Genomic DNA, 144179 nt, shown 5'->3' on the forward strand with positions numbered 1-144179 from the left:
AATAAGGAATATCTCAGACAAAATTAGGCTCACTGCTTTAAAAAAAAAAAACAACAACAAACATGGTATACGAAGAGTAAAAAAAGAAATCTTGAGCAATATCGTACTACGTTTCAAGATAATGTGCAGCAGCTCACGGGCAAAAATGTTGTGATGACTGTAGTTGTGTTGTTATTTGTTTCATTGCTGTTTCTAACGTTTCATCATTTTGCAAATTCTTTCAATTTCAACTAAAATTCCAAAGGGAAATACTGTATGCATTAGTTTGACTACTAGTAATGCAGTCTGGACTCATATCAGTGTTCAATCAATATTCAGTCTTAATGGCAATACCAAAGTTACACATATCTACCCTTCATCTTGCTGGCTTTTTAGAATATTTGAAATGCTTACTGCATACGTCATCTTTATGGATGTGAGCTACATCATCACCTGTTTCTGGACACAAAATGGCCTGCACTCAGCACATTCCAGCAGCATTGGCAACAATGCAGGAATACACCTCAGCTATCATTGTCCTACGCATCTACTGTCAGTGTAGTGACTAGATATATTTATTATTATATTGGTGCTCTGCAAAACACATGAAGAAGTCCAAGTTCTTAAATCCTTTGCGCATATAAGATCTCTACAACTGATTGACAAATTGTCCTTGATCGATGCAAATAAGCACCAATTATTCAGTTTTAAGAGTAATAGTCAAGATAATAGTCATGTCAATAGAGCAATTTGTCAATCAGTTGCAATAAAAAACTTGATGCAAAAATCATTAATTTGAATAAGATCTCTACATGCTTTGAAAAAAAAATACCAGAATGGAAGACCTTCCTGGATGCAAGACAGAATATGTGGCACTGCTTTGGATCCTGGACCAATAGGATTAAGAACTTTGTTTCACAATCTCTAAGAGATGCAAGGGATAATAACCTCTTCGACATTTGGCTGGCTTCTCACACTGCAGAATGCAAAACTCTTTTTCTTTTCTTTTTCCCCCCTAGATGGTGAATAACCTCACAGAGAACATTGTCTTAAATGACAGCAGTAACACAAAGGCAACAGATCACTTCAAATTTGAAAGAAATCAGACCAAAGACTCATAAATACATGTATGACCATTTGTTGGAAAATCACCTAATACACCACTCATTTCTGGCTAGCTTGTATCATCTAGTTTTTTAATGGAATTCTCGAGCTGGCTGTCTTGGCAACTGTATCCACACAATCTCACTGAACAGAACCTGTTTTGTACACATAGTATGATCTAGTGCAACCTGACTGCAAATAAGCCATTGACTGAGGCACTGTCTTTTTCTCATGCAGGCATTGCATTCTGCCACAATTATTGCCCTATACTGAATTTACATTTAGAGTTTGCAAACTACCCTTTTATACCTTTGCACAAAGGATATATTCAAAAATTTAATTCTATCCTTCCACTAATATTCCATGCCCACTGGATTATCCTATATGAAGTTATGGCTGAGAAAAAAAAATACATTCTTGGCTGAAACTCAATGACCTTTGATCTTGACATTTGACCCTTGAATTACTCTCATTTCATCTAACAAACTTGACTGTTGATTCCTATTCTTCCAACCATAGCATGCCATCAGTAGACATTCCTATCTGAGGTATGACTGTGATATGATACTACTACAAAGAACTGTGGCCTTTTACCATGACCTTTGACCCATCAGTTCGTCATCTTGTCTCCTTCTGACAAAGTCATAGTTCCACTGCATACTCACTGCTTATACATGTAAAATGGAATTTCAGCGAGAGTTCAGTGACCTTGATCCATGAGAGGTTGTACTCAGTTATCTTTCTACCCAAAGCATCTACATCTAATGTAAAACACCTAGGCAGGGCCCCGTTTTATCAAAAGATATAATCGATTATAAATTTCCTTACTACACAGGCTACCATAGACTTATCATAGAAGTCAACTATATAATCAATTATCACTCTTCATAAAACAGGGCCCAGGTATCAAAATCATTCACTTAACAATTTTTCTTCAATTGTGATTTACATATTTGAACAGATGGTCATCCTGGAAGCAGAATGCCTCCCACACTGATCACAGACACACAAGGTTCAAACGTTTTTGTGATAAATAGCAAGACACAACTTTGCAATAGTTCCCATGTAATCTTTGAGACTTTTGACAAGTTGTTTCCTCTTCTTGTTATCAAACTCTCTTAGTAGTTTATGCAACAACCTCATATAATATGGGAAGTAGTAAAGGTTCAATACCCATATGAGCACATGTATGACCCGTTTTTCACTGTTGAAAATTATAAGTAGTGTCTGCAATGACAATGTCATACCATTAATTAAACATGCTTTCAGAAACAAGTTAACATCACTTTTTTTTTTGTAGCACCACACATTGTTTTCCAGTTCTTCCACCAATCATTAGATTATTTATTTCTGTAGTAAAACAAAAAACAAACATTATTTGGAACCTTCTCACTTCTCACCTCACTTTGTACCTGTATGAATCCAGTATTCAGTAGATCACCAGTCTTTACAAAGCTCAACCAGTAGTGGTCAAGTCATTTCATTAAACTCACATAAAGAAATTTGCAGCTAGAAATTCACTCATTTCCATGGATCAGAATGAGCAACAGTATTAACAGATATCTGTGCCATCTGTAATTCACACGTTTCCACATTTCAAAGCAACTTGTCATGAGAGTATTTGTAATGTATTTAAATTAATGCCTGACATGAGAACAAAAAGCTTGTCTTGGGCAACCCGGAATATTTACTTGCCTTGTTTTACATAGAAATGACAAGAGAAAGTAGCTTAGATCATTGTTTGTGATAAAAGCTGTACAACAAGCTCAAATGTAGGTGAAGGAAATAGTCTAGAATCTGGACTCGTTTTATGATATCATTGCTCGTCGAAGCAGCTGGTAAACATTACTGTAAGCATCAAGTCGAGTGAAGGTGTGATCCCGATAACCTGTTGACTTGCAGAAGGACAGAGCTAGTCCAGACCAATTGCTCTCAGCTGACCACTTTCCCTCAGAATTATGAGTGACCGTATGTGTGAATTACAAGTGCGTGAACTTTTGACCATGGTCCTCGGTCAGTCTTGGCATGACTTTTTTTTTCTCCTGGCTGACAGGTTCTCGGGATCACGATATCATTGGCTTAAAGTGTACAGTGAGGTTATAAAGCTTTAAGAAAGATATCAGAGAGTCCAGAATCTACATGAGTGAGGGAAGAATAAATCTCTCAGATTATCTACGAGAAGCATCCGCAAATTAGAATACATACAGAAACTTCCTTCGCTGAAATCAGCAACTTGCCATGTGTTGGGGGTAGTGGTTGAGTACATTGTATCAGCACAAGTATTAAGGTGTATGCACAGAGGTCTAGCTGACACAATACAGTGAAATGTCTACGATGTACATAATCACAGGAGAATGCACACAAAACGAGGAAAAACTGTGACATCGTGGCTGATGCTCACATACCATACTCATCATTTACAAGTGAACTTTGTACAACTGGTATTGAAAATAAGTCTGTAACCATGTATCCTTTCCCTTTGCCATTAAAAAAAGTCAGCTTCATCGGTAATGGAATATGGGAGGAAGTTTACAGTGCATTGATCGTGACCCAACATACAGCAACAAAACATATCATACATTTCAGAGCCATAACTTTGTCAGCTACTTAGATTCCATTACAATGCAAATGCATAAGTTGCAAAATACTTCTGCACGAACATACTCACATTTACATAATACTCCATGGAGTCGACACAAGAATGTCGACAGTAGGCATTCATGACAAATCCATGTCTTCTGCGAAGTTCAATTGCAACAAATAAATATACTGTTCATTTTACTGCGATGCTTGCATACACAAATCTATTTCTCAAGCTTTTTCTTGGAACGCTGGAAATTAAAGAGAAATGAGTTCAACTCAGTAAGAATGCAAACTGTGCATTTTCAACAAGGTTGTCCCACTGTATGTGTCATTTGATACAAAAATAATCACTGAAAGGGAAGATTGTGTAGCATGCTTTATGCAGAGATGTGTGGATTAATGTAGGTGGTTGAATCTAGTGAATATTCCTTGTGGCTTTCCTTTGTCTAGAACACACAAATAGTAGATACAACACATAGACACAAACCTATGGTGTTTCACAGCAGTTGGCACCTACCATTAAAATCTCTGCTTAACACAGGGAATGCTACATTTGTTCACAATGAGACCCCTAAACAGCCGGCCTAAGTGAGTTTTGATGCAAAATCTAAATCTATTTCATCAGAAGAACTCCACACACCTCTTCTAGTCATCTTCTTGCATTAGAGCTGTATCACACCCATGCTACACTGAGCATTTTATTGTTATTCTACCCGCCACTACCGCCCCCCCCCCCCCATAATCTATGTAGCATCATTAGGCACACGTAGTGATATTCTGCATACCTATACATTTGAGCACATAATTACACTTTCCTCGCACGCAAAATCAGCATGCTTCTACTAAAGTGTATGGACGATTCGACAAGATGGCATTGTGGTCGGAAGACCTGTTACAGAAATCATATCATATTCAACAAATAGAATTAAATCATTATTGAATCACAAAAACTGACCAATGATCCTTTATCAGAATTCTTAAACATGGAAAAAAATAACCATATTCACAGAAAACACTCTGAATACACATAATATAGGCTTTTTTTTTTGTCATTTACAGATTACACATAATACATTTCTTCTGCCCAACCTGTAGTGGTAATCAACATATTTTACATATATCAACAGTTAATAAAATGTGCATCTTATTGTACAAAGATTTAGTGATAATACAGACATGTGTTCTCCTTAATCTTCTTTTTTTTTTTTAACTGTGAATCTCTGAATCACAGTCCAAATACTCCCACTCCCAAAGAGATTTCATAGCACCTCCCCATCCTTAGCACATCACTAGAAATGATACCAAAAACAGCCTGCTCAATTGCACCCAATTACATACAGTATTCCACATCAAAATCTGTCACTTTATGGAGATGAATTCTGGCACCTCTAATTCAGAGACATTCAGTCGCAGCTACCCTCATCTGGAAGTCACTGTATCATAAACTACATGTAATTCTCTTTTCCCCTATTTAGATGGTTTTTCCCTAGCTTAAAGAAAAGGTTACAAATACTTGTAACGGGGTAAGCGACACACTGTAGGAACAATGTTTGAACATTCCTTTGAGCAGATACATGCAGATAGCATGACACCTGTGGTAACTGTATTAAAAATAACAGTCTACAACAGTCTTCTAAACAGATTATTTTCAATACCAATAGGCCTATTCATCCTATAACCACTTGCTCACACAGGAACAGGCCGTCACAAAACAGAGGTAATAACCCTTGTTACTTTATAGAGAGCACCAAAGTGATGATGTCACAGTCTTTTGTTATAGCTTGGGTTGGACCAGGTGCGCGCACAAACACCAGAGCTACCAAGTCTCACGCATTGTGAGTGAGACTCAAGCATTTAGGGTCTGTCTCACGATCTCACGCATGACACCCATTTTTCTCACGCATTGGGAGCATAGCTGAAAGAATTAAAGTGAGACTTGCAATTGAAAGCATGTTTCCCTTTTGTCTTTCAAAATTAGTAAAAAATAGTCATTTAAGTATGCACCAGCTTGCACCATTAAGAGCTAAAAATTGAATAAGGCTCCCTTCTGTGGGAGGGCGGACACCACCCTCCCCTCGCTCAGTCGCTTCGCTCCCTCGCTCACGCACATGCATGCGCGCCAAGATGCCAAGTCATGAAAATCTCACTCATAAAATTTTTTTGAACTTGGCATCTATGAAACACTCGGGGCCAGGTGAGGTTGTTCGGAACCAGTTTCCATGGCGATGAATGACTATGACATCACATTTTGTCCTCCATAAGGTGGAACACATAATTCAGATCTTACTCCTCTTAAATTTTTCAAAATGCCTTCCTAAGCACACATCACACACACTCACTTACAGACACATACACACACAGACACACAAATGACATGACTTATGCAAATGAGAACGAGAAACAGAGAAAAGGCAGTTCAAATCGCAAGGCTATAGGAAGGCAAGGAGATCAATTCATTTTCACACTTACTCCTTGTAGGGGGAACAAAAGGGGGAGGAGCTATGAACAGTCACTGTGTTAAAAAAAAAAAACAACTGCCAACATCTTCAATTCTTTTGCGGGAATGAAAGAAGATGAATTTCATACACACTGCTAGGTTGCATCAAGTGCACAGTGCTCATTAGCCAAGAATGCAGCGACACGAACAGTCTTGCAAATTGCAATGTGTGAGTGTTTTTGTTTTTCCCCCTCAATGACAAAACTGCTATTCCCACTCAACCCAGAGAGATATATAGTATATTAACAGGTACGTGGATGGAGTGCAGCTAATCATACAGTGCACTCCCGTTATAATGAACACAGTTATGACATTATCACTCCATCAAAGTAAAAATTCAGGTCCCAACATTAACATCAATGTATCTTTCTATACTTTACAGTTTGGTTATAATGATATTTGATATAATGAAAGAAAACCGCCGGTCCCAACGACTTCGTTATTACAGGAGTGCACTGTATGTGCAAAGAAAGAAGACAAAACAAGACAACAGCAAAAAAAAAAATCACAATCATAATACCCTTTATAAAAACAAATCCCTTGAAAGTCCATCTGTTCTTTGGGGTATATGTCATGGTATATTAAAAAAAAAAATGCTACTCTGTTTGCTCAAGTTGTCTTTACTAAACGCACCCGCCTTACATTTGCCTGTACATTATCTTCATCAAAATTGATATCAATTGCTAACTCAAGTTGATATTGTAGTTGCCATTGATATCACTTCTTTTTTTTTTTTTTTTTTTGGGGGGGGGGGGATTGTAAAACTTTGTAGTTTTATAACTTTATTATTCTATAACTGATACTAATTTATTCTTTAATGAACTTAAACTTGGATCAATTCGCTGTTAGGAAGGATTTACTTACAGAACTCCATTAAGTTGCACAGCAGACAAAAGAAAAATCAGGCTCTTTTTTTTTTTTTTTTTTTTTACCATGCAGATAACAGCTGAGGTTTTGCTTGAAAGATAGAGTGAAAAATAGAGACAATTGAGCAAATATCTTCTATTTATGCTGAAAAATATGTTCCTACTCATTGGCAAAACTTGGGTTTATTTATGGAAGCTCTCAAGGAAAAAAAAAAATCTCATGACAAAAAAATAACTAAAAATCCTGAATGACGATGGCTACAAAAGGGAGTAAAAAATAGGTGGAATGCTACATTATTCGTCATCAACTACATAATTATGTACTACAAAAAAATACACATAATAAATGATAAATGAATATTCTGCTCTTATCTTGCATTCCCGGCATTTTTCAAAGTACTGACTGTTGCTACTGCAAATGCAAAATATAGATGAAAAGTAATGATGAATTTTGATGAAGAAGGCAACAAGATGATCTGTGAACATAATATAAATTAATATATCTGACGTACATAACTGGGACACCCTTATCCTGGAATTCAAAGGCTTTACCCATCATTTTCACTTTGATTATCAAAACTGTGGAACAATGATTCCATGGCAGGTGGGGGTTGCTAGGCACATACAAAAAAAGAAGCATCTTTTCGTGCGAATACAATAGTCAGCTCCTCTTTACTGTAAAGGTGATATCTACAGCAAATGAAAATATAGCTAAAGTGAAAATGCATGTGATACGCATACTTCTGCAAACATTTCCACTGGTGTATGATGACAAAGCAAAATAATATTTTCTTTTTCTTTTCTCTTTTGCCGTCATGTTTTTAGTCTCAATGAATCTTTAGCACCTCGAGGTTTTCTAGCCACATCAACCTCCACTTACTGTAGGGAGAGGTACATATCACAACTGCATGGGTTTGAAAAAGAAAAATCATTATGTATTCATGAAGATCTCATTGCAGAATAGGGTGAAAGGGAATGGCATGAACAGATGCATTTTCACACAATGTACCCGAATCAGGTACACATGCATACACACACACACACACACACACACACACACACACACACACACACACACACATACTTGTAAGGGTAGCACAGGTGGTTCAGTCATCATTATTACTATTTTTTTTTTTTTTTTTTTGGGGGGGGGGGGGGGAACTGTGGGCAATTTTGGGCCTAAAGGATTATAGTTGTGCCTCTCAAATATGTGACCCTTACCAGATGGGAGCGAAGGGAGCCCACAACATGCCTTTCTGAAATTGACTGATAAGCCCAAATTCACAAAGGTTTTAACTCAGTCCATGGGCTAAAACAACGCAAAAAAAAAAAAAGAAAAAAAAAAAAAAACTCATACCTTTCACATGCGCTTATCAGCGTGCATTCAGTATTGGATGTCTGCTGGTGTATGTGATATTTGAGGCAAATTTTGCTGACAAGATTAGCATACTGGTAATCCACAGACTAAATTTAAACTGCCTTCATAAATTTGGGTCACACCGTCCTATTTTTTTAAATTATTATTATTTTTTGACATATTCTGGCATTATTGGAATGCCCCATAAGACCTCACAATTTTGATGAGATATCAGTTCACAGTTACCACAGCCAGGTCTAAAAGGATGGCATGTTTGCATGTAACATGCCAAGGATGGAGAACAAAAGTACACATGACGTACATTATGACTTCTAACACATAAGATACACGCTGCCAGTTGGGACGTAAGTTCTTGTAGTTGTGGGTTTTTCATGACACAGGATTGTACTACAAAACATAAGATACTAAATGGAGACACTACAGTGCACCAGAAATAAGATAGGCAGAACAAAAATTATATAATTTATGGAAATCAACAACTAAACCTTATCACAAATGATCACTGTGACTTTTTGTTTGCTTATGAAATTTTATTCAGGTTTTGGGGGATGGTTTGGAATGATTTTTAAGTGAAATTCAATGCAGATAACTGCCACATTAAGTAAAGATTGGCATGCTACATAATCAGTTAGCTTTCATCTATCAAAATATTGATAAATCACAGTTAATCAAATCATTGTCATCTTGGGTCAGTTTGCACGGGAAGAGTCTTCATGGTTGCCCGAATTCTGGCATCTGAGATCTTGGTGGCGGCAGTCAGGTTTGTCGCATCCCTTCCGATAATCAGAAAGCCCACTCCAGCTAGGCTAAAAGTGTTACATGATAAGTTTAACTGACCATGTCAAAAATATCTCTTTAACCTCACTTTCACCGGTAGAAAATTTTCAGCAGAAAGAAACATTCCAGCAATACGGAAATCCACTGGAAAGCTCAACAGTAGCGGATAGGCATACAGCATACGCTACACAGACAAATATCGATGCTTTGGGATTATTCGGTATCTATCACTCAAGATATGGCATCCGCAGCTCAGATATCCAATACTTAATCTATTGAATATTTTATAATTAAATCAGTCCAAATATTCCCATCACATCACCAAATCAGACTCTTGAATTCAGTTTGAGGTTTGCCTAAACTGGTTCATTGTCTCTTTGATGCATTTCAGTTGGATGGTGCAGAGCATTCGGACACTGTCACACTTCTAACAAGCATTATGCCAACACGTTGGTTTCTTTCTTGCCGGCTGTACAGCAATACTTGTTACCTTCGTGAAAGATCATGCAATCCTTGGGGAAAATTGAACCTCTCATAATGACATCCAGGTTACGATACGAGACGCTGAGACATCAGTCTGTGTACTGCCGACTAAATCATCACCAAAGAGTTTTAACTAAGCCTTGTGTGTATGTTGTTAACTAACGGAACATGAGATGTAGGCACTACACAAGAAACAGGTAGTATTATCATCATATTATTTCACCATCAGCCAAAAGAGAAGCAATTAGGGTTTAAATTAATCTGGGAAAGTTATTAGAAAAGTTCACCTAAACTTGCCACACCTAGAGTGAGGACAATATCACATTTCACACATCAAGTTATGCCAAATGACATCATTTGAGTGTGTGTGCGTGTGTGTGTGTGGAGGGGGGGGGGGGGGGGTAAGTGGGTGGGGGGTGTATGGTGATGTTTACTCTGGCAGGCTGCAAACTGTAACAATGAACTGTAATACTGTTTCTGTGAGCTCAATTTCAACGGCCAAATGGTGGGTTCTGCTCTCAAAATTAGACTCATTCACGTAAAAGTGAGTGAACAATTAAAAGCTGCCAATTTTGACGGATGCCATTACTGGACACACCCATACTGAAAGGACCAAACTATCGCATTACCAATTTTAATGTTTTATCAGTTGCACAGTTCATATCCACATTGGACATGAATAATGAAATATTTTTAAAACTTGGTAATCATAGTCGGTTCACTGCACTTGAACCAAAGACTCTGTTACCAAGTTATCAACTTTTCACATGAAAATGAACATTAATCTGGACACAATAACATACAGTACAATGACCAAATATCTTTCAGACATGAGAAATAAAGAGAGAAAGAGAAAAAGTGGTTTTAAAGTCAGTAACAAAAATGACACAATAGATAATACAACTTTCCCCACTCTTTCTGAATATCAATATCTGACATAGAGGTATATAAAACTTGCTACATAGTACAAAATGGGGGGAAAAATGAAGATAAATGCAAGGCAATGGCTGATTGTTACACAACAAACTGCAAAAAACAATGTGTACATACACATAGGAGGATAAGAGACACAATTTCACTATGATGAGTGTCTTGCTATATTTACTGGTTTCACATTTGAATATGAATATGATGAGGGGCTAGTGGATCACAGAATCTACTAGGATGCTGCTGCAAAAGAAAATAAAGACTGCACAGACAGTTCATTTGTGTGTGTGTGTGTGTGTGTGTGTGTGTGTGTGTGTGTGTTTATCACCCTCATCTCTTTTCAAATACCCCAACATTGTGAGATGCATTTTCAATTTTTTCATTTTTTTTTTCCTTTTTCTTTTATTTTCTGAGACCAGCAGTGAAGGGATTACTCTGTTTCAAACGGACATTTATCAGGCTTTGGTTTTGCGCACGTTGTGATGAGTTCGTCATACGACCTTCCCTGCAGTAAGCATACTAAAACTACTGTCATGTTGTCGCAGCCAAGACCTCCCATCTGGCAGTCCGGAGCTAGGCACCGCGTCATCAGCTCCTCGCAAATCTGGGAGGAGAGAAAAAAAAAAAAAGCAAGTAAAGAAAACATGAAGACATCAATAAAATAAAGTTTATTATTGTTGGCACTGTTGGAGTAATCAAAAGCCTTGTTGTTGTTGTTTGTTTATTGTTGTTGTCCTCGTCATTGCAGCATTAACACAACAAGATGATGATGATGATGAACAGCATTTATACAGCACCATTTATCCCTCAGAAACATTCAAAGGCGCCTGGCTCCCACAATACCTTTACACATTATTCACAAAGTTGCTGGAAAAGACAGGTTTTTAGTTCAGAGTTGAAGGTATCGAGGTTGTTACAATCACCTTCATATCCTTTGAGTCTATGTTGGGTGCACTGCAGAATGGCCACACAAATTCTCAATCACTTGTGTCTACAAGTTATCAGCCATTTAAAAACAAAGCTGCTGTTGTGTCACAGGGCAAACTTAAATAAAACAATGAGTGTAAATTTGTTTTTTGGTCTTTTTTTTTATCAGAGACACTTTTTCAGCACTGTTCAGGCTCAAGAAATTCTTGATCCTTGCTGATTGAGCTGTATGATGTTCAATGTGTGAAAAAGCACTCGAGCATGCACAAGTTTTTCATTGAAAATGATGCTGTTATAGTCAGGGTACCTGTGAACATGTATGACCACGTACTCTTATTCTCAACAGATATTTTAGCTCTACATGCATGGATACAGGGATCAAGATTGAAAACTGGATAATGTTTGGTTGACCTTTGAGCTCAACAATGACTAGATCTGACCCTTCTGGGACAAACCATTACTAATTAACTTTCATTCTTCATCCACCAATACAGTCATGTTCTCTTGTAAATTTGGCGCGATCAGTGCTAGATGAACAATAGCACAGAAAAGTTTTAACAAGGCAAGTGCCATAATGTGTCTCGCTCATTCGCGTACAAGAAATTGTATGTGAATGGGATATAACAGATCAAACAAGGAAAAGTAGAAATTACGCGGTGCGTAATATATGTCCCCGCCGGAAGTAGCATTTTGTGGCAAAATGTACAATATAGGTAAAAAATCAAGGTCAAAGGTAAAAGAAGTCAAAGGTCAAAATTTCATGTAGAAGTTTTGAAGCCCTCACCTAGTGCCATCACATAAAGCAAACGGAATCGAAATCGGGTTAGAAATGGCGAAGAAGTATCATTTTGTAGCCAATGTACAATAAAATGTAGGTCAAAAATCAAGGTCAAAGGTCAAAGAAGTCAAAGGTCAAAATTCTGTGTAGAAATTTTGAAGCCCTCACCTAGTGCCATCACATAAAGCAAACGGAATCGAAATCTGGTTAGAAATGGCGAAGGAGTAGCATTTTGTAGCAAAATGTACAATACAGTTCAAAAATCAAGGTCAAAGGTCAAAGAAGTCAAAGGTCAAAATTCTGTGTCGAATTTTTGAAGCCCTCACCTAGTGCCATCACATAAAGCAAACGGAATCGAAATCGGGTGAGAAATGGCGAAGGAGTATCATTTTGTAGCAAAATGTACAATACAGGTAAAAAATCAAGGTCAAAGGTCAAAATTCTGTGTAGAAGTTTTGAAGCTCTCACCTAGTGCCATCACATAAAGCAAACGGAATCGAAATTGGGTTAGAAATGGCGAAGTAGTAGCATTTTGTAGCAAAATGTACAATATAGGTCAAAGGTCAAGGTCAAAGGTCACAACTGAAATTCTGTGTACAAGTTTCAAGCTCCCATGTAGTGCTATCATATAAAGCAAACAGAATCAAAATTGGCTCATAAATGACAGAAAAGTAGCAAATAGAACATTTTGATCACACACGGACGCACACACGGACACACACACGGACACATGAACACACACACATACGGAGCCCGTTTCATAGTCCCCTGCTCGAACTCGTTCGGCGGGGACAAAAAGAGATATAACAGATAAAAAGAGATATAAAAGAGTAAAAATTTATGGCAAAAAAGAAACGTGCCATAAAAACTTAACATTGAGCCCTTGAAGTTCATTGACCCCTGCCTGTGACCTTTGACCTTGCGGTGACCATCCACTCCCCAAGAGACATCTACCATCCAAGTTTGGTAACAAACGGACCTATGGATCAAAAGTTATGACCCATAATAGAAACGCACCATAAAAAATTAACATTGGGCTCTAAAAGTTCGTTGACCCATGCTTGTGACCATTGACCTTGTGGTGACCATCCACCCCCAAGGGACATCTACCATCCAAGTCTAGTCACAAATGGACCTATGGATCAAAAGTTATGACCCATAATAGAAACGTGCCATAAAAACTTAACATTAGGCTCTAAAAGTTTGTTGACCCCTGCCTGTGACCTTTGACCTTCTGGTGATCATCCACTCCCCAAGGGACATCTACCATCCAAGTTTGGTAACAAACGGACCTATGGATCAAGTTATGACCCATATTAGAAACACGCCATAAAAACTTAACATTGGGCTCTAAAAGTTCGTTGACCCATGCTTGTGACCTTTGACCTTGTGGTGACCATCCACTCCCCAAGGGACATCTACCATCCAAGTTTGGTAACAAACTTACCTATGGATCAAAAGTTATGACCCATAATAGAAACACGCCATAAAAACTTAACATTGGGCCCTAAAGTTCATTGACCCCTGCCTGTGAGCTTTGACCTTGAGGTGACCTTCATATACTAGTAAGGTAAAATGTGAAACTTTGTATGACCCCTCTTCCCTCGAAGTTTGACAGCAATTGAAGCCCAGAGTAAAGAGTTATTGAAGTTTTTGTAGCGTTATGGACAGACGACAAATGGACGGACGGACGACGGACGGACGGACGGACGATGGACGCCCAGACGCCGCAGGCGATTCCTTAGTCTCCCCGCACCTCCGGTGGGCTCGACAAAAATGAGCAAAAGTTTAGGCATCTGCCTGAGAGCAACCTTTATCCCTTTCCTGAGAAGATATGTCAGACCAGACTTGATTGGCATCAAGTAATCATTCAAATCGCATTTTCAAGAAGTCAAGAATATGTGTAAAACTTTTCCACGATGTTCAACAGACGCCAGTCAATGAACTGGTGCCATAGCTTCCCTGAGACTTTGACAAAGGTAAGATAAATATCCTAAGCACCACCACGGTAAGGCAATCTACACATTCAGAAAGACCAAAAAATAAAAAAAATAAAAAAATAGAGAGAACTTGAAAGTTGAATACTCTCCTATTGTGAACTAAGAGATATAAGGATGTCAAACTGTTGACAACTTAAAGAGAAACTATCTTCCCTGCTTCATTCCTAAAATGTCAACCAAACAAGAGCTTCAACTTGAAAACGACATTATACATGGACAGGAAAAAAAAAAACCAAGCTCCATTTATCTGAACTATACAAATATGGATAAGAGAATAAAAACCAGTGCATGAATAGAAGGATAATGGTGGCTTAGGACAGTAAGAAACGTGAAGGAAGACTTTGCACTCACTTTCTCTGGATCCATTTTACCGGCTATTCTGGTCCGTACAAAGTCCACCACTTCTTGGTTGGTCAACACATCCCAAATGCCATCACAAGCTAATACCATGAACTCTGACTCGGCCGAGATGTCCGTCTCCGTAACATCTGGAACAGCTGGAGGGGGATGGTGGTGAGAGAGACGTCAAAATACAAGAAGATGGTTAAAAGTTTGCACAGAAGCAAACGTAAAAGGAGGTCTCACCTTTCTGTACCAGGAGTGTTACTGTGTGACAGACATGGCACATTAAAAGACTCCATTAATTATCATTGCTGAATTCAGTGGAATCAAAGCAGAGCAAGGTCATTAACACATTGTGTTACTTGGTCAAGACGACAATAACAGCCTTAGTGCACAGACATAGCACATGTCAATTGCATATCTAACAGTTTTTAGATCACAAATAGACTATTTCTATTCTCTCAAATCCTCTTAGACATTCTCATCCTCCCCCCCCCCTTCCTGTGTCTTTATTCAGCTTTTTTTTTTCTTATTTTGTGAACTTTCAACAATGCCATTTAACACTTCTAAACTACAGCATATTCACTCATATATGAATTTGACAGGCTCTTGGTTATTGTTCTTTGCTGAGCCTCGACAGCATTCAATTGCATCGCATTCTTGAATGCATCTTCTCATGATCAAGACGGCATGTTCGGATTGCCAGCTGAAGAAATGAGTTTCCTGCCGGACAATGAATTGGAATTGAAATTAAACTTAAAATTGAGACTCAAATTAAGGTTGAAATTGAAAACGAAAATAAAGCTGAATTAAAATAAAGTGGAGGCAATGTAAGAATCCACAGGACAGTGCCAACATATATGGCGCTGCTTTTCTCAGAGTATTTTCAGCCCCACACCATTTTTAAATTTCATCACACTTTCCCAATATATCATTAATCTACCCTGTGCATATGATCCTGAAATACTCTGAAAATCTGCCCTGCAAATACTCCCTTTAAATGACATTCCCAACTTCAAATTCCAAACTCCAAAGTTCATGCGGCAACACACACATTTTGTATACCTGACACTCAGAAAATCATGTAGACTTTCCCTATATCTCCTCCTCTTATTGCCCAATCATTCTTTAACTATGTCATCAACAGATCTTGACAAAAAAAAAACATTCCTGTTGATAGAAAACTGCACCCTACTAATTGTTGACAACCACTCAAGAACACTCGGCTGATGCTCAAGTAAGACTGACTTTAGCTATAGCAGTTATATCTGAATTAATAGAACTGGGGGAAAGCCTTGATAAATCAATCCCTGGTACAGACCTGTCACAATTTGCTCCTCCGGCCCTTTGCTTCCATTCCTCTTGAAGACAAAATCACCTAAAGCTCTTGATAGTGCAAGGTTACCTGGATAGAATAAACAAAAAGACACACTAGCCTGATGAATGTATATTTAGCAGACATTAAAACCAAGGCAAGAGTTGTGTAGTGTTAATGTTGGGTGGGTGGATGATCTCCAAAAGTTTCAAGATTTAAACTTCAACTTGATTCAACCTTGCAGTGGTGCCCCTCAATGGTATGATCTCAACTACATTACTTCCCAATGCATCCAATAAATAATTCTCATTCTTTACCTGCAAAGGTAGCTACACAGAGTATGGCTTTCTTGAACAATGTCCGCATGGGATAATGATTATCAAAACTAGCTGTGTTTTGGCTCGAAGAATCCCTACTCCAAGGCAACTACGGGGCCCCTTGTACAAATTTTTCTAACATTTACACATTGAGATCTACTATGTGATCATCCCTAGGTAACCATATACTGATTTCTTTCTACCATGAGTCGTGGACTTGATATGGATCTTCTTGTCTTCTTAACCTGTTGAGGACAAGCTGACTTTGCTGTATCATGCGTTTCCCATAGACACCTTCTCAAGTATACTGTAAAAGTGGTTTCTTTCGCGGTGGTTTTATTTTCGTGCTTTTCGCGCTTTGAGGTTTCTGTACGCGAAAGAAACCACTTTTACAGTACTCAGGACTAGCCTGCAACAGGTTAAAGGGACCTACTCCTTACTCAATGTTTTCATCAGTGCATCCCATTCATTATTTTTTTGCTGATGACAACTGCATGAATATCACACTTTGTGATGTATTTACCTCAAACATATACGAGTGGGCAGACCCTCAAAAAAGGGGGGTAGGTAGTATGTGGTAACAGCAAAATTTATACAAAGAGCCTATGTCCCTATTATAGCAAGTCTTGGTGGCAGAAATGCACAAAGTTGCGATTTGGAGGATTTAAGGTGGTACATCAAATAAAAAAAAATTGAATTTTACAAGCATAGAAGTCACACTTCCCACAGAGCTCTTAAAAGTCTGTGTGACACACTCTCCTTTAGCTATGATATCTAGCACCACACGGAAACAAAATACAAGAGTGGGGACTGCACCACACGGAAACAAAATACAAGAGTGGGGACTGCACATGATAAAAGCACTGCTAAACCCACCAACTACTCATGAGTACCTATACCCTTTCGTTCCATTGGACCTACATACAGGGCATGTGACTGCCAGAAATGGGTGGATAAAATACTTTTTATGATGATACATTATGACCACTGTCAATGTATACCATGGTGGTTCTTTTTTGTCCTGGTAGCTCATTTTACTGGATATCTCTGCTACCACTGGGGAAAAGATCGCGCCATTGCACTATAGTTCAAGGATATAACATTTTTCAATATCAGCTCGAGAATAGAATAAAGCTATTCATAGACATTCTTAATGTATTTAAAGTTGTCAATACAAAGGTTTGTATTGTTTTGTGTTTTTTTTTCTGCAACTAGGAACCTATGTAATCCTGTGGTTTTGCCTTGCTTTTGTGCTTAAGTCAAAGCAACTGTCATAGGAATAAAAACATCAGGTTTTACACCCTTGAATATACATGCCCCTATCATAAATTTTCAATCTAAACACAATGAAATGAGACCTTTAGACAGAAAGGTTTGTAATTGTTGGAGACATATTGTGTTATTCTATTTCACTATTTTGAACAAGCCAAATTTGGGTCAATTAATGCACCAGCAAGTGAAGTGGGTCATTTTAAGGACAATATTCTTCTGATAATACATTTTGAAGAAAATGATGAACAGTTTTTGTTTTTTTTCTGGTTCCTCTCGGGACCCCAATGGGTCCATATGATGATAAGACGTCCACCCATATTGCCACTGAAACTGGTTCCAGAAATTCTCACTTGATTGCTAACCATGCTGGAACCCGGTTCCAACCCACTGCCCATAGCCATTTGCTAGGAACCAGCACAAAGCTACAGTATAACAAATTAAAGACTTGGACATTGTCAATTTGGTACTCTTTACAACTTGGTGTTCTATTTATTTCATCTTCAAAATATGATTTTATTCACTAGTGCTTTGGCCTTTTGGGGCCCTGCCCTAGTCTGGCTTCTACCCCCTCCCCTCATTTTTGGAACTCCAGAAAACTTTGCATTTCTTGAACCAATGGAAAATTTCCCTGATCTCTAATATTACTGTAAAACGTGGTATGTTCGCGGGCATTTCAATTTCGTGAATTTTGCGCGAGCCAAGATTCGCAATATTAAAATGCACCTGAAAGTTCTTGTCTACACTATACGCACTGAATGTTAGAGGCAACTCACGAAAATTTCATGCCGCAAAAAAGGCCGTCAGCTCCAATTCGTGAAAATTTTATGCCACAAAAATATTGTGTTTTACAGTATCTCATAGAATTTTATTTCCTCTCCCTCTCTCTCTGTACTTAGAAAACAAAATGTTCCATCATTTAAAGGGATCGTACAGTTTTGGTTGAGACCTAATTTCAGGTTTCTAACATTTTTTTGTGAGATAATGAGAAACCTCCTATGAAATATGAAAGAGCATGTAATTCCATGAGGAATTCAATGTTTATTTGATGAAAATTGATTTTGAAATGGCTGAGATATCCAAAACAGAGCAATTCTAATAAAGTGTGGAACCCATCTTTTATTACGATCGCTTTGTTTTACTTTGTTTTTGGATGTTTCAGTCATTCCAAACCCGATTTCATCAAATAAACTTTGAATTCCTCTTAAAATGGTATGCTCTGTACTATTTCATAAGTGTTTTCTTGGTATTTTGCAAAAAGGTAAAAGCCCAATTCTCATCTCCACCAATACTGTACCATCCTTTAACTCCTTGCCCAACTTGTAACTCCTGAAGGGGACTACACTTGTAGTTAGGTCACCAGTGCCACTTTCATGAACAACATTTATTTTTTACACCTCTGAAAATAATGTGTCTTGGCTGTACTATTTCTGGATCAGGAGAAGAAGATATCTGAAAATTACACAGCTTTAGGCTTTTGGGGGCTGCGCCATGACTCCCATCGGAACCTCATTCACTGCCTATAATGCAACTAAATTACATCCCTCCCCACCTCTGAGAATTGTTCCTGTCACATTTGGTAAAAATCTCACAATGGATTTTGATGAAAAAGACACTGGCAGGGGGGAAAAAAAGCTGACAACTAATGCCAGACAATGGATGACAAACAGCATGGACAATGGACGGAAAGAAATCACGACAGCTCATCCTAGTGGAAACTTCAGGAAAGCTTAAAAATGTCATGTTCAGTTTTTAATAAAGGGAAGGAAATGGATCTCAGCAGGAGAGAGAGGCGATATTTAATCTAGACACAACAGTTCTCATTGCAGCAGTCATTTCCCATTCAATGGCGTGGCATAGGCTATCATCACAACGATACAGAGTATATATTTGATATGTTGAATGCAAATAAAGCTCCATGCTAACATTTTATGGTCACATACGAGCAGGTGTCGACCATCAGATCGTCTGATGACTGGTGTTAATCTTGACTGTATTACATGTGAATGCTACCACTTAACCTTTGTCAGACTTTGCTAAAACTCCAGTTTCCAAATAATCTTCTCACACTCTGCATCTATTTAAAAGGGTAATTTCTCGTGGAAATCTTTCCAAAATTATGTCAGAATTCCACTGGTGACTTTAATTGAACTTATCTATGTACAAAACATAATGATATTTCAACTGAAGCTCCAACAATTATTATTTATTATGTACATGTTGACTATCTTACTGTAAGACAATTTTCGAAGATTAAGTAAGTTTCACCCAACCCCAATTTTTGGTCACCACTTGCAAGAAAACATTTTAAAATAATGCTAACAGTACTTTCAGATTTCTTGGGAGGCAGCATTGCTACAAATGAGAGGGGTTAGTAGAATGATGAATACACATTTGCTGTGTGATTGCTTCCCTCCCCACCAAACAAAATACGAATAAATAAATAAATAAATAAATAAACAAACAAACAAACAAACAAACAAACAAACAAACAAACAAACAAACAAACAAATCAATCAATCAATCAATCAATCAATCAATAAATAAATAAATAAACAAATAAATAAAAAAATAAATAAAAAAATAAATAAACAAATAAATAAACAAATGAATAAGAATTAAGAGATTAATAAATGAAAATAAAACCAGGAGACACTGACATACAAACAGATAACAAGAGACCCGCGGGTCTAGCGCTCACCTGAGTATCGCAAGTTCACCTTTCACGCGGTCACTAATCTAAATTATTCACAGCTCTACCAAAATTTGACCAGGCATTCTCAAGTAGAAGATGAAAATGTACAATAAGGGCCAAATTTTTTTAAGATTCCTTAATTTGGGGGGATTGGGGTCCCCTGGGGCCCTCTGGGTGGGGCATGGTGCCCATTTTGATAAATTGAGATCCTGACCCCCTAGGGATGCTACCTGCCAAGTTTGACGAAAATCCATTATGAGGTTTTCAGGAAGAAGATGAAAATGTACAATTCAGGCCCCCATTTGGACCTTCCCAACCACCCCCCCCCCCCCCCACCCCTGCCCCCCAAATGGGCACCCCTGGATCTCCTATGAACAAACTTGAAACTACAGTCATTAATGAACTCACTCATAGTATTTCATCTTAGCTCTATAACTTCTAATTCTAGAGAAGATTTTTAAAGATTCTTTCATTTTGGGAGTTTGGGCCCCCTGGGGGCCCCCTGGGTGGCGCATGGTGCCCATTTTAACAAATTGAGATCCTAATCCCTTAAAGATGCTACCTGCCAAGTTTGGTGAAAATAGGTAATGGGGTTCTCAAGAAGAAGATAAAAATGTACAATGTAGGCCCCATTAGGACCCCTCCTCACCCCCCCCCCCCCTCCCCTGGGTCACAAGGGGGGCACCCCTGATTCTGCCATGAACAAACTTGAAACTACAGTCATCAATGTACTAACTCATAGTATTAACTTAGCTCTATCACTTCTGGTTCTAGAGAAGAAGATTTTTACAGATTCCTTAATTTTGGGGGGTTTGGGCCCCCTAGGGGCCCCCTGGGTGGGGCACAGTGCCCATCTTAACAAATTGAGTTCCTAACCCCCTAGGGATGCTACCTGCCAAGTTTGGTGAAAATGGGTCATGGGGTTCTCAAGAAGAAGATGAAAATGTACAATTTAGGCCCCATTAGAACCCCTCCTCACCCCCCTCCCCCTGGGTCCCAAGGGGGGCACCCCTGATTCTGCCATGAACAAACTTGAAACTACAGTCATCAATGTACTAACTCATAGTATTAACTTAGCTCTATCACTTCTGGTTCTAAAGTAGAAGATTTTTACAGATTCCTTAATTTTGGGGGGTTTGGGCCCCCCTGGGGGCCCCCTGGGTGGGGCATGGTGCCCATTTTAACAAATTGAGTTCCTAACCCCCTAGGGATGCTACCTGCCAAGTTTGATGAAAATCGGTCTTGGGGTTTTCAAGAAGAAGATGAAAATGTAAAAAGTTTACGCACGACGGACGACGGACGACGGACGACGGACGACGCACGACGGACGCCGGACGAAGGGCGATCGCAATAGCTCACTTGAGCCTTTGGCTCAGGTGAGCTAAAAAGCAATTACTAATTTTAATAATATCTTTTTTCAGTCTGCACTGCCTAATTCCTTGCTGATGGGAGCTGAATCTGCGACTGACAAAAGGACACAAAGCAAACTGTGAGAGAGAGAAAACAAGCAAAAAACCCAAAACAAAGCAAGATCCGAAAGGGGTAGCAACAGACACTTACCATTCACTCTGTTGAATTCCACCCACCCACCAGCTGCAATAATTCTCTTGCTCTCTTTCTCGTTGCCAGGTTTGTGGTCGAAGGAGAGAGGTTTCGCATAGCCGCTAATGCTCATGACCCCTCTTGAGTCGCCAACATTTCCCTGCAGAGAGAAAAGTAGGAAACGGGGTGAGGAAATTACAAGTGTGAACGCAGACGCAACCAAAGGAGAGGAAGTTTTGCCACAGAGTAAAATATGAATGTGATACCAGGATGTTTTTCTTTTTTCTTTCTGTCTTTTTTTTTTTCTTAAAATGAAAGGCAATGATTTTGATACAATGTGAAGGTAACCAAGTGAGTCACCATATATTTACACTAGTCAAGTAGTATGAATTTCACTATCTGAGTGCTTAGAAGAGTAAGTTGGTATATGTCTGAATGTGATTAATACCCTGCCCACGTACTATTGAACTGAATGAGTAAAATATGCAATGAAACTTGAGCTGTATTTTTCTCCGTCAGGTTGTTCTCTTATAATGCCACTACATACCGTTACTGTGGCAACATGCACTTCCTGCTTCTCTCAAAAATTGTGCGTAGTGCATCTGATTTCAAGACAAACATAATTTCAATTTCTTAGTACGACTAAACCTTTGTACATCATACCTACCCAGACTAAAAACTCACTCATTTTGCTGAGATAAAATCTGATAAGTAACATCTCCAGTATATATGCACACTATTTTCTGCTGGGAAAATAGATGGATGCACACAAGAAACTAGAAATGTCGCTATGGCCACTGATGCCTCCGCCATAATGCATGATTCTCCCAATAGGTGTATGGTAAAATGTCTTCACAATGACGTGTGATGACAGTTTCAAATAACTGGTAAAATATTAAAATGACAGGTTTGTCAGAAATATCTTGAATGTTCACTTTCCTTGAACTAGGTTTGCTATAATTGTCTAAGAGTGCAGGTACATGTATTTGGGGAATTCAGGATTTTACTTGACTTCTGACCGACCCTTTTATAAGTTTATGCATTGAGTAATTTTCAAGGTATGAAGAAAGAGTGTAATTACAGTATAAAATAGATTTTTTTTTTTTGCATTCAAACCTGGCCTTTGACCATTAACCTTTGACCTTTTGGCTGGAAATTTCCAAGAAAGTCTCCATTAGGTAATACATGTATATATCAAGTTTTAAAAATAATAATGCAAGCATTGCACACACTAGTATATGAGGGAAATAATAAAATTTTGAGGAGTTGACCTTGACCTTTGACCCCCTGACTATTGACCCATGACCCCTACATTCCCTACATAATCCCTGCCAGTCAGTACATGCGTATGTACCAAGTTCCATGAAGATACATTGAACCATTTGCGAGAAAAGTGAAATTGTAACATTTTCACCTAACCTTTGACCTTTGACCTTATGACATGAAACTCTCTCTGGAGAATCTTTATGCATTAGTACATGTCTACACTAAGTTTCAAGAAAATACCTTTGGGCATTGCATGGATAATGGGGAAATAGCAACATTCTTAGCATTTGACCTCAAACTTTTGACCTTTGACCTCTTGCCAATGTCACTAAAATCTACTCAACTAATTGCCCCATCATACACCATCCTTGGACCAAGTTTGGTGAAAGCTGCTTCATCCAATTTTGAGTTATCACGTAAACAGATAAATTTAAGGATTTGACCTTGATCTTTGACCTTTGACCTCTGTCCAATTTCACTCAAAAACTAATCAAGTAATTGTCATATCATACATCATCCTCGGACAAAGTTTGGTGAAATTTGCTTGATCCAGTCTTGAGTTATCGCGTAAACGGATACAATTTCATGATTTGACCTTGACCTTTGGCCTTCGGCCGATTTCACCCAAAATCTAATCAAGTAATTGCCCCATCATACTTTATACTTGGACCAAGTTTGGTAAAATTCAAGTCAATATTACTCAAGTTATCACGTAAATGAATGCCGACGGACGTACATACAGACGTACGGACGGACGGACAACCCGAAAACATAAAGCCTCTGGCACCACTTCATGGCGGAGGCATAAAAATGGGTCAACCGTCTATCCTTGACTGAGCAGAATGCTTGCTAGTCTAGTCTAGGGCTAATGTTAATTCTTTCTTTTTTCAAGCTACCAAAGCAGGCAGGCAAAATGTTGATTTGGAATCTGAAATTTGTTTTGTTTTGTTTTGTTTTGTTTTGTATTGTTTTGTTTTTCAAGGTGAAGATCACAGGCACCAATACTTTGCTTTGGAAAACCAGATAAAAGGTCAAGAATTTGTGTTTTTATCTGTTAAATAACATTAAAGATACGGTCCTGGTCCTGACAAGATTGGACAACATGATAAAGTAATTTATATTTGCTAACAGCTTCTTGGATACTTACACAATAAACTTTGTTGTTTTTTAATACTGCTACAAGTGCTGTAGTTCCAGCAAGTTCATCCTTCATTGCCTCATCTGTAAAGAATATTCACAAAATCAAAGATGAATTGTGAGCAGTGAGAATCAAAGCACACCTGTATCTTTCTGAGAAGAAAACAAAAATAGATCTTTACAAAACAACACAGAATGTGGATCTCCTGGATATTTCATTGTAATAGCCACACTAACCTTTGAGTCCATGAACTAGGATCTCTGACAGAACAAGACCTGATATCATGGTTACAAACAACAAAGTATATTTCTGTAAGTTTTTTTTTTAATTTAAAGGGTGTTTTGTTTTTCTCTTCACTTCTAATGAAAGAAGAAAAGGACACTTTCAAGAAAACATAACACTGGCACTTCTTCACTTCTATCCATGCACTGCTGTGTTCATATCATTTTATGCTACTGGAGACCAATACCAATTCTAGGTACGAATGTAACACCTCGATCACCAGCACAAAATAAACAACAGAAACAAAACAAACAAAGATATTGACTGGGGAATCACCATTGAGCATGTCCTCGTCTAATTTCAGAAATGCCTCCTTGATTGCTTCAGGGATGTCTCCTCGCTTGTAAGCTGACTGGTTGGCCAGCTTCCGATGGAGGTGCTGTCCTGCATACTGCGCAACCTTGGCTCCTGAAATGTTGAATGAATGAATGAATGAATGAATGAATGAATGAATGAATGAATGATTTATTACCAAATTTTTAGGTTCAAGTTTACAATCACAGATAATTCATACAATCATTGAGGATACAATTATAATAATACAATTAATAGGAATACAAGACATGAAAATATAGAATCAAACTTATCAACAATATGAATATGAAAGTACAAACATATTTAGAAATTTGGTAAAAGGGTCCAACAAATAGCAACGCTAGTGGACGTTGGCCCTTGAATACAGAAGAAGAATATATAAATTCCACAAGAAAATGATTTACATTATAAACAATTAAATTATAAATTATGTTAAATTATTGAATTATAAATTATGTTAAATTATTGAATTATAAATTATGTTACAGTAACATATTCAAGTTTCGGTCAAAAATGCCAGAATTTTTGGATATCATTGGTTGAGTAACAAAACAGACCAGGATGCAGTCCAGTTTTAGTATATCTCACTAAATGTCATTGCCACAGACACAGACATGTACACACTCACACACACTCATTCCTACAATATGACACACATTTTTGGTACTTGCTTTTGTGGCACTGGCACTGGTGAGCTACATGTTAACGAGGTAGATATCATTCTTTATGAATTTGCATTTCATTGATGTACACTGGTGTCACATATTCACAATAACATGTTTTTCAAACACAAACATTTTCTGTCAAAATTAAATAACATAAAAACACAAATGTAAGAGTGTGTTCCACAGTGAAAATGATGGGTGATGTCAGGATATGACTAATAAAAGATATGTAAAATTTCAGAGTATGTCACTCAACATAATACTGAAGTTTCTCCTTTCAGTCCATGATTATCCAGAAAAAAGAATGGCACAACCAAACCAGTATTACAGTGCACTCCCGTTGTAACGAACACAGTTATAACGAAATCCCGGTTAAAACGAAGTCAAAATTCAGGCTACAAAATTATCCACTCTATGTATTTTTATTGATAATTTTTTTCTGTTATAACGAAATCTCGATATAACGAAAGAAAACTGCCAGTCCCGAAGACTTCTTTATAATGGGAGTCCACTGTAATTTCAGAATTTGAGATCTTCACTATGCAAACAAAAGTATCACAATTTTGTAGTAGTGTGGACTGATATGGCATACATTGTACATTTCAAACTTCTGTACTTCACACAGATAACTTGGTGGCATTGGAAGTGTCATGTCCTTTAAAACCCACATAATCTGTGTTTGATGGCCTAGCTAGCATCAATTTAAGCTTTCATTCTTATAATGGTGATGGTGAAATTCCATGTGGCCATTTAACCTGGCTTTCACGAAAGTTTGCCCACACTCTAAATGGACAGTTACTTTTACCTTTCTCTCATGCATCCACCCTTTCAAACAATATCAAATACTGCTTTAATACTTGATGGCATGAGAGGTAATCTTTGCCTTTTACTTTTTACTCATGATGTTCTAATTCTCCAATTACTACAACTGCATGCACAGTTTTATGAGCTAGAACTGTCTTAATTTCATACTGAATGTTGCCCAGACAAACAGAAAATGTTCATTTTGTCCATATCATTGACCTTCACTGAATTTTCTGGTAGAAGGCATGTACTATATCACTGTTTTAGTACCTGAATGATGATCTCTGCTTCATTCTGGGCATGTAAGGAGTAAATTTGCTTACGTCTTCATTTGTATTCTTCATACCCTTATGACATCATTATCAATTGCACTGCCAAATATACACTACATTGTACAAATTGTACTTGCACGACAAATAAAGCTTTGTCAGATCGCTTTCAAGTCATACACAGAATTTGGTTCATTTTTTTCCCAAAATTATTAGCAAACAAACCCTCTTTCAGACTTTCTTTGCATACCCTTTTCTGCAAATTTGGAAATCTGAAGGAATTGATCTCAACAATGGCACCAGCATTTACAGTTTTATACGTCTAGCTAATGACTGTCCTGCCACAGCTTCAATAGTGCAAGTATCCATGGTGATTTCTGGGCAGCACTGCAATCACCTTTGTCAAAGGAGTATTGTGATGATCACTGGCTAAATATATCTGGCAATCACACAGGCCTTGTCTGTGCTATTTTTCTACCCCACTAGCCATGCCATTAGATGCTAATTGTAATATTGCACCTGTCATGTTCTCGTTATTTTCAACGATGTCCCCCCCCCCCCTTTTTCTAACAGCACTTCAGCACCAGACACAGTCAAGATAATCAAACCGAACATATGACTGTCAGCAGCATACAGTTGTACACCCAACTCTCCAAACTTGTATGAACATTGCACAGAATGTACTTGCAATCAGTGGTATGCCGTGGCACACTACTGCAGCCAGAGATAATAAATTTCTTGTACTCTGGCCTACAATCATCTGCTACGTTAATGTTAAGACCCTAATGTTACTCTGGCCTACAATCATCTGCTACGTTAATGTCAAGACCCTAATGTTTCCCAATGTGTATGTAGTATAATGTATACAATGTGGCACAAAGACATTATACACTGATAACAGGTTTCCCTCAGCAATCCCAGGTACAAGTTACTTCATTGTCATGCTATTAATGCGACAAACAGTCACAATGAAATGATGAAAATGACCACATACCTTTCATTGGTCCGTTTCACTATTTGTGTGTGTGTCACTGTGTGTGTGTGTGTGTGTGTGTCTTCCTTTTTGATACGGGACTTTAGGCTCACAATTGATATGGATACTGTATAACCAGAAACTTTCACGAATTGGAGCCAACAGCCTTTTTGGCAGCATGAAACTTGCGAATAAGCCACTGGCATTCAATGCAGTGTGCATATACAAGACAAATGCTTTTGGAAATCTTGGATCCTTGCAATATTCGCAAAAGTTTCAAGCATGCAAAAATTGCTGGTTTTACAGTAGACTATCTTTTAACTTTCCATGATAATATGGGATCTCAGATTAAAGTTAATGTGATACATGACCTGTCATTGAGTAATTCCTTTAACACTGGGGTACATGAGTTGAAACCAGCTGTAATCATGTGAGTGGAGTGACTTCATGTCAAACACCATCCTGAAAATCAGCATGTTACAAAGAGGGATTTCTCTTGTTGCAAGCATAATACACAGATTGTTCTTGTGTATAATTATCTCCCATCCTTATCATCTGCATGCTGTGTCTAAAAGTCAAGAAACTGCAATAAGTCTACGACTGACCTCCGTGACCATCATACACGGCGAAAAAAGCAGCATCCTCATCTTCGTCTATTGCAAGAAGCTGTGTGTGTGCATCTTCCATATCTGTAGTGAAAATGCTGGTTAAGGATTCTTCTTGGAAATGGATATAACAGGCGCCCTGCCAAGCACCGTATGGAAATCCCACACACTCTCTCTGTGATTACTTGAACACTCAGACCGATACATTGTAAAACTATTGTTGTTGTTTTTAAATTGTTATCAACTACTAGCAAAAGATGATACTGCAAACTGTCTTCTAATTTCATCCGAAGATGTTCCTCCACTCATCCAATGCAATATGAAATGATTTTGATGAATTTCCTGAGAACTGGTTTTGTACAATAATGAAAAAAACAGTGTGTGAAGTTGAACTACCAAAGACATCAATATTACTCATACTTAGTTTGTATGATGTCATCTGCTGCTGTGCAAATCAACAAAAACCATCCCTTCAAATTGTCTATACATTCCCTTTAACTGATACTGCCATGCAGAACACACAATGTATGACACACAAATAATACAACAGGATGAATGCATGGGCATTGTTTGTTCAGAGGAAGTACCATGGTACTTGAGATATAAATGTGGCATCTACGGTACATGTACTCCAAAGTTGACCCTGAGTCTTGGCAGTTGCCCAGATTTATATTCTTCAGACATTCTACTTTGACCTGGACACAAAGATCTTCACAAACATTTGTTTTCTCTAAGACAAAATCAACCCAGAATATTTTGTTTTCTTGCAGCAAATTATTGCACTGATGTGGCAACCTAGCAATAGTGACTCTCAGTTTATAAGGGGTATCTCACTGAGTGGCAAATGTTTGCGAATGTAGCCAATCTTAGGTCATGTTAAGGTTCGTAAACAGTTGCAATCTAATTCGCAAACAATTTTCGTTGTTGCAAACAACTATTCTGTCACAAGAAACTTTGAGCATATGTTCCAAATTTCTTTGCGACAAGAAACACTGTTTGCAAATTTGATTGCAACTGTTTATGAACCCTGACAAAACTCAAGATTTGCTACTTTTAAACATTCGCTGCTCTGTGAGATACCCCCTTTAAGGATTGTAGCACCTGAATAATTGACCAGCGCCATGATTTCTACAAATGTGCAATGCATTTGTATACCAACCCAAGAGAGTGATGTGAGGTGGCGATATGTTTGCCTCCTCATGTATTTGCACTCATGACCAATCCCAATGTTTCTTTTAGAAGAGTGTGAAAATCTACAATACCATACAAGTATTGTTTCATGTCAAATTGTCAATGAAATCTCTACAATTCTGCCTATTACTTATGACTCCCTTTGAAAGATTCAAAATGAACACAGATGGCATGGCATGGACTGGCAGTTTACTTGTCACAAACTCTCTTTCGTTGAAATCAATATTCCACCCACTAAAGTCATTACGAAACTGACATGTGATCAGTGGTAGAGACAAAGTTATCTTGTATGCCCTGGGCCCCGTTTTATCAAAAGATATTTACTTATAATCGATTTTAAATTTCCTTAACACACAGGCTGCCAGAGACTTATGATTGAAATCAACTATATAATCAATTATAACTCTTCATAAAACAGGGCCTGGTTTTGTGCATACATGTGTGATAAAACTCCTTAGCATTCAACATCTCACAATTCATATTCACTTCAATCCATCATACTACATTACACCCCACTAGACTTTTTTTCTGACATTACTGATCGAAAATAAGGGCAATTCCGTGGTAACGGAATTACAAATCAGAGAATTTTGGCTCATATTCTTTCACGCTGTATACTGGATTGATTACTTTGCCTTCTCTTGATACATTTAAAAGATGCAGAGGTACTCACACTGTCACCCCAAATACAAATTTGTTAAATGTTCTCACTTGGTTGGTTACAAAGGAGGTCTATGTGCGATGGTAACGGAATTACCAGAAAATTGAGTCACTACTTCAACTCTGACTTTGGGAGTTGTTTCTCTGAAATCTACAACACATACACTATAGGTGGTTGTCTGATTTCATCTTTGATTGTGTCAACTTCAATTTAGTTGTATTGTTTTTCAAATATTTCATCACATTTTCCCAGCAGCAGGTTTTTCCCTGTAAAGTCAGTGGTAACGGAATTACACAAATGGTAACGGAATTACGCCTTCTGAAATACACTGGAAAAAATACACATTCTTGGTACTCATGTATTCTGAAATGTCTTGATAAAGATCGTTTATGCCTTTAGCTATAATATAACCACTAAATAAGAACTCTCTAGCCTTTGACCTTGAACTGCTACAAGTGTATCGGTGCCAAATGAGTTTTTACTCTCAAAAAACATAAAATTTTCATGCTAACGACCGTGATTTGAAGTTGTAACTATGTCAACCAAGATCCCGTAACTTGTAAGTACCACATCCATCAAAACGTGTCTACTTTCAAGTTAAGAATTTCACACTCTGCAGGTAAATGACATGTAAGACACATGGTAACGGAATTACGCTGGAATAGCCCTACACAAGTACGATTCTATAAATCCAGTCAACAATACTCAAATTTTCTTGTATTTCTTTTGTTGATATCATGCAAGACAGCTTTCTCTGTTTTCTTCTTCATAAATATGCCAATAATTGATAATATGTGTGAATTGCTTACAAGTATTGTACATATATATTATGTGCACATGCACAAGAAAATAATAAAAAACTGTCCGGATTGACACTGAATTTAAATCTAAATCATAAAGTGCCAATTTACAGTGCAAGAGCACAGTGTGCAGCCCCATCATTGAACACAATGTTTAATATTAATGAACACAAAGGATGCTTGAAACTTTTAATTTGTTAAGTGAAAAGATGCAGTTGTGGTTCAATGACAAATATAACAAATTATAATTCAACCATAAATTGAAAAGAAAATTTTCTTTTTAACGATTATGATACAGCACTAGTGCTCAATCATTATAATTTATATGTTGTGGCTTATATTAATCACTAAAAACTTGTGACATTCTACTGATAGCTGAAGTTGCCCCCTAGTATATAATGTAGTGCATAATTTGATAATTCCCTTACAGTGTAAGTCCTACTTAAGCCCACCAAAATAAAATGAACTAAACTAAAATGAAATAGAATACAGCAAAATAACTTTAACAAACCACAACTTTTTGAACCATTAGAGTGAGTCTACCAAATTCTGTTAATTCATAGAAAGGTAAGAGGGCCTCTTTTATATATCTGCAACTCACTGAGTTAGAGTCAGATTAATCAACCTGTGAACTATAATGTTACTTCTGACCACACAAAATTTCTAATAGACGTCTTCAGAAATATGACAGTGATTTGATCATTGACTGTAATCATGACTTGGCCTATACATTTCCTACAAGTTTCCTGTCTCTGTCTTTCTTCTTTGACTCTGTCTATTTTCATCCTGAGTGTTGCCATATAGTATTTACTCACAAGAAGTGTGCATCTTCTCTTTTGCAGTAAGTTGTATTTTGACTGCCTGAAAGCAAATGATAAAATACACTGTAATGGCACTTGTATGAAAGGAAACTGGCTTGTACAGCAAATGGTAACATGAAGAGTAAAGGTAAAGCAGAAGCCCATTGACTTTAATATTTAAAATCTTCTTAGGACGGGAAAGTATAGGTCTAAATGTTATATTTTAGAGCTGTATCACAATTCCTAACTGGGTAAATGTTCATCACAAATGGTGTTTTTGTCTTTATTCCTTTTAAAAAGAAAGGATTAAAGAACAAATTTCAAAGGATAGCAGATGCTCTGTGTCAAATGGGCATGAAAATCAAAATACATGTCTCTGTGGAGGAAAGATCTAAGAAACAGATGAAAGAAGGTCATAGTCATACACTTACCATTAAAGATAAAGGACTTGAGGATGAAAACAGGACATGTTCAATAAAAAGTCAGCCTATTGACTTGGTGAAGATAAAGCCTTTAGCATACACCCAGACAGATCAAAGGTGTCACATTCAGTGGGCATCCCGTGTCACATGACTTCTATCACATTGTGTATGATCCTTCTCTTAAATTCTTGATCTTTCCTCACAAAAATTATCATGTTCATTTCTCTCTGTCAGTAGCAGTGCTCTCTCAGAAATTTTATGTCCTTCCTCTTCTTTCTAACCTTTGTTCAATTTATGCTGCATCACACTCATTCAATAGTCCCTCATCACTATACAGTTGTACTTAGATTTTGTATGAAACCATGAGACTTTTTAGCAAGAAAATATACATTGATATCTCAGAATTCAGCATGATTTTTAACATTTGAGAATGAGTATCTGTAGCAAACTTTATAAAGTTATCAGTTAGCACAGTCTTCATGTAGTTTTTGTACATGAGAAAAGGTGAAAGAAGGGAGGAGCTTTTCAGCACAAGAAGTCTTGTCAACCGTATACCCTGATGTCAGGACTCACTGTCAGAGGCATCCAGCTATGCTGAGTCATGTCAGTTTACCATACCATACAAGATACATTGTATATTTCAACTTTCACTCCTTTACTGCCAATCACTAACACTGTTAAGCTCAATGATAGTGCCCTGAAGCTATTTCATGAACAGTTCACATACATATTGGCGCGAAAGTAGGTTATGTCATTCTCTTCCATATTAGATGTGTGTGTAATTCCGTTACCATGTAATTCCGTTACCACAATTACAGAAGAACTGAAGGAGATATTTCACAAAATGTTTTGTGAGTTTTCAGGGAGTCACATGTAGAGAAAAAATTTACAAGGGGAGAAAAAATCAGTGATTAGTTTGTTCAGGAGAAAACTTTTTTCAATTTTATGGTAACGGAATTACGTCAATTTGTCAGTAGATTTTGAAAATTTCTAAAAAAAATATCATAATGAGAGTGACTGAATGCTTCATTACATGTGATTGTTGAAGCATAGGAAGAAAGATGTGGAAGTATGGATAAAACAGAGAGATATTTAAGTTGTTTCATTTTAAATTTTCATTGAATATTGTAAAATTTTAGATAAATACAATAAATAGTCTTTCAACTTTTAAAGTGTGTACAACAAAAACGAGGAAAGTTATTGGAAAAGGGTTTTTTGTTTCTGTAAATGCAACAATCCGTCTCTACGGGAAACTTAAATTTCTGAGCATTTACTTAACTTTGAATTTTGCTGTTTTTGCCCTTCCCATACGGAATTGCCCATAAGCATTTTAAAGTAAAGCACACTGGCCGCATGTTCGTTTCGGCAATTTCATTAGCACCATTGTCTGTCCTACTCAAAGCTGTTTTGAAAGGCATGTACAGTAGCTACTTGTACATCACACATCAGTCTCAGACAACAATATACTTGTACACATCATAGGCATAATAAAACATACATGTACAGCGTACACTCCTGACAAACGACTCAATTAATCAAAGTGTTGGATGCAAGGATGAATACAAAGAGTGATCAATGGTCATGTAGAAGAATACTGCAGGGTTGGTTACTACAGCAACTAAGGCTAAAACCTCCATTTCTGATGGACAGTTTAACAGCACAGAACTTAGTGTCCTGGTGACCATCAAGAGATTGTAAGAATGGCTATGACCACACTCAGATTGCTCTTGGGTGATGTCGTAGTAGCAATGTACAGAAATAGGTTACCATGTGTGAGATGGTGCATATTGACTCTGAATACAGCATATCCACATATTGTAGATGTCGCCTCTAGCAAATTTAATGCTTACGAGTGTACAGTTGATATCAACACTGGATAGAAAAGTTTCCATTCCACTTTTAAAACATCTAGGACCATGTGAACAATATACATGAACAGTTTAGACGCAATGACAGAAATGTAGTGCTCTTTCTGAGCTACAGTTATTCACATTATAGAAAATGACATTAATTACTCATGAATGTTATATCAAATGACAAAGTTTTATGTGCATTGGTGGTTATACATGAGTCTGATTTGTAGCATGTTGGTCTTTGGTGTGTTTTATTTTTTGTTTTTTTCATTTTTTTGCTTTGTTTTGTTTTGTATTGTTTTGGTTGTTTCAGCTCTCTGACTCATGGGCTGCTGCTAAATTACAATTCGTCACTACAAGAGAGTTTAAATCAGAAATCGTGTTTCTGAAATGTATTTTCATATGTGTGTAGACAGAGTCACCAAGCGTTCAGTTAAACAGAAAGGAGTCTCCTCCCCGACCGCAAACTGATGATGAAATTCCATGAAACAGCTGTGTTACAATATCTGTTGTATGTACATTTTGCTCTAAATACGTCTACACAATTTGACAGAATCTCACATACAGTGTATAAAACATACAACATCTATGCATCATAGCGGAAGTGAATACAAGGTCAAGAGCTGTTCCACCTCCTCAATCATGCTTTCAGGGGCCTAACCATTCAGATTACAATTTAAACCTGTGTCCCATATCGAGCAAAAGTCAAATGAAACACACACCCCTGCATTGTGACTGCTAAACTTGATTTCAGAAACATGTTTGTGAGAAGAGCATTCAAGACTTGCACAAAATTTCTTGATTAGCATGAAACATGTCTGAAATCAATTTAGAAAAAGACAAATTCTTCATTCATAAGTGTGAAAGCCAAAAAAAAAAAGAGGAAAAGTTAGACAGTCCAACATATCACTGAAGTATAGGGGGCATGTGTATTCACGGAATGAACAGATATCAATTTGTACATTAGTAATGAACACCAAATAGGGGAGAAAGGATGGAATTTTGAGGAAAATATATTAAAATAGGTTCTCATTACAATACACCTTTAAAACTCAAAACTTGAATATTTGAAATTTTTCCATTTTTTAAACATCACTTAATACCATACTTAGTACCCTTATTACATACTGAATACAAACACGAAAACTTCTGAACTCTGCACATTTCTCATTGTTTGGTTTTTTTTTTTTTTTTTTTGGGGGGGGGGGGGGGGAGGGGGTAATTAGAAAAAGGATACTAATTCTCCATCCCTGCATGCATGAGGAACCGACTTTGACGAGGTGATTCTCACATGCCGATGTCTCTTTGGCGGTGACAGGTTCTGACAACGTCTGACCCATCTCTATCTGTGAGATGAACACATTGGATCAATGAATTAATTCACAATTTGCATTAGCTCAGAACACTACCTACTTTCATTGGCTACTATGTGATAATAAGATCTTTCTGAACTTACAGATAACCCCATTAATATTTACAAAACAGTATTGAGTGCAAGTCATAAGGAAAATTTCATGGTTCAGAGTCTCTTGAGTTTGCAAATTACTAGTTAACTGTTTAATATTCATGAGACTTGCCTCCTGGATATCAAACTATTTCAATCAGTTCAAACATGAACTGTAATCCACATGAACTGTAATCAGCAGTATAACTAATTGGACCCTGTGAACCACAAACCACACAAATATGATACCTGCAGAGCTCAATGTAGACTGACTGAAGTCAGGGCTGCCAACCTTGAGTGAGAGTTTGGCGTGAGACACTGCGAGGGAGCAGAGCGACCTCCTGGCTAGCGCCTGGCGGCCTGCTGTGCGGCCGTACATACGTGACGTACATACGTACACAGTCATTGTATGTAAAGCGATGTTAAGCACACGTCATAGCCATACATGTACTGTAATTTGCCAAAAGTACAAGCTACAAGTACGCTCACGCGGTATAGGTAGAAACCAATCGTAATCCAATAGCTCGTCTTTGCGCGCGAATTGATAATGATTATTATATTGGTTAAGCTTTACACCTGCGCGGGAAAATCTCAAAATTTGGGGCTTGGGCATATCGATATTCGGAATATCAGAGAATTTAGAGATGAAATTTATTTTTGTAGTCATGTACATTCCATTTTTGGGGTTTAGCGTGAGATATCGTTAAATCAGAGTGAGACAGTCAAAATTGGTTAAATTGCGTGAGTCTCACGCTCAATGCGTGAGAGTTGGCAGCCCTGCTGAAGTTACTGGCAGTAGCATACACTGTACAATTTTGTATACTGCTCACACAAAATTTCTGCATGTATTCACAGCTAACAGTACCTCATACAATGTACACGTGTACATGTACATGTATGTTGATGCATCAGGAAAATGTACATGGCTCTATAACACTGCAATACGTTGTGATCAAACTGGCTCAATAAAAGTAGTACAGTGTATCAAACATGCCTATGTCTGATCTGCAAATTTGTACACATTCACTGACCTGTACAATGTACATGTACAAACATACATCACTGTATGTCAAACCATTCAATCTTGAATCAACGAAAAAAAATACTGGATAGCTTGGACCTGCCAATGCCCTCATACAAACTTAAAGGGAATGTTAACAACAAAAGAGAGCTATGTTTGTAGGTGAGTAAACAGTCAGCATGAAAGCTATATGTACAGTGTTAATATGTCAGATGTTGCCCTGTTGGATGACTTTCATTGACATTTACATTGTACATGTACAACAAAACTGCTACATGTAGAACTTAAAATGTACAATACATAATTACATCTTGTAACTGATGAACTGCAGTAATGTTTGCTGAAAAGTTACATTGCTTTCATTCATTTCTGCCAAGCCAATGACAATACTGTATTAGTTTCTGGTGGGTGCATATTTCATCCTTTAATCCCAGGTCATACAATGTACACATGTATATCATCTAAAATAAACATTACATGAAAACAAAATGTGAACTTCAAAAAAAGAAAAAAGGCCAGAAGCTACAGTCACAGGTGTACATTACTTTGATGTTAATTGCAGTGACCCTGACCTACAGTACATATATGTAGAAATATTAAAGCCCACCTGAGGCTGAGATACCAATAATTTAGTGCTAAAGTTCTAAAACAGATAATTTGTGGGACTGTACAAAGCACTGCAAGATACAATACTATGCATGTGTGTAGTTACAGGGTAGTTACAGTGATCTACAACAATGTAGATCAATCTGAATGTCTTGCGTACATGTACATTGTATAGTCTATACAGAAATGATCTTTACACAAATACATGTTGTATGAATTTTGTTTTGATGTAACTGATTCATATCTGAAAGTGAAACCAGCTCCTGCATAACACATGAATTACAGTGCTGTGGCAATTGTTGATGTTGTAGCCCTGCACTGACAGAGTGAATGCACAGACAATACTGTACATGTACAAGTACATGTATATGTAGGCGTTTGGTCACCAAGCTACACAAGTACAAACTTGGTGAAATTGGAAGAGAAATTTTGAAAGTACACATGTAAAAACTACAGTTTAGCTGAAAACAAGTACCAGATGCAAAAACAAATAAATAAATAAATATTCAGAACAAAACACATACAATGCAGAGCTGCAAACTTTTGTGAAAGCCTTTCAGTACTTTGATGGTTGAAAATCAGTAATTTGCACCTTTTTTGAGTGAAAATCAGTAATCCTCAACAGTGTAATAGAATATATCAGACAATGATTTCTAAAATCAGTAATTTGCTTGTAACCTTCAGTATTCTTTTCAAATTTCAGTAGAAATTACTGAAAATCAGTAATAGTTGGCAGCTCTGACAATGTACAGTGTACATTGTACAGCAACATTATAATTCATAAACAAAAACCAAAGAATGCAATAAAACATGATATATTCGCGGCATGAATTTTTCGCGAATTGGAGCCGACGGCCTTTTTTGCGGCATGAAATTTGCGCGAACTGCCACTGGCATTCAATGCATATAGTGTAGACAAGAACTTTCACGTGCATTTTAATTTCGCGAATCTTGGCGCTCGCGAAATTAAAATGCACGCGAAAATTCCTCGTTTTACAGTACATGTAAGTACTGTAAAACGAGCAATGTTCGCGTGCATTTAATTTTGCGAATTTTGCGAGAGCCAAGATTCACGAAATTAAAATACATGTCAAAGTTCTTGTCTACATTTGTACACTATACACATTGAATGTTAGAGGCAACTCGCGAAAATTTCATGCCGCGAAAATATCATGTTTTGCAGTATCTGTCAAGCAATACAATGTAACATAGCTTGCAGTTTACCTAGTAATGCAGACTGCTAGCTGAACTGTTTTTATTGTGGTTCTAATACATAAGTACGTGTACAACACCATTTTATGTATGTACAGAAGTCATTTTTATGTACTGCATTAGAACACCAGTGCACTATAACCATTGTGTTGCATACAATGACCTACAAGTAGTCTTCAAGGCACTGAGCAGTACTGATATATCACTTACAGCTGTACATGCAGTCCAGCAAATCTACAGTACCTGGTTGTGTACAATCTAAGTATGCCACACTACACTACATGTACACTTGTACAGAATGATGGATGAAGGAACTATGCACGATATTATACAATTGACATCGGCAGTGACCTTTAATATCATTCTCACAGGAAATTCATGTGTTTCTGTTCAACAGTGATGGAGAGTTACACAAAATAATTCAAAGTGCTTCCCCCTCATCAAATCAATTGAAATACTGTTGGAAAGTCATTTCATAACTTTTTTAATTCTGAAATAGTGATTACTTTAGTGTTGTTTGTTATATTGTGATGTGAATCTCACTACAGTACAACATGTACTACGTAAAGCAAATAGAGAATTTGTAGATAACCATTATGATATGTGCTATATAAATCACAATTATTATTACATTATTATCATAACCATTATCATTATTATCATCATTGTTGTTATTATAATTATTATTATTACAGCTGTATTATCATTATTATTATTACTACACTACTAACTACTACTTGTATCATCATTATTTACATTTTAGGGGCATATTCTTAAAAAACAAAATGAAAAAAAGACACCCTACATGTACAAACATACAACTCACGTGATGGCTGCCTGTACATTGTATTTGCACAACAGGCCAGCTTACCAGTATGTATTCAAAACCTATTATGTGAATTTACTTTTCCTGTGGACAAACTTCAAAGTAACGAAGATATCAAATTACCAGGTACATAAAATGTTGATGAGTATGAGCAGGCCTCAGCCAAGCTTTCCTGGCTGACAGCAACAGTCATTAACACGATATGTCTACAATGTCAGCGCATCAGTAAATAGGTCTACTCATATCAAACACGAAAAGTGAAAATATGGTCCTAATACTTTCTTGAAGTACAAAACAAAAGAGAGAAAAAAAGTCCCTGTGAATTACAGTGTAGTAATCTTGCTGATTACCACTTCATTTCACAGTACAGGCTGATCTTTGCACTGAGCCAAAACAGATGTCCCTCCACAAATAGCAAACTTAACTCATAATGGTTTAATATATTGTACTTCATTATCCACAAGACAGGCACAAAGTTCAATACCCTTTGCTTTTTAAATAGACTATCGGAGATAGGTCATTGTTACGCTGTGTATACAATGTATAAATGATTAGGCATGAAAGCAAGACTTAAGGGATGGTATGCTGGTAGAAGCCACCTAGTGAACCCAGATATTGGATGAGCACACATTGTACACTGTGAATAATCCAAAATTTTTACAATTACTGTACCTTCCATTCATAGCCTTCTGGTGTGCAAAGCCTGCATCGCAACATTTTACAAGCACATTGTGCCAACTACTTGCAGGACATATTGTCACATCTACATCATAAACGAGCATGTAAATGATCAGTCTGTATCATGTAATGGCAATTTGATAAGAATATCACAGTATTGAACACTCTGAATGCATTACATGTACATAGCTGTGTGGATGGGTAAAGACCTAAACATTGTAAAATTGTACATGTACACTACTGTATGCTGTTATTTTCGCGAGGGTTTAATTTTCGCAAATTCCGCAAATCACAGTTGGATTGCGAATTTAACAACACGCGAAAATGCCTCAATGCACTCGGGTGATAGTGCATTTACATTTGTGTTGACGTCAATTCGCGAAAATAACATCTTGCGAAAATGTCTATGACCTCTTCATTCGCGAAAATAACAGCATATACAGTATACACTGTACCTGACAAACTCACCAATCTACTGACAGAAACCCCCTTTACGAAGACACTACTTGTACTAGACAAGCAGTCACACACACATGCCAAATAGAAACAACAAAAACAAAAACAAGAGCAACTCAACAACACTGTATCATTTCATATTGTGAGGAAATTACTGTTTGCATGTATGTGTGGACACAAGTGTATTAAGTGTGGATCTGTGTCTGTACGTACATTGTACATGCAAGTACCAGGTATGCATCATTATCCTAATGGCAGATGAGAACAAATGCATACAAATATACAAATGATGCACAGGATAGATCCTGTGCATCATTTGTTTTATAAAATGGGTCGAAAACTAACAGCATTATTCACGTACCTTTGTGGGTCAATACCAGTCAGCTACATGTAGCACTCGCTCAAAAGTCAAGATGTCCGAAGATGTTGGTCCCAAACATTTACGCACATCGCACTCGGAAATCCCGCACATAAGTACTGTACGTACGTATAAGAGTATACGTACGCCACGTGTTATGCACAAGAAAGGCCGCCGGCTGTTGTGGCAATCCGAACTAGAAGTTGTTTACAGGATTGACAGCGCGTATAGTAGCGCGTGACGCACTTGTAACAACTGATTGAGTGCGCGCTGCCAGTGTAAACATTGTGACGTATGTCAGGCCCCGGCCGTGCATTTACTAAGAAATTAATGCACGCACACGTGACTCATTTCAGCGCTTCCAATTGGCTACATTCTTGAACCCATTTTATAATACAGTATAATAGTGTCTGGATACCAAAAGGCATTTCATCATAGTCACATTCAATGTCATGATATTAAAGGGTAACTCTTCCCTGTGCTCCAGTTGACAATAAACAAAATACCAACAAGTAGTATTTTATCAAACAGAATGTAATGTCTCATCAAACTAAAAATAAAGTTTTGCAACTTGATATCCATAAAAATGGTAGATCTATAAAATCACATATATGTATACTATATATTTGCCAACTCGTGCGGCTATGATGTCATTGTCTTGACAATTCTCCGATTCAAAATATAGAAATAATATCAAAATAATGTTTGGGGATTATAATCTGGCAACTGAAACCCTCATCCTGAATTTGATTCACTTAATTCAATGACAGACTTTTTGACTCCGTGCAGAGGATATTCTTTGTCCAATTTGAATTACGAGTTACCCAAAGTATATTTCTAGTGAAGATTTGTGCACAGGCCAATTGGAGACTTGTTGACATCTCACAAATTTGAAGAATTAACCATGACCAATATCCTTTAAATAAAACTAAATTTGACCTAGAATTATGAGGGTACATCAAACTTTTAATAAAGGCCTCACATTATTTCTATTCAAGCAGACTTGCATTATGATATCAAAATGCTCTTAAGAAGAACTAAATTGTCAATTGAAAAACAACAACAACAAAAAGACATTCATAAAACTGCAGTTTGATTGTAGATATAGCATAAAAGCACTGCTGTGACTCATATACACCTCATACATGGACGCTAATGATGGACAGTCAGCAGGGCAAGAGTACACAAGCTTTGCATTTCCTCTGTGGTTCCTGTTGAGCAGTCATTTGGTTTTCGTGTTTCTTTTGTTAACTTTACAAACCACTATTCATATCAATACTACATGGACTACTACAGACCCAACAGACATCTCTTACCCTCAGGTTGCCGTAACATTTTGTACGTTTGTACTGGTCAGTGATTTGACTACTGGTACTTATAGCTTTGCGAGGCAAACACAGAAATGTTAGTTTCTATGTACTGGTACTTAAAAAAAAAAAAAACAAACAAACAAAAAGAAAAAAAAAACAGACAATATTGCCTGTTTCAGCAAAGGAGATGATAAGTTTAAGTACAAGACTCACGGGAGGTCATGACCCTCAGTTGGTGTACACCACACATGCTGATATTCTCTGATTGTGCTCGAAGATGCCTTGTCACTTATTCATGTCGCCATGGAAACATGTCTGTAGGGTCACCATAGTCTCTACTATAAAAAAGCAAAATCTCTCAAGATAATTTCTATTTTCTTGAGTTCTTCCTTGCTTTAAATGGATGGAACAGTTGTATGCATTCTAGAGCAGTCTAGCTGAGTATACACACAACTGTACATTGTGCACACATTGAGAACCTCACTGCAAGACAGCTTCTAGAACTGAGTGGGGACACTACAGTAACTGCACCCTAATCTGAGACAGCCCAGTGTATTGTATCAAGCACTATACTGGAGGTCAGTATTCTGTAATAAAAAACAACACAATCTTACCTATCAGAGCGATATGACACTAATACTCATCACGTTATACCCGTATCTAGCAATTCTACAAGTCATGACAAGGTATAAAAGTTTGTACATTGTATACAATATACCATGATTATGCTAGAAATGTAGTACTCACTGGTAAGTAAATTTGCTTTTATTCATTTCATGCAGCAAAAAAAAAAGGAAAAAAAAAGGAAAAAAAAAAGGAAAAAAAAAGAAGAAGCTACATGTAGGATGTCATCTTCAAAACACTGGAAATGCTGTCACTTTCATTTGCCATTTATCACCACTCAAATCATGCTTTATGGTGAGACTCCCACCTCAAGGTGCCAAGGATAATCAGCAAAAGTATCCAAGCATGCAACTTTACAATGTACATGTACAGGGTAAACCTAAAATGTAATACATGCCTCCTCATGTGTGCATATAAAATTGCATGCACAGTGTAGTATGTCAGTTTGGACAATTACATTTCGCATATCATTACAGGATCTTCAGCTACCAAGACCCCGTTTACAGTGCGGGACTGGGCCGAGCCGCGGCCGAGCCCAGCCTCAATTGCGAGGCCGAGCCCCCCCCCCCCCCCAATTTTGTCTGTTTACACTGCCGGGCTCGGCCGCGCTTTTGATTCCAACCTTTCAATATTTTGTCGTAGTGGCGCTCTGCTTGTTAACAAGCGCAATTTGGTATTGTCTGGTTTTCAGACCCTTTGCCAACTGAATTCCGTGGCGACAAAGTAGCCGTTCGGGCAAAGGCCTTTGCCGAAGGAAAAAATCCTTTGCAGGACAAAACCACCTTAAACTATATTAGTTTTCGACGTTGAGGGGGTTAATATCCCGAATAGTGAAAGATACAGGCAGAGGGTTTGGAAGCCAGACTAACATTGGCCGCGCATTTGGCCCAGTTTGCGTTTACACTGAGAAAAGGCCGGGCTCGGCCGCGGCCGAGACCACCTCCAGAGCGAGGTCAAATGCGAGGCCAATTTTGGCCTCGCATTTGGCCTTTTGCGCGTTTACACTGAAATGAAGGTGGGCTCGGCCGCGGCCGAGTCTCGCACTGTAAACAGGGTCTAAGACCACATACAACATTGTCTACACACAGAGCACGGCATTAGAAAAGATACTTCCCCTATTTGCCTGAGTGGAAATTTGGGCAAAGGACACATGCCTCAAGCAGGCAAGCGCTTTTTCATTTCACTTGCCAGAAGTGAGTTTTAGATGCCCGGGGCAAGTGAGCAAGTGAGTTGGAGCAGACTGCACAGATCTTGGTCGAGACAGAAATTACAGATCAATATGTATGTACACATGCAATTCACACCAAAGAACTGGAACAGTCAAATATTGTCACCACACTTTTTTCCCCTTCAGAGATAAAATCAAAGGAAATTCATTAATAAAACTATGAAATAGATATTCTGCGAATTAACGTTTACTGAATTTTGACACAATATTTTTCAAATTCTGTAACTGGTAGCTTTCAGATTTTGACCTTTGCCTATAACCTTTATCTGAATATTTGTATCAAGAATTATCCAATAAATGGACTGGAAGGAGATAGCTTGCTGCACCACATTTCAAATTTCAGTGAATTTCCACTATTGAATACATGATAGGCCAAGTAAAAAAAGAAAGCAGTTTCTCGTCCGGGTTTTTTGAGCAAGGCGATGAGGGAGGTCCTTACTATTTGATATCTTACTATTTTTTCGAGGATTGTAAAAATGTAAGTAATATGTGTTTCTCGTCCGGTAATTCTGAGAAAGGTAACGAAAGAGGGGTTTACTATTTTCTATATCCAATTTATGAAATGAAATATCACTCTGGTAGCCGTGTTATGAGAGACCAGGTCCCAAGTGTATGTCTTGCCTGCACTCTGTGCATTTTCAAACAAATAGATATATCATGTACCATACTTGAAACGAAACTTCATGCATGCAGAAATATATTTGCTTTTTCTTTCCACTACAGATGTCAAGGGAAAATGACCATCTTAATACTGGCATTTCTGATACCAGTGTACTTGCAATTCTGATGTATTGTGCTATTAATTGAAACAGGGGGGTGGTTTCATAAAGCTGCTCGTAAAGTTTCGAACAACTTACGAGCGACTGGTGATCAGTTCTTGTGCTGAATTATGGAAATTCTGATAAGTATAGCACATCAGAACTGATCACCAGTCGCTCGTAAGTTGTTCGTAACTTTACGAACAGCTTTATGAAACAGGGCCCTGGTATAAAACATGTCTTTCAACAAATGTACGACTGAAATTAATTCCATGATATTCAAAACACTGCTTTATTTATCATTTCGTCGGGTGCCCGTGCATTGGCCGCTAACGCAATACAAATTGTATTGCATTAGCGGCCAATGCACGGGCACCCGACGATTTGTGTTTGTGACTTTTTGAGTCCACACAGCTGGTATGTATCTGTAGTTCTTCACAGTACAATTGTAGAACATTCAACTGGAAACTGGCTTGTACAATTGCAGATGGATGTCAAAATGATACTGATATGGCATTATAGCATTAAACATTTAAAGATGTTTCTTCATGTTCTAAAAAGACACTTGATAATCACTCATCATTTGGATGATGAATGATTGTATACCAAAACTACATAAATGTAGTAAAACATATACCTGTGCAGGTAAGTCACATTCTCCCTTCATTTCTTCCATGGCCATCATTACAGTGCTACCAAGAAGCAGCAGTGGTATAAACAGCAAAATACAACGTGTAATGACAATTTCAGTTCACGCTCATCAAAACTGCTTATTACTTTTCAAAGTTTTGGCTATCAACATTCGTTTGTGGGTGTATTTTGTTTGTTTGTTTGTTTTGTGTGTTTTTCCCTCGTGAAAAGACGTAATGATTTCTTCGTATCGAACGTAAACTGCATGTTTACCGTAAATAACCCATTCAGCTCAGCTCAGCTACGGCGCATTCGATTCATCGAACTTGCAATAACCTCTTATAGGCAGGAGCACATGGCGCATTCCTTTAAACTTGAAAGTGAAGCCACGTGTTTGCACATCGGCGCTTCCACACACAGCGCGGCATTTTGCGATCATCGTTATAGCAGACTTTCCGATTCCAGTCAGGGGAAAAGGAATTGGAATACTTCGGAAAAGACTGATGTTTAAAATCCAATAAAATGAAAAAGCCCGAAAACAATGCGTGATTATGTTTTCATAGTAAACGATAATTGGAAACACGGAACAGAGTACCGGTATCGCATCCGCTCACAAAGAAGCTCTCTTGAGAAGATGAAAGCATTCCACGTCCCCTGCTAGATAGTGGAAGCTTCCATAATCATCCCAGCAAGTTTTTGGAGGTACATACTTGCACTTGTACACATTCATTGCGAGAAAGCAATCTATCAACGCTGAACATTGCGTAGTTTGGCATCTTTATCGTGCTGGTGACCAGCTCGATGCTTCGGCATGTGTCATAACGTTATGTTTAGGGCCTGTAGGCCTCATAAGTCGACGAGTTTAATCCAAAATAGCAAAAAGAAGGAGATTGAAAAAATACGAATTCTGGTGGAAAAATGCGAATTTTGGAGTTGCTGAGTACTAATTTGTGCTTCCAAAGGTTGGCAGCTCTGGGCCCCGTTTTATGAAGAGTTAGAATTGATTATGAAGTCGATTTCAACTGTAAGTCTATGGCAGACTGTGTAGTAAGGAAAATTAAAATTGATTTTATCTTTTGATAAAACGGGGCCCTGGTATTAAAGCCATTGGCTGTGCACACGTGCGCTTGAGATCGGTTCTCTCCATCACTGCACTCAACGATTTTTTTTTCCAGCTCCAGAACGCGCGCATGCTATACTGGCTGGCTGGTCTCCTCTAGACCTCTATGACTAGTATGTGGTTACATTGCGCAATCAATCTAGCAGCACATGAAGCAGGCAACAGCACAAGAAAAATGTACAGAAGGTGTTCAACGTCCTGTCTACACCACGACGTGCCGAGTGCGCTGTACATCACAGCCCAGGCCGCGCCCGCCCGCGCCCATCCAATTACAGTCCAACTGCTTCGTGGGTCATCCCTTCTTGCCGAGCTCGCAGTGTGAAATGCATGCGTTATTACATACGCACTACAGAAGCTACAGCTGTACTACAGCTATAAAGTAGAGGACGCGAGGCGTAATTAGAAATGAGACATCACGATTGGTAGGTGAATTGTCGATTTTTTTTTTCGGCGGCCGAAAAAATAGTAAAATATCAAAAAAGTTGATGCGGCAACTGAAAATCGATGCGGGCGGGGAGCGGGCTGGGACGAGAATTATGATTTTTTTTTGGTATTTTCAGCGCCATTTTGAAAATAGTAAATAGTAAAAAAATCGACGCGGCGGCCAAAATCGATGCGCGCGAGGACGAGAAACTGGTTTCTTTTTTTACTTGGCCATACATGTCAAAGGGTATTTATTTTGGCACCAATCATACCCTGTGACCACTGACCTTGGTTAAGTTTTTTTCTTTTGTACCTTGAGTTGATACATGTGTACAATGTATTATTTCTCTACACATTGTGGCACATACATGTATGTACACATATAAACATATATTTCATTATAAAGATTTGTATTCAAATCATGGAAATAACAGACAATGTACACTGCATAGGGCTATTTCCATACTGTCAAAAATCATGTGATATTAACGAGGATACAGTGCAGAAAATTGTACGTCAACTAGAAAGTTTTAGTACAATGTATGATAAAAAAAGATTAAAGTAAATAAACATAATTGTAAGTTCCATATTTCCTTACTTTCTTGATTGCCAATGTTGACTATCTTCCTGTTAGTGGCTGTCATTATATTTTGCGATGGTATTAAGGTGCCTCTGAGAATACAACTACAGTACTATAATTTCAAAGCCCTGTATTTACATTTCTATGCTCCACTGAAATGCTAACAGGCAGAATGTTCATACACAATCATTGAGCATGACACACCTTTGTACACACTTTAGTATTCCTTCTTGTACAAATTTTACCACTAGCATGACATACCAAATTATTGTTTATATTGATGCATTACCCCTATTTGATTGTTATTGGTACTATAATGTGTACTTGGCTATGTACTTGCTCAGAGCAACTGAATTTTTTGTTTATACAATACACTGAACATGGAATATTTCACAGTGTGAGAGAAGGTTCATGCTCTGCTGAATGCACCTAAAAATGTTACCATAACTTTCCAATGTTTTTTTTTTTTTTTAAGGTACAGTTGTACATGTCTCAAAATATGTACATTATATGAGGGGCGATTTCATGTTTGGTGGTATTAGTGTTACCTCAAGCTGTGTGAGTAGCACCAGCGACAATTCTGAACTGAACGCAGTTGGCTTTAGCAGGTTGACCTCAAAATTAAGATGTAAAGATTAGTTGCGTTAGCCTAGTCTTGGGCTCAGAATTGGATGCCATCTATCAAACTAGAGCTCCACTATTTTCGTTGGCAATTTTTTTGTTTTTATCCTATTGGCTAACACTAATCCCTAGGGATTACCAAATTTGTAATTTCAAGGTTGTTGTTGGTGTTCACTCTTTTATATAAGTGTGACACCTTCATTCACGTCAAAAGATGCACATCGTCCCAACTCACATGAAGTAGTGTGGCTGTACGTGCATTATATGCATAGCCTATACATAATGTATATGGGCAAGTCCAAGATAACACGCGCGTTACGTATGGGACATTCAGAGACTTTTATGACCTGAAAAATAGTGTTAATGGCTTTTGATCATATCAAACTTTATCATGGTGATTGATATCTAGGAGAAGTATAATCATGCAAAAAATGGAGAAAAATAACCTTCACAATTATATTCTAGAAGAGAAAATATGTGCCGTTACGTATGGGACCAGAAAAATTTTGTTTTTTTGAACATTTTTTTCAACCTCAAAACTCTCTGAAAGTATTTCATTCTATAACTTGTAACTCACTGTGATGAAAGTCACAACACTCAAGATTATCACAGGTAAGTTTCGTGTCATTGGGTGAAAAGCTCTAATTACAGGTTCTAATTAAAGACAGACATGACGTGTTACGTATGGGACAGTTACGTATGGGACGGTTTGTCCCCCATTCATTTAGTGTGTGAAGAACCATGTTTATGTGTGTTTTGCATAATTATTGAAGTAAAATCAGTTGAAACTACTCAAATACTGATCCAGATTGTCAAGGAAACAATATTCCCCAAATATTCACCATCCTAATCATATTCAATCATATTTTTATATTTTTATGACCAACCTGAGTATGCATGCCCTTTGTCCCCCATTCGTTTAGTGTGTGGAGAGACACATTTATGGGTGTTTTGCAAAATAATTTTGCAAAATACCCATAAACAAATTTTTGCATAATTATTGAAATGGAATCAGTTGAAACTACTCAAATACTGATCCAGATTGACAAGGGAACAATATTCCCCAAATATTTACCATCATAATCATATTTAATCATATTCTATATTTTCATGACCAACCTGAGTATGGGGTATGCCCTATTTTTATCAGGATAGTTACTACTGAAAAATTGAATAGTTTAAAGTGTTTACTTCCATTGATGAAGGGCAGTTTGCCATTTCGTTTCAATAAAAAACAACTTGACACAAGAAATATTAATTTTTATAAATAAGCAATACCTGCTGCGTGGAACCCCAGTGATCGAGTAGATATATGATGTCTGCCTAGCAGTCAGGTCATTGATTCGAGTCACACCTCAGTATGTATACCCATGAATTTTGTCGTGGCTATTATTGAAACCTGAATAAGGACAATTTGTGTATCACTTGCAATATAAAAAAAAATCATTTTACTTTATATTCTTTTTAAATATTTATATCACAACCATTTCAAATTGGATCTCCATCACTAAACTTTGAATTCCTCTAGTCTTAGGATTGTATGCTCTTTAGTAATTCATATAATTGGTTTCCAATCATCTCATTAAATGTTGAAAACTGAATCCCCATTTCTACAAAAAACTATACCATCCCTTTAATGCTGTTTTTTCATTGTGTATTTTGCCATTTTCCCCTCCCCCTTTCTGAAAATTGTTCAATCAAGTACATGTATTGTTTAAAGTGTCTATAACTCAAAAAGTAGCGACAATGTTGGGATGCTTTCTTCAGGATGATTGACCATTTGTGTACTGAGAGACCTCCCCAGCTAGCTACATGCATTCACATGCATTATGTATGAGGATGTCCCATACGTAACGCATTTGTCCCATACGTAACATTATTTCAATGCCTTATAAAAAATATTCCTTTTACTGTTTTTTCTTTTTTCTGTGGTATTTAATTTCTCTAAACAATAAATTAGAACTTTCCAAAAGGGCATTAATATAACCTTAGCAATTTCAGAAAAAACCTAAAAAAATGACCTCAATTTGTTACGTATGGGACATCTCATGATAGGACACGAGCTAATTTGCATAATAATTTGCATAATCCCTAAATTTTCATACCAAGTTAAACTATTTGATGAACTTCTTATGTCCACATATTAATCAAATATCATTTGCTTTCCTTTGAATTAATATGAATTTTTATAAATGTCCCATACGTAACGCTGTGTTTCACATTTATGCAAATGAAGCCCTTGAAATTTGCATAAATTTACGTAATATAATTTTTTCCTCCATGGAAATCAAAACTTCAACTCATAAGCTTCAAAATGATACCAAACATGTCAATATTGAGCAAAGATGAAATTTTGCCTTCTGAGGGGACCTTATCTTGGACTTGCCCATATGCTAAAGCAACAGTCAATCAAATAATGGAAAGTACCTGCACACAAGTTACACTCTAGACATGGCCACATGAATTGAAATCTGTGCCTGCAAAAATCAAGGTTTTGGTATTTTGGGGATGTTCAAAATTTTGTGCCAATTCAATCCTTCTTCAACATCAACTGTCGCATTCAAAACATTCACATCTGCATCCTTCACCTAGACTGTTGGTAATACATGATTACAATTGGTACTCCTTGTTAGTCTGACCACTGGTGTTGGAGCCCAATTTAAAGCAGTTGTATGGGAGATAACACCAGCGCAATTCTACTCTTGTGTGCCAATGCAGTATAATTTCTTTATAAAAGTTTCTTGACATTTGTGTGCAATCACAAGCATGTATTCTGTTGCCATTGTCTCTTTGGGGGAGAATACATCACATCATTAAAATTAGCATAGTGTATTCAAGTATTACATCGTATTTGAGCCACCAGAGGTATCTTCCCCTTCACAACCAATTTCATTCTGACAGGCTGGAATTGCTCTTTGCCATGGTCTGCAGCCCCTTAAAGTCGAGAAATGAAGAAGTCATCAAAAGTAACCATACCATTACCATGTTGTGGCTTAGTATACATGAATTTTGTATAATGCTGTGTCTTCAAGGAAAACTAGAGTCAAGATAACTCAGGTAAATCAACAACAACAAATGAGTTGATTGGGACAGAGCTACTGGTATTCTAATTTATGATGGCATCATCAAAGATATGTAACTGATACTTTGCTTTTCCCGAGGTCAGTCTGATCACATGCGGTCAATTGTATCTGATAGCGCATTATGGAGGCATACTGCTAGCATCATACAATGTCAAGGGTATTTATGTTCCTTTCAAAGTACATTTCACTCCTTTTTTCAGCTCCATGGTTGGCTGCTGTTAAATTCTTACCCTTCATTTGATAGCGGAAATGTTAATTCACTGGCACTTTGTAAGTACATGTACATACCATAATGCTTGCAATATTTTGGACAGTGTAGAGGTCTAGTGCAATGTACTTGTGACTTGTAATTTCATGTATTAGGCTTCTCTTCAAGTTTATAATATCATTTCCATCAATAAAGTCTGAGGTCATATTTTGCAGATTTTACATATTTTTGCAAATAGATTAATTCACAACATAAAGCTGTACATGTTCATCGTTAACATCACTTCTTCATCAATGGCTGCAACTCTCTCTCTCTTTGGAAATCTTGGATCATATGGACAAACAGTTGTAGACTAGTATAAAACAGAGTAGTTCCAAGACTAAATAAATAAAGTAAAAAGCGTCTATCCTACATTTTGCTGCACCAACAACCGAGGCCATTTTCATACATGCTTGCTCAGGTCAGCAACATTATTAGGTCCTACATCTGATGAGCGACCAATGCGTTAGTTCGCGTTTTCGCATTTCTGCCAATAACGACGTGTCGTTACAGATATCTGTATCGGCACCCGCACCAAGGTTTGACCTCCCGTGCCAAGGTTCTACCGTGTGCATAAGTACATAGGTGTCTAAATGCAGCAGGCGGTCAATTTTTGGATGCCATTGTGGTCAAATTATGGGTGGCTTGTGTTAGATATCTTTTTCAGTATTCCTCTGTCCTTTGCAAATGAGCAAGCTACACTGTATCAACAACATCGATGCAATGCTGGCCAATTTGCAAGCACTGTTTCCTGTTGTTACTACAGGTAGGTTCTACTACTAAGTACTAGTGTGGTCAGGTGTATAAAGCAAGCATAATTTGTCCATTGCTGCCTGTCATCAATCAATGATGACTATAGAATGGGTAGCGAGAATCCTGCGATCTCATTGGTCAAGAACTGTGTGTGGATTTTCTACTGGCCACACGCTGCTCGACAGTGGTAAACATGTTATCGCGCACTTGTAGCAAGAGTATGTGCACTTGTAACAAAGGTTCGCGCACTAAGCAAGCGTTCGCACACTCAGTACGAGATGCCTATTACATTATAGCTCAAAATCATGCATCCAGTACTTTTGCCATGCATCCAGTAATTACTGGATGCATGGTTTTGAAGTAGGGCAAGTCCAAGATAATGCGCGCGTTACGTATGGGACATTCAGAGACTTTTATGACCTGAAAAATAGTGTTAATGGCCTTTGATCATATTGAACTTCATCATGGTGATTGATATCTAGGAGAAGTATAAACATGTAAAAAATTGAGAAAAATGACCTTGACAATTATATTCTAGAAGAGAAAATATGTGCCGTTACGTATGGGACCAGAAAACTTTTGTTTTTTTGAACATTTTTTTCAACCTCAAAACTCTCTGAAAGTATTTCATTCTATAACTTATAACTCACAGTGATGAAAGTCACAACACTCAAGATTATCACAGGTAAGTTTCATGTCATTAGGCAAAAAGCTCTAATTACAGGTTCTAATTAAAGACAGACATGACGTGTTACGTATGGGACAGTTACGTATGGGACAGTTTGTCCCCCATTCATTTAGTGTGTGAAGAACCATGTTTATGGGTATTTTGCATAATTATTGTAGTAAAATCAGTTGAAACTACTCAAATACTGATCCAGATTGTCAAGGAAACATTATTCCCCGAATATTCACCATCATAATCATATTCAATCATATCTTTATATTTTTATGACCAACCTGAGTATGCATGCCCTTTGTCCCCCATTCATTTAGTGTGTGGAGAGCCAAGTTTATATGGGTATTTTGCAAAATAATTTTGCAAAATACCCATAAACAAATTTTTGCATAACGATTGAGGTAGAATCAGTTGAAATTACTCAAATGCTGTTCCAGATTGACAAGGGAACAATATTCCCCGTATATTTACCATCATAATCATATTTAATCATATTCTATATTTTTTATGACAAACCTGAGTATGTATGCCCTATTTTTATCAGGATAGTTACTACTGAAAAATTGAATAGTTTAAAGTGTTTACTTCCATTGATGAAGGGCAGTTTGCCATTTAGTTTCAACAAAAAATGACTTGACACAAGAAATATTAATTTTAATAAATAAGCAATACCTGCTGCGTGGAACCCCAGTGATGGAGTAGATATATGATGTCTGTCTAGCAGTCAGGTCATTGATTCGTGTCACACCTCGGTATGTATACCCATGAATTTTGTCGTGGCTACTATTGAAACTGAATAAGGACAATTTGTGTATCGCTTGCAATAAAAAGGAATCATTTTACTTTATATATTTTTTTGTATATATATCACAACCATTTCAAATTGGATCTCCATCACATAAACTTTGGAATCCTCTAGTCTTAGAATTGTATGCTCTTTAGTAATTCATATAATTGGTTTCCAATCATCTCATTAAATGTTGAAAACTGAATCCCCATTTCTACAAAAACTATACCATCCCTTTAATGCTGATTTTTCATTGTGTATTTTGCCATTTTCCCCTCCCCCTTTCTGAAAATTGTTCAGTCAAGTACATGCATTGTTTCAAGTGTCTAAAACTCAAAAAGTAGCTACAATGTTGGGATGCTTTCTTCAGGATGATTGACCATTTGTGTACTGAGAGACCTTCCCAGCTAGCTACATGCATTCACATGCAATATGTATGAGGATGTCCCATACGTAACGCATTTGTCCCATACGTAACATTATTTTAATGCCTAATAGAATATATTTCTTTTACTGTTTTTTCTTTTTTCTATGGTATTTAGTTTCTCTAAACAATAAATTAGAACTTTCCAAAAGGGCATTAAAATATCCATAGCAATTTCAGAAAAAACCTAAAAAAATGACCTCAATTTGTTACGTATGGGACATCTCATGATAAGACACGAGCTAATTTGCATAATCATTTGCATAATCCCTAAATTTTTATACCAAGTTAAACTATTTGATGAACTTCTTATGTCCACATATTAATCAAATATCATTTGCTTTCCTTTGAATTAATATGAATTTTTATAAATGTCCCATACGTAACGCTGTGTTTCACATTTATGCAAATGAAGCCCTTGAAATTTGCATAAACTTACATAATATCATTTTTTCCTCCATGGAAATCAAAACTTCAACTCATAAGCTTCAAAATGATACCAAACACGTCAATATTGAGCAAAGATGAAATTTTGCCTTCTGAGGGGACCTTATCTTGGACTTGCCCAGTACCGGATGCATGATTTTGGGGATTTCGTCTATGGCAAGCCAAAAGGAAATGCATCCAGTAAATTTGCCATCGGGGAACATGACAAAAAAATGGATTTTTGGCAAGAAAATTGTCCCCATTCTATAACGCAGATGACGCACATATGTCTCATGTGTCAGTCTGAATAGTGTGCTAACTGCGACAGCCGCCACACGCAGTGTGGCGGCTGCGCCGTGCTCCCATAAAAGATCTTCATGTTGAACAAACGGGTGCCTTTGCGGCGCTATATTTCCTTAATTTTTCAACAGAAACTACTAGGATTACTTACATGGGTCGATGAAACCTAAATGACTATCATCGGCGACTGTTTGATGCATTTCATTGCTTGTGATGCACAAAATGATGTCTTATAAGCAGCTCACCGATGTTCACAGAATTCACAATCACTTGCACAAGCGCACAGAATACTTAGGAACTAACATAAGCGAAACTGCGGGGAAGCCGCCAGGACCGCGCCTGGCGGCGCGGTCTCCGGGGCTAAATCAGAGACTCCAACCGGAAGCACCTTCTGATCTGGAGATTCTCCCGCCTGAAACCCCTAGCAAACGGGAGACTCCAAGTTTATGTGTGCGAAGCGCGAAGTTCCTAGTGTTATAGCTGCTCTCTGGTGCTATCTAAGGCTTATTTTTGCAACATACAATAGCGATAAGTAAGAAATCCTTCCCAACGGGAGACATTGAGCCAGGGCGGGAGAAATTAAATCTCAAACGGGAGAACGGGAGATTTTGCAAAAATGGGTTTTCGGCGGGAGATCTCCCGTCGAAAACGGGAGAGTTGGAGTCTCTGCTAAATAGTGTGCATGCAGTAACTACTGCAAAAGTGGTTTCTTTCGCATACAGAAACTTTCACGGTTTCCGTCGGTGCCGACTTTTTCGCGTGTGTTTAAATTCGCAGGCGGTAATGATGGCGTTGTAACAAGCGACGAGTTCAAAACATTTTCGCGTGATGTTAAATTCGCGGTTCAACCACAAAACGCGAAAATAAAACCACCGCAAAATAAACCACTTTTACAGTATGGAATTTAGCCTAATCCACTTGGCTTCGCCTCGTGGGTGGGTTAAGCATTCCATAGTTACCTTATACACACAATTCCGACTGACGCACTCAGACCTGTGCATCATTGTATAGAAAGCTTCTACGAGTTCTAGACTCTACTGCTGACAGCTGTACAGTCAGTGTGTAGCAGTGACTTGACCGAAAGATTGGTCTGTATCTGGTCGTCGAGGATGTGTTCCGTGGAGACTGCGTCTGACTTCACTAAACCCCCTCCTATACACGGAGGAGAGCGGATAAGTAAAAAAATTATAAAAGACTCCTGTCTAAAGCAGTGACAAGTTGCATTGTAAGTGTAATAACACAGACAGACGCCCGTAGCAACTTCTGAATGTTGCTGTGCCCTGTGTGGTTCACTGTGCTGTGACTCGCGCGAGTCTGAGACTCGAGAGTTTGAAAGATGACAATGCAATCTGGATCAAGATTGACAAGAACATGAAGAACGTCTACTACACTAGTCTAGGCCTAAACCGTGGCATGATGGCACCAACAGCAGCGATATTAGCATAAAGGGTGACTCAAAAAGAAAATTAGAAGGGCAGTCCATAACAAGACAAGAGCTATCAAACTTATCCACATAGTTTGGCGATCACAACGTCATGACAAACGATACTACAGTATGTGTACGAAGCGAGCCACCCTAGGCTAGCTAGCTAGCCTCGACAGTCACCAACAAAACTGCTGAACTTCGTTCGTAAACAACCGAGCTCTGACACTCCTCACGCATCGTTTATGAAGAAAGACATAATACATATTCCTCATATCAGTTAATGAATAATTCGTGCTGCATGAGCACTCGTGTAGATCTTACCAATTTTACTCTCAACTATGTCCCAAATGATGAACGTTTATGAGTCCATTGACACGGTTGTCTATATCGGTCAAGTACCCTGTTTCTGACTGTCATGTACGTGCATTGATCATGCCTCCAAAAACATGGCACCGCCGCTGCGACCAGCGCTAAAAACCATGCAGCGCATTTCAAACACAAGCTCGCCGAAATTTCCACAGTCACATTACGCAGCTAGCACTTCCATTGCATCGCGATCACATCAATCGTGTGACAGAATTTTAAATAGCGCCATCTTTTGATGGAAGGTTTATCTTGATGTTAAAAATTATCACGAATGACACAGTGCAATGGGATTGATCTTTCAGCCACGCTGGGTAAAAATTTTACAAAACAATGATTATTTCATGCAGACATATAACAGATATCTAAAATCTCATTATTCTGTCAACTTCATGTCGATTTGTGAAGGGTTCGATGGAAGACTTGTCAGTTGATGAAGGAACCTTGAGAAAAGGCGCATGAATTGTGATGAAACAAGAGCATACATAGGGAAGAGATAATGACTCGGGCGACGAAGAGGTTAGCTGAGGTTATATCGATATTTTTATATCATAATAGTATTCCTCTATGGAAAGTTCATGTTGATTGTTTATATAAATATTGTTGTCTAAGAATGCTGGAATATTTATAAAGTTAAACATCTTTTCCCAAAGTCAAGATTGCATTCTTTGTTTTCAATTCTATTATTACCGTTTAACTTCAACTATACGGAATACTATTGGCCTGGGGAAATTGCTCATGCCAATGAGATTTACATATTCTTGGTTCAGAAAAAGACCCTGCGAATAATAAATCGTGTAGATTTCTTTGATCATAGAAGTTAAAATGTTTTGTTTCCAGTAAATTGATTTTAAAAAAGATCAGATTTGTAGTACGTGTATCACGTTGGAATATTCATGTATAATTTTGAATATTGGCGACATACCTAGGATATCCCCCCCCCCAGATTACTAAAAAAAAGTGATATTCATTCTTAATATTTACAAGACACAGTGCATTTCATGGCTCCTATCCCCCCCCCCTTCCTAGTTTTAAAACACTTCTACAGGTCCTTCATTTGGGAATGAGTTAGATTCTGATTTGTTCCAATCAAGTTCTCAAAGCTAATTTCCTAAATCCCTACTTTTTATTGTGCCTCCCTGATCACTGGAAATAATTAGGTTTGTGTATATAGGACCCTAATCGTATAATGAAGTCTCACTCGCGGGTGATTTAAAGGAAACCAAAACCCCCAATAGAAATGTGGATTGAGTGAATAGTGAAAGCAGCAACATTAGTATAGAACACATCAATGAAAGTTTGAGGAAAATCGGACAATCGATGCAAAAAGTTATGAATTTTTAAGGTTTTGGTGTTGGAACCGCTTGATGAGGAGACTACCAGAGGTTATGACGACGTGTCGTAATGTGTGGACAATATTATAAAGAAAATATACGGAGAATTCCACAAAAATTCACTTTTCTATAGCATAATGAAAGAGCACTTGACTAACCGCTTTCAGAAAGCAGGGGGAATAATTATTGCTACCCTTAACATAATTAATGTCAGTATCAAGTTGATGGAATGTGTCATTTTCACACAAAAAAATGATTTTGTTGAATTCCCCTTTTCTTTATATTGTGGTATTGATTTGGCATCTCAAATTGACTATCTTGTGTAGGGGAGAGTGCATATGGGGAGAACTCGGACGCGGGAGAAATGGGACACCTCTCATATCTCAAAAAGTTTTTAACTAATCAGATTTCAAGTCATCGCCTAGAGTATATAATAGGCATTTGACATCAGAGTACAAGCAAACGGTAACTGCTCTGCAACAACTCTGCCGGAAAGTTTAATTTTGATTTTTTTTTTTTCAGACACTTTTTGCAGCTTTTTGCATTCAGTGTGAAATGCTTTCTAAATTAATCGTTCGGCTTTAGCAGACACTTAGCATGCTATAGGCCTATGTGGGCCGTATGAATTCCAATAATTTGCATTAAAAGATTTTGCACAAAAAAAAATCGGCTAAATTGTGATGTTAGCCGCCATTTTGAATTTTGGGGGTGCTGGGGTAAACTGGGACAGCATCACTGTCCCAGTTCTCACTGTATTCAAAGTTTATGATTAAAAAAAAATCAAAGATTTTCTTATCATTTTCTTTAAATTCTGGATGCCTTTAATGCAACTTTCTCTGATGGCCCATAACTATAATACACGACGTCTTGCGATGAAACTCTTCATAATAAAATTCAAACACACACACATATTGTCTACGCATACACACACACACACACACACACACACACACACATTATTATAATTATGATATGCTTGTATAGGTTTTCCCGGCCAATTTCGCACTTTTGTCAGTCCATTTGATAAAAGGTTCATTCAATTTAGCGAAAATCCTCGTCACTGCACATTCTGTCATTCAAAATTGCAAGTTGGTCGTTCAATTTAGCATTTCGATCAATGAAATTTGCCCATGTGCCATTCGAATTCGTGAAACGAGAATTCAAATTGGCACGTGCTCTTCAGTCATTCAAATTCGCCAACACTGGCCGAAAGGGGTAATTCAGTCATTCAATTTCGCGTATGGGCAGTCAAATTCCTAACATGTTCATTCAAATTAACGTCATGTTATTTCTTTTTTGAAAAGGTGATAACATTAAGACTTTTTGTTTCATCCACTCACTGTTAAGCAGTAAAAGTAATTTTTACCATACATAACTCGGGTTTGTTGTTCTGTAGTGCCCCTTGCCCCTTTTCTTTCATAATACCGAATATGTCATTAGTTTTTAGGCCTACATGTATACCAATACTACAGATTAAGTTCATCTTCTTACAGTCATAACAGCACAAGTTAGATACAGACGTATTTCTCAAGAAGACAGAAAAAGAATTATAGAAACATTTGATGATCATAACCTTGACTTCCAAGAACTAGCCGACACACTCGGAATAAAGCACTCAACGGCCAGATAAGTTGTGGCCACATGATGCACTAAATCTTCAGACTGGAAGAATCACTAGGCACATTGAAGAAAAAAAAAACTGTTGCCAAAATCTCTCAAATAAGTACGAAAATATGAAATGTAATGACGCTTGCAAAACAGTAACTGCGTTGACAAAAAAAGAAAGAACCAAAGCATAAACATGCGTGCTAAATTGACTGCAAAAGATATTAAATTGGATGCCCAAAAATGAATTTGAATGAACGAGTGCAGCATGTCCGTGATCACGTGACTATATCATTCTAAATTGAATGAACGAATAACGAAATGGTGCTAGTTTTACGAATTTCAATTGAAAAAGTGTTAATTAGAATGACGCTAAAGGTAATTTGAATGTTCCAAAATGAATTTGAATGAAGAGATCATAGAATTGAACTACCGAACACTGTCATCTACGCTAAATTTCGCTAAATTGAATGCAGCAATTAGGAATTGGACTGACAAAAGTGCGAAATTGGCCGGGATTATTGTCTAAGCCAATAGTTACTGTTTGTCCCACTTCACCCCAACCAATGACCCACTTCTCCCATGGGGGTGGCCCATTTCACCCCGTTAAGCCTGATTTAAAAAAAAAAATCAATAATAACACAAATATAAGACTTTTAGGAATATGAAGTCACAACCCATCATGTGGCCTAGCATCAGTAGTCTTTGGGTCCGAGACATGAGTGCCCCCATTCTGAATATAGGTTTTCCCGGCCAATTTCGCACTTTTGTCAGTCCATTTGATAAAAGGTTCATTCAATTTAGCGAAAATCCTCGTCACTGCTAGTGCACATTCTGTCATTCAAAATTGCAAGTTGTTCGTTCAATTTAGCATTTCGATCAATGAAATTCGCACATGTGCCTTGCGAATTCGTAAAACGAGCATTCAAATTGGCACGTGCTCTTCAGTCATTCAAATTCGCCAGCACTGGCGGAAAATGGCATTTCAGTCATTCAATTTCGCGTATGGGCTGTCAAATTCCAAACATGTTCATTCAAATTGGCGTAATGTTCTGATGTTATTTCTATTTTGAAAAGGTGAGAACCGTGCATGTATACGTATTTAAATGTGAATTTTTGTTTTATCCACATAACTGTTAAGTATATAGTAAAGGTATCTTTGACCCTAAATACTCAAGTTTGTTGTTCTGTAACGCCCCTATATTCTTTCATACACTGATGATATCAGAACTATACATGCACCAGTAACATAGATTCACTTCACTTTCTTATGTCATTGTATGTCCAGTCATGCAGCACAAGTTAGATACAGACGTATATCTCTCAAGAAGACAGGGAAAGAATCATAGAAGCATTTGAGGGTAATAACCTTGACAAATTGATGGCTATTCCTTAGAGCTGATCCAAGAACTTTATGATGATGATTGACGCAACGCAATGTAGCGCCCACCAAATGATAATGAAACATGCAGATGAAAGAAATGATCACGATGTAAATTGAAACTTCCTTCTCCCAATAATGTCAAAACAAATTTAAGATTAATGTAGGCCTACCTGTGAATGAAATAATGCTATCGAACATTATAAAGACATGTACACATATTTTGAAAGTACTGTTGCAAAGATGATATCAGAATAAAGAATGAATACGAAAATATGAAATGTTATGATTCTTGCTAACAATACCTATGATGAATGAAAATGAAAAAAAAAAGAATAAGCGCATAAACGTGTCTGCTAAATTGACTGCAGTAAATGCGAAATTGGATGCCCATGAGAATGAATTCGAATGAACGAGCGCAGCGTATACGTGATCACGTGACAACGATGTACGAAAAGGTGCTTGTCTTACGAATTTGAACGGAAAAAGTGCTGATTCGAATGAGGTTAAAGGTAATTTGGATGCTCCAAAATGAATTTGAATGAAAAGATTATAAAATTGAAATTCCGAACATGCCATCTGGGCTAAGTTGTGCTAAATTGAATGCAGCAATTAGGAATTGGACTGAAAAAAGTGCGAAATTGGCCGGGAAAACCTATATCAGAAAAGTTATCGGAGAAAATATTCATCAAATTACAATTTTTGTCCCAGTTCTCCCCACTCTTTCTTCAATGGTTTGCTGATTATCTGTTTAACAGATCTCAGCTGCTATCTTATAAAGGAATGGTCTCGACACCGAAGACTATAACTTGTGATGTCCCGCAAGGGTCAGTTTTGGGGCCTATACTCTTTTTGATATTTATAAATGATTTGCCACGCTCATCCTCTTTCTTTAAATTCAGATTGTTTGCTGACGATTCAAATATTTTTCATACTTATGCTGCTCGCCAAAAAGAAATTGATGTGAATGAAGTAAATGAAAACCTGCATAAAGTTCAAACATGGTGTAATGCCAATAAAATTACAATCAATTTAAAGAAAACAAATTATATGGTGATAAGAGGAAAACGCCAGTTATTTGCTATGAGGGGTGCAATAAAACTGTCTGACACAGACATTGATGAGGTGAGTGTCGCATCCTTCATCGGAACTCAGATTGATTGTCATCTTACTTGGAAACCTCACATTCAATTGGTAAATAATGTGTTCGAAGGAAAGTAGGTGTTAAAGACAGTATATGTTCCGCAGCGCATTCTTGTGCTTCTGTATAAATCTTTTATACAGCCACTTATATGGTATTGAGGTATGGGGCAGTACTTATAAATCTCACTTAAAATTTCTCAAAAAATGGCTCTGAGAGCTATAACATTTTCGTCCTTACGAACACATTCAGAACCATTGACCCAACGATTCAAACTTCTAGTTGTTAGGTTACATTATAAGTTCTCAGTTCTTACATTTATGTACGATCTCTGCAATGGAACTATTCCGCACCCTCTGTATGACTGTTGCGAAATCATACTTACAGGACAAAAACAAATGAAAAAAAGAATGTTGTACTTACCAAAATTTAGAACCACACAGGGACAATTTTCGATTTCTTACTTAGGACCAAAACTTTGGAATATACATTGCCACGAGAAATGCGTGAACAAAAGATCTACATTTCGTAAATGCCTTGCAGATTTCCTACTCTAATAGATATTATACTATATCAAGTATTTTTAGTTTTCTATGTTAGAAAATGAATGATATATTCACAGTCATTTCAACTAAAACCTCGTAATAATTTTTCTTTGTATTTAGCTTTTAGTATGAAGATCAGGGTGACCATTCACGACTAGCGCTTGTGCTAACTTTTGGTTTCCTTGTTAACAACAGCAACTTTGTAGAATTATGCTACATGTATCATATTAACTCTCAAATATCATCATTTATGTTATTGTAAAGGAGTAACAGATAAGTATATTTTTCACATTTATGTAGATACAATTGTGTTATGATTCTTATATGTACATGCATAGGCGCCGGAAGTGGGGGGGGGGGGGGGGGGGGGGGCAGGGGGGGGGGGGCGGCCGCCCCCCCCCTCCAAAAAGTGGGGGGCAAAACGCATTTTTGCCCCCCCCCCAAAAAAAAAATAATAATAATGATAATAAAAATAAATGAATAAACAAAGAAAATAAAATAAATATGTATATATATAAATTATATATGAATAAAAGGGAAAAATATGGCTACAAACGGCAGCTTTTTGACTGTAAAACGATGTCAAAATTTTCAAGCTCGCTCGCTTCGCTCGCTCGCATTCAGCAGTTGAGCCCGGTGCGCCTCCCCCTTAATTTCTAAAGCGAAAAACATAGCTACGACGGCAGTTGTTGGACTCTAGAATGTCAAAATTTTCAAGCTCGCTCGCTTCGCTCGCTCGCATTGAATCGTTATGCCATTCTCCTATGTTGCTGATAGTATAGGTTTTCCCGGCCAATTTCGCACTTTTGTCAGTCCATTTGATAAAAGGTTCATTCAATTTAGCGAAAATCCTCGTTACTGCACATTCTGTCATTCGAAATTGCAAGTTGGTCGCTCAATTTAGCATTTCGATCAATGAAATTTGCACATGTGCCTTTCGAATTCGGAAAACGAGCATTCAAATTGGCACGTGCTCTTCAGTCATTCAAATTCGCCAACAGTGGCCGAAAGGGGTATTTCAGTCATTTAATTTCGCGTATGGGCAGTCAAATTCCCAACATGTTCATTCAAATTAACGTCATGTTATTTCTGTTTTGAAAAGGTGATAACATTTAAACGCGTATTTCTATGTGACTTTTTGTTTCATCCACGCACTGTTAAGCAGTAAAAGTATCATATTTTTACCATATATAACTCGAGTTTGTTGTCCTGTAACGCCCCTTTTCTTTCATTCATGTCATTTTAGGCCTACATGTACCAATACTACAGATTAACTTCATCTTCTTACAGTCATGACAGCACAAGTTAGATACAGACGTATTTCTCAAGAAGACAGAATAAGACTTATAGGAACATTTGATGATCATAACCTTGACTTCCTAGAACTGGCCGACACACTCGGAATAAAGCACTCAACGGTCAGATAAGTTGTGGTCACATGATGCACTATATCTTCGGACTGGAAGAATCACTAAGCACATTGAAGAAAAAAAAAACTGTTGCCAAAATCTCTAAAATATACAAAGTACAAAAATATGAAATGTAATGACGCTTGCAAAACAATAACTGTGTTGACAAAAAAGAAAGAAAGAAAGAACCAAAGCATTAACATGTGTGCTAAATTGACTGCAAAAGATGTTAAATTGGATGCCCAAAAATGAATTTGAATGAACGAGTGCGGCATGTCCGTGATCACGTGACTATATCATTCTAAATTGAATGAACGAATAACGAAATGGTGCTTGTTTTACGAATTTGAATTGAAAAAGTGTTAATTAGAATGAGGCTAAAGGTAATTTGAATGCTCCAAAATGAATTTGAATGAAGAGATCATAAAATTGAACTACCGAACATTGTCATCTACGCTAAATTTCGCTAAATTGAATGCAGGAATTAGGAATTGGACTGACAGAAGTGCGAAATTGGCCGGGAAAACCTATAATTGCCAGTAGTTGGGCCCGATGCCCCCACCCCTTAATTTCCAAAGCGAAAGATAAATATAGCTACAAACGGGAGTTTTGGGACTGTAAAATGTCAAAATTTTCAAGCTCGCTCGCTCCGCTCGCTCGCATTGAATCGATATGCCACTCTCCTAATGTTGCCGCCAGTAATTGTCAGCAGTTGCGTCCGATGCCCCCCCCCCTTAATTTCCAAAGCGAAAGATATAGTTACAAACGGGAGTTTTGGGACTGTAAGATGTCAAAATTCTCGAGCTCGCTCGCTTTGCTTGCTCGCATTGAATCGTTATGCCATTCTCCTAATGTTGCTGCTAGTAATTGCCAGCAGTTGCGCCCGATGCGCCGCCCCATCAATTTCCAAAGTGAAAGATAAAGCTACAAACCCCAGTTTGGGACTGTAGAATGTCAAAATTTTCAAGCTTGCTCGCTTCGCTCGCTCGCATTGAATCGTTATGCCCTTCTCCTAATGTTGCTGCCAATAATCATTGCCAGCAGTTGCGCCCGATGCGCCCCATTTATTTCAAAGCGAAATATGTAGCTACAATTAAAACTCCAGTTTTGGAACTGTAGAATATCAAAATTTTCAAGCCCGCTCGCATTTTATTGTTATGCCATTCACCTTATGTTGCTGACAGTATATAATTTGTCGATCGTTTCACACCGTCATTCCATAATCCATACTTTTAAGGAAGACTTACAATGTTCCTCAATGACTGCGTTGTTGAATGTATCACATTCCGCAATGTATTGTAGTCCTATTATTGCTCACGCACACACGCACAAGCATACAGACCGTCAAAATTACTTTATGGTTCCCCCCCCCCCCATGTTTCGACCCACCGTACGCCACTTTACATATATATATATATATATATATATATATATAATAGATGTGTGTGTGTGTGTGTGTGTGTATGTGTATATTGTGTAACATATGCATGGTCTAATCTTGAGCCCCCTCCAATGTTTGCCCCCCCCCCCCAATCCAAAACTGCTTCCGGCGCGCCTGTGTACATGTTCAAAATGTTGTTGCTAATAAAAACTTCAAACGTCAAACTTCTATAGTTGTACCTCTCGCTTTAATTGATGTCAAATGCTATGGAATGTAAAATTTTATGAAATGTGGAATATGGAACAATGACTAAAAGATACATAGCGCACTCGTAGCAAAACCAAAATGAATAAACTGTTACGATGACTTTTCTATCAGCTATAAAGTCATTTTTTGGTATGATTTTAAGCGCTACTTCTTGCATCTTATACGCGATATTCTTCTGCAACCCATCCGAGTGTGGGCGTTTTTGTGGTGTCCCATGACTGGGTGACACGACGTTGTGCTCCTGCGACAGTATAGAATACTTTGGTCTTATTTTTTCCAAGGACTTAGGGTTAGGGTTAGGGTTGTGTTATAGGGTAATAGGTTTAGTTCAGAGCTACCAAGTCTCACACATTGTGAGTGAGACTCAAGCATTTAGGGTCTGTCTAACGATCTCACGCATGACACCCATTTTTCTCACGCATTGGGAGAATAGCCTGAAGGATATAAAGTTAGAGTTGCAATTAAAGGCATATTTCCCTTTTGTCTTTCAAAATACTAGTAGTAAGAAAAAAATATTCACTTAAGTATGCAGCAGCTTGCACCATTAAGAGCTAAAAATTGTAAAAGCTCCCAATCCCCACCATGGGAGGGCGGACACCCCCCTCCCACACCCTCCCCATGCTCAGTCCCTTCATTCACTCGCTCATGCACATGCGCGTGTGCCGAGATGCCGAGTCATGAAGATCTCACTCATAATATTTTTTTGAACTATAGGCATCTATGTTAGTTTGATGTGAGGATTAGGATTAGGGTTAATGTTACTGTGGGTATAAATTTATGTTAGGCTTAAGCGAGCGACCGTGCAGTTGATATTTCATAATGGGAGCAATCATCGCAGGAGCAAATGTCAAGGAACCCATGACTGTGGCTCATCAGTCATCCTTCCAAATATCCCTTCTCAGAATTACATGTACTTCTGATTATGTATTGTATGACCTTTTCCTTCTCTCTCCCAGCCTCCCCTCCCCCTCCACCTCCTCCTCCTTCTACTCCACCATCGATCTTTTTCCCCTCCTCTGCACCATCATCATCATCATCATCTTCTTCATTTTTATCATCATTATCCACGCTGGATCATCCGGCACTCTTTATTATCATGTTCTCGGTTGGGTGAATGTGCAAAATTTCGGACGGCGGAATCGGAGGGGGGGGGGGGGGGGGTGGGAGGGTTCAGGGTGCTACATAAGCACTTTCCCGATTGCCCGGAGAAAGTGAAAATCAAATTCGGGCAAGTGTTAAGTTTTGAACAATGGGAACAAATGCTTGCCCGAATTGAGCAAGGAAATGTTTTGAAGCCACCTTTTTTGTTTCACTTATCCCCCCTAATAAGCCCACACAATCAACCATACAGAAGCCCAATTTTTAATGGCTGTTTAGTGATGCAACACACTTCAATATCATTTCAGCAACTTTCTCCAACAATTACGTGAAACAGCAACACTTGATCGGACAAGTTTTTTACGCTATTGTAAGCGTGTGAATATCAATGTGTGTTGTTTATTCAAATGATTGTGTTTTTAAGATCTTGACTTACACGTGATTTTCTATATCGTTTCGTTATATTTTGGATGTTATTTTCGGGCAAGTGACATTTATGTTCGAGCAAGTGTTTCGCAGCAAATTTGAAAATCTGCTTGCCCGACCGGGCAAGTGATAAAAAGCCATGTAGCACCCTGGGGCCTGTCTTATAAAGACTTGTGATAGAAATCAATCACAAGTTTCATGTGAGCTGCAATGCAAGTTGTGATTGATTTGGGGACTTGTGATTGATTTGAAGGCTTTATAAGACGGGGCCCTGGGGTTGCCCCCCCCCCCCCCCCCCCCCCCCCTTTGACTCTTATTTAAAAACAAAATAAATAAAAAAACGGGGGAAAAACCCACACACATACCATCGCAATAAAACTGTATCTCCCATGGTTCATGCAGGGGTGCTCCTTCCTGGTTCATGGATTTTTCCCGTGGAAGAGGGGGGGGGGGGGGGGGTACCATTGATAAGTTGACCCTTGCATACAGCATGCACATTCGATGCTGCTGCTGCTAGGTACCATGGAGCTACCCATGTAGGTACGTAATACAGTAGTACGAGGTACACACACCGCGCGGCATGCGCGCGCACGCGCTCTGCACTATTTTCTTAATCTCAAGATGGCGACGTTCAGAGTGACAACCGACATCTGCAAAAATTGGGAGAAAACCGGGAGAAATGAGTTGTAAGTCACCACTAAATAGAGCCATCTCTATTTAGGTATCGATTCTGAAATCATGATGATGCATTCACTGTCGAAATTTCATGTAGTGGCTGCAGAATTATGGAGAAATAGTAGTGTCTTTGTCCACCAGAACATTCGACATAATGGCAGATTTGTGCGTGATGAATATCCACCTTGAGGAGTGACGACGCAAGACAGTGCAGTGGGTAGAGTGTACAGCTCTCGGATACGCGTCGCGGGTATGACCATGTCATCGTACTGCGAAGAACCCCGGTCCAGCTGCAGCTAGGGACGTGCGGCCTGCGACTGCCTGTCGACGCGAGCAAAATTAGCGACGTGCAGATTCGGCAGTGGCACACACACCCTGCACCCGCACCCACCCACTCGCGTTGCTGATCTGTGCAGCAGCAGTGTGATGGTGTCACGTCTGTAGTAGGAGAGCAAAAGAGGGAGAGGCTTCTTCACTGCGCTGATGCGGATGGCAGTAATTCAGTGCTCATGCAACACAGCAGGCAGAATGCAGAAGTCTGTTGCTCCCTAAGGCCTTACGTTCACTGTTGAGTTTCAATCTATGCCATCCTAGTATTCGTGAGCAACATCTCATGCATAATTTCCATAAAGATGCCTATCCTATACCAACAAAAGTCAATGCGCAAAGCTGCATTTAGATGAAATCAACGTCAGAATACATGCACATGGGTTTTGACACCAACAACAGTCAACACGTGGATAGTGCCATCATCATTCAATGTAGCTGTCTCAACTCCTCTCTACCATGTCTACTGAGCTGTGTCTGGTCGCCTCGGATGTCGGGCTACCCCAGCTACCCAGACCAAATATTATACTTCCTGCACCACCACCACTGCCCAACAAATCATTTGAGTTTTTCTGCATTATTCTAAGGAATGGTCGGGCATCTGTTTACTTCAATTTCTGCATGCTGGTCTTTTCTGCACCGCATGTGATCTTTTTTCACAATGTTAAAACTCTGTGGAGTCTGAAACCATGGGTATAACCGTAACAGGTCTTCAGTTTGTGTTTCTTGTTTTAGATCATTTTGTTTCTCTTCACTGGAAAAGCTTCAGTGGGCATGAAGTCGTGTGGCAGCTGCTACGTGGGCAATGTCGGCAACAACATGTGGAAAGTAGCTGCAGTAAAAATCTACCTAATGTGTCCATCAAGAGTTGAGTTTATCCACACCAGCCTCTCCTCGCTCATTTTTCAGCCTTGCATGGTGATGATCATGGAAAGAGTGGACACCATGAATTGGTTCTCTCTTTTTACCCTGGTAATGCTTTCATACTTCGGAAGCATCAGTACACCACAAGCACAGGGAAGCAAAATGTCAAAATCTTCTGTGTCTTGTAGCTCATGACTGAAAGTTCACAGGGAAGGTAGAGGTGTGCAGGAGCTACACCATGGCAGCAGTACCTGCTGAGAGAAGGATGAGCTTTCATCGACACCAGAGTCACAGATGTACAAATTGAAGGAAGTGAGCAAGGCTGTTTTTATACCCCGGGTCTTTGAAGTAACTTCTAACTCTGTGAAAGATGGACAGTGATCTACAACAAGTGCTCAAGGATATGTCACCATGCAGGCAATCTCTCTCTTTGGCAAAACTGCTGTGGACTGACATTTAAAACTTATATAACATTCTTTGTGGAAGTCTTTGCCTTGCAATTATTCACACTGCTGGTACAGAACATTGAGATGACATCTTGAGATCAGGATAGAGACTAGTTTTGATGCAGATCAACTGCTCTTCGAAAAGATGAACCGCTCAGCAGACTACAGTGATGGATGTATTCAGCCTATCATCAATTCTACAGATGGCACAAAAGTGGTTGTATGATGAAAAATTTTGTACCCATGGAATTTGGACATTGCATCTCCCTTGCTGATGAATGAATGTGGCATTAATCTGCAAAGTATGTAGTCAGTAGAAGGTACCACACTAAACCTCTCCTGATCCTGTTGATGCCCACTGAGCTGGCATGAGTTTTCAACCTACAACATCCTCCTTCACACCAAAGAGAATCGGCAAAGTGGACGCACCAGAAAGCCATTTCAACAGCATTAACTTTGTCATGATCAGAAGCAAAAATGGCTGCTACGTTATCATCACATTGTATTTGTTGGGACACCTTCATTTCATGATAAATTTCTGCCAGAGATCAGTGCCAAGTCAATGTTCCTGCCTGGTCATCTACAAGTGGACTTCAGAACTGTAAAGTGCAGTTCCTGCTGAAAAAGTCTCTACCCGGTGATGAGGCCAGAACTGTATGTAGCTCAGGGACCTACCTGCCCAGCATTGCATCTACTGAGGAGTTGGCATGTCTTCGCTGACACACCGTATGGAACTGCATTCTTTACCAATGATGAAATTTTCCTCTGGAATCCAATGATGTTCTTTGAATATTTGTCTGTGCCGTCAGAGGAACAGCTTTCCTAGAGGAAGGAGTAAGTGGCCAGGAATCTAGAGGATGTTTTCAAGTGCATTCTTTCACATCCAGGATGATGGAACAAGAATGTGATAAGTGCTGATAAATGTAGTTGATTCATGATATAATATTATGGAGACTCGCATTGCTTTCTATACCAATCGTTTTGCCCGAGGATATTGACACCTGAATGAATTTTCTGCATTGTGCTCCTGAGAGCTACCTGTGGATTTGATCTTTAGCTACGGTATTTCACACATTCTTAACTGCAAAACTCAAGTGACATTGCAATCTCCTCACCATAGTGTCAGGAAGTAAAACTTCAGACGTTGATTGCTGATGACAGTTCTTTCAAATATGATCTATTGCAGTGTCCACTCAAAAAGTGAAGGCATCTCATTAAGCCTTGTGAAGGAACTGATAAGTTAAAATCAAACTTGTAACAAAGTTAGATATTTAAAAATTACCTTAATTGTCAGTAAATTTACTGTTGTGTAGAAAGGGCATTTTTTATGTTTCGTGGACGAAGCAGCACGAATCTACCAAATATGGATGTGTTGAAACACATCCTTGATTCAAGTTTTTAGGCATTATCTAATGAATGAGGAAAGTTACTCCAAATTCAGTCATCTGTAAATTACGGGTATAAAGTGATCTCTTGGCACCTCAGGTAATTTACTGACAGTTACACTTTTCTAAGATCTGATGATTTGTGAGACTGCAGTCAATATTTAGTTCTTTTTATACTTTTTATGGGTGGGGTGCTGAAGGATCTCGATGTGAAATATCATATTTGATAACATATAGAGGGAATTTTCTTGATGTATAAACCAAAGCTGCTGAATGGAGGTCACAAACTATAAAGTGGAAGTAAACACAGTGATAGTTGTGCATACAGGGCCTTGATGCCTAAAAGTTTGGATCAAACAGAAGTCGGAAAATCATGCAGAAGTCTGAATACTCAATTCTGATTGAGTTATGCCTGACTGTTTGATTTTCTGACAATATACTTGATTGCATCTTTTTATGCAGCAGGGCCCAGTATGCACTAAATACTAACTACACTGTCTCCTACTTCATGATTTTATCCGACAGATCCATTATCAATGTTGGTGCAGTGCACCTTATACTGTGGTTGGGGTATCTATGTTGGTCTTTCTTTGTCTTTTTGGACATGGCTGTTTTAAATATTGAATTGTATCCAACAGCAACACAGGGAATAATTTTCCTGGTATCGCATCGCTATTTACTATGCATTTTTACACCACTGCTACACAAACTGACTTTCGTGTAGCAGATTTCTTCCATAGAAGTGTACAGGATACCTTTTGAAATATTGTTCATCAGCTGAAATTGCTAATCAAATTTGAGTTGGAAAATTATTCCCTGCAACATGTGATCAGTTTATTGGCATGTAAATATGAACAGCACAATATTGCAAAGAAAAATTACCCATTGGGTGTTAGTTTTACTTCCTGGTAAGTTTTGCTTTTGCTTGCATACATCGCAAAGATACTGCAGGATAAGCAGAAATGAAATTAATTGGGAGTGTTGAATTGAAATGTATGTGTCATTTGGGATACTAGATAAATGATGTGGAACAAAAATGTTGGTTAAGTTTATAGGGGGTTCACACGTAAACCAATTAGCGGGATACAAATCTTGAGATTTGCATTGTGATCAGTATCTCGAGTGTTTTGCACGTGTGAACACAAAAAACCTGAAAATTTGCGCAATCACCATCACGATGCTAATCCCAAGAAATCTTGCACTAATTCCTCCCTCAATTAGCGCGCTAATTTGCCCCGCACCGGTACGTGTGAACTGTCAGGTTTAGAATATCGAGTTTTTATATCCCATCATGCAATGCGCACATCACAACAGCGAGGCCTCTGCGAAGAAGTCCTTAACCTCTTTGGCGCACCACAACAACAGCGCGCGAACCACACCACTTACGCGCAAAAAAACAATGGGCAAAGAGCAGCGCAGGCAGTGAAGTGTGCTGTGTGACCCAGTTTGCAGATTTGGCTGTTATCTCGATCGGGTATTAGCGGGATAATTCTGTATGTGTGAATGGTTGCAAAAAAACTCAAGATTCCGAGTGAGATCGCTATCCCGCTAATTTAGAGCGTGTGAACGGTTGCAAAAAATCTCGAGATACGGAGCGCGATCGTCAGCGCGATCGTCATCCCGCTATTTTGTACGTGTGAATCCGGCTATTAATGGGCCATAAATTTTGGGTCCAGTGTTTAATTGTAATTTACCTGTGAAAATCTGATTCTTTAAAACATGGAATTTTGAGAACATGACTTAAGACAGTTAAAAGAGTTTTTGGTGCAGTCCTGGCCATGTACAGTATTTGTCAAGGGGAATATGTGTGTGTCAGTCGATTGACTCATTGTATGTACCTGTTAAGTACTCTGTACGGTCTATAAGCCAGTTCACAGTTAGCACTAGTCTGCAATGACCTCTCCAACCGCAGACTTTGTAGTACATGGAATAGTCTTTAAGAAGAGCAGTTGAAAACATCCATGCAGGAAGTGTTAATTTACATGTCAGTGCTGCATGAATGGCTTTTGTTAATTTTGCTGAAAAGAATGCACATTCACCTGTAAATACCAATCTGCACCTGGTTCATTTACAACACAATTGTCAAGAAGCCCCATCTAGGTTTTGAATACCTCAGTTGCAAATCAATTTCAAGAGAAGGTCTGCAATGACCTTTACCTGCACATGCTCAGATTGTAACTGTGAACTGGCTTATCATGACAAGAGCATGTACGTGTAGGGTTATGTTAACCATCACTTTCATGCAATGATTTGCACGTGTAGCCCTTTGAGGAATACTAGAAGACAAACTGATATGAGACATCAAGGCCAATAACCTTATGAATTACATGCTGGAAATCTGTGTACATTGACAGCATAAATACCATATTTAGAAAAGTCTCATTTATTGTCAGTACAGTGAGTCTTGTGGGAAAACAAGATACCTTCCCCCCCCCCCCCCAAATTACAAAAGAACTAAAAAAGAAATAAAGTGTGTGTGTGTGTTTTACAATATACTACAGTATTAGTACATGCATGATTCGATGTCATTATGGGCTCATCAAAATGTGAGTGCTGACAGAGCTTCTATACCTGCACAAACTTTTCCTGAACTACATTGTAAGTACTAGTATTTTGTACCTTTGATACATGTATAGTACCATAGGATTGTTCCAGAAAGGCCCAGATTCACAGTGGAAGTGTAAATCAAATCCATCCGGTTAGAATTCAGTCCATGAACTAAAACACAAAAAAGGTATACATAATCTAATGTTGGTTGTACCTTTCATGTGAACTTGTTGGCATGCATTCAGTATTTGATATCTGATTACAGACTGAAGGTACATTGCAATAGACTTCTTTACTATTATATTCAAATTTGAAGTATACTGCGTAGCAAATATCTGTCTTGGCAACTAGAAAGCTTTTTTGAAGTATACTGCGTAGCAAATATCTGTCTTGGCAACTAGAAAGCTTGTCTTTAGACCTATCATAAATAGAAACAATTCATGCTTTCAAACAAGATTATAATTAGTGATATGTTCATTTGGTATATGTTGGTACTAGGCACTCATATGAAAACTTTATAAAGTTGATTATAGTTGCATACCATCTAACTTGAGCTGCAAATTTTCTTTTAAGAAGATGGAAATGAATAGAGCATGTTCTCTGTGAGAATGTTCAGAAAATAACATTTTCTGAGGTGTTGTCACACTCTTTATACCACTGTAAAAGAGAACGTGAGAAACCCATATTATGAGAAGTTACAGACTCGGTAGCTTGGAGATAAAATGTAGTGGGAAGGGTAGCTTTGCTCGAATACATTTGAGAATCCCCATAGCAAATTGTGTACAGCTTTATCACTGATATAGCTGTAAGCAGACACGGTCAAGAATCTCGGCTGGAGTCGACCGTTACTGATAAGTGTCCGCTTTGGTGCACGTAATATTTGCTGACATGTGGCTGATGGATGCTATTTGTGGTTTTTGAACGTACCCTGGTGAGCAGGGAATGAAGATCAATGTAATTACCCCACTCATGTTTCCCCACGCGCTACCTGGTCTTTTTTACGTGTAGATATATTTTTGCTGGATATATTTGGATTTTGGCAACAAACGGAAGAAAAAAAAAAGGACTGCAAATCTTATTATAGATGTAAGAAAAGGCAGAGTCAATCTATAGTATACTGTATGAGCTGAAATTTTCTCGGTTTTATTTTCGCAAATCACCTTTGAACCGCAAAAATAACAACACGCAAGAATAACACGTGAATAACTAAGTTCAGTTAGACCCTGGCAACTGCGAAATTAACAACACGCGAAAATGTCCTCCAAGTAGCAATTCGCGGAAATATCTGTACGCGAAAATTTCAGCTCGTACAGTAAATCTGTCATCACAGTATGGTCTGTACAGTTTTGGTAAGATGCAAAATGAACACAAATAACATCTATCTCTGTAGCTGGGAAGATTCATTGATGGGTGTGCTTTGATTTGGGACAAAGAGAAATTGTCATCACACTTTGCTAACCCTGTAAAGATGACAACTACAGTCGGACCTCTTTATCCGGCCATTTGGGGACCGGTGCCCATAAGAGATTTGGCTGGATATGGAAAAAACTGTTTACATACATTGTATACATAAGAGTATAAGTAAGCTCTCGACCCAGTGCTAGCTATGTGGTGTACACCGCAACTGTTGTGTACTTTGAGCTCGCCTACTTCAAACCTTAGTCATGAAAATGAAACAATTTTATAGTGATAATCATAACATGTTTCTGTAGGGAATATTATGGGTAAATTGTGTGAGATTTGTAGGAGACTTGGTCATGCCTAAAAATCCCCTTTTTCGGGGGGGGGGGGGGGGGGGGGGGAGGGGGCATCTTCACTGCTTGGAGGCGTCTGGATGAGAGTGTCGGATACATGTAATCAAAGTCGTACCGGTAACTGTTGGATGCTGAGTAGATGAAAGTCAAATTACATGTAGGCAGCTTCAAACCCACCCTGCTTGGCATGGCATGGGCAACTAGAACTTTCTGTCAAGCAAGTTCTGAGAAAGGGCAAGTGCATCCCTCTCCACATGAAGGGCCCCTCTCCACATCTACACAAGGCATCTACACAAGTGGCAAAATTATCCTATGTGATAATCTGACATGTGAACTTTTTATTTTGTTTTCAGCACAACCTTTGGAGGAGAAAAAAAAATACTTGCAAGAGAGTTGTAGATTCACCTATTTAAACCCAGCTCTGGGAGATTTTAATCTAAGGATTGTGGAGGAGTGAAAGACCGAACAAAAGAAAACAAAATGAGTGAAAAGTTTAGATAAATTTAAACTTTGATTCACAGAATCATATTTTGAGTGTTTCTTTTTGTGTGTGTGCCAATTTAGCAAATTAATTTAGATTGGGTTTACTGTTTATTTGTTTTTATGCACACATACAGGTGTACATGTACACTGTTTGCTGCTACCCACATACTTCACATAAAACTGATCGTGAGTTCATTTGCTCTGTCTAATGAATGAGTATTCATCAGTTCTGTGCATAATCATTCTCTCCATATATGACCGGCACATTTCAGTATTTTCTCAATTGTTTAGCAACAGTCATATACAGAGAAAAGTATGGCAAAAGCTAATTTCTTCTGCTCCGTGTTGCAATGGAGGACTGACATACTTTGCATTGTGGTCTACATATACAATGTACAATACAACATGTGAGACAGTAATAAAGTCAAGCTTTTCTCCTCTCACACTATACATTTGTATGTCTCACAGAACCTGTCTGGTTGGTACCCCAACCAAGTTGGAGTCTCAGTGGTAGCAGTGTGTGCCAGCATTCTCGTTAGCTAACTATATACATTGTAGTATACATTTTTTGTATGCACTTGATGAGCAATTGTCATCATTCAAGTGACTTTCGATATGATCATTGTTTGCCATTGCATTTTGCAGTATGTTGCCTATGGGGAGGATGTACATTTTAGTACAATAAGATTTATCACATAATAAATTACATGAAACTATATACTTGTTTTGCAGTCTCACAGTCATTAATTCTTGTTTTGATTGACCACTGCAGTTTACAGTGTATTTACCGTTTACTGTAAAAGCGGATATTTTTGCACAACTAATTTTTCGCGCTTGGCTGGGTAAGAAGAGTTTGGCATGTTTTTAATTCCGCAGAATGAAGACATCCCTCACAGGAACATAATAGCAAGCAAAAATATTTGCGTGCTTTTATTTTCGCGCTAGTTTCTGGTTGCGCAAAAATTTCCACTTTTACAGTGAGGACAACACCCTTGGACTCCAAAGCTGAATGAATTGGCCTAATGTTGTTCTTGAAGTGTATACTAAAATGTACATGTCTGTGTATACCTCATGTTCTGTTACATACAATTGTATGTGCCAACTGTGGTTATTGACCCAATAAAGATTGAAGATTGCAGTAAAAACTGTGTGTTGTGTGAATCAATTCATGATACAGAATCTGTATTCGAATAATTTGTGATCTGGATGTTTGATAAATTTTGGCTTCTCCATGGTTGTCTTAGTAGATCTGATATTCAATAATGAAAGAAAGCAGTGATGTCTTATGCAAAATACTTTCCTGATTGTTTTGCATTCTTGGTTTCTGTTTCCATTTCCTACAATAGACACCATTTTATTGATACAGATCAACTTAAAATACATACTGCGATGTTGTGTTACTTTCTGGCTCCACAATTACATTGTTTAGTTTTATGGTTACTTCCTGAAATGTCCAATAGGCACATTTTGCATAAAAAAATATTACAATATTCCTCCTCATGCTGAGAAAAATCATCAATATGTGGGTTAATTTGATGGAATGGGCCCAATTTAACCTGTATAACCTTGATATCAATTTGCTACATTATTTTTGCCTCGTTAAGCAAGGGCAAAATGTTATTTATTGGTCTGTCTGCTTTTTTTTTTTTTTGTACAATGAGGGTGATTGTTGCATGTATCAAGCCATTTCTCCACATATATCAGGCATGATCCCCCAAGGGAAATGTCAAGCCCATTTCACAAATCTGTTTCAGGCTCTACATTGTCCAGTTATACACGAGTGCAGTGGCCTGCGAGGATCAATCTATTTACAGCTTCATATCGGTGCGCATTTGCAGTAGGCATCCTAAACAGTCCATGGTCCCAGCCACTTTCAGACCAAATGAAACCAGCTTCTCTTTCTCTAGTTGATATTGGTGGATGAGGTTAATATTGATATGCATAACATTTTTTTTTCCTGTGAATGTATGATGTGGTGTATCATCAGATTCTTGATGGCCAAGGAGGAATTGAAAAAAAAAAAAAGATGGTCCCCTCTAAAATTGCATCCTGTCTGTGTCTTTCTTTCCCCCCATCTAGCATGAAGTTCTGCCGCAGTCGTATCGCAGAGGCGGTGGATGATGGAGTCATTACAGGGAGTATCGATGGTAAGTTTTGTAGTGGAGTATTTTTACCTCCACCCACACAGTGTGTGTCAAGCCCACCGCACACTATGCGACTCGCGACTATACGACTGACAGACTTTGGATCCGAAATAGATCACAATAGCTTGAGAATAAATGCGCTTTTTTATTTCAGATCCAAGGTCTGTCAATCCTATAGTTGTGAGTCATATAGTGTGCGGTGGGCTTAAAGGGTTACTAAAGAGAATCACTCTAAGATCAGGTGGACATTGGGTAGGGCGGGTGGGTAGGACGGTCGGGATATCCATTGCAAAATCTTGTACATATAGCTTGGAGTGGCTCCATCAGTTTTTGGACACTTAGCCATAAATTAGCACATGTACCAGTAACCATTACGGTATTATAGGTAGCAGTGGCTAGCACTGGTTCTATGTAGCAACAACGTTTTAAATCTTTCAAATTCATGAAATTCTTCCGTCGAGATGTCTTTCATTACAACTGATTGACAAATTGCCCTACTGTAGGGCAATTTGTCAATCAGTTTTAATGTTTTAATCTTGTTGCCTCGACGTCTCCCAGTGCAGAAGTGTTGGGCAGGGTAATAATCGCCTCCAGTGATATCGCTAGTTTGGCCAAGGTAGACGATAGTACAAGTGTAACGGGGTGTGAAAAGGAGAGAATTATCCTTGTGTATTCTTTGTACGAAATGCATCAAAAGATTGCAGTACTAGTCCAAGACAGATAAGATCAAGTGAGAACAAAAATTACAACTCCACAAATCGTGGTTAACATTTTTACTTTGATAATGATGTCTTGTGGAAAGTGACTATTTCTGTTATGCATCTAACACAGATTTTGATTTGAAGTCTTATCATGAAATGTACACTGTAATTTCTTCTGCAATGCCCCAAAAGCTGTTGTCATTTCACTCTTCTAGATGACTTGAGTTTGTAATATTGGCTGGCCTTTAAAGTGAATGCGTACTGGTGTCCCCAAAATTGCTTGCTAACACTTACTCGTAAAGGGAAGCCTCATTAAAATGGAGGTTCTAAAACTATGACGGTTACCTCTTGCTATGAGGTGTCTCGCTATATAAGGGGTACAAAGGAGTTCGAAACTGCAAAATCACCTTATGGTAAGAGGGTTATTCATGTACGGTATGTGAGTTTATAATGAGGTTCTACTGTGTATATTATCAAGGGTATTACATTTGTAAGTAGAAATTAAGCCCTCAGAATTTCACGTCAAACTTCGTTACTAAGCAATGCAAAACCAATGATTGATAGAGGCAATCACATGAGCTGTATACTGGTACAGTAGGCCTACATGATAAAAACTGTGGTACATGAAGTACATGTATTAACACACTTTGCATGGAACTCGTGAATTTTTCTGGTTTTGTAGTGCAGCTTGGAAGTGAAAGCCAAGATGATGTGTCAACTAAACTGCATAAGTTCTTCGCATTCACTTAGTATGGCATAAGTAGCTCGTACATAGGACACTACATTAGGAGAGTGGTGTACAGGATAAATGGCATTGTTAATGGTGGTATTGAACACCCTGTGATATGAAATGCACATACCGCTACAAGGTAAGCCAGTGAAAGGATAGGGAATTGTGCATGCTACAGAGCTAGATAGCTAGAGGTATTGCTAATTATATTTTGTGGGTTTGCACATAGAGCAGTGCATGTATGACGCCACAACATGTATAATGACGAACCCAGTCTAGGCTCATATGTGGTGCTGTGTTTGCATCACCATCATGAAAATTGTCTTGGAAATGGGTGTGATTTGGAGTTCTCGGAGAGTGGGAGGCTTTGAGGGGAACACAAGATGCCCTTAAAGTAATGCCTTTACTTGAGGGTAAAATTAAGGTATTATGACATAGGCCTACAGTGATTACATTGTTGGTTAAAATTTGCTCTACATGGTGGTTGTTACGCATGTACTGTAACTTGTTTTGAATACCTGATATGTAGATTAGAAGATATGATGTAGCAGCAGAGAAGTTCCTTTAGGAGCAAAGATAACACAGTTATGCTGAAAGCCATCTATAAAGTAGGTACATGTACATGTAGTATAAAGGGTAGGAATTAAAGTCAGAATTTAAAATGCTACTGGTATTTGCTTTGTCCCCTGATTTCTGTAGGATCCTTATCCCACAGACTTCACTCCAGGTCATAAATGACACAGAACATTTCCAAACAGTTTTATAGACATGCTGTGAAGAAAAGTTTCCATGATAATTAGGTTTAATGTTTTATATTGGTGCCATCTTCCCTCCCCCCCCCCCCCCCCAAACAAATAGTTGTGACCAAATGCCTGTATGAAGTGATAGACCAGGTCCTGGGAGGCACTCTGAAGTTAGACCATGCTGTGTCTGCATTCAGCGCTATTGTGGTAAGTATCAGCCTGTAGATTAACTTTATTTTTTTTTTTTAAATACACATGATGACATACCTGTACGTTTCCTGACCTTATAGGAGAGTCTCTCATACTAATCATAGGAAGTTAAGTGGAAGGTGTCTGTAAAAGCCAATAATAGTTTGACTGAGATTATGAATGGTACTTTCTTTCTCCATGATGCTTTTAATTGATTGAATAGCTATTCTGCATGACCTCAGAATTGTCTTGTATATCTAAGGTGGAATGCATTTGGACTGCTCTATTGGAAAAGAATGAATACAGTATGTGATTAATTTGTAGAGCTACCCCTCATTCAATGAAACAGAGAGAAAAAGATATGTTATCCCGTTACGATGGCCTCTTTACTCTCCCCTTCACTTGCAGGACATTCACCCTGGTGTCTCCTCAGTCTTGGCTGATGTCTTCCACATCAAAGGTAAGTTCATCTGCCGGAGATTTCCTGGGGAAAGAAGGCATACTTTCCGTGGGGGTGTACCCAAAGAGAGCTCTCAGCTTCTTGCAAAAACTTAAAATATTGCGACAGATACCTGAACAAAATGAAATTAAGTGCCAGTCCATATATATATGTTGTGAGCTTATACAACCTTGAGTCAATTGTCATCAAACTAAACTATACATGTGGTTAAAAAAGAAAAGGAAAAAGAAAAAAATGAAGAGCAGTGTTGGTTTGTTTGATTTCATTAATAGCAAAGTTCCACAGCAAATATATGTCTCAGTTCAGCAGAACACCAGTAGAAGTTGTGCATTCAAATGTAGCTGTGCCAAAATGATTTACTATTCACTGCAAACTCTCGGTATCACAATGCAGTGCTATATTTATGCACACAGCTCTGCGGATGATTTCACGTATGGATATTTGTGAACATGCACAAATTTCTACACACTTGAATCTCTGGAGTACAGAGAATAAATTGCCAAGTTGTGCGGTAACATGTTCTTTGTAATATTTTCTCTATCACGTAGACCTTGAAACCATCGCAAGAGATGACACCTCATCCAGGGACACGTACATTGCACTCTTGGGAGCCTGTACAGTAAGTTTCAGCTGCTACATCATTTGCAAAATACCGGAGTCTCGTACAGACATTTGTTGAATAGAATTTAAAAGTTAAAGGTGGGACTTGTGTGGGATACATGTCTCAGTATTGTGGTACAGTGGCATGATGTGCCTTTTGGGAGTAGGTTTTTTTTTTAGCTCACCTGAGCCAAAGGCTCAAGTGAGCTATTGCGATCGCCCTTCGTCCGGCGTCCGTCGTCCGTCGTCCGTCGTCCGTCGTCCGTCGTGCGTCCTGCGTCGTCCGTCGTGCGTCGTGCGTAAACTTTTTACATTTTCATCTTCTTCTTGAAAACCCCATGACCGATTTTCATCAAACTTGGCAGGTAGCATCCCTAGGGGGTTAGGAACTCAATTTGTTAAAATGGGCACCATGCCCCACCCAGGGGGGCCCCAGGGGGGCCCAAACCCCCCAAAATTAAGGAATCTGTAAAAATCTTCTTCTCTAGAACCAGAAGTGATAGAGCGAAGTTAATACTATGAGTTAGTACATTGATGACTGTAGTTTCAAGTTTGTTCATGGCAGAATCAGGGGTGCCCCCCATGGGACCCAGGGGAGGGGGGTGGGGAAGGGTTCTAATGGGGCCTAAATTGTACATTTTCATCTTCTTCTTGAGAACTCCATGACCCATTTTCACCAAACTTGGCAGGTAGCATCCCTAGGGGGTTAGGAACTCCATTTATTAAAATGGGCACCATGACCCACCCAGGGGGCCCCCAGGGGGCCCAAACCCCCCAAAATTAAGGAATCCGCAAAAACCTTCTTCTCTAGAACCAGAAGTGATAGAGCTAGGTTAATACTATGAGTTAGCACATTGATGACTGTAGTTTCAAGTTTGTTCATGGCAGAATCAGGGGTGCCCCCCTTGGGACCCGGGGGGGGGGGGGGGGGGGGGGGGGGGGGGGGTGGGGGTGAGGAGGGGTCCTAATGGGGCCTAAATTGTACATTTTTATCTTCTTCTTGAGAACCCCATGACCCATTTTCACCAAACTTGGCAGGTAGCATTCCTAGGGGGTTAGGATCTCAATTTGTTAAAATGGGCACCATGCCCCGCCCAAGGGGCCCCCAGGGGGCCCAAACCCCCCAAATGAAGGAATCTTTAAAAATCTTCTCTAGAATCAGAAGTTATAGAGCTGAGATAATACTATGAGTGAGTACATTAATGACTGTAGTTTCAAGTTTGTTCATAGGAGATCCAGGGGTGCCCCTCTTGGGGGTAGGGGGAGGGGGGTGGTTGGAAGGGTCCAAATGGGGGCCTGAATTGTACATTTTCATCTTCTTCCTGAAAACCTCATGATGGATTTTTGTCAAACTTGGCAGGTAGCATCCCTAGGTGGTCAGGATCTCAATTTATCAAACTGGGCACCATGCCCCACCCAGAGGGCCCCAGGGGGCCCCAATTCCCCCAAATTAAGGAATCTTGAAAAAATTGGGCCCTTATTGTACATTTTCATCTTCCACTTGAGAATGCCTCGTCAAATTTTGGTAGAGCTGTGAATAATTTAGATTAGTGACTGCGTGAAAGGTGAACTTGCGATACTCAGGTGAGCGCTAGACCCGCGGGTCTCTTGTTCGTCATAACCATGTGGAAATTTGATCTGCTCGTTTGCATGTTCCCTCTTGTACTAGTTGCAATCTACAGACTAACATTTATGAAATTGAGCTCTCGTGACAAAGAGGGCACCTACCTTCAAAGCTTCATACCATGCATTCACGTTGTAGTCATGGTAATACGCTGAGGATATCAGAGACCCAGTAGCGTTGGGATTCGTGAAGTGGGGTGGCTGGCCAGATTTGAATATATTCGATAATCCCTGTAATTAATTGTGTACAGCTCTATCACTCCACTCTATGTAGGTATGGTACACACACAGCGGCAGAATCTTGACAGGAGTCAACCATTACAGATGAGCATCCACTTCGATGCACATATTCGCTGACCGTAACTAGTTGTAGTTTTGATTGTACCTCGGTGTGCAGCGAATGAATTGGACTACCCATGAATTCCCATACTACCTGGTCTTTAATTCTTACTTGGGGAGGTGGTGTTTTGCCTATTATACTCTATATATTGACAAATGGTGCATGCTTTGTGTTTCATCATGCCAAGCTCTTCATAAGCTAAATTACTAATTAGCCTACGTGTCATCATATTTCACAGAGGCTGAAGGGCTAAATGAAATGAAATTACGTTGAGGCTTATGATGCCTTAGTAATGCATGCATATAATGCAGTATATTTGCATTCAATTAATGCACTGTGTGAGTAATATAATGCATTGTGGGAGTGGGATAAGATGAAATATGAATTCCACATTGACCACATGCAATGCACATCATGGCGATTCTGTGATGATAAAGTTGAGTTATCTGTGTGTATTTTGTTGCAGGCCTTCTTGGATAGTGGGCTGCTCAAGGAGAGGCTGGACAATGACACACTGGAAACAGTGGGCACCCTCAACAACAAGCAGGCCTTCGCTCAGAGATACGTGCGTCTCAAGACAAAACTCTAGTATGTGAAACTTTCAAAAGCTTCATTATCCCCAATCCAACCTCTACTAGTCATGCCGCTGATAGTTGTGGTAGAATGCACATCTTGTTATAAGTTGCCTGATATATGAAGATAGGATGGAAAGAATTTAGCTTCAGCCCAAAGATGACTGTTAGCTTTGCAATGAATTCAACAGACCTACAGTCATCTTGAGTGAGATTATCTGCATTATTGTAAGATCAATCCACTGCCACTATTATTGTACAGTTTTGGTTTATTAAAGGTGATGACTGTTCACTAAATTTGGTAATATGCTCGAGACAACATCATTCTTTCTTAGAACAGAAAATGAAAACAAAAATACTACTTCAGAACAGGCTTCAACCCAGTGGGAGATTAGGTCCCGGATGTCTTTGTCTACATTGACAGTGTTTTGTAGTTGAATCCCTTTCTTTTTGTGCCAAACTCTGTACCTTTCAGCTACAAACAGCAAAAGTTCAACCTTTTACGAGAAGAGAGTGAAGGGTTTGCTAAGCTAGTATCAGACATCACTCAGGTCACAGTGGATCCTTCTATGAGTCACCAGGTATCCCGCAACATCAAAGCTCTTATAGGTGAGTGGTGGTAAACTGACCTGCAGTTCCAGTTTGATGTATCATATTTCTCTTGAAACCACATCCTTTCCTTCAAACATTGACATCATAGGAAAGTTTGATAAAATTTTCTTTACAATGGCAACTCACTTGTTTACATTATGTATTCCTTGAATACACAGTACAACTGAGTATGAGGAAAGGTCAAATGTGAAATATTGTAAATGGAGCACACGTGTTATGTCAAGCAGTATACTGTATACGCTATAATTTTCGCGTACATAAATTTTCGCGAATTGCCGCCGTCACACATTTTCGCGAGTGGTTAAATTCGCGATTGGGGGACCAGAGAAAATATGAAGTGGCAAAGAAAGTGTGAATTTTCAACTTACTAGCAAATAAGAATGATACTAGTTATACACTGCATGAAAAAAACTTACCAAACTCTGCGAACTAGTAAGTTGGAATTCAACATTTTTGAAGTGGTCAAGTCCATCGCGCTAGATTTCTGACGAGTGGTCCCCTTGCGATAATGGATTGGCTCTCTACAGTATTCGTAAGTAGACGTGGACGTGCGTAAACAAGCTTAGCCAGTATGGTCTGTTCGGTAAGCCGTGACATGGTATACTAGTACTGAAATGTTCGTATCATCAAGGTAAGGGATTCATTTTGGAAGGTAATATTTTCGCGTGTTGTTAATTTCGCGAATAGCTCCCGACTCGCGAAATTCGCGAAAATAAAACCCCCGCGAAATATATAGCGTATACAGTAATCCCCAAATTATGTCTTTTCATGGATGGCTTGTGCTTGGAAATAATGCATGTTAAGATTATCATTAGATTCCAGGTTTCATCAATGAATTAAAAAGTGCAGCAGTATCTGCCTGCTGACTAAAATTATACAAAAACGTTGACCAGGCAAGCATGTAATGTGTGGGAAATTGGAGTTTGTGAAAGTGCTCACATTTCATCATTGCTTAGTACAGTGGCCTTTTTTTTCATTAAACCAGTACATTATCAATAACAGAATTGGTGTTACTTTTCACTTTTGATCTGTCCCCATACTCTGCTGTTTTGCACATTTCAGGAACACCCAATCATAACAAGTGAGGTTTCGTTTCAAAGATAATTAATCAGGCTCTTTTGTTATTCGTAGGGGTATATACATTGTATATTCAAATTAATCATATTTACATGGATATAGGGCAATTTTTCAATCAGTTGCAATGACATATAGAACGTAATTTGATTTCAGTATTATACTCAACAGAAGTTCAGTTCAATTCAATGTCACTGCGAAAATCAATGAGGACCATGCCAATCTGGTATGAACAAATTCAGACCAACAGAGGGATATGATTTTATTTCAAAATTTCATCAGTTTTTCAACTCATGAAAGTCGTGATGCGTCCAGTACATTTTTCTTTTCTTTTCCTCTGAAGAGTGTGAGAGGGGTGGTTTGTAGTGCTTAAATTAACATGTCTATGAAGTTAATTTTTCCCATAGCTCTAATAGTTATAGAGCACGTTTTGGTTAAACTTGTAGTTTTGTGAAGAGCATAATATTCTGTAGTAGGCTAGATTGTTGGTAGTCTTTACATCAAATTGAAAAAAAAAGAAAAAGATTGATCGATGCTCATCTGTCAGTTGCGGCAAATGCTTGTCAACCACCATAACTGCAGTTTTGTTTCTGCATGTATTTATTCATTTACTTATTTATTTTTGTGGGGAGGGTGAGATGGGTTTGGGGGTTAAAGGTTATCATACCTGTGATCGTTACAGGATCTTGCAAAATGTTTGCTGTGTGTTGTCTGTGCACAGGTGGCTTTGATTTGGATCCAAACCGCGTGCTAGACATCATCTTAGAGGCGTTTGAGACAGCCCCCGATCTGCACAACTTCTTTGTACCTCTTCTGCAGTCATACATGTGTGATCCTCTCACTGTCTGTCAGGTGCTAGGATTCAAATTCCAGTTTTACAAGGTGAGAACTCTTGAGAAATGTTTCCAATGTTTCATGAATATTCATAGGCCCCACCCTATTGAAGAATGTGTGCAGTTTTACTGAATTCATTATCTATTACTGCGTTCAGACGATCCCATGCTTCGCTGGGAATGTCCCGTTTGACAGAACTTTTCCTGGCAATCCCATCGTGTTAACGCTCAGTGGGACATTCCCCACTCCCCCGGCAAGCTTGTTGAGTCCAGCAACAAAATTCTGGCAGGGGACTGACCTTGATCTCTCGCGCAGCTGTTTTCCTCATAAGTGCACATGCTTGAAATGTGGCGAAGAACTACTATTTGCAATTGCGCACCCTGCAGCGCCACGTACGTTGACCTAACACACAGTGGAAACCACCAGCCGTGATTTTTTCCCCCTTTCAGTGCACAGAGAAAATCTTTGTGGAATGGGGGTGTAAGTTCTTGCTACATTAAGTTGTGTCCCTTTTTGAAATACACCACAGTTTGATGATCAAGTGAATTTTCTACAGGCATAGCATTGATTTTTGACACAGTATAACATGTTCCAACATTCATGGTATTTTCCAGGAGGAGAACATTGCGACCCCCAAGTCCCTACACAAGGTTGCTGCCCAGCTGCTACAACACAGGCTTGTGGAGCTGGATGATCTCTACCCCCATGTGAGTTGATCATGTACTGTCTTCTAGATGTCAAACTAAGAGTAGACTTCTTTTAAAAAGTGATAAAAATCTAGGGAAAGGGACCGAGAGAGGACATTTTTCTGATAGTCATATGATAATAGATTTTTTTTTTTCTTTTCTATTTAATTTCTAAGGTGAGATGAAGTATTGGTGATCATATTATGGCTATATTTCTATTGTGTCAGTTACGAAGTTTAACTGATCTGAGTTAATGTGCATGTTGACAAAATTATTGCTGAGTCTCTCTTCAAAGTTAAGGAAGAGCCAAGCAAGATAACTTTGAGGTAATTTTCACATGGATGACATGCTGACATACCTACTTTTCTGCACCTTTATTTTTTTCCCCCATGGGAATGTTCATTAAATCTGTTGTCTTCTGCTCAACTAGTATGAAGATGTTAGGGTAGAAATAACATTTTCTCCCGTAGTAGTAACAGTGATATAGTGGCATGTACAGAGTTATACCTATTTTGGAGTGCTTGTCTAATTTTCAAGCTGTCAAGAGTATGAAATCTCTCCCAACTAAACTGTGTGGTATGTATGCATGATGACGTACATGTAACTGCATCTTGCCTTTGAATGAATGCCCACTTGTCAACTATGAGCGAATGCCCTTTAAGCACTTGTCCAAATGAAGTCAGTGGGTTTGAGTCTCTTGGAGCATGATTCTGCAATGAAATTGTGTTTCCTCTCCCCGTTACAGCTAGCTCCGTCCGACACCGACATCTCCAAGTCCCACAAGCAGGAGATCATCGATGCCCGGCAGTTTGCCCGCAAGATGAGCATGGCCGTGCTCGTCGACAAGGACGAGAAGGATGAGAACAAGGACAAAGAAAAGGAGAAAGATGAGCAGGTTAGTTTAAAGCACCGGGAGAGACTTGTCGAATGATATGTCAAAGTAAACAAGCTGCCCATAACTTGACTGTAGCGCCCTCCAAAATTTGACCGCTGGCTTCATGTGTAGAACCTATGCCTTTGCGTGTGGTCAATTTTGGTATGGGAAGTTGAACCGTGGTGCGGGTATTTTAGCTTGATGTATTTGTTTCTAGATATGTGGTGTTGAAAGGGGCTCGTATTTTGGCAAGACATTCACGGCTCGTAAGGTGAAGATTTTGATTGTCACGAAACACATCTTTCTTCAAGTTGCTCTTGCATTGTATCTATCTGAGGATGCCTGTGATGCACAGGTTGGTATTCAAGTTGTAAGTATTTGTGTGGAGGAGTGTACAAGTACGTATGTTGCATGTAGGTGAGTGTGTCTTTGTGTCCATTGAATCCCTGTCTTTTGCTTAGATACTACAATGATGTTGGGCCAAAAAGAAAAAAAAAATGTTGGTATGCGTGTATCTTTATATGTATGTTTGCATGGGTATATGTGTGTACTGTATGTTGATACAGTGCTTACACAAGAAGAGTAATTATCCTGGTTTGTGGCATATTAACACTTTTATGACATTGGAAAATCTGCCACCCTCTCTGAAAGAGCCAAAAGAAATGAATTGATTACTAGTAGTATGAGTTAGACAAATGCAACTCGCTCAACACACGGGGCACCAATAATAAGCACAATGACAATTCGCAAGGTCAAGAGTGACCAGTCTGTGGGCAGTGGGCACATACCTACAGTAAAATATACGGAAAACACCAAGTATTTTTCAGGTCAATTGACAACATTGACAACATTGTTTCCTAGAGACCCGTATTCTGCCACCTGCTCAACAGAGCATCTGATGAATGTGCAGGTTCATGCACGCGCACAAATGAATAGGTATAATGTATAAATAAACAACTATAAGTATATTAATGCACATTATAAACAAAGTAAAAGGGTTTACACTCTCAAAATATATAACAAATATACTAATAAATACAAAGGATAGTTATAATGTCATTAAAAAATAATTAGTGTGTGTTCTTTGTAATGTTAGTAAATCTCACTTAAATTAAGAGGAAATGGAACACTGAAAGACAAAGAAAAATCATATTTATGTGACATTGTAGATTGGCATGGAAAAATGGTTCATATTTTGAAACATTTTGAAATTAAGAACATTGATGCACTTCCAGATAACACTTAGAAGTATGAAATTAATGAATCATGAACATTAGCAGGAAAAAAAAAATCCCACCTCAAAACATTTATTGTAATGTCAAACAGTGTGCGCATACATTTGGAACCTGACCACACGATGAGAATCATGTTCTTTTCGGTTAAAAAAAAAATAAGGGAAATCGGCTGAAGTTAAATGAATAGACTGGTGCTTACTCATTTAATCATCGATACAGAACTGACACATAAAATCAACCTCCTCGATCTCCTCCGTCGTCATGCCAACAAGTTCTGAGCATGCAACGTGAAACCAGTGCCTACAGTGGTTACATCCCGTCCATGCCGCCTTCTTTCTTTTTCTCCTCTTTCCTCGCTTTCCATCTCTTCCTTTCGTTTCCTCTTCCATTCCACTCCTGCTTCCTCTCCTCTCTCTTTTGGTACGCTCTCATCTTGACTCCTGAAATAGCCCTTGGGAGCTCCTCCCTGACCTTTTGCACTCTTGTCTCCTCTGGGTAAACCAAGTACTTATCCAGGGCAGGTGCAACAGAGTCCTCTGACTGGAGCTCTGTGACTGCTTATTGCAATGAGTCAGGAAAGACGTGATGATTACGAGCTGGGTGTACTCTCTAGTCTGTAGATTGAAGACCCTGAGGAATTGAATGAGGCAATTGTAGTTGAGCTTGTCTCGGCAGGTTGAGAAGAGGTCAGAGTCAATGGGATAAATTGAGCCTCTTTGAAGAGCTTGGATGCTGCCACCTTCTTTTGATTGTTCTCCCCTCTGGATGGATAGAGAGCTGGAACTCTAAAGGCTGCGCGAGCATCCTCTGGCTTTATCTCTGGCCAAGCCTTCAAGACGATGCTTGTGAAGACTGCTTTGGTAGGAAACTGACCTGGATGTTCATCTTTCTAGGCAGATTTAGCCTTCTTGTAGGACTTCTTCAATGGGGCAAACACTGTGGGATCTAGAGGTTGTGTGACCTGTGATGAATGTGCATGCAGTTATTAGAGAATTATTCCGTTCTCTGTGCAGAATTTCCCAACATGATGATCGATGTGACTTGCATGGTCGTTGACCAGTAGGAGCCCTGGAAAGTTGGTCCAGAGGCTTCACAAGAAAGGATGGAAATAATTTGCGATCCAAGAGAAGAAGAATTCGCTGTTCATACATCCTTTCTTGCTGAAGCTGTAGTACCATGTGCCTGGTGCTCCCTACAGAGGTTTCCAGTTGCGAGAAGCTCGCTGCCCAGTATAAATGATGAAGGACGGGACGAACTTCCAGGAAGCGGAAGCTGCTTCCAGAGTAGTCAGCATTGTCTTTCTTTGTTGTCGGTGTAAAAGCATAAACGAACTTGGAACCTTTCATCCCTGAGACACGGTCGCTTTTAGGGGCGATTGCACACCCACTTTCGTCAGCATACCAGATGTGGTTGGGACAGTCAAGGATGCTTGACTGGTTTTACGTCTCCAGATAGTCGTGGAGACCTCTAAAACCAGTTGTCCAGTCTGTCTCTGGTAAGGACGGCTTTCTCCATGCCAGGCCCTGTGGCTTTCTGAATGACAACGTTGGATTTCTTGCCATGACTTGCCCGAACCATTTGTTTCCGGGCTTGTCATTCTTGAAGGGGATCTCCCTGTTATCACTTTCCACAATGTCCTGGAACATCTAAAAAGAAAGTGAGCATAAAGTCTACAAAGGAAATGAAGGAATAACTAGAGAGTCCGGTAGCATTTTTCCAAACATTTTCTGTTGTTTCTTTGAAGCATATATTATTATTTTTGTCTGTATGTATTACATGATATTTTCATATATTATGTATAACATTATTTTGTATATATATTTATCACTCATAGGCCTCTTTAGGCCAGCTGTCTGACTAATGTGATTTTTTAAGTAAAGAAATAAACTACTAAACTAAACTAAACTAAACTAAACTAAACTAAACTAAACTAAACTAAACTAAACTAAACTAAACTAAACTAAACTAAACTAAACTAAACTAAACTAAACTAACCTAAACATATAAAAGTGTGTCATGTCATGTCATGTTAAGCATTCTTCATTGAAGAAAATTAAGAAACAAATATAGAATAATTGTTGCTTGCAGCTATTCAAGTTATCCATCTTTCATCATTCATCATCCCGCATGATTGTCTAGTGTCTAGACCCCTGTCTTATTTCTAAGCACTTCCATTTCACATGTTACTGTTTGCATGATGAATGAAATTTATATACAATATACCAGTAGACGGTTATATTAGTATACTCTAAAGATATACCCTACAAAAGTAATGCTTAAGTCCAATAGAGAAATACAAACAGACTTATTTGTTAAGTCTTTAAGGATAATTTATAACTAGACAAAGGGGATACATAGATCGTGAAACCTTGAATATCACTGTAATATGTGACATATATTAGAATTCAGGGAACAAACGCAAGTTTTCTCTCATATTGATATGGTGAGCGTACCTCATACCTAATTGATTAGTTTCATCAATGAGAGAAACTGCACCTGCCGCACATAGGTGCCTAGCCGCATCCTGGGAACAGTTTATTCCCACAAACTCAGTTAAAAAAACATTCAGAGAGACAATCAATCAAATTAGACATACAAGTCAAAATTATTTCAGGCAAGTACATAGAATTAAAAAGTATGGGATGGAGATAGACATAACAATTAAAATAAATGGTGGTGGAAATCAGCAGTAGGCCATTGGCCTTTCAAGGCTGATCCCATTAATGTATTTACAATATTGAAGCTGTACATTAACGTAGATCGCGAATCACATAAAAACAGATATGCAATGATAAAGGACAAGAAAAAGAATGTCCAAAAGAAAGGGACATAGACATACCATAAACAACTATAGGGGAGTGGGACAAATAGGCAAAATCATAATTATATGTAATAAAAAAAAAAACAATTTGTGCATACAATAATTCTCTAAAATTTTGTTTAAGGGCAAGCAAGCTTATACATGTCATAGTAATACTGAATACCAATGGAATACTGTACAGTCATGAATCTTAACCTGATTCTATGCCAAGCAGTACAAATTGCCAAACCTTAAAAACGATTAAAACAACTGAGCCCCTTCCACTACCCCCCCCCCCCCCACACACACACACAAAAAGCACTATAAATGTAACTGCTTAGTTGATATTTGTTGTGTCTGTATACACGTATGTGTGCTTGTGTTCTACAGGTGATAGACAACCAGAAGATAGGACTCTGCGAGGCTCTGCTTAATCTTGGTGACTGGACCCACGCCAAGAAGCTGCTAAGCAAGCTGCCTGACTTTGCGGCCACTTCCCAGCCCTCTGTGGCCAGTGCCCTTTGCAAACTTGTGGAGTCTCTACTCCAGCCTCTCTACAAAAAGTAAGCTTGTGACCATGTGCTTCTCTGAATCTCATGGCATGAATAAGTAGAGTAAATTTTTGTTTCTTTTTAGTGTGTTCAAGATTGAATGGATTGTCCTCCTCAGGCACTGCTTACTGAGTCTTAGCTGGTGGAAGTAGATTGTTGTGTCATGACAAGTATAAAGTATTTGTGATTACAGTAACATGCCATGTTGCACCATTATATACACTTTGTCATGCATTAGTAATTCTGCCCCCAAAAATCATTTTGCAAGGTATAGTACCATTGCGCAGGCTTCAAGCATTTTACTTCAACAATTGTGTAGTTTGCATCCCTGTACTTGATTTTTAAGCCGCCATTGTAATGCACCAATAATGTTATCATGTTCACAACACTGATGAATTCCAGTGATGATACATAAATGAAATAAATCTACATGATATCATAAAATGACGAAGAAATAAGGTATAAACATTCCATGTTTTCTCTCTTTAAAATAACAACAACAACATTCCATGAATACTGCCAGTAGGTATACACAATTTGATATTAAGTATCGAGTTAGAAATGTTGGTGTGGCAAATGTTTCAGAAGATTCATATTGTAAACCTCGTCCAGATGTTGCCAGCCAGCGGGAGCCAAGGGCCACCATGTGTCACCCCCTCCCAACCACAGCAGCCTGGGCAGCGTGGAGAGCGTGTGGGACATGAAGGGGGTGCTGGAGATGAGCCGCTGCCTGGGGCCCTACATCAGCCTGCAGCCGGTCCTCATCTGGAAGATGGTCCGACTCGGCAAGGCCCTCCTCGTTGAGGTAAGCTCCTTTGGCATCTTGGTTCTTGTTTTTAACAGAGCCTTTCAAACTAGAGCTACTGCAGCAACATCCAGGTAACGTCGGGGTAGTTTTTTTTCACCCTGCCTGTTAAAACGGTCCCCACAAAATGTTGCTCGGACGTTGTAGCAGTAGCTTTTGCCTAATTCTGTCTAGCATTAAAACTGACATTACTCTGACACTACCCCGACAACCCTTCTATTAGAACGCAGTTGCGGTAACATTCCTTTGATCATGTGCATAGGTTGTAACCAGTGATGACTATGTAGTTATGATCAGGGATTGTATGTGCACAGTCTAGAGCAATAGGTTGCGCTGGCCGATAGGTTTGCTAGTCTCATCAGTTGACACACCCCCATCGTGGAAACCTACCCAGGCAAGGTTTTTGGTGTTTGTCTGTTAAAACAGTATCCCTCACTCTCTCCTGCGGTTTTATTGGAATTTTGGAGGAATTTTGTTCTCTGGACATTGTCACAACATTGCTGTGTTAAGGTCTGTTAAAACAGGGTTTTAGGCAGGATGAGAGTAAGGGCTACTCCCAGTTGCTAAGTTTCCCTGATTATGTGGTAGTCTTCTGGAAAACCTTTGTATCTCCTCATGTCTAGATGAGAATATGAAAATTTCCCTGATCTGGGAATTGGTTTTTCCATTGAGATATATGTAACATACAAGTATCTCTCTGATTGCCCTGTAGAATCTCTCTGAATTTGATGGGTAAATGATGTTGACAGCCCTGTACTCATTAGTGTGTGGTGTGCAATACATTATATTGGTCTGTTTCAGTCATAGGTTCATTTTTTTTAAGTCTTATGTCAGTAATAGTGGAGTGAGCATATTGCTTATACATTCAGCAATGCCTGTTTGTTGCTCTTCTGTTTGTTTGTAAGTCAGACACCTTTAGCAATGAGTTTGATTGGCTTGATAAAAGAGTATTGAGTTATGCCTATGTGAGTAATATTTTGCACATTCTTTGTCTTAATTTCTGTTCTTTTTTTAATTTCTCTTCTTGCAGAGAGCGGGACTGCCAGAACCAAAGAGGAGTGAGATGGTATGTAAAAATCATTCATGAATAAAAGATGATGATGCAATGTTAATAATTGTGAAAATGATATTCTTAGGATTTTTGTGCTGGCATATTGACTAGCATAACTACCAACACATTTTCTTTTTAGGTGTTTAGTGGAATTTGGAAGTTGTAAAGAGTTGTGAAATTACAGGTCCTAATGATTATAAGAACCAACAGTTCTTATTATATATTGTCATTGTCAGATGAAAATTATGACATTTTAATGATAAGAAAATAAAATCATGTCCATACTAATAAATATTATAATGTATACCACATTTGAGTGTGTTCTTCTTTATTTTTCATTATGTGACATCCAGAATCCAGTGTTCCATGAACTTCTCTCTGTCATTGAACAAGTCATACTGCCCTCTATCAGCATGATGCCGTGCAATGCTTGTCTCTCCGAGGAAGTGTGGACCATGATGAAGATGTTGCCGTATCACAGAAGGTAAAAACCCACCAGCATGTATAATCTCTTGTTCTCACAGTACTCTGCATTGGATTCGTATCACTGGAAGAACAGTTTCAGTTTTACCTTTCTCATATTTGTGTGGTACTGTAAAGCCAGAAAAAAAAAGTTGTGGCATGAAATGTTTGCGAATTGGAGCTGCAAGCCTCTTTCGCAGCATAAAATTTCCACAAAATTGGCAAAAATCAGATGCACTAAAAAATCTCTGGTTTTACAGCATTACTCCTGTTAGCCCTTAGTGTGCTTCAGTTGCTGAGTATCACAGATGTTTGAAAACTAACTGTCAGTGAATAGAGATTACCTAATCCCATTAATCCCTTTTGTGTCGCCATGGCCCTCCTGTTGGAACATTGCTACACCTGAGTGGGCTTGCTAACTTTACAACTAGGTCAAGTTTGTATGGATAACTGAGATTACCTAATCCCATTAATCCCTTTTGTGTCACCATGGCCCTCCTGTTGGAACATTGCTACACCTGAGTGGGCTTGCTAACTTTACAACTAGGTCAAGTTTGTATGGATAACTGAGATTACCTAATCCCATTAATCCCTTTTGTGTCACCATGGCCCTCCTGTTGGAACATTGCTACACCTGAGTGGGCTTGCTAACTTTACAACTAGGTCAAGTTTGTATGGATAACTGAGATTACCTAATCCCATTAATCCCTTTTGTGTCACCATGGCCCTCCTGTTGGAACATTGCTACACCTGAGTGGGCTTGCTAACTTTACAACTAGGTCAAGTTTGTATGGATAACTGAGATTACCTAATCCCATTAATCCCTTTTGTTTCACCATGGCCCTCCTGTTGGAACATTGCTACACCTGAGTGAGCTTGCTAACTTTACAACTAGGCCAAGTTTGTAAGGATTACTGAATGTTGATGAAGAAGCTTGGCAAATGCAAAGTGCTTTATTAGTGCCTGGACACAAAAAGGGCTGAGAAAATCTTGCAGTGTCATTTTTAAATCAGTGTTAAAGTGTAATATCATTGTTGGAATTTTTTTATCAGGTATTGCCTGTACAACCGCTGGATCAACCACAGCTACGGCATCCACCCGCCCCTGATTCGCACCAAGGCCAAGACAACGGACAGGGCCAAGTACATCATGAAGCGGCTGACCAAGGAGAATGTCAAGCCTTCTGGGAGGCAGCTTGGCAAGCTGAGCCATTCCAACCCTGGGGTCCTCTTCTCCTATGTGAGTCTCTTCTTAGCAGTGGCTTAAGCCTCTCTGTGCCAGAGACTTCAGATGGTTTGCACAACACTATGGGGTCTTCCATGCCAATCTACAATGGAAGCAAACAACGGGTTTAGTAAGCAGGAAGAGAGCAGGAAGTGTGATTGTGTTTCAGGCAGGGTATCCTTGGTAAACCCTATACGTACTCCCAAAATAGCTCCAGTGTGTGCATTCCTTTGCCATGATGAATGAAGACACCTGTCTTGGTGTGGGCATAGATGGAGTCATGGTATGAAGATGACAAATCCACGCCATGCAAACAAATCCCATCTGACCTTTTGCAAGGAGCAGAATAAAATCTTGGTAAGATGACCAATACTTTTTAACTGTAGGTGAAAATTGTGTACTGGAGATTCTTATTTTGTGTAAAGTGCTGCAGTTGATCCGTAATAGCATGATATTATATAGCATCCTTGTATGTGTTTTTTTACTGGTTACAGGTGCTCTCCCAGATTCAGATGTACGACAACTTGATAGGTCCAGTGGTGGACTCATTGAAATACCTGACATCGCTGTCCTATGATGTTCTTGCATGTATCCTTCTCAAAATGGAATACAACCTGATGGATGATAATCAGAATAAGTTCTGACATGACTCTCTCTATATATGAAATGTTGGGGGGATGTTTTGTGCAGGTGATAAGTTTGTGGTCACGTCCACTGTGCGAATATATGCTCGGCTCTATGCAAAGAAGTGCAAACTCTGCAAGTTCAGATAGATAAAAGCATATCGTCGCTGGGGCGACAAGACCTTGTATCTACAAAATGTCAAATGTTCAGGAGAGCAAATAAACATGGCAGCCAAAGCACTGTGGCGAATGGGATAGCCTTTCCTTTGACATGCCGTGATGGCTTCATTTTTAGAGTAAGACAGTTGATATTTGGACAGGACATCACTTAACCCATTATTTGACCATTAATCCAAAAAAGCCATTTTCACCAAACTTGCAGATACAAGGTCTTGTCAACCCAGCGACGATCTGCTGATTTGATAAGTTACTCTGGTGACAGCTTTATTAGAAATTAGATCATCTACAGGTACCTTTCTTTCCATATCTTGTCAGATTTTAAACCACAATTGCTTCTTGAAATAAAAATATGTGTATCATGTGATTGTAATTCCATTGTCTTAAATTGCTTTGCTGATTTCCAGTTTGTCGTTTTGAAAACAAACAAGTATTCTTTGCTCCTGCAAATGCTTTTGATATATTACAAGAACAAAAGGCAAAAAGGTGAAGGGATGTGTTTGTTTTGTCTACACATAATTACATACAAGTCTGATACATCTTCAAAACCGTTCTAGTCAAGCAAGTGAGGACCTCCACATCTCTTGAATGATGATAGGTGTGACGTTTGTACCAGAATAAAGGCATACAAGGCCTGTAGCCATGTTGTTACCAAGAGTCCCCGTTCCTCTTTTGGTAATGAAGTGTATACTCATGGTAGTAGGTTTCCTTAGCCACTGTTGAATGCACAGACAGCGTCATAGAGGCGTTGGCCAACCCAGAGAAGGAGAGGATGAAACACGATGACACCGGTCTCTCATTATGGATGCAGAGTGAGTTACTTCCTTTTTCTCTCCCCACAACTACTTCAAATGGTCATACCTTGAATTGATAGCTATTATGGAGTTTATACCTACATTACTGGCAGCTCTTCGCCCATTGAGGACGAGTCCTGAGTACACTCGGGCTAGTGTCTATGGGAAATGCATGTTGTAGCAAAATCAGCCTGTCCTCAACGGGTCAACACCTTACTGCTGAGTATTCATAATCCGTCAAGGCATTATATTTTGGTGACAAGATAAAATTGGTTGAAAATCATTGGTAGAAAAGTCCTACTTTCCTGATAAGGTGTGCTGTTGCTAGGTAAACATCGTTTTTATGTATTTTTGTGCAAGGTGAGCCACTTCTTACTAGACTATCAGAGATGTACTAGTCACAGATACTGCTAGCATTGTGACTTACATTATGTAATGTGTATTGATTTGATTGTTGCAGGTCTCGCATCTTTCTGTGGTGCTATGTTTCGCAAGTACAATATAGAGCTGACAGGTCTGCTCCAGTTTGTAGCAAACCAACTGAAGGTTGGAAGGAGGTGAGTCAAGTTTCTTTCTTATTATTTTCCCAGTGTGTTTGCCTTGTATACATATTTACAGTTTCTCCTCCATGTGCTCATTTATTGTTTTGCCTTCACATCTAGAACTCGTCGAGTGAGAATGAGAAAGGCGTTAATTTGCCACTGAACCCACGGTGTTCAAGACAACTTACCGCCCTTCTCATTTTCAACCAATGAATTTATTTCTCAGATCATTGCCATCCTAACCCTAAGAAAGTAGATCAGAAGCATGCCATGCGTTTCCCTGAAAACAAGTTTCCATTTCATGTAGCTATAAATACTTGCATTCAGTTTGCTGTAGAAATTTATCATGCGCTTTGTAAACACAGACTTCAGAAACCCATCTAAGGTCTCTGTATTTTCGAAAAGCTCATGGGAAACATAAGAATCAAGTGAAATAATGGAATGGAAATGAGATATAACATTCAGAAATAATATAATTATATTTTAGAATTTTGCAAGGTAGAAGTGTCCACTGAAATTTTGTGTAATATGTCAATAGGTTTACTTTTCATTCAAACAAACGCAAGGCAACAATGAGACAGGTATTGAAATGAAGTAATTATGCTGCTTTTCCCCACTAGTTTTGATCTACTGATCTTGCGAGAAGTGGTGCTCAAGATGGCTGGTATTGAAGTGACCGAAGAGATGACCGCAGACCAGCTGGGGGCCCTGGCCGGTGGAGAGCTTCTACGAGCAGAGGTGGGTCAAGACGTGTCGGGCGTTTCTTGAAGCATGTGCTAGACTGAACGACCTTTTCATGACCACTGGGAAGGGCCTTGTTTGGTGTCTTGGAAAAGATACAAGTCATGGACTGAAGCACATTATTTCATTGTTCACCAGCCCCAATATTTGTGGCATAGTCGCATGGAGTATAACTGCTTTTAAAATCTCCTTTGTGAATTTTCAAGCCCCCCTCCAAATCTCAGCCATCGACCACGCGATCATGACGAAAATACAGCACACACATTGCCTGCAATGTAATCGAAAACGTTTAAAGTTGATTTTTCAAAAAATTATCATTTATGCTAAATTATGGTAAGCGAAGCCTTCAAAAAGTCTAGCTGGCTGCCATGTAACTCTCTGCTTTGTGTGTAGAAGTTTGATCAGTAATGTCTTAACCCTAACTAGGCCGGGCTATTTAGGTAGTTGATAGAGCCGGGGGGGGGGGCCTCCCAGGCCCCCCCTCCAGATCTAGGCCGTCGACCGCGCGATCGCGACGAAAATTGCCACACACATTGCCTATGATGTAATCTAAAATACCATGAAGTTAATTTTTCCAAAAATCATCATTTATGCTAAATTATGCTAATTTATGCATGATGATGCATGAAATCAGACTAATTGGTATAAATCACAAAATAAAGCTCAAAACAGGCACATTTTTTGTGTAATTATTCTTTTTAGTGTCCTTAGCAAATGTAATAAAAAAGAATTGTGATATCAGAAAAAATTCTTAAGTATTTTATTGTTTTTTTGAATTTCTTATGTATTTCCTTGTTTTTTCGACTTTATGTTTTTCATTGTTTTTTCGATGAAATTTGTCCGCGACATCGCTCCGAACAAGAAAATATGTTATTCATTGATTTTAATCAATAAAACACCAAAATAATCATGCTTTTATGAAATTTGCCAGTAAGCACAGTTTGCATTGAAATTGTACACGAATTAACGTTTTTGAGCAATTTTTGGTCTGACATGCATGTACATATTTATGCGTAACTTCGGAACCGCGCGCCCGGGCGTCGCAAATTTGGTGTCAAAAGATGCGGGAGACTCGAAAGAAAAAAGTCATGAAACGTCGCGGCGATAGCTTTTTGCGATTGCGATATATCGCGCGGAACGTCGAGGGGGGGGGGCCTCGGAGGCCCCCCCGGCCTAGTTAGGGTTAAAGTGTGTATTATGCATGTGTCTTTGTTATCATTATTTTTGTTACACCACTGTGCAGGGAGGATATTTCACCCAGGTGCGAAATACCAAGAGGTCCTCACAACGGCTTAAAGAGGCTCTGCTGGAGGATGACCTAGCAGTCACCATGTGCATCCTGATGGCCCAGGAGAAATACCGTGTGGTTTTCAAGCACGATGCTGGCACCCATCTCAAGCTGGTCGGCATGTTGTATGACCAGGTGAGGATCTTTGACCAAGCAATGCCTTCCTGTTGGTACATAGAGCACTTAGGTTGTCAGTCCTGATATTTCAATCTCTGGAATAAGTTTTGTTTTTTGGAAAAAAAAAGGTCCATCTGGTTTCATATGGTGGTTTTCAAGGTTAAGAGAAGATGTGACATCAACAGTTGTGGATACGATCCGTGCAAGGAAGGAGTTCAAGTTCAGCTAAAATTCTGTGATTTCAGTTTCCATATGGTAAATTTTTAAATGTTTGACTTCACTTTATAGCGTGGTGTAATATAGCAATATACAGACTAATGTAAATGCAGAAATTTTTGCGGTACGCTAATTTTTCACATATTTTGCACAACTTTTAGCTAGCCTGAATTTTAAAACCCATGAAAATATCTTCCAAATTTTATCTGCACATTTTGAATGGGTTGACAATTGCACAGTGTGAATTCAAGAGTCTGCAAATATGTTTTTAGCCGCTCTGTGCAAAAAATTAATCTCATATAGATATTGAGGTTTATAGTGCATGTGAAGCACAATGTAAAATGGTCAGGTTACCTTTAATATTTCTGCCGGATAACAGCATTAATCACACAGTGGATTTCAAGGATTATACAAGTTATGTATTCACATATTCACTCAATTTCTATGCCGGATTTTGCAGTTGCAGACTTTTGTATACTTTATCATATTTTCTACATTTGCTTTACATTTTATGTTGCCTACCTGCAGTGCCAAGACACCCTGGTGCAGCTGGGCGGTTTCCTCTCCAACCTGCTGAGTATAGAGGACTACTCCAAACACTTCCCTGACCTGGTCAAGATGGTCACTAGCTACCACCTCACACCGGAGAGTGCCTTTTTCCTCTACAGACCCATGTGTACCCATGCCATACAGGTTGGTCTCTTTGACTCTGGGAGACTATATCTTGCCCGTGTGCAGACCTTTATGTTTTGCCCATGTGTACTCCAACTTTTTAAAAAATAGACAGAGATTTTAACTAAATTGACTTTTGATGAATTCAGTGAAATCAGACGAATGAGAATGGGAGAAGTTTGATCAAACTCAGACCTAAAGTGAGAAACTCTTGGAATGATGAATTTGCACATGTTTTCAGCTAAAATGATTTTGATTGCAACCACGTATTGTGATTTGCTTAGGTGATGATTGGATCCCGCTAGATGTCGCTTCTTTTGGAACAGAACAGAAACAGATTTAGCACCTTTTGGAACAAAACTCATTTATCATTGCCTGATTTCTCTATTTTCTTACAAGAATGTTAATACTTTGAAGTGATAAGTGTGTGGGACTTCTAAAAATGAATACATTTCTGTTAAAAAAAGTTCAATTGGAACACACACACACACAAATGGATTTAGCACATTTTGAAAAGGAACTGTTCATGCATAGCTCTGAGTGTCCATAGTTTTGTGGCGGAAGGAGGAATTCCATGCAGCAGTGACATGTCTTTTTGCTTTGTATTAAACCAGTCTAAGATGGACGAGCTAAAGCGACAGGACAAGAGCAGTAAGGGCGGGTCAACCCGCACCCAGCGCTATGTACAGGCCTCTCAGACGGTGATGGGCCCAATGATGGAGAGTATCACCTCTTTCCATCCCACCAAGGTCTGGGATGACATCAGGTCAGTGTCTGTCATTTCCATTGTACTACTTTTGTCTTCTCTTCCTTTCATGAATAATGAGGATGCTGCATCCGAAATTTGCGCTCTTTGATTCATTACTGTGCTGATAGCATGAAAAGCACACCATTTTTGAGTATTGTTAAAAGTATCTATAGTATCATTCAAATTCATGAAATTCTTCTGTCGAGATGTTTTCATTGCAACTGATTGACAAATTGCCCTACATCGATGTCGAGACGTTTTCATTACAACTGATTGACAAATTCCCCTACATTTACATTGATGTAGGGCAATCTGTCAATCGGTTGCAATGTATGGTATCATATCCCTCATTATTCGTGAGAATGTTGTTATAGACAGCCAATAATTTAGAATTATTACTCATAACTTGTGATAATGTTATTATGACGCTTTTGTTTTCAGACTAATCGTCATGAAAATAATCTAGCAGTTTAGAATTAAAGGGCATGACAGAGGATACCTAGTGTTATCTCTTTTGCTGTTCTCAAAGCGACGGAATTGTAATATTCAACTGTAAGACACATTATGTTTTGCTATGTTGCATGAATAATGTACCAATGCCACTTTTCCGTTCGTTCTTTGTGTAATATGCAGTCCACAGTTTTATGGAACCTTCTGGACCCTTGCCATGTACGACCTCCACGTGCCGAGCGCCAGCTATGAGAAGGAGATCAACAAGATCAAGACTACCATATCGCAAGTAGATGACAACAAAGACATGGTGAGGTGGTTTCCATTCAAGATGGAGGATTTCATGGGAATTTCATAGAATTTGCTCTTGTTTTCAAGTTAAAGTTTATGTTGATATATAAATCTGATACCAAGTAGTTTCTAAATGCTTGGTGTGGCATGGCTTAGAATAAATATTTCATAGATTCCTTTGGATGTGCATTTCCTTATTTAATTTGAGTTAGCACTGTATGCAGTTTGTTATGTAAACATACAAAAATGATGCCAAGTATTTTCTGCTTGCTGGGTATGGCATGGTCTTTAGAATGATTTTATCATATCTCTGCATATATTTTCTTGTAGAATAAAGAAAGCCTCTGAAGTGAATTGCCATCAGCTAGATAACAGCAAAGATTTGAAAAAGAAAGGATTCAAGGCATATGTGTGCTGAGTGTACCATCAATGCAAGATGTTTGTTTTACGATATTGAAGAGGGTGTCAGTCATCAATTTTAACTTGTTGAGTCCCGAGTCCTGATTATACTCGAGCAGGGGTCTATGGGAAATGCGTGTTGTCACAAAATCAGCCTGTCCTCAACGAGTTAACAATTGCTGTATTTGTGCCCAAATCTCTCACACAGGCCTCCACCAAGAGGAAGAAGGAGAAGGAACGCTATGCCTTGATCATCGACCGACTGAGGGAGGAAGAGAAGAAACAGATGGAGCACTGCCAGCGCATCGAGGCGCGGCTGACGAAGGAGTGCGAGACGTGGTTCACCGCACGTATGTTTAGACTTCTCTGGTTTCACTCACTTTGACCATAGATCATTCTCTCCTGCTGGAACATTAACTGTTTAACTCCAACATTACTGCCTGCACCAAGTTTGAATACACCGTTTACAGCATATTGGGCTGGTGATTGGGAGAAGGTTAATGGGAAGCCTTTTTTTTGCCAGGTTGAACCAGCAAATGCGGTACTAGGAGTTACTGACAACATCAAATTTCACTAAATAGTTACTGTGTGGATTTCTTGTCTGTCCATGTGTTGTGTTTGGAGAATGGAGAGTGAGTGACATTGTTGGATTTAGTTATAAGCAAGGTTATGATTATGTTGGATGGAGGACTGACTGACTTCGTACTAATTGCGTGGAATGGTGTTAGCTTGTCATTTCATTTGGAGGATGAGTTTGATGAACTGATGTGATGAACTTTTTGAGCATATACCCCAAGTGTTATTAGATCTTTCTTTTGCAAGTATTAATTCATGTAGCATATCATTCATTGCAGTCATTTAGAGTTAGGAGAATATGAGCTGAACCGAACTTTAAAGGGATCGTATAGTTTTGGTTGAGACCTAATTTCAGGTTACTAACATTTTTTTTTTAGATAATAAGAAACCTCTTATGAAATATGAAAGAGCATGTAATTCTATGAGGAATTCAACGTTTACTTGATGAAAATTGGTCTTGAAATGGCTGATATGTCCAAAAAATAGCAATTCTAATAAAGTGTGGGACCCACACTTTATTATGATTGCTTTGTTTTACTTTGTTTTTGGATGTTTCAGTCATTCCAAACCCGATTTTCATCAAATAAACTTTGAATTCTTCTTAAAATGGTATGCTCTGTACTATATCATAAGTGTTTTCTTGGTATCTCGCAAAAAGTTAAAAGCCTAATTCTCATCTCCACCAATACTGTACCATCCCTTTAATCAAATTTTCTTGTGGTCCAGAATAGGAGAGCAACAACAAGATTATCAGTTATGTATTCAGTGCATGATGTCAGCCAATCAGTCAGCCAATCACAAGCATGATGAAGACAAATTCTCTTATTACTAGGTACAAGTATTATCTTCTTTGTGTTGCTTGTCTACCAGATGAGTTAATTTGTCATTTTGTGTAAGCAGTGCCAAAGCCCTGCACAAACAAACGAACAAACAAACGAATGCACAAACGAACGAACAAATGAATGGAACAAACAAACAAATGGATGAACAAATGAACGAATGAATGACCAGACGATAGAATGAACAGCTGCTTCCTTTAGTCCTACATTACACTTTGATATACTTTGCTCTTTGTTGCATAGGTTCCACCAAGAATGAGACCATCACCCAGTTTCTCCAGCTGTGTGTTTTTCCCCGATGCTGCTTCTCAGCCAGCGATGCTCTCTACTGTGCCAAGTTTGTGCTGACGGTACACCAACTCAAAACGCCCAACTTCTCCACACTCTTGTGCTATGACAGAGTAAGTGGGCATCGGTCGATTTGTCTGTATTACTCGAGTATATGACGTCCGTGATGACGTTTATTTAAACTAATTTTTTTTTTTTGTGGGGGGGGTTGTAAGGGGTTGAAAGTCATTAGCTCTTAGTGTGTTGTCTTGCTAAGTATACTTCAATTGCATTATTTTGGAAGTCTTGGATTAGAGATGGTGGAAAATTGTTTTGTAATCATCGATAGGAAAAAAATGTTGGGATGCTTTCACCCAGCTGTAGTTGAAAGAACAGAGATAGGTTCTCACTTCTGAGCATATGGGGACATTATCACTTTGTCTTATGTGCTATATAAGCACTGTCAATAATAATAATAATAATGATCATCATCATCATCATCATCATCATCATCATCATCATCATCATCATTATTATTATTATTATTATTACTATTCCCTGGGAAATTCTGCACACTAAATTGATCTCTATCCAAACCTGAGCACCATCTTGACAGAACAGCTTGTCTGAAATCTTATGTCGAGGTCTGTGGTACAGTCATAATAAAGTTGATGGATATGTAAGGGTGCATCTCTTTCATACCAAATGTCAGGAAGTAAGGAAGAATCTTGTAAAAATCTCATGTAAAACAAGAAATAATCGACGAGATTTGATGGGAAAAAATATGATGAATGAGAATTGCGAAGTTGTTTCCATACTTAAAAAAGTTTGTATCATCTGCAGGAGTGGATGTGGAGTTTGTGTTGCAAAACAAACAAAATTCTTCATTTGACTCTGACCACCTTAGCCAGTCATTCCCCTATAGAGTACCGAAGTAATGATGTCACAGTCTTTTATTATAGCTTGGGTTGGAACCAGGTGCACGCATAAACACTTTGGCCAGATGAGTTTGTTTGGAACCAGTTTCCATGGCAATGAATGGCAATGACATTACACTTTGGTACTCAAGGATTTCTCCAATGCCTAGTTAAATCTGTATACATATTTTGAATTCTTCAATTTCTTTTGTGTGAACCAGGTGTTTCAGGACATCACGTACACGGTGGCCAGCTGCACGGAGAATGAGGCCAGCCGCTATGGTCGCTTCCTGTCAGCCATGATGGAAACTGTCATGAGGTGGCACAGCAACAAAGACATCTACGACAGGGTATGGCACCAACTGAAGATACATTCAATACTAGCTAGTTAGCAACATGATTAGGGCAATGGTTCAAGTAGACCGAGTGTTTGAACACATTCTCTCATAGGGGCAAATGTGTGCAAGATAAAGAAAAGAAAATGAATAGATAAATAGAAATGAATTCAGTTAGAATTTCAATTTATTTCAATTTCCAACAGACAATTCATTAACAAGGTATGTGAAAAAGATGATACAGTTAAAGCATTTAGCAATTATAATTCTTGTGAAGTAACGTCCAAGTATGCTTCTTTTAAAATAACATCCAAATATGCTTCTTTTGAAATAACATCCAAATATGCTTCTTTTGAAATAACATCCACATATGCTTCTTTTGAATTAACATCCAAATATGCTTCTTTTGAAATAATATCCAAATATCTTTCTTTTGAAATAACGTCCAAATATGCTTGCTGTAAGAGTCATAGCAAAATTTAATACATGTTCCGCAAAAACGGGAGGGACCCACTAAAAAGCAATGCTTGTAATGTACAGGCCTGTCAAAGAAAATCCAAAGAAAAGAATAAAGATTAGATTTTCCTACAGATATGAATGCATGCAATCAATCGAAGTAGAACTTTTTTTTCCAGTGGAGAAGAGTTAATGCTGTTTGTTATTTCGTATTCTGATTCAGTGTGTGTGATTTCTATATCATTGCATTTTTGCCAGGAATGCGGGAACTTCCCAGGTTTCGTTACTGTCCTGAGAGCAAGCGGCACAGAGTCCAGTAACAAGGCTGACCAGCTGGACTACGAGAACTTCAGACACGTGTGCCACAAGTGGCAGTACAAGCTGACCAAGGCAGTCGTGTGCTGCCTGGAGTCCAAGGAGTACACACAGATCCGGAACACTCTCATCCTTCTGACCAAGGTATGGTTAAGAGAACTGGAGAAAACCATTCTTCTGAATGAACAGCTCATTTGGTAGTGTAGGGCGTTGTATAGATACGTTCATATGTTATCATAATTGTATAGAACAAGAAGTTTACAGAATTTTCTGTTGGTGAAGGTGTGTGTGTAGCATGTTCAAAAGTAGGAGAGTGTAAACTGATTTTAGAAACATCGCTATGTAACAAATGTGGTGCTTTTAATTATCCTAGTTGTCATTCAAATTCATGAAAAGATAGTGTCCCAAGGATTCTTTCTTCATGGAAACACAAGTGTGAAAGTGCAGTTAGCATATCGGTGTAAATTCAAGTTATTTTGCAGCAGATAAGGGAACAAAGAAATTATGTCGTTAATAGATTCTGTAAGTCACAACCAATCACCTATGCTACCATCTAACAAGAGTGCAAACTTCTAGTTGTTACTTGCATGATCTGTGAATAATGCTATTCTTGATGCTGCCTTTCCTTTTAGATCCTGCCCTACTTCCCGCTGGTCCAGAATCTGGGCCAGGTGTTGGAGAAGCGAGTGGACAAAATCAAGGTGGAGGAGAAGGAGAAGAGACCAGACATCTATGCACTGGCCATGGGGTAGGTAAACCTATCAATTAGAAAAACAAAACAAAACTGATTAGAGTTTGTACAACTGTGTGATACAACTTTTTCTTCTGCTGATTTGTGATGGTCGACAGTGTGGTAAGGAAATGTAGATAAATTTTCATATTAATGAATTCTATGTGATTATTTGAACAGAAAAAAACAAAAAGGCAGCGAGTTGATTTTCATGAGAACGTTTCAACTTTATGGTCGAAGAGGCTTGGGTCCAAAGGCTTAGCCTGGCAGAGCAATGTTGTGCGTTATCAAGCCATCCTCTTTGGAGAGGTGTAAGGGATGCCCTTCTGGACATTAACTGAAGGTCATGTGTGTTAGAGCTGACCACGCGAATTACACTGACCCCCTCGTGGTTTGACCAAGGTAGCCGGCAAACATATCAACCTAGCACATTGTGGCACAGCAATGAATCAGTTGATAGAATGTGATCATATTAACATGGTCACTGACTTCTGCAAGAGTCTTCATAGAAATGAACTTGCAAATAAGATCTTTAGTCTACAGAACATTGGTATCGTATTCATTTTGTGTTACATTTTTTTTCTCTCAAATATCTTGTATTGCTTCCTTTTTTTTTTCAGGTTTCAAGTTTTAAGTTTCTTTATTGTTAAAAATCTTGCTATAAAGACACAAGAACATGGTAACAATCTCGAAGTTTATAAACCGCATAACATGTTTCAATAACAAACTACTACAATGGAACCTTGTTATTAAGTGTTCAGAAAACGTGTTTACACCAAGGTGACCCTGCTGATTCAAACACTTTCTTTTCACTTGCCTTTTCCATTAATAGGCACCACAGGACAATTGACACAAGGTGATTTCCTTGGTCCTGTGGAATTCCTTATAATAAGGGTTCCATTATACAACAATAATAATGATAACTCTTCATCATTTGTCCCCTTTGACAGGCCTTGTGACAATGGCACTACTTTAAATAACAATTTAACTTTGTGAGCAAAGTGTAATGCCATGATTCCTTTGTGTTGGTCATTAGATATTCTGGTCAGCTGAAGGCTAGGAGACCAGCCATGATTCCAGAGGACAAGTTTCACTTCAAAGAGGTGAGGCAATCGTCTTGAATGTTTCGTGTAATGTTTGGTTTCAGGTCACGGTGACACAACATTTGTCCCTGTGACAGTTGCTCCGGTCTTATTTTCTCCAGGACTTTGGGTTTGAGTTATGGTTGTGATAGGGTTTTAGCTTTAATTTGATGTGAGGATTAGGATTAGGGTTATGTTAATGGGTAGAATGTACTATTTGTACGTGTGGCTTAGCGTGCAGATACTTCTTGGAAGCGATTGTCGCAGGAGCAAATGTCATGGAACCTCGGGTCACTGCAGTGAGGTTTGAGAGATTATCTTGTGTAGACACTTTGCTGCTTTTACAGGGGAAAATCCTTTTGCTTACATTTCATGTTTCCTTCATTTTCTGTTATGATAACATTGTGTTTCTTGTTTATTCACAATTTTAGTGAAATTTAGCTGTAATTTACATGGGTTACTAGATATATCTACATTTCTGCATGCCATTAAATCATTTATTGCCATTGTCTGAGAGAATAGTAATGTGATATCTCTGAAATGCCCCCCCCCCAAAAAAAAAATATATATATATATATCAACCCTGTACAAAACAAACAAAAGAAAGAAGCTGTAAGGAAATCCACTATTTGTCTCATTATTAGGGCTAACCCCCCCCCCCCCCAACTCCTATCATGTATCATTTAAACTATTTGCAAGCATATAGATTGTGTGCACGGGGGTTGCAACGATTTTCAAGCTTTAAGCTTATGTTGCAATTCCTTTGCGTGTTCGTTACCTTGAATAATGTAGCTCTCTTAGTGGAGCTGTATACTATCCTGTAACTGCTTCTTATCAATGTATACTTATTGTATATATTTTGTCTTGGCTATATGAGATGTACTTGCATACATTTGTATGCATTCCTATTTTGTGAACACGCATGAAATCTTGAATAAATGAATAAATCTTGAATAAATAAATAAATAAATAAATAAATAACCCTTCTTATTTTTCAAATACATATATCAATTATAATGTTTTATTGGTAAGTTTTGAGTACATTGGTATTAATCTGACCTGTTTTTTTGACTTTTTATGTGTTCTTTTTTTATAAAATTTTCTTTTTATCAAAGACTAATTGATAATGTCCTAATCTTTGTTGTACAGAAGCCAAATGTTGCAGCAGCGCCTGCTAGCCAGTCGGCTGAAGCTACCGGAGGGAAGTCTGCCTCATCAGTTAGCAACACCTCAATCTCTGGTAGCCAGAGCAGCACCCTTGTCAATGGGGTCTCGTCAAAGGAAGACCAGGGCAAAGGTACCAGTCGTCTAGTTTCTTTGTTTGGTGTGGGAGGTTGTGCTGATTGGTTGCAGTGATCTGTTATTGCATTTCCTTGCTTCATCCGTAGTAGGCCTATGTATCTTCAGAGAGTTGTTTGACTTTGTGGCCTGAACAGTGTCAGTGGCAGAAAAAAACAACAAGCAAACAAACAAAACACAACAAAGAACACTTGACCAAATCTACTTGTTTAGTTGAGTTCAGGGTAGCTTTTGTTGACGTGTAATTGACATGCCTAATCCAATATTTGCTTTGATGGGGGGGGGGGGGGGGGTGTCACAGTATTGGTTCTAGCAAATGAAGGCAGTGCGTGTCCATTTCAGAATATGCATATTTGGGTTTTTTGTTGTTGCTTTTTTTTGTGTGTAGGCCCTAGTACTGTAGTCATCTTTGAGAACATGTCCAGTTGATGCATCATCACTAATGGTATGTGTAGTACATCTGCAAGGCCCTTGAATAGTAGTTGGGTCTTGACTTTTTACAAGGGATACAAAATCATTGTACAAAGTGCAAATGTATCACCACTGTTCAAAATCATGAAAATCTTGAAAATCTTGAAAATGCTCATCTCAGACATGGATCACTCGGCCGAGAAGTCATCCAGTTCCAAAACTTCGTCGAGCCGGGACTCTTCCAGTAAGTCTTCGTCGGGAACCAAGTCGTCCAAATCGGCCAGCTCCTCGCAAGTCAGCGGAAAGTCTTCGGCCTCAAAGTCCAACAGTGCTACTGTGAAGACATCAAGCCAACCCTCGGGCAGCACGCAAGTGTCAGGCTCCAAAAAGGCAGATTCCAAGTAAGTATGCTGCTGGCAGCTGCTGTGAAAGGTGTTATCTACACACTTAACAAGATGTTATGACAACAGAAGATGACCATTATTGTTAAATCTGTGTTTTTCACTGTTTACCTGAATAGCGATTTTCGTCTTGTCTGTCCCCATTGTTTTTATTTTATTTGGCTGCATCAAAATGTCTTGTGGTACATTTTTGCTGAGACATTTCAGATGATGCTTTGTGCTATCCTATGTTACTCTATCTACCACATCATTTTTATCTAAGCTCTTTAGGGACTATTTTCAAGTGCTTATATGTGGGCTAGGATTTACAGAAACTGGGTAACATGTCAAAACAAACTGACTTTGAGACGTAAGAGATGGATGTAACGTACGTCGCTTGTGAATTGTCACAGGTCGACGGAGGGCGGCAAGTCCAAGAGTCGTAAGGAAGAGAAGAATCACAAAGATGGCAGTGGAAGCAGTCGACTGGTGAAGGAAGAGAAAGTCTCCAAGGAAGACAAGGCTCCCAAGGAGGAGAAGGCTGGCAAGGAGGCCAAAGTTCAAAGGTCGTCAGACAAGAAGTCTGGTGGCGGCGAGAAATCACACAGGGATGACGGAAAGGGTGAGAAGAACAGTGATTTTTGGGGTCATCAATTTTACTTGCTTTGCAGGGCTGGAAATAAGATTTTTGAAGGTCACAACGATTTTTGACAGGGCACTTTAATCTTGGGGCAAAGTGTCCGTGGATACCCCAAAGGCCATTCAAAAGAGCATTACGGCCACTTTTAAAGGGCAGTTTATTTTGGTGAAAAGGGCACCAAGGCCATTTTGTTTCTAAAATGCCAATAGCACAATGTACGACACTTTGGTACCAGAATTGCAATATAACACACACATATTATACTGACGATACCACATTTATGTAAGTCTGAATAAATTTATTGGTCTTTTGATATGCTTGATATGATGGAGAAACAACAGTCAAGAGAAAAAGGGCATGATGACCAAAAGGAAAAGGGCAGGTATTCAGTGGCCTTGAGAATATATTTTTCTGGGGGCATCACAGCCAACCAAAGAGGCATCGATGACCGTCAATTATTAAGAGGCCTGCTTTGGCTCAGATTTGAATTGTGAAATGTTGGACAGGGTTTGAAGTGACTTTTATTTTACGCCTCCGCCGCGAAGTGTTGAAAATCACTGACAAAAACACTCGGTGAAATGCTTCCCCCCTGAAGGTGCCAGCAAAGATCACAAGAGCCACAGCTCGGAGGACATGGTGGCCCCCAAGGCAGAGGTGGATGGCAGGGAGGAGGAACGAGGGAGGAAGGTGGAGAAGAAGTCCTCCTCGCACCGAGAGAAGACCAAGGAGAAGGACGAGGGTCATAGGTCATCCAAGGAGAGGAGCCAGAGGGAGGAGAGTGTCGCCTCCAACTCTAGCCAGGGGTCGGGAGGGTCGTCGTCAAGGAGAGAGTCGCCGGCCATGAGCTCGGCCGACAGAGGTGAGCAGGGGAGAGATGGCAAAGCAACCACCTCTCTTTCTCTGTCTGCTGGGCTGCCTGTCTGTTTGACTGTCTGTCTGTCTGTCTGTCTGTCTCTGTCTGTCTGTCTGTCTGTCTGTCTCTATCTGTATCTATCTCTCTTTTTTGGGATCGAGATAGGGGATGGGGTAAATATAGGGGATGGGGTGAATGAGGTATTCATTTTAAAGATTTAACAATTTTTTTTTTTTTTGCATTGAAATGTGTGTATTCATTTGGAGGAAGACATGTAGAAGCATACATTTAGTTGAGGAAGCATTTCTTCTGTCATTTTACAACTCTTCACAAATATGGCTTGACATATAAAAAGCCACCTGGAAGTAAAAAAAGTCTGAAATCTCATGGAGTGAGAATGATTGGCAACTGCATGCACACATGGTAGATTCGATATCAATCCTCAATAGTACACCCTCCCACGTACTATATTCATATGTGTACGTTTACCATACAGTCAGTATAAGAGCCAAAGTAATCTTATATCTGTCAAATGCTACAAATGAGAAATGTTTTGCTGTGTAGAAATTTGTGTGAATTTTGTCCTCCACTGACGTAGCATGAAAAAACGAGAACGGGCAAATATTTTATGGACTTGTAAAGATGTGCACAATTGCTTGCATTCATGATATAAACAAGCGAAGTTCATAATAGTTCAGTTCATACAAAAAGTTGATTTAAAAAAAAAAAGAATAGAAAAATGCAAATTATGCAAAAGAGGTTACATGTACAGTATCCCCAAACCAATAACATCCTCTTTTTGAAAATCCTTTCTTCCCAATGCAGAACATAAAAGGAGAAGAACGGATGGATCAGCAGCTGTAAGTATTCATTTAAGAGATAGTGTCATTTACATCGTTACTTGAGTGCTATGATGACATTAGCTGGTTTTGAAGTTCTTGAGCAGTAGTTATTAGTTTGCTGAGCAGTAGATCTTAGTTTGTAGATTAATGGACATTTTTGTAGAGAATAGTTGACATTATTTGTTTAGATAGCCTGTATTTTCCTGAACTTGTTATCTGAGGTATTTCAATGCTGATATCTTTTTACAGTGATAGTATGGGAAAAGGGCACATCTGTATGAATGGCCTTCGATTTTTCAGCTTCTGTTTTTCAAGTCTTAATTGTCATACAGTTTGTGATATCATGAAATACTTTACTGTTGGGGATGCATGTATGTGTCTTCTTCGTTCTTTCAGTATTTATGGTGATAACAGTCTTGTTACTATGATTTTTGTTTGGCTTTATAAATGTCTTGAAATTATCTTGTGGTGTGCTTTGATGTTGCAGTGAGTAGCTAAGAAAACTTATTACATTACATCAGTTTTTTTCTAATATAAAATGTGCTTTATGCAGGCATAGGGTGTAAAAATGTCGACATCAAATTTCAGAGAACATTAAGTCTGATATAAAAATACACTGATATCAAACTGTAAAGAAAGAGAAAGAAATAATTTATAAGTAGAGAATGTATATTTGAATTATGATTAAAGAATTATGTTAACCATTTCGGCTGTAAACATGCATTAATTAGTTGAAGGAAAAAAGATCTTCAGGAGATACGCATTGCTTATCTGTGAGAGAGATTTTGAAAGTCTTAAGATTGCATTTTGAAAAGTTTGTGATCGATATGTAGTGCTATAAAGATAATACTGTAATCACACCATTTTTTGAAATGTTGACCGAAAAAAAAAACCTCATTTGGAAGTTTGATAGATACTGTTGTGTGACAAATATATCAGAAATTATGTTTTCACCCCCATCCCACAATAACAACAAAGTTAAAGAATATGAGAATGAAGATATGACTGTTATTACTGACACCCCATTACATTTTTGTTGAAAAAGCAGCTTATCGAGAGGTTTCCTTTCATTACTTTGCAGAGCTCCATTCTTTTTTTTCTTTTTCTTTTTTTTTTTTTTTGGGGGGGGGGATAGGGAGGGTCAAAGCGTCGGGTTTACAAATTTAGTATCTTACAAATCAGACATTTTGTGTGTGTGTGTGTGTGTGTGTGTGTGTGATTTGAAGATCAGAAATTTATCTATGTGTGTGTTATTGTTTCCTAGAGGAAACTAATTCACATAGTGATTAAAAGTTAAAAGTAAGGTTTTCTTTTTTAATTTGGGTCAGTGGTTACAGTGAGGGTCATGTATGGTTAAGGCAGCTTTGTAATCGTCTCACCTTCTGTGTGTGCACTAACTCACTAACCCCCCTGCACTGTATCACAGGTCTCTAGTGCAAGCTCCCCTGATCTCGGGCGAGAGCCGCCTTCTACTAAACACAGGAGAAGCAAGGTAATCCTATCCTCTTGCTCTCATCTACTGTTTAAATGCTTAGCTTTATCTGTGTGATTCAAGAAATGCCAATAGATGGGGCACAGATCTCTACCTGTTCCATAGTCTTGAATTTATTGTTGACGTTTGAAGAATTGCTGTAGCTCATTAGTGTGCCAGTTTAACTGTTTCTGTTCGTGTAACAAATCCTTTTTGTCTTTCTCGGTTGGAGTGACAAATAATAACTCCTATTCTGATACTATCCTCAGTAACTTGTGACGTTTGTATACACTTTCTATTGTATTTCTTGCTGTGTTATGCCTCATTCAAAGATCATTACATCCCCATCATATCGTGAAAGACCGTGCTGATAATGTCAGTATTCCTGTGTGAGGTCTAATGTTGCAAACTGTCATTCGTCTATGTCAAGCGCTGTATTGTGATGCTTTAAGCAGATTATCATATTTCTTTATGTCGAGGATGTTTACATGGATACCAAAGAGATTATCAGCCAGTAAATTGCACCAGACATGTGTGATATGAATTCAAGTTACTCAATATGTAGTGGTCACAGTAAAGACCGTAAAGACAAAATTTGATATTGCGATGATGGTCAAAAGGCATGAAAAAAAAAGCACAATAACAACACTCCAGCAAACAAAAGCTTTTAAAACTATGTTGTCACCATAAGAGATCTACATGTATGAACAAATATCACCACGCTAATAAACCATTTATCAAATAGTTTATCATAACTTGATTGTCTGGGAAATATCAAGTACTGTAATATAGTCACTCACAAACTTGCACCTCTTTGAAGTGATATACTTTCTTTTTTTTTCACCCCTAATATATATTTTTTTCTTAGCTCCTTATTCACATGAAATCAGACACAAGTAACCTAGCTTCTTTTTTGTTATGTTCACTCAATATAGGCATACACATGTTATATTTTCTTTAGGCCGTCGTCTCTTCAAGCTATATGCTTATTAAATGAGAGCCTTCTGCATTGCAATCCTACCATTCTACTGTAATTCCGTCAGTCACATTGTTCATTCCTTTATCCCGAAAATCTCCAAATCAACACATCTTTTCATTCTGTTCAGTTTATTGTACATGGATTTGTACTATGTTCAAATTTACAGATAGTATGTCCAGTTATTGAAAGAATTGACCTTTTGCATTTGTGAGATATTAGATTCAGTGCAGAAAACTGAATGAATTTGAAATTTGATTTAAAGTGACTATGGTAGCATAGCAGCATAGCATATGGCAACATTTTAAAACTGAAAACAAATTCAAACAGTGCCTTTGTTGAATTTATCAAGACTACTCAAGCAAACCATAAGCTGCCCTTAACAACAACAACAAGAGCGAAAAAAACCCAACAGATTTAGCGTCTGATGATCAACAGAGTACACAGTACGATAACCTCGATGTGTGAAACTTTGTTGCCATGGTAACACAGAGCAGCGAACGTTCCCGCGAGAGGGAAGTGCTGATGGAGGTACACGAGTCTGAACGAGAGAGAAGCCGGGAGAAGGAGAAGGAGAAGAAGAGTGAAAAGAAGAGGGACCACTCGGCAGGGGATGCCAACAACGAAGCAAAGAGGCACAAAACAAATGAACTGGGTAAGTGGAAATCATAATGTAGTGTCGTAGAACACTCGGAGACCAGTCTCTTGTGTGTTCATTTGGAGTATACAGTTCAGCCACGTAGAAAACTGATAGGCCCGAATTCACGAAGGTGGTACAAATGAAACCATGGTTTAAACCATGGACAAAAACCATGGAGCGCCAAGTGTCGCATGAAATATTTCGTTACAAAATTGGTCATTTCGTCGACAACATGACCGTTTCGTTACCGAAATTATCATTTCGTGGACGAAATGACTGATTTCATAACGAAATATTCCATGCGACACTTGGCGCTCCATTGTTTTTGTCCATGGTTTAAACCATGGTTTCATTTGTACCACCTTTGTGAATTCGGGCCATAGAGTACATGTGCATGGTGTAGTGAGTGTGTTCATGACGCAGTATTATTACATCACAGTGTAGCATTTGACTCTGTGCTGTCTGTTGACATTGTTACAAATCATTAAAACAAAACAAACTGGGAAGTGGAGTAAGTTGTATCTTAGATTAGAGACCAATTTCTTGTGGCGATTTAGAGGTTTCAGTTCAGCCATGTCCAAAACTGATAGAATACAAGTTATCAGTGTATGATGTAGTGAGTGTGATAAGGAGTCGCTATTATGATATCGCAGTGTAACATTTGTCTGTGTACCATTTGTCTTTAAATTTATGTTATGTATCAGATGATTTGCCATAATGTAAAGCCCATGTGCTGGCATAGCGTGCCATAGTTTTGTTGCTACGCACTCGAATAAAATGGAACCCAAATGTAAGTCTCAAGATTGTGCTGTGTGTAGTTAAGTCTGAACCACCTCATTGCCAGTTTGTTGGGTTCAGACTCGACTACGAACAAACAGCACGATCAGGAGACTCACATTTGAGTTCCATTTTATTCGAGTGCGTAGTAACAACACTATGGCACGCTATGCCAGCACATGGCATCAACATTATGGCAAACCATCTGATACATAACAATTTACAAGTTTTGATTTGCATTGATGGGAATATAAGCAGGTGAACAGTTGCAAAGTCTTAGGGTTTCAATTACTCCTGTACAGTGATCCAGACCTTGTTTATGAGAAAATCTGCAAGCTACCTGGTACCTCAAAGACATTTATAGCTAATTGGGAGAACACAGGCCCTGAATATCAACTTGCCATACCAAAATAGAGACAGGAAAATACAAATTGTGCAGTTTCTTCATCGTCATATATTAGCCATGAACATGCAATTCCTTCATAGTCAAATATTGGTCACAGACGTACCGTTTGTGTAGTCAAATGTTAGTCAAGAGTTTTGCCGTAATGTTTTCTACCATGCAGGTCATGAAAGCAAGAGCAGCAAGAGATCGTCCCTTGGGGATGGCCCTAGCTCCAGCAGCGCCTTCAACGGTGACAGAACGGTAAGCTTTGTCCTCAAAAGTCATCAATTAACCCTAAAGCTCTCTTTTCCAATTGCATCCACCATCCGAGTAGAGTTGCCATATCTCCATGACTCTACAGCAGAGATGCCAATTATTACCCTTTTGCAGCATTTTAGACTGTCTGTTTATTTAGGTTTTTGTTTTGTTTTGTTTTTCTTTTCTTTTTTCCCCTAAACAATGCATTCCTAAACAAGAAGGAAAAATACATATGTATTTTTACTTAATCTTTGACACCATAACTCAGAAAATTCCCTAAAAAGTCTCTATTATGTAATGCATGCATACACTGAGTTTCATTAAAAAAACATTTGAAAGAAATAGATATGGGGGGATAATACTTGTGATAAAGTTCTAAAATTTGACCTTGACCCACAATTTTTTACACTAAGCACATGCTTCGAAATATTACATATATCTTCATCCATCCATACCAAGATAGTGCCAAATTTCATATGAATACTTCAAAACAATTCAGAAATTACACCGTCCCAAATTGTTTACATGAGGACAACTCAAAATCACCATGCGGCTCTTTATGGGGCTCTTAAAAAAATAAATGCCATTGTATTGGAGAAAGAGGAGATTGATGATGATGGGTGCATTGTCCCATTATAGGAAAGTTCTTGTATTGTTTGATTATACATCCGTGTCTTGTCTTGGATGTACAGGAGGAGAGAGAGCGAGAGAGGGAGGTGAAGGAGGAGAAATCCTCCCGGCGAGAATCCGACGTCAGGGAGAGGCCGGCCAAGGAGAAGAAGATTAAGAGAGAACCTGTGGATGAGGACAGAGATGATGACAGACAATATCCTTTGCCATAAGCCTTGATACTTTGTTAAAGTGGATATTTTTGCGTGGGTAATTTTTTGCACCAGCCTGTTAAAATAAATTTGGCATGTTTTTGATTCTGCGGAATCAAGACATTCATTAGTGGAACATGTAACATGCAAAAATATTCACATGTTTTTATTTTTCGTGCCAGTTTCTGGTTGCACGGAATTTGCTGAAAAATTTCAACACTTCGAAAATTTATGCTTTTACAGTAGTGCTTATTTGTAACTTTACATAACTAAGCCTCATCTCTAGACACTCTGCAGCTAGCAGCAACTCGCAAAATCAGATATTCGCTTGTCGCAACTCCCAAAATCAACTGATCTTGACAGTCGGCCCCTCAGAAATGCACATTGGAGGACTCGATTTTCATGGCTGCATTTTATAGTAACAGTGTTTATCAAAATGGGGTCCTCACTGCAGAAGAGATCTGCGATTACAGCCAAGTCAAGATTAAAACAACTTCTGCAACAGCCTGTCAGCCTTTCAGGATTTCTGTTTGATACCTCGCCGTTTTTCTAAAGTCATCAAGCTGCTTTGAAAGTGAACGGTCGTAGGCTATACTCACCAAAGCTGAGCATAGCTGTGCAAGAGCCTATGAAAATCTGCATACTGTAGTTATTGTTCAAATGCCAGCATATACTGTAGTATTAAAGATGATTGCAGCGGCATTGCCATCATAGAGTTACACACTCCAAGGCCAGTAGCTTCAGTTCATCCAATGATGATTTTACAATTTGCATTAGTCGCCTCTAAAAGAGTATGCATCCTGTCCTAAAAGTACTAGCCCCTTTGCAAACGTTAAAAGGATGACTCCAAAAGTGAACAAGGGAGGTTACTGATATGATGGGGGATAATGTCATTAGTCATGCATGCTATTCTCAATGCCCAGTGCATGTCAAATGACAGGATTCCAACAAAACTCTAGTCTCTGCTCTACTAAGCCAACACCGCCAATGTATTTCAGTACATCTCTGCAGACAGTAGGCCTTTCTTTGAAGTGATTTTGTAGATGTTCTTTCACTGCTCTCAAATTTGTATTTGTGTATCTGGATGGACCTGTTGTGTTTTTTCCTTGACTTCGCTGCACTAAATCCAGCAGCTCCCGAAAGAGGCGTCCTTGACGAGACCCGGGAGTTTGAATCTCTGTGTACATATCACGACATCAGCAGCTTGAAAGGAGTGTCACAATGGAATGGAGAAAGGAGGACTGCATGTTGATGATGGACTTACAGCCACTTCTTTCCTTCTTCCGACCCCCCCCCCCCCCCCATTCTCTTAACCCGTTCCATGCCAAATTCTGAAATCTCCATAGATTTAATACACAGGCCGCCAGGTTCCTGTAGTGAATGGGTTAAAATATGTCTGCATTTGTCCTTTGCTAGATTTGAAGTAAAAATGGTCTTTCTGCCGCTCCCTGTGAAACTATGTCCATTGAAATATTCCCAAAGATTACATCATTAGTAGAGAAAGAAAATTTTGGGGCATGTCTGGTGCTTTTCTGAGGGAAATGATTGGAATTTTACATTTCACACAATAAACTGAATCTGTAATATATTAAGATTTCATGCGTGCTTTGTTCACCAAAGTTGCCCTTAACTACAAAGCTCGCCAGAGGCTTGTGCTACCTAGCAACAACTTAGCGAATTCTTGGCAATATTAGGAACTTAATGGGAGAGAGCAGGTGAATGAAATGCTACAGCATATGTGGCTTGGCTTTAGGAAAAGAAGCATCCATAAATTGTAAAGGGTTTTGTGGAGCAAAGTATTTTATTTGACCGAGTTAGAAGGCCTGCTACCAACCTTGCCAACTGGCTTCACCTACTACTGTAATATCTATTTTGCTTTGTAAGTGATTCTTTTAGGGAAGTCCCATCAATTAACACTGTGTTCAGACGATCCCCCAATTTGCTGGGAATGCCCCGTTTGCCAGAACTTTCCCCGACAATCCCATTGTGTGAACGCTTGGTGGGACATTCCCCGCTTCCCCGGCAAGCTTGTCGAGTCTGGCAACAAAATTTTGGTGGTGGACTGACCTTGATCTCTCGCACAGATGTTTTCCTCATAAGTGCGCATGCTGAAAATGTGGTGGCGAATCAGGCAATCATATAAATTTGCAATCACGCGCCCTACAGCGCCACGTACGGTGCCCTAACACACAGCTGAAACCACCAGCCGTGATTTTGTCCCCCTTTTGGCGGGGAATTTCATTGTATGAGTGGACGGTCGATTGTAAAAAAGATACAATCTCTCCAAACTTCCGCCGCTTCCCGGGGGATCGTCTGAATGTAGGGTAAAAGTATCGTGCATAGCCTGTCTCTTATATTTTGTCTGCAGTTGCACAGAGGTATTCGAGCACCATGTTATGAATCTCCTTCTTTCATGACAAGTATGGCATTCAGAAGACAGTGGTTGGCATTTCTTTGTTTTTAAATTATGTTGTGTTTTATCTGCTGAAGAATGATCATGTAAACATTTGTCTGAAATTTACACAAGGTTGAATACACTAAGATGCAGTATGCTCATTAGCATTTAATTATTATTATTATTTTTAAAATCTTTTATGGAACAAAGTGGGGTACATGTTGCATCTCTTCTGTAGCACCGTGATCTACAAATATTGTTGGATTTCATGTGTGCGTCTGTGTTTTAGCTAGCTATTTGCAATACAGTTGATACGTTTCCACAGTAAATTTTCAGTTCATGTTTGAGATTAGCCGAGTTCTTGTGGAGTAGGAGGTATATGAAAGCGCAAATATTTTGTGTTGGGCATAGCACTTTCTCTGCACCTACTACCTAAGGTTGCCAATCAGTTGATAGAATGTCTAGGACAAGTACTTCAAACATTGCCCAAAAGGAGGGCACCTCGGAGATGTCGTCGGCAGTATCCTTTACGAAGCTAGAATTCATGTTCTGTGCTTGAAGTATTCTGATGTCAATGAAGGCCTTGTGCAATTTTGAGTGGGTTATCCATTACGTTATATATGAATGAGGCAGCTTTTCCTGTAACATGATATTATGATAGAAATTGACAGATATGACTCTTCAGAAATATACATGATTTTGCCTTCTCACCCTAATAACCATGCACAATGGACTTAGTTATACCAAGGTGTGTTGAAATTAGTGATAACGAATAGTCAACTCTACCTGTGTGGAAATAAGTTGAGTTGAATATTGTCCTAGTTGCAGTAAATTTCAGACCGACACTTCAGTGTAGATCTATGTAACGAAGTTCACTGCATAAGTTGAATTTTGCCCAAGTTGAGGCTTAACCTAAGGTAGTCTTAATCGATTTGGCATAGGTAGGGTTTGACCGCACCGCGGCACATTTTTGTCGGAGTTCCATTTTCACACTGTGTGCATGAAGTAGGACGAGAATGTTCTCTCACTGAACACCAGCAGAAGATTTAAGGAAGAGCAAGTTTTTTTAGCCAATAAATGTACGAAGATAAACACAAGTTATCCACTATTCAACTACAGTATCACTTGTTGGAGAGAAGCTTTGTTTATGTTTTAGCCGCATACAACCTCACACACAGATGCACAACGTTCAGTTCCCCACACCATCACAGTTTTCCAGCACACAATTGTGTCTATTCCACAGTTTAGAAAGCCTACAACTTTGACTCTGTACTGCTGTTTTGTGTATGCATTCGTTAGCGCAAAGATTTTAACTGCGCAGTGACAATGTTGAAAATATGATTATGTGCTAACTTGTGACTTGCTTTTGTATTGATGGTGCCAGCAGTTTGCATACTGTATACCCCATATATTTAGCGAGTCTAACTTCATGAATCGCGACTTACTAATGATTTCGCGAGAGGTTGAATTTGCGATCGTGGAGTACATTGTACATGTACTGAGCATAGAAATGTATACGTGCATGTCACATTCATATCGGGATCAGTCAATATTTTCATGTGTCTTTAAATTTGCGAAAAGCACCTGACTCGCAGAATTTGTGAAAAATGAAAAAAATATTTGGCATATACAGTAATATATGCTGCCTGCAAATGTACAACTTTTAATTTCTGCAGAGAAGATTTATATGCGGCACTTTGATGCACTGTCTTGTAATTTGTCAGAGGTGCTGTCATGTTAATTCAGATAAAGTAACAATGTCACATTGTTGTCCTAATTGTAGGCACATGTATGGATGGGGCACTGGTCTGTGATGTCATTTATAACTTGTTAGATGCTTGTGTATTACTACACATTTTTGTTTCGTTTGATTCAAAGTTACAATTTCCACATGGATGCATACATACCAGAAAACTGAACTGCACACAAGAAAACAACTTCAATACATATGCATAGATTTGCGGAGCCTAGAAAACAAGCAAGTCAATTGTTGCAAGCAGTCTCGAAACTATTGACTAGAGGGAGTTGCAGGCAGTGTGAAGCCTTGCAAATTGTTGGATAAAGTATTAAGTCATGCTCCCCTTCCCCTTCAGAAAATGGTGTTTCTTCAAAGAAACTGCATCCAAAGGAAAAAAAAAAATGCATTCCCATCAACCTTGTTAAGGAGAATTCTTTTATTACTCCCATAATCCTTTGCATGTTTTGAGTGCTGATTGACACAGAAAACCCTGTAGCATTGTACACACTGATCATAGTCCCTAGCACAGAAGGGTTAGCTGCCATACTGTGCTCTGAGTGATGCTATCCTGTGTGATGGAAAGTTGGTGTCATCCACATTGTGTCAGTGCAGTCTTGGCCTACAGAATGCAAGTTGACTACTTACTTGATTTTCCTCCACCTGTGCTGTTTGTTAGCCAATGTTTCACATCATGTGGTGCCAGATGGGGATGCATCTAATGGAAAATTATTTTGTTTTTGACAGAAATATGGAGATGTTGGTACTTTTTATGATGTGTATTGTACAATATGACCAACTGAAACAGTGTCTCTATTTTCCTTTTCTCAATGAATTTATGGAATATTTATTTTTCAACTGCAGGCAGAATGGTGTGTGATGGCCAAGTTTGTAAATGCTCAGATTGTCACACTGTTGTACTTATCCTTCATAGAGATTCACGTTTTTTGTCAAAAATGGACAAGAGTCCTTCTGAAGGGTCAGTTGCAAAGCATTGATGGTTAATGATGTTCACTTCTGTAAGAGTGGTGTTTTCATGTACAAATCATGTACACTTTAAGAGGTATACAAAGTGAGAATAAATTGTTGTTTGAAGTCAGGAGACTGAAAACTGCTCTCTGTTACTCTCATTGTTTCATTACTAACACACTTACTTGGGTAATACAGAGCACAGGCTTTGGACTTACACTTTATGGGAAACCAAAGCCCATAAAAATAGGTATGGATTAAGTGAAAGCAGCAATAGGAGTAGAACACATCAAGGAAAATTGGACAATTGATTTACTTTCTAGTTATGAACTTTTAAAATTTCAATGCCATGATTGCTGGATAAGGAGACTACTACACTTAAAGACATTACTGTGAAAGTGGTTTCTTTCGCGTTCAGAAACTGTTGCGGTTTCCATCGGTGCAGACTTTTTCACGTGTGTTTAAATTCGCATTCGGTAATGATAGCATTGTACAGGTGACGAGTTCAAAACATTTTCGCGTGATGTTAAATTCGCGGTTCAACCTAAAAGCGCGAAAATAAACCACCGCGAAAGAAACCACTTTTACAGTATTATAGACAACTAGCAGCACCCGTGGAAATCCACGGGTCTGAGGGGTTTTATTTTTTTTTCTCATAATACGATTTTGCACATTTTTATTGAAGAAATAAAAAGAAAAGTCTTCTCATTCTTTCGTTAATTGTGCTGTCTTCTAAATGACCACCCTTCCCAGAAATTTTATAATACATTTTTGTAGTATATGCCAGGCGATCCGGTCCATTGGTAGGGATCATTCCCGCCACTACTTGCTTTTATTATAGAACTTGAGTTTCGAGGGGTTATTTGCACCCGTTGAAGTCCAACAGTTGTCTTGTTGCCCCTCACCCCTCCCCCCCCCCCCCCCCCCCTCACGCACACACACATTTCCACCTCCGCAGGGCAAAAAACAAAAACATTCAGGGAAAAATTACCAAAAACGCAAATGAGATTCCCCGAAAGTTCTGCCCACAGGTTATTCCCGTCGAAACGGGAAGATATTAACACTATGACTTTGATTACCCCCTGCTCTTGCATCCACGCGGGCACCCGCGGGAATCCACGGCTGGTCTCAAGGCCTCGGTTTGTTTTGTGTTTTTTTTTTTTTCATGTTTCTTTTCCCCACGTTATGAGAGAAAAATAAGATATTTTCGTCTTCATAATTTTGCTCCCTCCTTTTTGTTTTTAATCACCAAAACTTGGCTTGATATATCATATTAATATAGAACTACATCTGCTTCAGATTGTACATTATCATAATTAATATTAGGCCTACAATTATTGCTCCTATTATTATTATTATATCATTATTATCATTATCCTTATCATTATTATTATTATCATCATTGTTATTATTTGGGGAGGGGGAGATCATAGTCATCAGGTTTAATAGGCACCCGTGGGAGTAGGTTCTCTCGACCTCGTATTTTTTTTCTTTAATATTTTTCCCATGTTATGGAAGAAAGAAGAATATATACATCACTGCATTCGTCTTCATTTGCTCCCTCTTTTTTTGTCACCAAAACTTGGTTTGATAGACCATAGAACCACACATTCTATTTCCACTTGCAATTTTAAAAATAGGCGGTCGGCAAAGCGAGGTTTTCCTCTACGTCCGCTCATCTTATGATTAGGGAGCTTTAGATTTTGACGCGCGGACGTTTGAGCCGACGCTTGCTCTGGACGTTCTCCTCTCCCTGCGTCGTGTGGAAAAGTAGCTTTAGATTACGCTGGGACGCAACGTATAAAAAATACAATCGCGCCCCCGTATGATCAGTGCATGTAGAAGCTCTCTACGTCGCAAACTGTGCGGACGTGAAAATAGCCCAGTACGCGTAGTAAACAACTCAGGCGACGCAAGCTAAAAATAGATTGACTTTACGCGCGCTACTGCGCACGCTCAGAACATGTTTTTTTCCTTTGAACGTCCGCGCGTCTAAAATCTAAAGCTCCCTAATATGTATGATTACAGCAGCTCTGCAGTAAACGAATGGACACAGCTGCGCGTGTAATCTGATATGTAAGGGTACGATCGGCAAATATATTTAGCCGCGTCCTAAACAGTCTGCGTACAATGACACCGGACTTGAGAGCAAACGGCGAGCAAACTAAATGACGTACCTGAGCTGCATATAGTATTCTGCAGTTGTGCAAAATACAATTACATAACCAACGTTCGTTGTTTTCATTTGGGGACGCCAATATAAATGGCGAACTGTACGTAAATGCCCTTGTAGTCCATATCACGCACACACAGATTCGTGTAACCATCGTCAATACATTCAGTACACGTAACAGGCGGAGGCAAAGGTACATCACAGAACTATATATACACACAGTGTAGAGTGTGTATAGAGTTCTGCGAGGTACATTGTGTGTGTGCGTGCGCGTCCGCCGGAAGATGTCAGCGATTTCGCTGCACCATCATCTTTAGTATCCCCCCCCCCCCGTGTCTCTGCAAGCTAAAAGATGGAAGATCGAGAAAGCAGGAGGCCAGCGCAGGTTCCGTGAATATTGAAACGCTCGGCTCTTTCGTCACGCACAAAAATGCATTATGCATGTAGCTAATTAATTTTTCTTTTTCGTCCTCGACGTCGACACGGAGGCGGAGAGGGGACGAAACCCGCGCCATTCGATGTAGGATACTCTCCTGCGGCCGACGGCACCGGTCGCAACTGCCCGGAGGCGACGGCTCGGGAGGAGATAGAGAAACCAGCAACGCCGAAATAAAACAAGAAATACATAAAGGCCGCGACAACAACAACAACTTCGAGTATTATAGTATAGGATATAAAGAAAATATAAAGAAATTTTAACATATTTCCACTTATCTAGCGTAATGAAAAGAGTACATACCTCTTTCAGAAAGCAAGGGAATAACGTTATCTGTAACATATGCAAGTTGATGGAATGTACATTCTTCATAAAAAAATGCAATTTTGTTGAATTCTTTAATAACACCTCACATGTATTTTCTTAACACGTTCCATACTGAATTCTGAAATGCCCATAGACTTAATACATAGGCCATCAGGTTCCCTTATGGAACGGGTGAATACAAGTGTATTGTCCATAAGGATGCCATGAAGGGTAGTAGTCTTCTTATCTATCAATGACTGCCCAGAAACTGTAAAATTTCTTAACTTTTGAATCCACCGTTCAATTTTCGTCATCTTTCACTGATGTGCGCTTCCAATATTGCTGCTTTCCCTCAAGTCACATTTATATTTTGGCTTTGGTTTACTTTACTGTGTATCCATAATTCAGGGCTCCACACTAACTTTTTTGTTTGGTGGCCCGATGGGGCCACCAATATCGTCGATTTCAAATTTTTGGTGGCCCGAGAGAAAAATTTGATGGCCCGAAAAAAAAAGAAAAAATAAAACACATTAAAAGCCCTGTTTTTGAAATGAGTCAAATATTTAAGTTTTATCATAGTAAGAATTGGAAGTTGGACATAATCTTCTCATAAATAAACCTCGACAAACTCGCAACACTCGCTCTCAGGCACTCATTCCATCCATCCTTTAAAGAAATTTAACTGCTAATTTCTGGCGCAAAAAGTAACAAATTTATTGACATACTTTTCAAAAAAATTTGGTGGTCCGAAGCGGGCCACCAAATTTGCCCTTTTTAAAAATTTGGTGGCCCGACTTTCATTTTTGGTGGCCCCGGGCCACCGGGCCACCGTTAGTGTCAAGCCCTGCATAATTACTGTTGTTCTGGAGTGATCTGTTGGAGAATTAGCAAAGAAGTTTGCTCAGCCTCATGCTACATTCAAAACAGAAGACATTCCCATTTACCCATGTCCTAACTTTACACAAGAGTTTGCCCTGCACGAATTGCAGTGAACTCCATAAATACAAGTCGCACGAGTCTACCATAACTTAACTTGAAGCCTCAATATTTAAAAGTCCACATTTTTCCATACGCAGTCATATGTATAAAGATCTTTGGAGTCAAATATACCATGTGACTTGGAATTATACATTTTGTGCCAGATTGCAAGTGGCCGGCCAATCGTCCTTGATAAAAAATCTCGCAACAAAAATTAGAGTTGTGATGATATTGGCCTCTCCTTGAACTTTGTTTTCTGATAGCGTAATTTGGTGTTTCCGCCCGAATGTGACCAGTTCTCCCTGTTATGAAGCCAAAGCAGATTTTGTTTGGTTTATGTTCGTGTGTTGCTATGTAAATGAGTGTTGTTGACAGAGTGTTACAACTGATAGGTTTTTTCCCCCTTTCTTTTAGTGATGTCTGTACAAGTTTTTCTCTGATTTCAATCAAGAAATCAATGAAGTTTCAGATGACTGTGGTGATTGTTACTGGATTTTGAGGACTGGCTAGTTGTGTATTGCTGGCAGCATAAATGAACATTTACTCAACAGAAGTCCATGCAATGACATGCAGGGCGCACACACACACACACACACACACACACACACACATATACACACACAGTTATTCATGATTGAAGTCATATGTGTCTGCTACTTTGTTGTACATTTTGTGTATGGTCTTTCCATTTGACAAGCAATCAATTTAATTTGCGGGAAATTACACATAATTGTTGGACAATCTTCATACGTAGTTAGTTCATAACGACATTAACAGGAACATGCTTAACATTAAACAGCAGTGAATTCACACATGTATGTAAAAGCCCTGTACCACAGCATGTATTATAATATATATACATATATATAATTATATATATATATATATATATATATATATATATATATATATATATATATATATATATACATATATATATATATATATTATTATTATTTTTTTTTTTTTTTTTTTTTTAAATGGAAAATTACTGTTTCAGTTTGGAAAAAAAAAATGACTCAATAGAATCCAAGATTTAACTGGATGCACTTTCTTCAGTCCTGATTATATTAAAGGGGCATAGTCCCGGTAGTGTAGATGGCGCTGTTGATGATACTGCCGATCACCGTTAGCATTGATACGAAGATTACCGAAGTAGAGCTGTCATCAAGAGGAAAGTGCGTAGGCGTTGCTAAGTAACTTTGCCTTTGTTGTCTTCTCTGCGCATCGCGCAGTCTGTAGTAATGCCAGGGTGCGTGCATATGTGCTTGTTATGACATCACAAAAGAAGTTTGCTAAAGCTGTCATCCCACTCAGCCGAATCATGAGCCGAACTGTGATTGGACCACTGACTACAGTGAATCGGACTTCTTCGGACTCGGGAAAGTGGGCCAAAGCGTAAGCGCCAAAGAGAAGTCGACAGCGTAGGTCTCTATAGGAAACTTGCGCCGTGCGCCCGCGTACACATTTGACTAAAACACGGGGACCATGCACCTTTAACTCTTGCAAAGTTCACTCTTCATCCTATTCTTTATCATGTCGCAAAAATGCCTTTGTTTACCTTCTTATCGATATTTTAAATGGAATCTAACGTAAGTGACATACATAATTCAATGTCAAATCAAGTAAAACAACAAGAGTTTTGAAAACAAAAGCATTGTGTGTCTTCTATTTCAAAATGAAGAATGACCTTTACAGTATTACGATAAAACCAGGATACATGGTTCAGTTTGCCATGGTTAATAACCAGGATACATGGTTTAGTTTGCCATGGAAAACCAATCTGCACCCCATATAGAGAGTCATTACCGTCAATTACTACATCTTGAATGTACAGTCAGCCCAACGTCTGCATTGAGTCTAGTAAATTTGGTCCAGGTGTATAATCAAATAAGACAAAATAATGGAAAATTCATTAACATCCGACGAGGGTCAAAATACATTGTATTGTGAAATTCTTTATATTATGTACTGTTTACACAAAGGCACATACAATGCAAGTTGATAGTGCCACCATTTCACATCTCTCCAAATGGTTATACACAAGGATTATTGCAAAAACCATGTTTTTTGTTGATGATGCAGCAATTACAGTAACATTTCTTCCCAAAGGAATCACCACTGATTAACCATAGGAAAACACTGATGCAAAGAATACATTTATTTCAGGTCAATAAGAGACTTTTTTAATGTGATGACATTATCTCAAATTTGCATCACATATGATGTGAATGACATCACTGTTTAACATTTGGAAACTTCTCAGCTTTCTGAATAGATCCCCAATATAAATGAAAGATTTACTATTCTGTTTATCTATACTGGATTTATTGCATTCAAACATGTTTATCTATACTGGATTTATTGCATTCAAACAAGTTTGGAGTAGAATTGCACTCAGGAGATTATACAAACCACACTTTGAATTCATCAGGCCGGTACACGTAACAAGATAGTGTCAGTGGCGTATCTAGGGAAAACGGCGCCCGGGGCAAGCGCGAAAATTGCGCCCCTAATTTCAGAAAAAGTGTTCAACCCCAACCCCATCCCGGTAGGGACTTTAAACAAAGTCCACATGATATGCTTTTTCAAGCACTTAAAAGGGGTCTTTTGAGGGTGATTTAAATGTAATGAATTTTGATAAATTTTGGCGAGCGAGCGCAGCGAGCGAGCCGAAAACTTTTGTATTTCAGCTTACAAAACATGGAATTCTTGTCTTTTTGCTAATCAAATCTTACAATTCTAATCAAGATATAGTGACGGCCTTATAGATAACGATTTATACCAACAAACTGCATGAGGAATTTAAAAAGTACTCTAATTTAGTACGCGCGAGTTAGCCGAAATTTGTATATTTCCACGTCTTCATCACGTTTTGTTCTTATCTCTTTTTTCTTTCTTTTTTGATAAATTTTGGCGAGAGAGCGCAGCGAGCGAGCGAGCCGAAAATTTTTGTATTTCAGCTTACAAAACATGGAATTCTTGTCATTTTTTGCTTATTAAATCTTACAATTCTAATCAAGATATAGGGACGACCTTATAGATAACGATTCATATCAACAAACTGAGGACTTACAATACTAGTACTCTAAATTAGTACGAGCTAGTGAGCCGAAATTTGTATATTTCCGCGTCATCATTACGTTTTGTTCTTATCTTTTTTGATTTGTTTTTTCTTGCGCCCCCCCCCCCATGCTCGAAACCGTTGGCGTCCTCTCTTGATCCAATTGGCGATCGCTTCAGAACGAATGAAATTGCAGCCGCTGCTCCGTGTAACATTAAATTTCCTGCTTAATATGAAATGACATGTGTGAACACAAAAGACATTGTCATTTTGTCCGCGTCATCGTCACGTTTTGTTCTTATCTTCTTCTCTTTTTTTTTTTGATAAATTTTGGCGAGCGAGCGCAGCGAGCGAGCCGAAAATTTTTGTATTTCAGCTTACAAAACATTGAATTCTTGTCATTTTTGCTTATTGAATCTTACAATTCTAATCAAGATATAGTGACGGCCTTATAGATAACGATTTATACCAACAAACTGTGGACTTGAAAAAAATACTCTAAATTGTACGAGCGAGTGAGCCGAAATTTGTATATTTCCGCGTCATCATTACTTTTTGTTCTTATCATGCTTGATTTTTTTGCGCCCCCTCCCCCCCCCCCCCCCCCCCCCCGTATGTTCGAAACCGCTGGCGCCTTCTTTTGATCCAATTGGCGATCGCTTCAGAATGAAAGAAATTGCAGCCGCTGCTCCGTGAAACATTTTGCCTGCTAAATATAAAATGACATGTGTGAACACAAAAGACATTGTCATTTTGTCCGCGTCATCATCACGTTTTGTTCTTACCTTCTTTATTTATATAAATTTTGGCGAGCGAACCCAGCGAGCGAGCCGAAAATTTTTGTATTTCAGCTGACAGAACATGGAATTCTTGTGTGAACACAATAGATATTGTTATTTTGTCCGCGTCATCATCATGTTTTTTTTTTCTTGTTTGATTTGGTTTTCTGCCCCCCCTCTTCCGGGCGAGTTTTTTTTTCTTCTTCTTCTTCTTCTTCTTCGATTTTTTTTTCTTTTTCTTCTTCTTCTTTTTTTCGTTTTTTTTTTTTCGTTTTTGCGCCCCCAAGGAGTGGCGCCCGGGGCACGTGCCCCCCTTGCCCCCCCTAGATACGCCACTGGTCACATTGTATGTGAAACTTACCTAAACTGCCAATAGTTTCTCTTTCCTGCATCATAAGTCTCTGTGTCATGTTAGAGTGAGGTAGGCAACTTCTATGAAACAAGTGGCACTTGCAAATGTACAATTGAATTCCAATACACATACTACCAAACAGTGACTCAGGTTATTATTTGTTTCTCTTGCTGGTAGAGAACATATCATGTACACAGGACTTAACCATGCCTCATTATATTTATGCAACATTTTTCAAATTCAAGAGATACATGTTTCATCCTGTGGTTAAGATTTAAAAGAGTAAGCATTTTGAACCTCTAAAGCTCCTAAAGTAAGCTGATTTAAGCCGAATCACTGCAGCAAACAAAGTGATACAGAAAAAAAAGAAAATAGTCCATCACATGATTACATGTTGCAATGCAAAACACAGTTTCCTTACTTCAGCCTTTGGGAGAATTGAAAAGATCACAGAATACCTTCATTTCCTCCAGGTATTTGTTTTCAGTGTACTGCATTCATTTTCCCTAGTAGTAAGATAATTCAGAGAGATACCACCAATACCCATTCAGATATACCAGGGAGGCATTTCATGAAGCAATTTGGCACATAATTTTCATGACAAGCTGTTACAGCAACTGAAATCCTTGCATCTGATTGGCCGAGAGCAAATTTGTCCGACAAGTTTGTCAGACAAAACGCTTCATGAAATCCCCCCCCCCCCCCCCGATATATCCACTCACCTCCACATCTACAGCAGAATGTCAGTGGTACAGTTTATATTGGTCATTTTCTGCCTTCCAGTCCGTGGCAATACCGTATCTGAAGTGTGATCTTGAGCTTGTTCACTGAGTTGACATAATGTCAAGGTCAATTCGGAGCACAGTACCACGGCACACTGCCCTGCTTTAGGCATGGGACTGCTCCAAACGTGATGACGTCAGACCTTCTGCAATCTTGAGCTGGATGACATGGAGTCACGCTTGCACTCGTGTCATCTGTTGGGCGTCTTGACTTTTCTGGTGATGTCCGCAATAAAGCTCTGTAGGAGAGGAATCCCTTTCATTTTTGTGGCACTGTGGAAAGGAACAAAATATGGCTAATCTCAGCGTTCCATTTAAATGCGAGAATTGGGTTCAAGAAACAAGTCCTTCTGAACATACCCACACTAACATAGAGCCACAGATATCAGAATGCATGTGAGAAAAAGCATACCAAGTCCCATGAGTACTACCTCAAATGGAATATCTTTGTCGAATAATTGTGATGGCGATCAGTTCCTACTTCCTCATTCACTAAATATGTGTATGAAGCAAAGGCCTTCAGTTCCTTAGAATTCTTCATAAGTGACGATGTGTGCAAATGTATTCATTCTACGATGCAACTGGTGCTGAGCTGGCAGCTGTTTGTTCCTCTCAAGTAGTGTAGAATTACTGATATTTCATGCATATAATGATGGCTTCACATATAGAGCTTCACAGAAAACTACCTGGGTTCATTTCTTCAAGATGTCTTTCAAACACTAAGTTGAACAACAGACATCTAGTTGTCACATCTCATGCAGGAGTAACCTTATTTTGCGTGGGAAAAAACTGATTACAGGTACTCAATTTGCTATGTGTCGCTACTTTCATTGATACATGTTTCAGAAATGCTTCATGAAAGCAAAAATTTCACGCCTGAAGGCGACTGGCTGGACATGTACCTCATGACAAGATGTCAATCATGCTGCAAGTTGGCAACTCTTAAGATATGTGGTTTCTGTCCATCCTCTCAATATGCCGACTTATATTCAGTCCAATAATAGTTCAACCAGTTTTATTCCTAAACATGTTTTGTTCTCAGGATAAGAGGCAAAGGGCATTTACTGGGAACTCTGCAGATACTGGGGAAGAGTTTGCAAGGGGGGGGGAGGGGAGAGGTGGTGGGTACACCCAAGAGGTCGCACCTGACAATGAAGGGCTGTGGGAGACAAAACTTTGTCTTGGTGTGGATGGTTTCTCTCACAGAGATGATGGACGTCACCATCTTTCGTACTGGAGCTTTGTCAGCCTTTGTCAGCACCACCTGTGGTCCAAGACATAATATACATCATAGTAGTATGATGACATACACATCCACCCTTACTACATTGTATGTTCAAGCTGTTTTGTAGCTGAAGCAGACAACACTATCACATGGGCTTTTTACCATAAATACATCAATCATGTAATGCATTGCAGAAATACTATTATTATCATTATTATTTTAAACTGACAGATTCTGCAGCACAAGTCCCACATTTATAAGATGAAAGGTCAGTGCTGTGATAAAACATAGTTCTACATGAATCACGAATCAATGTTGAATATCTCAGTGCGTCCCTTGGTAAGGTACGCTCCCTCTCGTAATCTCATATCAGCTCAGAAAAATCTTCTCCAATATCCTGTCATCACTACAAGGTTTTATGGTGAGTAAACTTTTGCTGATACTGCTCCCACACTGTGGAACACTGTTCCATGTTGTGTAAAGGCAGTTTCCACAGTGGTCAAAACTCTTCTTAAAGACATTTCTGTTTAAAAGTATTATGAATGAGTCTTGGTTTTTCAAACTGCAACATCTACAGTACATAAAGTACATTTCCCTTTTTCCATTTTCAGCCCTCTCCCATAAAGCCCATAGAGACACTACAGTAGTGATATGTGCTATATGAGCACTGTATTATCATTATGTTTCAGTGACATTGAGTACAGGTACAGTTGTACATTTTATCCCATCTCTGTGCAGTGAGCTTTAAAAAAATGATTTTAATTTTAATTAGTACACATTGCCTTTATTATGACATGAGGACTCTTAATCCTTAGTATGAAAAGTTTGATGATCTTTTTAAATAGAATCTTAATAGCTTAAAGTGGATTTTCATGTACAAGTAGGGCTACATGGCTGCATTTTCTCAGACACAGACTTCATGATTGTGAATTGATTGAGACATATTTGGATTTTACGTATCCTGGTCACACCAAGTACACTGGAATGAAGAATGATTCCTTTACTTTTCAACCATTAACTCTTAGATCCCCTATCTTGATTGAATATGATTTGATTAAAAACATGATTTGGGAAGTTTTTGTCCAGTACAGGATGCAAAATCAGCTGCCATAAAATCTGGTCTTTTCACCATCACTCACTGTATATGGCCTGGAGAAATCTTCAAGCATCTGGATAGCTGTGAAGTCCATTGGTTGGAATCCAGCCACTATGTCTATCAGCAAAAATGACATCTGTAAGCTGCACAAAGGAGAAATGAACTGAATGACCATCACAACCCAGTATGCAAATGCGAGAGGATTTTTACCTCCGCTATTAAGGAAGGAGGTTTAGTGATCATCGTCATTGCACTGTCTATTGGCAAAATAACTCAAACAGTATTGAAAGGATTTTATTGAAACTTGCAGGAAAAGTTGATAATGACACAAGGAACAGACAATCAAATTTTGATAGTGATCTGGGAATCTTTAAATAGATTTTGAAGGATTTTCTTCATCTTTTAGCAGATAAGGACAATGAACTTGGAGTTCGAGCTGTATGTACTGGAGGTCTCCCTACGTGCACTAAAGCGCGTGCTCTGCTTGGGCGAGGCGCCACGTATCTGGAAGCTGATGACATAAATATAAGGCTTCTATATTGGGAAATTGCATGTGTGTATGGATGGAAATGGGTTGCTTGCTTGGCTGAGGTCGGTGCTCTCCGAGTGCTTTTCTAGTTTTGTTTTGTTGTTTTTTTAACAATGACAGAATGACAGAAAAAAAAGCCACATTAATCAAATAATTCAGTCCAATACGACAAAGGTCTCAGTTGCAAGCTCTCAGATTGTTTTCTTGAATGCCTTAAATGATTGCAAGGAACTTATTGTAGGCCAACAACTGGCTCTGCATACATTAACACTTGCGTATGTATGGTTCAATAATATAAGAAAGACAATTTTCTGATATGGTCTTTGTTATATTAGATTCACTGAATTTTTACTAGAGCCTTTTAATAGCCATTGTAGAGACACCAGATGAAATTTGTAAAAGGGGTATTCAGCCATCTTCATTTCTTGCTGCTTGTTAAATTTGTGCATGCCTGAATAGAAATAGTTCTCTGCTAGTCTTAGCTCAAGACATTAGATGAGACCTTCGATCAACGACTCTATGATTGAATAATGGTTCTCAATCATACTCACTTTCTACGAGTGCGAAGGAAGCCTTCTGCTGTGACTGCAAAGTTTTCAGGCTGTCTGTACCCATACCCAGGGAGGTCCACCAGACTGAACGCAGACCCAGCCTGATAGAACAGCAATAATTTGGTGTGCCCCTGTCAGTACCGAAAAAACAACAACAAAAAAGTGTATCTGTAAATGTCCCATCACTCAGCAATGAAAGACACTAGTAATATGTTTTCGTCCTTTCTGTCATTCTCTGTCTTTTGTCTCTGTTTCTAATGACAACAGCTGTCTCTCAAACAAGGAACTTGTTTATGTTGTGAACATGTTTCTCGACAAGATTTATGCTGAGAGAGGGTGTACCCTGATCAGGAATATGAGGAGGTAACTACAACTGGCATTAAAGATTAACAACACATCCAAGTTTTCACACATCTGAATGTGGATCAAAATAATTGATTATATCCCTGTGAATCTAGTGGAACTTGAATACCATAAGCACACAAAAAAATTATCGTCAGGAAATAGTACACACTTTTTTTTTTCGTGCATGAACACATTCCTAAGTGCACATCAGTTTTTCTGATTATTAGATGTTTCCCTTTTAAACACAACACAGACCGTCAATACAAAGATCATTTGAGACTACAAGCCACTACAGCAAAATCCCCACTTTTTAACTTTCAACAGCATTTAAAAAATATAGAATTTGTCAAAAATGCCTACATACAATTAGTGCAGCTCAGATAAACAGAAAATGTGACCACAGCAAATGTTGAAGATGGCCTCAATAAATGATACTCAGTGTGAAAGCATATAGTTCTCATGTGCAAAGATTGGCCGGAAGTAATACAGTCTTAGAGCTTACCCAATTGCGGTTGCTATGTGATGTTTTACATTCGATCACATCGATTATGTACAATATATTGGGTCATAGCGGTATCCATCATGCACAAGAATGATATGCATGCAGCTTGTTCTGCATGTGATTCAATACTCCTGCTTGAGGACACAATTTGATCATCATGTACTAACGGCATTCTATGCACCCACTACTGAATCGGGAGGGCGCTTCAGGAATAAAAGTTGGTATACTGACTCTTAGCATTTCACACTTTTGATCACAAAATACTACATGTCAAACAACTTGATATCCTGACAAATCATGCCAGCAAGACTAGGTTCTTGGCAGAGCTTCCTGATATACTGTACGAGCTGAAATTTTCGAGTTGGTTTTATTTTCACGAATTTCGCGAATTGCCTTTGAACCACGAAAATAACAACACGCGAAAATAACAACACGCGAAAAACAAAAACGCATGAAAACAACGCAGGGAAATGAAAATCAAGCCATGCCATGTGCTGCAGGATCGCGCCAAAATTATAGTGCCGTACAGTACACTACTAGTACTCATAGCTAGCTACGTACGTAGGTCTAGCACACAGCTATCATGAGCTGAGCCATATGGCCATGACGTAGCTAGCATTAATAAGTACAGCATGTATCCCGTCCTGCGCTGCGCCTAGCTAGCCTTCAACTTGCCGACTGTGCACGCACGTCGCACAGTACAGCTAGCTTCTTCTAAAGAGCCGTCTTCAGTCCGAAGGTTGGTGACTATGGACCTCCACTCTGTTCTGTTCATGGCCGCCTTACTACATGCGGCCACACTCTTTCCTGTCCACTCCTTCCTTCATGTTTTAGTACAGCAGCTAGCCATAGCTGTTTAAAGTGCGTTCAGTCTACTCTTGCAGCTGCATTCTTGGTGTTCGCCAGTCGATGTCCGGCACGAATTTCGAAAGTCCTTGTAAAGTACCGTGGTATTTCTTTTGATATTTGTTTTACTTTCAAATTGAGAACGTGTAAGGTACTTTTAGTTTAGACAACTATAGTTTTTTTCGTGAGAGTTCAAGTACCAATAAGTTTAGTTAGACCCTCGCAACCCTGAAATTAATAACACGCAAAAATGTCCTCCAAGTAGCAATTCATGAAAATATCTGTACGCAAAAATTTCAGCTCGTACAGTACTGTATACGCCAAATATTTTGCAAGGTTTTTATTTTCGCAAATTTCGTGAGTCAGGTGTTATTCGCGAAATTAAAGACACACGAAAATATTGACTCTGATCCCAATATGAATGTGACATACGTGTGTACACTTCTCTGTCCAGTCCCGGACTTCACGATCGCAAATTTAACCACTCGCGAAATCTTCGGGAATTCCCGATTTGCGAAAATTTAGACTCGTGAAATATATGGCATATACAGTATTGAAAGCAAATTCCAAATGGTGGAAGATGAATTTCATGTCCTGCCGAGTACTACGTGTTAGCTTTAATGCAGAAAAGAGTGTGTGCTTACTGCAGTTCTTGACGTTCTCACTGGTAACTGGGACACATTCTTAAAGAGAGACCGAATCAAGGATGATTTCCCCACATTACTGCGTCCAATCATGGCTATCTGAAGACAAAAACAAGAACAAGGCCATCATCGTCAGTATTGTGTATCTCTTAGGATGATTGGGCAAACTTGTTCATGTAGGTCCATCCACGTTCTAACCAATGTTAAGGCATCTCCAGATTAGCACATTAATCATGTACGCCACTTATGCAGCATGTTAACCCATTGAGGATGGGCTGATTTTGCTTCAACACACATTTCTCATAGACCCCTATACGGGGGACTGGTCCTCAACGGGTTAAGAAGTCAAAGAAAGAGTCGAATATCATTACATGCATGCAGAGCTCCATTCAACCACAAATGGCTCAAACTCCAGCATCATACCAACATTGGCGGATCCAGAGGGAGGCGCACCGGGTGTTGCGCCCCCTCTTTATTTTTTGTTGAAACAAATGAAATATAGAGAAAAAATAGTGGGGGAGGGGGCGTGCACCCCCTTCAAGTTTGTAAAGGCGCCTCCCCTTTACAGAATTCCTGGATCCGCCCCTGTACCAATAATATTGTTTGTTTCTACATAAAGATTGAAATTACAGTATGGCTATTTCTCTATAAATACATGATCCAAGCGATGTGATTATGTTTGTTTTGAGAAAATACTGCATGGACATGTACTTATGAACGGTATCTTAACTCAAGCAGTGACATGAACAAATGAATGGGCAGCTTCAAAGAGCACTCATATTTGGGGCGCCAAGTGTTGCATGGCCTATTTCGTTATGAAATCAGTCATTTCGTAGAAGAAATGTTTATTTCATTATGAAATGTTGTCATTTCGTTATGAAATGAACATTTCGTCAATGAAATGACTGATTTCATAATGAAATAGGCTATGCGACACTTGGGGCCCCATACTGACATCCCTGGGTTAGCATACCTCTGGCAAGTTATAGTCTGGGGACTGCTCCGGAAAGTATGCTCCCTTCACAAACCGGACCCGGTGTTTTGGGCCGTTCTCAAAGAGTTCCTGTGACTTCTGCACCTCTGCAGAAGTTGGTCGAAATATAAGTTCTTCTTCCTGTGGAGGAGGTGCAAGTTGTAGAAGGACATCATACAGGTGTACGAGTATTTCATTCCATTCATTCTATTCTGCATAATTCAGATTTGTAGTAATATGAATGGTGCAGTCACATGCCTGCATTCTTTAAATAAATCACCAACACATGCAAAATTACTGTTTTAAAGGGGCATTTCCAGACGATTTCATAATTTCACATCGTGTAGTACATAAATCAACAGCTCCATGTATAGGACATGTGGAATTTATTGCGGCGCTTGAGTAGAGAAAACAATAATTTGAAAATCTTAAACAAATTTCACTGAACAGTATTGATAACATAGGAGCCTCACATTATATTTTCAGAAATGTAGCAGTGTAATTCCATTACAATACTGCTTGCTTAACAAGTTGTGTAGAATCTATGCATGTCTTCTTCTTTTATTCTGCTTCCTTGAGCACCAACTCATGCATTCTTATGGTGAGGCTGCAATGTCATTATCCTTGTTCATTGCAATTGGTTATAAATTTTGAAAACATTATTATTCCTCATCATAGTCACTATAAATTCTGAAACTCTATACTCGGTATAACTTTATTTATAGTAGTTGAAATGTAAAAGTCTGAAAATCTTCCGGAGTTCCCCTATAATATGAGGAGAGGGGAGATTAAGTGGCCTTGTTTCAACAAAACCAACCTTAAAGATGGGCTCCTTGACATGCTTCTGCGCATCCATGAGAGGGTTGTAGGCCTCTTCCGACCCATCGGGGCTGGATGACAGCCGTCTGACGAAAGATGTCCAATGTGCAGGAGGCACTGTCTGGAGGAAACCAGCCACATGCGGGAGGCGGTGATGAGCAAAGCAACGGCACGCAGTCATATCAAGATTTCATCGCATTGCCAGTGCAGTGGAAATGTGCTGTGAGAGCCCTGTTCCCAAATAAAAAGAGATGAAGATAGAACTATTGAAAGAAACAGTGACTCCTTTCTTTGAAAAGATAGATAGTCAATCCATTTTGAATATAGTTCTGGGAAAACACATGATAAGTTCTTTTTTCCTTTCCTTCTCTTTTTTGTTTAATTTAGGGTACACACGATGAGAGTTAGCCGAGAACTGAATCCAACATGAAAGTGTACATGATGCAAACTTAAAGGACAAGTCCACCTTCATATACATGTGGATTGAGTGAAGGCAACAATATTAGTAGAACACATCAGTGAAAGTTTGGGGAAAATCGGACAATCCATTCAGAAGTTATGAATTTTTAAAGTATCTGCGCAGTCACTGCTGGATGAGAAGACTTCTACAGTGTGTGATGTCATATGCGTACAACAATATAAGGAATATAAAAAGAGAATTTCACAAGACTTTACTTTTTGAATAAAGTGCACATTTCTTTGACTTGTTACTGACATATGTTTAGGGTAATATTATTCCCCCTGCCTTCTGAAAGAGAGAAGTCGAGTGTTCTTTTGTTATGCGAGAAAAATGGAAATATGTTGAATTTTCTTTACTCTTTCTTTATATCGTTGTACACATGTGACATCACAAGATATAGTAGTCTTCTCATCCAGCCGTGACTGAGCAGAAACTTCAAAAATTCATAACTTTTGAACGGATTGTCCGATTTTCCTCAAACTCTCACTGATGTGTTCTACTAATATTGCCCCATTTACTCAACCTACATGTCTATGAAGGTGAACTTGTCCTTTAATGTGATGTCACTTTACAATATATACAATATATTCTAAGAATGTGAAAAGAACCGTGACCACAACCATCACCACCACAAAAAAAAAAACTAGATATATCGCTACGGCGACTGATATGCCTCCGCCATAATGCATGGTTCTCCTAATAGGTCTATAGTACAATGTCTTGACAATGTGTGATGACAGTTTCACACAATTGGCAAAATATCAAAATGACAGGTTTGACACAAATGTGCTGAATGTTCACTTTCCTAGAACTAGGTTCAATTGGATGAATGATTAAAATGTCAGAGCGCAGGTATTTGGGGAACTGATGATTTTTACTTGACTTTTGACCCTTTTATAAGTTTATATGCATTGAGTAATTTTCAAACTCAAGGTATTTAGAAAAAGTATAATATCAGTATCAAATGGGAAAATAGCATTATCTAGACCTGACCTTTGACCTCACAGTTCCAAAGAGAATCACTGTTAGGTTGAACATGCATAAATATGTAAGTTTCATGATGATACCTTGAGTTACTTTTGAGATATGGAGGGAAAAGTGCAATTCAGCACTTTCACTTGACCTTTGACCTTTTGGCAAGAAACTTCCCACAGAATAAATATTGGGTAATACATGTATACATCAAGTTTAAAAAAAAAAAAAAAAACCTTCAGGCATTGCATAAATATAAGGAAAGTAGTGATATTTTGAGGAGTTGACCTTGACCTTTGACCCCCTGACCTTTGAACCATGACCCCCAACTTCCCTAGATAATCACTGCCCATTGGAACAAGCATATATACTAAGTTCCATGAAGATGCCTTGAACCATTTGCGAGATATGGAGAAAAACATGAATTTTCAACCTTTTTTTCACAAAATAACGTGACCTTTGACCTTTGACCCCGTGACCCTAACATCCAAACAAAGTATTATCCCCCCAGGATATACCCTCATACCAAGTTTGATGTAAAACCACCACACGGTTCCTGAGATATCGACAAAAACAAAACAGGACGGATGTACGGACGGACGGACGGATGGACGGACGGACAGACGACCCGAAAACATAATTGCCTCCGGCCACTTCGTTAGCGGAGGCATATAAAAAAAAAAAATCCTGACATATATGAAAAAGGTAACCCAGAGACAGTGCAAGATGTGCTATTTTGTATGGATTTTTATGTGGAAATTATTTTGCGTTAATACATGAAAAATATATGCAAAATATGCACAAGCATTTTTACATTTTTGTGTCACATTTTGGCAATTTCTAGCCCATACAAAAATCAGTAAGACAGATCTGTGAAGTCCCATGGGTATAGAATTAGAATGTCATTAATGTAGAGATTTACGTGTCCAGAATTACAATGGTGTCTGGTAATAATATCATCATGTCTGTATCTAGATCTATATGCTAAAATTGTCAATCACAGGACTAGGTGATAGTTCCTCATCCTCAGCAACAGGGACACCGTGATAAGTGATGCCTCCACTGACTGTGAACAGGATATCTTCTACAAAGGCTAGCATCCACAAGTTCGTCTACACATGTCTTAGTCTTCGAGGCATGGGCGTTCGTTATTAGGCCGGGGCCAAGACATACATGCAACGCAAGCCGCTCATGATTCAACCACAACCATGTCCAAAATTCTACCGCCTGCTATGCTCTTGCACTCAGTCGAACCTTGGCACAGGAGGTCAAACCTTGGTGTGGGTGCCGATATGTCACAATAATTCACACAATATGCGCCTGTTGACTGGAAGCTGAAGTGCAGTCTGATCGCTGCCCATGTCACTGAGTGACATGAGTTCTTTGGCAAAGGGCACTTTGAGCTTTCATTGGGCAATAATTGATTTAAATAACTGACCCAACACAAGCTTGAGTTTTATGACTTTCTGTTGGGAAGCTGTAGCGTTTGCCATGTTCAAAAGATGGTAAAGTTTCGGTTCAGGTGGGACTTCAGGTTTCAAGCTTTTTTCGATGATGATTTCTTGAGATAATGAGAAATTTTTATTAATTTCATAGTGATGATTAAGTCTTAAGTTAATCATTAATATTGAATATTGAAAGAGCACATAATTCTTAGAGGAATTCAAAATTTATTTGATAAAAATTTAATTTTGATTCAATTTTTCGAATTTTCAATTAAAAAAAATTGAAAAAAGGAAGTCAGGAATTGTCTGTCACCGACACTGTGTCCTGTCAGTGTGATAAGTTGTAAATTAACATGATTAACCCACGAAAAGGTGGTTTATTTTCTGTCTTTTATCCCCATTTAACACTATTGCCAAGAAAAGGAGAGATGGGTCAAGGTTTAGTATAGTAGATTACATCTAAACTTGTAAGAAGCTTTCTTGATGCCAGCTTTTTGAAAGAAGTATAGTGAGTTGCCCGCACCTCATTAGGGGCTCTATACCGTCACCCTGCTTAAAATTGTTACAAGCGCACTGAACAAAATATGTATGCCCGGGATCGGGACTGTGTTCAGTATGGTAACCCTACTACATATCGACCGCCCTTTAAATATTGAAACCGATCGCGTAGCATTGGCACACAGAACGCTACGCACTTCACTGCATGCAGAACACATAAAAATGGATAGGCTTAGTTTGACTGTTGATGAGGATGTGTGGGAAAACATGAAAATTCACTGTTCATTAATGGTTTTGATCAAGGACAAAATTTCAAATTAATATTTTAACCGAATCGTAATGTAATGTCTATGGAAGTTTCTAAAAAGCTTTGTACAACATGGTGTTCAATACAACTTGGTTTGCATGCAATGCAAAAACAGCGGTCGATCTCAATAAGGAAAGGCATCGCGGGGAGCTAAAACCAGGCCACGCAAGTTCGACGGCGATATTTTTGCACTAAAACTTCGAATTGAAAAGGGAACAACAGCATTTGATTGTGCTGGATTCTCTCAATCACGTAGGTTAAGTTTTTACGTGAATTTCAGTGTTAAAGGTAGGGAATCCCATTTGCATGCCTTAAATGAAGAGTTGTATAAACACAGTGGTATGTTGAAGAGAGTACCATTTTAGAAACTCCCACAAAGTATTGAAAGTGGGTGGTAACATTTAGTACATTTTCATTGACCGTTAGATTTTGAATTGAATTCTTTTCGGGGCTCACCGCAAATTCCAGTACATTACTAGGCTACGTTTGCAGACCCATGCACTGCATGTGTGTCCATCATGTATATTTTGTGAATAAAGTTCATCAAAACTTACAAACATTTCTATATGCATTCTTGGCACACACTCTATATGTTATTACATCAGCTCATATACTTTTAGATTTGTGTTTATAGATAAAAAATACAGAAGACTGCAACAAAAAGGCTTAAGTGTGGCTGACACACAAAACTACTGAGTAGTTGAGTTTTGTGCATTATTCAAATTGTAGATAACTGTTGACTTCCAAATTTCTAAGCAGTGGCCTAAACAAGTCCCCTGAGGTTCATATTTAATGTTTTGCTGCATTTTGGGAGTTCTGTAAAAGGTATCCCCTACCTTTAAATATTCTTATCAAGCAAATAAACATTAGGCGGTTGATGAGTAGTAGGTCCAACCATACACTTGAAACTTGGCAGGGTTACCACAACCAAGCAAACTGTGGCGAAAACCAGACAGTCTTTTGCAATAATCTTAAATATATATCCGGAATATGTGTTATAAGTATCATACTATCATCAAGGTCACCCGCACGCATCTTTTCTGTGCTTTGTGTATGGGAGCATCACGGTCACCCGCACCCGTCTTT

The 144179-nt window shown here is 38.7% G+C and overlaps 3 protein-coding genes across 3 annotated transcripts in view; 1 reads left to right on the forward strand and 2 right to left on the reverse strand.

Annotated features, from left to right (window-relative positions):
- Window positions 1-10538: 10538 nt before the first annotated feature.
- Window positions 10539-56180, reverse strand: LOC139721659 (probable protein phosphatase 2C T23F11.1). Its single transcript, XM_071632987.1, has 9 exons — window positions 56165-56180; window positions 35061-35169; window positions 28097-28180; window positions 24742-24873; window positions 24193-24266; window positions 21798-21939; window positions 15963-16046; window positions 14651-14796; window positions 10539-11198 (listed from the first exon to the last, which is right to left on the reverse strand). The coding sequence occupies exons 2-9, from the start codon at window positions 35161-35163 to the stop codon at window positions 11025-11027; spliced, it is 939 nt and encodes a 312-aa protein (XP_071489088.1). The 5' UTR covers window positions 35164-35169; window positions 56165-56180; the 3' UTR covers window positions 10539-11024.
- Window positions 56181-67424: 11244 nt separating this feature from the next.
- LOC139721576 (THO complex subunit 2-like) lies at window positions 67425-119170 on the forward strand. Its single transcript, XM_071632908.1, has 39 exons — window positions 67425-67479; window positions 77354-77421; window positions 79708-79799; window positions 80190-80241; window positions 80790-80860; window positions 83271-83392; window positions 83852-83985; window positions 85784-85944; window positions 86511-86603; window positions 87328-87477; window positions 91882-92054; window positions 92655-92847; window positions 93878-93913; window positions 94252-94382; window positions 95413-95599; window positions 96079-96172; window positions 97116-97196; window positions 97639-97735; window positions 98341-98458; window positions 99705-99884; window positions 100611-100775; window positions 101369-101520; window positions 102136-102262; window positions 102851-102992; window positions 104301-104458; window positions 105463-105591; window positions 106291-106491; window positions 106980-107095; window positions 108114-108180; window positions 109309-109456; window positions 110051-110270; window positions 110663-110883; window positions 111485-111748; window positions 112568-112602; window positions 114011-114076; window positions 115524-115686; window positions 117015-117094; window positions 117784-117917; window positions 119034-119170. The coding sequence occupies exons 2-39, from the start codon at window positions 77355-77357 to the stop codon at window positions 119065-119067; spliced, it is 4854 nt and encodes a 1617-aa protein (XP_071489009.1). The 5' UTR covers window positions 67425-67479; window position 77354; the 3' UTR covers window positions 119068-119170.
- A 12866-nt stretch (window positions 119171-132036) lies between these two features.
- LOC139721577 (GTP-binding protein 8-like) overlaps window positions 132037-144179 on the reverse strand; it is a 17494-nt gene continuing 5351 nt past the window's right edge. Inside the window, exons 2-8 of the mRNA XM_071632909.1 lie at window positions 139410-139642; window positions 138593-138733; window positions 137620-137718; window positions 135283-135413; window positions 134246-134345; window positions 133027-133145; window positions 132037-132154 (exon numbers count right to left, since the gene is read on the reverse strand). Coding sequence (XP_071489010.1) covers window positions 132073-132154; window positions 133027-133145; window positions 134246-134345; window positions 135283-135413; window positions 137620-137718; window positions 138593-138733; window positions 139410-139592 — 855 coding nt within the window. The 5' untranslated portion in view covers window positions 139593-139642 and the 3' untranslated portion in view covers window positions 132037-132072. The remainder of the gene's footprint in view (window positions 132155-133026; window positions 133146-134245; window positions 134346-135282; window positions 135414-137619; window positions 137719-138592; window positions 138734-139409; window positions 139643-144179) is intronic.

This window comes from Diadema antillarum, unplaced genomic scaffold (assembly GCF_040938485.1).
Source record: "Diadema antillarum isolate AM-2024a unplaced genomic scaffold, OU_Dant_1.0 scf00000146, whole genome shotgun sequence".
NCBI lineage: Eukaryota > Metazoa > Echinodermata > Echinoidea > Diadematoida > Diadematidae > Diadema > Diadema antillarum.

Bases quoted from the DNA above. Each gene is read 5' to 3' on its own strand.
- LOC139721576 (XM_071632908.1), top strand. From the start codon at position 77,355: ATGAAGTTCTGCCGCAGTCGTATCGCAGAGGCGGTGGATGATGGAGTC. The intron at 86,604-87,327 runs GTGAGTTGATCA...TCCCCGTTACAG, and splicing joins TGGATGATCTCTACCCCCAT to CTAGCTCCGTCCGACACCGA. The intron at 110,271-110,662 runs GTAAGTATGCTG...GAATTGTCACAG, and splicing joins TCCAAAAAGGCAGATTCCAA to GTCGACGGAGGGCGGCAAGT.
- LOC139721659 (XM_071632987.1), bottom strand. From the start codon at position 35,163: ATGGGTCAGACGTTGTCAGAACCTGTCACCGCCAAAGAGACATCGGCA. The intron at 24,874-28,096 runs GTCAGTCGTAGA...TCAACATTTCAG, and splicing joins CGTGTATGATGGTCACGGAG to GAGCCAAGGTTGCGCAGTAT. The intron at 11,199-14,650 runs GTGAGTGCAAAG...CTCTCCTCCCAG, and splicing joins GTAAAATGGATCCAGAGAAA to ATTTGCGAGGAGCTGATGAC.